Raw genomic sequence first — 144,179 nt, 5'->3', positions numbered from 1 at the left:
GTGACTGTGTATGACTGTCTGCGTGTGTGTGTGTGACTGTGTGTATGACTGTCTGCCTGTGTGTGTGTGTGTGTGTGTGACTGTGTGTATGGCTGTCTGCCTGTGTGTGTCTGTGTGTGTCTGTGTGTATGACTGTCTGCCTGTGTGTGTGTGTGACTGTGTGTATGACTGTCTGCCTGTGTGTGTGACTGTGTGTATGACTGTCTGCCTGTGTGTGTGTGTGTGTGTGACTGTGTGTATGACTGTCTGCCTGTGTGTGTGTGTGTGTGTGTTTCTGTGTGTGTGTCTGTGTGTATGACTGTCTGCTTGTGTGTGTTTGTGTGGCTGCCTGCCTGTGTGTGGATGTCTTCCTGTGTGTGCATGGCCCTCTGCCTCTGTGTGTGACTGTCTGCCTGTGTGTGTGTGTCTGTGTGTATGACTGTCTGCCTGTGTTTGTGTGTGTGTTACTGTCTGTCTGTGTGTATGACTGTCTGCCTGTGTTTGCGTGTGCTTTACTGTCTGCCTGTGTGTGTGCATGTCTTCCTGTGTGTGGCTATCTGCGTGCGTGTGTGTGGCTGTCTGCCTGTGTGTGTGTGGCTGTCTGCATGTAAGTATGTGTGTGTGTAAAACTGTATGTGTGGCTGTGTGTGTGTGTGTGTGTGTGTGTGTGTGTGTGTGTGTGTGTGTGGCTGTCTGCCTGTAATTGTGTATGAGTGTTACTGCCTGTACCTGTGTGTTTCTGCCTGGTCCTGTGTATGTGACTATCTGCATGCGACTATGTGCATGTGGTGGATTTGACAGTGTATATGTATAACTGTGTGCATCTGACTGTGGGACTGTGTGCTCATAACTCTGCAAAAATATTCACCTGATTCACACACAGGCCTAATTGCATGCATGATTATCTGACACACACAGCCAATAAAACCAGCACAAATATCACATACAACCAATACACGCATATCACACACTGTTAATACACCCATTACAAATATCACACAGCCAACACATAGCATACATATCACACACAGTCATCACACCTATCACATACACAGACAACACAAGCATTACATCATACATGGATGACGGGGGGGGCGCTGTGAAGATTTTTCGCACAGGGCGCCTAAAGGCCTAAGGCCCTGTCTACACACATTAAGAAAACCAGAAACCCCAGAAACCTCATCACAATACCCTGCCCTTTACCCTCACTTGCCATCATTCAATGTGCACTCTGGAACGCCCGCTCCATCTGCAGTAATTTAAAATCAACAGCCATACACGACTTTTTCATCTCAAACTCACTCAGACTACTTGCACTTACAGAGACCTTGCTGTCCCCCTCTGATAGTGCTACTCCTGCCTCTTTATGTCTTGGTGGGCTACAATTCTCTCACATTCCCAGACTCAACTGTAAAGGAGGTGGTGTAGGTATCCTTCTCTCCCCTCAATGTACCTTTCAACCAATCATAACTCCCCCTGCCCTATCCTTTTCTTCTTTTGAAGTTCACACTGTCTACCTATTTAAACCCACTCCTTTTTGCTATCATCTACACCCCCACACCCCGGTCATCCTAGACTATTCATTGAGCACTTTTCTTCCTGGCTTCCCCACTTACTCTCATCTAGCACTCCTTCCCTTATACTTGAGGATTTCAATATTCCAATGAACAACCCCAATTCCACTGATGATTCTCGTCTGCTCTCTGTAACCTCCTCCTTTGGCCTTACGCAATGGTCTAATGTAGCAACCCATACAGCAGGAAACACTCTTGATCTCGCCTTCACCAGTACTGCCTCTAATCTCTCCAATATTCCTTTTCCTCTTTTTGACCACCATCTGCTGACTTTTGACATCTGCATACCTAACACCCAATTGACACCACCGTCTGAACATCAATCTCACAGAAACCTCCAATGTCTTGACCTAGAGCATTTCTCCACTAATCTCCAAACTCTTCTTTTACCTATCTCAAACCTCACCTGTCCTAGTTCTGCAACCTCCTTCTACAATTCCACCCTCTCCTCTCAACTAGACATCATGGCACCTCCTACATTTAAATGCAGCAAGCGCCCCCAACAACAACCTTGGCACACCAAGATGACTCGATACTTCCAAAGATGCTCCAGAACTGCTGAACGCTGTTGTAGAAAGTCTCACTGTGTGCCTGACTTTCTCCACTATAAATTCTTTCTCTGTCTCTGCTTCTTCTCCCCAACTCCTCTGGGTTGGTGTCCCTCAAGGTTCAGTCCTTGGTCCCCTACTGTTCTCCATCTATACTGCTTCCCTTGATAAACTCATTAGCTCCTTTGGCTTACAATATAATTTCAACGTGGATGACACGCAAATCTATCTGTCCTCTCCTGATCTCTCCCCGTCCTTCTTGACTAGTGTCTCTGACTGCCTCTCTGCTATTTATAACTGGATGGCTGCCCACTTCCTTAAACTCAACTTGACCAAAACTGAAATTCTGGTCTATCCTCCCTCAAGTGTTGCTACTCCTGTGTCTGTCTCTCTCCAAGTCAACGGTGCTACCATCAGCTCCACCATGCAGGCTTGCTGCCTGTGTGTTCTCTTTGACTCTGACCTCTCCTTCATTCCTCATGTTCAGTCTATCGCCAAATCCTACTGCTTCCATCTCAAAAACATTGCACGCATCCGACCCTACTAAACGCCAGATGCGACTAAGGTGCTGGTCCATTCCACTGCCCTTTCTCGCCTTGCTGTAATCTGCTTCTCAGTGGTCTTACATGCTCCAAACTTGCGCCGTTACAGTCCATAAGGAATGCGGCGGCGAGGCTCATCTTCCTGTCTGCCCGCACCTCCCACACCTGACCCTTCTGTCAGTCCCTACATTGGCTTTCTGTAAGATATAGGGCTCAATTTAAAATTCTGGTTCTTGCTTTCAAATCTCTACATAATGCTGCTCCCACCTATCTATCCTCCCTAATACACAAGTATGTCCCATCTAGGCCCTTACGCTCTGCTGAAGACTTACGTCTATATTCTGTCCGCACTCCCACCTCTGATGCTCGCCTTCAAAACTTCTCGAGGGCTGCACCGTTCCTGTGGAACTCACTTCCATCCTCCATTGGATGCTCACCCAGTGTCCACTACTTCAAAAAAATTATTAAAAACCCACTTCTTCATAAAAGCGTATCAATTAAACTGTTAATAGCTCCTGACTGATTCCTCTCTTGCAACTGTCATCAGTCTAATACTATCCTTACCTTTTGTGTCACGTTACCCCACTCACTTTAGCATGTAAGCTCATTGAGCAGGGCCCTCAACCCCTCTGTTCCTGTGTGTCCAACTTGTCTGATTACAACTACATGTTTGTTTGTCCACCCATTGTAAAGCGCTGCAGAATTTGTTGGCGCTTTATAAATAATAACAATAATAATTGTAAATCAGAGGTTTAGTATACACCAAACGTGGGAGTTCTTGATGTTTGAATTGTTGTTTAAGTGGGGAAACATTACCTCTAAGTTAATGGTTTAGAAAGCAGCCAACATGGGGGGTTCATCAATACTTCTACACCTATGGGTTAGAGGAAACCATACTTGGTTTAAATGCTTCAAGGTTGGTGGTAAATGAAGCACTTGAACCAGGTTTTCCATATTTCGATGTGTGTTATCACCTAATTTATTTCCCTGGATAGACATGGTTGATGTATGGAATGCCACTGGGAAGATGCCTTTTTTTTGGCTTATGCTCACCAAACACAGTGTTGGTTGGATTCATGGCCACTTGGTTCTTTGCCGCATCTCCAATGAGTCTCTCTGTGTCTGTGAAGGCCACATAACTGGGAGTGGTGCGATTTCCTTGGTCATTAGCAATAATCTCCACCTTGCCATGTTGGAAGACACCCACACATGAGTATGTGGTGCCCAGGTCAATGCCAACTGCTGGACCCTTAGACATTATGCCTGTAATCAAAAATTAAAGAAAACATATGGAATTCTGTTTACTATTATCTTGTGTGTTTAGTAGGTCATATTTGGCAACTCTTTGATGAATCTCTCTCACTGTTTTATTTCTCATTTTCTGCAATGTGTGCCTTGGCTATGCCATGACCGAATTGCATTCTGATATCATTTGCTAAATCTTTAATATACATTTGAAATAAAAATGTGCTATCTAATGGTAGATTTTCCATAAAAGTGAAATAGGTTTACAAGATGGAAATTCAGAACGCTAACGGTCAATAGATTAAACAAAAAAAGGCAAAATAGCATTGAAAACAATAATTTCCTTCACTTACATACCCAATTTAAAGCCCTCTGTCTTTGTGTTCTAAATCCCCATTGAATCAGCATTGCCTGGAACTGTCTAGATCAAGCATGTCAAACTCAAAGGAAAGGTTTAAGTTTATGTGGGCCGCAAAAAGATAAAAACCTTAATTTTTTATAGAAACGTAGGTTTTGAAAAGTACAATATAAAAAAAAAAATCATCCCCCTGTACTAAACCTGTACTAAACAATATTAGGGATGGGGAGGTTCTGTGGTCTCCTATATTAGGGAAGGAGAGGCTCCGTGCTCTCCAATATTGGAGAAGGAGAGGTTCTGTGGTCTCCTATATTGGGGAAGGAGAGGCTCTGTGTTCTCCAATATTGGGGATGTAAGGTTCTGTGCTTATTTTGGAGAAGGAGAGGTTCTGTGCTCTCTTATTTTGGAGAAGGAGAGGTTCTGTGCTCTCCGATATTGGGGATGGGGAGGTTCTGTGCTCTCTTATTTTGGAGAAGGAGAGGTTCTGTGGTCTCCAATATTGAAGACGTAGAGGTTCTGTGCTCTCCGATATTGGGGATGGGGAGGTTCTGTGCTCTCTTATTTTGGAGAAGGAGAGGTTCTGTCGTCTCCTATATTGGGGAAGGAGAGGTTCTGTGCTCTCCAATATTGGGGATGTTGAGGTTCTGTGCTCTCTTATTTTGGAGAAGGAGAGGTTCTGTGCTCTCTTATTTTGGAGAAGGAGAGGTTCTGTGCTCTCCGATATTGGGGATGGGGAGGTTCTGTGCTCTCTTATTTTGGAGAAGGAGAGGTTCTGTGGTCTCCAATATTGAAGAAGTAGAGGTTCTGTGCTCTCCAATATTGGGGCTGGTGAGGTTCTGTGCTCTCTTATTTTGGAGAAGGAGAGGTTCTGTGCTCTCCGATATTGGGGATGGAGAGGTTCTGCGCTCTCCAATATTGGGGATGGGGAGGTTCTGCGCTCTCCAATATTGGAGAAGGAGAGGTTCTGTGGTCTCCTATATTGGGGAAGGAGAGGCTCCGTGCTCTCCAATATTGGAGAAGGAGAGGTTCTGTGCTCTCCTATATTGGGGAAGGAGAGGCTCTGTGTTCTCCAATATTGGGGATGTAAGGTTCTGTGCTCTCTTATATTGCAGATGGGGATTTTCTGTTCTCCTCTATTGGGGATGGGAGGTTCTGTGCTCTCCTATATTGCAGGCGGGGAGGTTTAATGCTCTCTTATTATAGTACTCTCCTCTGTTTCAGTGAGAAAGGTTCTATACTCCATTATATGAAGTGAGTTTCTGATAGTGTCATGTATTGTGGAAAGGGAGGTTGTGCTGCTCTTGGGGGGGATAAAGGTTCTATTACAGTCTTATACTGAGAAAAGAAGTTCTGGTTACAATCTACTCTCCAACACCTTAGTATGCATACCACACCTTACTGCACGTTTTATTGATGCAGAACTCTGCAATACACTGGTACATACTGTACATTACTCTTAGATATATCGCTGTGGAGCTCAGTGATTCTTCCAGATACAGCACATTACCAATGGCAGAACTACTGCCACTGCAGGCAGTGCAGCAGCATAGGGGCCCGCACACTATGGTCCATGTACTATCAAGTGGTCCATGCACTTAGGGCCACCCGATGGGTATTTCTGAACAGGGATGCCAAAGCCTTTTAACAGCACATCAGGACCCCTGTAACATCAGTCACCAGTGCTGGGAGGAAGCGACTGCAAGTCACTTCCTCCCAGATTCATATAGAGAGGCTGCGCATAGTGGATAAGAGGGGAGGAGGCAGGGACCCAGTTCTAGCCAGCCCCGGACGCCAGCAGCAGGACGACAGGGAAGCCACATCCCTGCACATAAAAAACAGCAGGGTAGCTAAAAGTATAAAAAATATGACAATTATTTATTTATAAAACATTTTACCAGGAAGGATACATTGAGATTTTTCTCATTTCTATGTATGTCCTGGGTCCCCAAAACATTGCATTGTTACAATAGGATACTGTGTGTTTATATGTGTGTCAGTGAGTGCATGTATCTGTGGTTCAGTGTGTGTATCTGTTTGTCAATGTGTATGTGTAAGTCTGTGTATATGTGTGTGTGGGGGGGCAGTGTGTCTATAAATATGTGTGTCAGTGTGTGTGTGTGTGTGTGTGTGTGTGTGTGTCAGTGTGTATCTGAATGTGAATGTATGTATGTATCAATGTTTTTATATGTGTGTATCAGTGTGTGCTTTAATGTGTGCGAATATCTGCATGTATGTATGTGGCAGTGTAAATGCAAACACACCCATGCATTCAAAGTCCAACATTATAAACAAGCACCCCATCGTTCTAACACTACACACAAAAAATACACCTGAATTTAAAATCTAGCACTACACACAAACACACCCTTACATTCAAATGCAAAAACTTCATAGAATACCAGTGAAATTAAATTTAAAAAAATAAAATAAAAAAGAGAGACTATAATAAATCCCTGTGAGGGTTTCCTAAGAGAAGCTGCTGGAATATTTGGCCTGAGGACTGGTTCATGTTCGACTGGTTTTTATCATGACACACAGTACAGAGTGAACCGGGACGTTCTAGAAAAAACGATTGTTTGGCTGCCATTCAAAAGTCAGGGCTGGGAGGAAGGCTGGCCTGATCAGTGAGAAGTCACTAGAACAGTCTCTCATTTCATAACTCCAGCTGCTCCCGGGAACGTGGAAAGTTTAACAAACTGTCCAAAATGTCCAAGCAGAGCGTCAGAGACACCAACAGCTAGAGGCAGTTAACAAACTCTTACACATATTGCATAATAGAACAATGAGTACTCTCAGCCTCAAACTAATTGTCTACAGACACTTTAACATCCGCAATCGCATTCAGGGTTCACAAAAATGCTCACAGGGGGTATATGGTAGTTTTGGTCATTATTGTGCTGCACTGATTTCGGTCCGAAAACGCAGGAAGTACCAAATAATATTCCAAAAACAATCTACATTGCACCTTCACTGCAATCAGAGTTTGTACAGTATAGAATAAACTGGTTATTGGGGAGGAACTAAAACTAATTGCAAATATAAGATTAAAATGGCCAATGTTTTAATACAGCTGAGTTGGAGCTATTTGGGGAAAAAAAAGAAAAATATTAAATTAATAATAAATTGCAATTCCATAGTGAATAAACACTTACACACTGAGCTGTTTACAAGTTTCCTCCAGGCTGACTAACTATGATACGAGTTGCTGCCATATATACATAAAATATGCCCCATAAAAGCAAAGGGGGACTATGGGGCTTATTCTCTAAACACAGAATTGTAGAGAACCGAAAACCGAATTTAAAAGTTCATAATAAAGTGGCTGTGACCAAAGAGGAGTTAGAAATCCCTTTCCAAATCAGTGATTAGTGCATACATTTTGCGTTTTATTTTACAATTATTTACAGTTTGATGTTTAGTTAATAAGCCCCTTTAATTTAAACTTTTATGGGAAAACAACCTGAAAAATGCATATATAGGTCAAAGAGACCCATGGGAGGGAGGGGAACAGAACTGAGAGATATTTGAAGGCGCTTTCATTCATACCCGTATTGCTATATAGAGTTTAGTTTCATGTTTTGCCATATAATGACTTTGCTTTTATTGGTTTTGTTGAAAGGTTGAATACATTTTTACAAACAGCTTTTAAAATGAATGACAGACACACCAATCGTCCCATTCAAAGCACTAAATCAGAGTAGGGACATCTAACAAAGGATGCAAAAAAACATGTATATGAGCTCAGACTGTGCTCTGCAACATGTGAGTGCAATATCATTATCCAGATGGTGCTTTATCTTATTTAAATACATTATGTCCCTTTTGTGTTTTATATTATCCTATGTCTAAACAGACAATAAGAGTTACACAGATAACAGATAACTTATAATGTATGTTGTTTTTTTAACAAAAAATAATGTGATATTTTATCCATATTTTACCTAAATATTACCAGTCCTTGGAGGTGAAAGTTCTTCTGTAGACTAAAAAAGTTATGGGAATAGCAGGTGACTATTGTCAACAGCCTACTAAGTACTACGTTTTAGCAACTATCATACAGCGCTACAAAATATGTTGGTGCTAAATATTACTAAAATAGGTTCCCAAGCTCAGCACACCCCATTATAGGAAAGATGAACAAGCACTGGATGCATTTGTAGTTTCACAGTCATTTACTGGTCATTCAATCTGGTCTCTAATCAAAAGTCAGGGAGTAGAGCCCCCCCATCATCAAAGCATCATGGGAGTTGTAGTTCTAGCACAGATGGAAAGTTATCTTTTCATCACCCTTGGCACCTGTTGATAACAAACTAGCATTTAAAATGGTTACACTATTTATAATTAAAGACATGTTTAATCATTGCTGTCTTATGCTTATGTTTGGTGTGAAATTATATGTGATACATTCATTGGGACTGATATTTTCTTAAAAGACTTTAATAAATATAATTTTTCATTTCTTAGATTTTTTTTTTTAAATCCCCTGTTTCTAAAGTCACATGCTTCATTCATACAAGGGGCGGTTCTTCTCTTAGGGATTAATTCACTAAACATCAAATTGTAGTGCATTTAAAACCGAATTAACACCAAATTACAACATTTCAGCTAAAATCACAACGTTATGACTACAGCAGAGTTGAACAATTTTGCAAACCAGCTACTTTTGTCTGCATTTTAGAATTTATTTTATAATTCGATGCAATTCGGTGTAATAAGCCCTTTGAGGCTTATTCACTAAACAGCAAGTTACGTTGTCTTTAGAAATCGTTTGTGGAAATGTAAATATCCTCTTCTGCTGATATTGAGCATTTTCTTTCTGGCCGGATTATTTCAGAATACAGTTAAGACCAAGTTACCAAGTTATCAGGTCCTTATAACACACAGCTTAGTTAATAACTCCCTATTTCCATTTGTTGTATATTTCATTTAATAAATAAATGTACACTTAAAATAAGTGCTGTTAAAAAAAAAAGTAAAATAAACAATTTACTGTGAAATTCTAAACCCCTCATTCATTACTAATACAAAATGTTTTGATTTGCCATTATATATATCTCCTGCTTGTGATCCCTTAATTGACACATCCTCTGCGTCTTTCACTAACTTGCAGATTTTAACCAAGTGCTTCAAAAGTCACGGTGCTTATTATTACTAATATTTTATTATATATAAAATGCAAATAGCTAATATATTGTATTACAAGGTGGAGTGATTGTGCCAAAGAAAACTCTGCCATTGTATTTGTTAGGGCACACACCTGAAAGAGAAAATGCCATTTATGGAAATGTATTTTTTTGGGGACACATCTGACCCAAGGCATTGCTGTTTGGTATTAAGAAAGGCAGTGGTATAGTGGGTGGGTCAGTGGGTGGAAATAGGATTATATGCTAGTCAAATACTAATCTCCGAGAGACTATATTCTAGAAGTATTGCATATGCCACATTATTAATTAGCTTTATTTTTTTTTCTATAGTGTATAGTATTAACATATTGCACAGTGTCATACTGGCTGCATTGTGTTCCTGGATAATATTGTAATAGATATGGTTAGTTCATGGTTCTCAATGCCAGCTGGTAAACTTAATTTCCAGTAAACTAGACAAATCATGAGAACTTTTACCGAGTAAATTCTTACCCCCAGGGTTCTAAAGAGTGGCACACATTAACCCCTTGTCTGTCAGCAATCTATAGTGGGTTTAAAATACCCTAAACCCTGCTCTCTGTCCTATTTCACAGCAGGATATTGCTGAAGCAATGATTTGCAATAAAATGAGGGAACGTCTCTGTCATCAGAGAAGTGTACACATCATTTTTATAACTATTCTACATCATTAAACACAAGGAGTAAAAAAAAAAAAAAAAAAACCAATAAACATAGCTCCAGCACCCAATCAAAAAAAAAAAAATTGCATCTTTTTTTTTTTTTTATTATTTTTAAGTCTGAAAATATCTCAGACCGGAAATAAAAAATATATTACTCTTCGGTGCAGCTGTCAAAGAGGGTTAGCCATGCAGCTTACTACAATGTGTCAATACTGGCAAACGTCTGTCAGGAATTTTAGACAGATGTAATTGCGTTGCTCGTCCGTCTGGCACTGAAAGCGTTAAATGAGAAGCAGTTATTGTCAGTGTTCCTGTCCCGTTTTGCCCTGCTATCATCCCGTGTGCTACATATTGAACCCCCTCTGCCTGTCTGTCCAAGCGGTTCTGTGCCCTCCTCACCTGTGTGAGCTCCCTCAGAGTGCGTCCCTTTTCTGTGTTTCTGTGTGTTCTATGTCTATCACTGGTTCTCCCTCTCTAAATACACTCTCCCTCCTAGCCCTGCAAAGCTGTGACGATTTCAGAAGGTTCTGGACTTCCCTGCGTTCTCCCAGCCCTCCCCAGCCTCCCCCCTAACAGCCTGGCAGTCACACAGGCACAGAGACAGAGAGAGTATAAGGGAGGGAAGGAAAGGCAGGGTGAGAATAGGAAACAGGCACACAGGCCTTGCTTCACAGGAAAATTTTATATTTTAACACGCCTGATGTTGGAGAGCACAGAAAAACACATTCTGCAGAAAATCGGACAAATATTCAACATATCTGGGCCATGGGGTGGGAGAGCAAAGTGAAAGTAATGTAGGGAATAACTACATCAATCTTCAAAACTTAATATATTCGCTTGCAACAGATGTTCGAAGATAAGACCTGAACACTCTGACCCAAAAATATTATAGAAAGCCAGTACTATAACTTCTCTGAGGCTCTGTTTATTGCGGCTACATTAAAAAAAAATGAAAGGAAGTGCAGTGTTGTATTTTAATAGGCGCCTGATTATCTTATTTACAGGGTAGTGAGACAGGGCAAAGTTTTCCATAAAAAAAAAAGCTTTTAGCTCAGAAAGAATTGGCATCAATGCCTACGTGAGCTTTGGCACACAAGCCCCTGCTGGTTACAGAGAAGCTTCAGCGGTAAACCTGTGGAACTACAAATTGTGCTGTGTGGGGCCACTGCTAGTAACCAGATATTTCTGAGCTTTTGGCTTTAAATAGAAACGCTATGTGTTTGAAAATGATCTACTGTCGTAATTCCACATCGCCAATTTTTCCTTAATTGCTAAAAAAAAAAAGACGTTTCGACATGCCTCCTTCACCTACGGAGCTTGATATATTAAAGAAAATCCTAACTAATAAGGAGAGAATATCTCATCAATACTTCTGCAGTTTATCAAATTTACTCACAGCCCACAATTTATTGGTTCTGATACATTCTGTCTTTTTTGTAAATAGTGAGTGCAAGCTTTTCGGCCAGATACTGTATTCAAGGTAGTAATCTGTATCTCTACACAACCAGACGTGAACGGTAAACTATGTCTATTCATCATCTTATCCCGGATGTCCCATTTATAATTTTTCTCCCTCTCTCCCTCTCTCTCAATGGATGCTAATTGTAGTCATGCACATGATTTGTCCACTCTTGAAACCCTACTTTGAATATGTAACCCAGCACTTTGTCCACAGAACTCTCTCAGATGATTGGTCGGTTTAAATGGTTACCTCCATGTTGATTTGTCCTTTCATAATTAGCCATTTTTTTCACTATATCACGAACAAGTCAAAATGTTCATACAATCTTTGTAGGTGAAGTTCCTGGAGTCATCCGTAAAGTACTCAACCTGAACCTCCAGCCTCATTATGTATAAATAATGCTCTCTTCAGTGTTATGTATCCTCTAAAGCAGTGGTTCCCAACCCAGTCCTCAAGTACCCCCTAACAGTCCAGGATTTATGAATTACCCAGCTGTGTCTAAGATGCTTTTAGAAAAATAAACAAAAAAACACTTTAGACACAAGGGTAGTCCATAAATCTTGGACTGGTAAGGGGCACTTGAGGACTGCGTTAGCATATATCTTCTTTTAACAAGAAGCATAGACATTTTTTAAACACACAAAAAAAGAATTTACACACCTGTGTTATATGTGGAAATTTTAGATAATTTTATATTCTCTCAATATGCATTGTATCGTGAGAACAAGATATGTGAGGCTTTATCACGTGCTTCACGTCCAAACTTGTCCGTTTTGGCCAACTCCATTATATCACATCACATTCTTAACAATTGTATCAACACTTTTATATAAAGTTTGCAAGCAGGATCCTGGTGTTTTATTGGCTGTGTACTCCAAGAATAGATAACAGCTTACAATAAATAGCAGAGAAAAATATTTGCCCTGTTTATAGCTGAGGGATGCTCTAAACACCAAACATACCGGCTCTGGATTATTTGAAAAACAACCCTATTAAAACTATTAGAAGTTCGGATAAGGGTTGGACAGTAGGTGAACATATAATTATAAGAAAAGCTCAACTGAAAGTGGGTGAGAAGTAATGTGGTATAAAAAGTACTGGGTGCTCTTTAAGGAAGAAATCCGTTCCCACACCGGGTGTATATACACAATAGATATAGTAATGATCCCAGGGCACACCAAGGTTTGCACATAAAAAAATGTTTATTCATGCATTGAAGAAATACATCAAGTAATTTTGACAGTAAACATGTGCATAAAATAGTGCATACCCAATCTATAATACCAATACCACAATAGTAATAAAGTACTAATTACATACACCCATAAAATAGGTATACTCCCTGGCTGAGCTTACCACACAAGCAGTTGTTCGTGGACAGGCAAGGGTTTCTGGGAGTTGCAGTTCAATTGCTAGCTTGCAATCACAGTCATTCACGATATCATGCACAGAAAAAAGGGAAATAATGCAGGTTATAAGTGAGGGGCCGAAAGGGTGGTCTTATAGAATAAAACTATTCACTGGGGGAACTACCACGGTCGCAGGGGTCGCAGCTGCAACTGGGCCCATCACACCAGGGGGCCCGGCTGCCCTCTGGACCCCTGCGACCGGGTGCTCGCCGTTCCATTTGTTGAGGCGCGGTGCCGCGCGGTGTAACCATGCTGTTAGGGCCACCCAATGGCAATGAATATCCAGGGGGTCCCCGGTCACTCATCCCAGAAAAGGTAATAAACAGGAGGGTGACTTAAACATTTCGCATGTGTGTGTGTTAGTGTATGTGTGTCTGTATGTGTGTGTCTCTATATATGTGTGTGTGTGTGTGTGTGTATGTGCACATGTGTCTGTATGTATGTGTGTGTATGTCTGTGTGTATGTGTGTCTGTGTGTATGTGTGTCTGTGTGTATGTATGTGTGTGTGTGTGTGTGTGTGTGTGTGTGTGTGTGTGTGTGCCTCTATGTATGTGTGTCTGTATGTATGTGTGTGTATGTATGTGTGTGTGTCTGCCTGTATGTGTGTGTGTCTCTGTATATGTGTGTGTCTGCATGTGTATCTGTTTGTCTGCATTTGTGTGTGGGGAGGGGGTGGACGTATGGGGGAGGGGAGAAGTAGACATATTGGGGGGGAGTAGATGTATGGGGGGGTAGTCCTATGGGGGGCCCTGGGGCAATTTTCGAACCGGGGTCCATTGGTTTGTAGTTACGCCTCTGAAACTATTGATTTTAATTTCAAATGTTTAGAAAATGTTTAGAAAACAACAAGAAAAATCACAGGTTGGTGTACTGATACCATTGTTTAAAAACTTTTGTATAAAAATGACTTTAATGTATAAACATACTACCTGCATATCAAATGTGGACAATTTTATTAGAGGATTCGTGAAAGTGATTTGACCTACCTACTTATAATTATTTATCATGTTAGCTTATGGTATGAAATGGGGACAGGAATAAGGAAACATAGAGAGTGTAACCGAGCAGCAGGTTTTGGGGATGACCTTGGGGAATTCTAAGGTCTCTTTCCTAAATGTTTAGAGCCGGTTCCAAGTCTGGTATGATGTGAGGGCTTAATTTGGGATGGTGACAGTGTAACAGAGCAGTCTTTCTTTAGATATGACTAAATGTCAGAGTTCAGAAGCACATAGCATTCAAGAACTAGGGTGGAGTGAGTCAAGGCTTGCTCAATGCTCAGTGTGCTGATCTCAGATATCCTGTATCTCTCTGCTAACGTGCTGTGCATCTTCCTGTGTCTCTGTGTCTTTCAAATAAAAAAACCTTGTGTTCATTAATGTGGCTGCAAATAATTGAAAGCAAAGTAATTTCCTCTATTATTCTGAACAAGCAGGAAATATTACCAGTGATCTTAACAACACCGGACTATTCAAGTTACATTTGAAGGAAAGTCCGTTGAAAACGTCCTTTTAGTTTGACAGACAGGTTTATTAACTAAAGTGAGAATTCAAAGTGAATTATACCCTCAGACACACCAATAATAATAATAATAATAAAACAGGTTCATTAGGATATAAAGGGATAGAGGATTCGTGCATTAATAGGGGCTATTGGGAGGGATGTTAATATACTAAGATGGCTTTTAGGCTTTGAAAATCCCCAGCAAATCGGTAGACAGCCAGGTACCTGTCTCAGATCCTTCATACCATTAGTAACGAGCAGCCCAGAAATTCTGCAATTTTAGGAGAAAGTAAATATGTGTGGCAGAGAGGATGGGCACTCCCTGGTTCTGCTTATTAGTAGGGGTGGGGCACTTTATTCCAGAGATAGGGAGTTACAGTGTCGTATGGGCAGGAGTGTGAGAAATTTGTTAAAAGTCTCCAGCTCTCTCACAGTTACAGCTCGGCTATTTTAGCCTACCGTTTGCAATTCCAAAGTTTCCAATAAACTATAGTTCAGTGCTTAGTGTACAACCCCCTTTGAATATGCCGTCAAAAAGTTTCTTAATAAAACATTAACTTTACGTAACCTACATTCCTTTAGTTACCACAGAAATCAGAGTGCTTGCAACACAAAACCCAAGCAGTAATTTACATGATCTATGTACTATTTCAATCTACTAGACAATACATTGTATGCCTCCAAAAGGTCCCGATTTCGAGAAGACAGTCCTGATTTTTGTGTTGTCTCCCGATGTCCCAATGTTGTTCCCTGTTGTCCCGCTTTTGGGGATGCCAGGGAACTACCCCAAAAAGCAAAGCGCAAGCGCTATGCTCAGGGCACTAGGACCCTGCAGAAAGCAATGGAATAGTGTCTGACCTCAGTTGGCTGATCTGGATATTGGACAGGCTGCCTGGCATGCATTCAAGGCAAGCTGAACTGCAAATCCTTTGGGTGGACCTGCTCCGTTTCTGGGCAGGTCTGCCCCCTTTGGGCGTCAATGACGAGCCCCCCTAGCCCCCTTTCCACCATCATCGTGCTTCACAGGATGCCAGAGTTGGGAGGTGTGCATTGACCTGGAAAAATCAGAACAAGATTGAAAACTTTTACCAGTTTAGCAAATAGATCTCTTCAAAGACAGAAATTTTACAATTGAAGCAAACATTACCATTTTTCTTGTACTTTTTATTTTTATAGACATATTTAAACATTAAGGCACAAAAGTCAATATGCATTATTAGCAAATTGTATCTGCTTGGTTCTCTATTTCTTTAGCCCTGCCAAAAAATCTTTCAGCCTTTATAAACATAGCAATTATGAATAGAATGAATGAGTCTTAAGTGGTAGGGTCAGCTCACAATCTGTCCTATCAAGTGGGATCATAACTGCTGTGCATTCCCGTAGGATTGGCTATAAGGGCCGCTAGTTATTTTATTATTATTTATTATTTATAAAATATTTTACCAGGAAAGATACATTGAGATTTCTCTCGTTTTCAAGTATGTCCTGGGTAATTTGTTTAGGTATGTTGGCGGTTCTATAAAACAGAGGTTCTCTGGATGAGGAATCACCAGTTGTCAGGACGAAGGTTGGCTTAGGCAGACCTGCTTCTCCCTCCCCATAATATGTGTTTTCTCTATGTATGGCTTTATATATTCACTTTTTATTCGTGTATTTATTTCGTCCCAGCTAGCAGTGTTCTTTGCCTGCTCAGCATAGAATGGAAGATGACGTTTTTCACAACATCATAACCCCCAACATCCTTTGAATCAGGACTCTGGTGGGCAGCGTAAAAGGGGGCAAACAAGTGATGCAAACAAGAGATTATATGGATTGTCATATTAGATAGCCTACATCCTAAGGGATTAAATATAGCATTTTAAATAATAATAATGAATAATTTTTGTAAGAATCTCTTTTTGTTCATTATGTTTTTAACGTCTCTTTTACACTTTTTAAATTGTGGGGTATTTATTAGGATTCCAAGATTTGGTTTAGTAATTATTCCCTTTTTGCATTTGTACTATTCTTATTGCATTTTTTTTTTCTCATTGTGGATTATTTTTTAGTTTTGGTTTAGTGAATAACCTCATTTGTCGGCATTTGCATTACTATAACTGCTGTGTACCCACTCTGCGTACACTATGGACTATTTTATTTTTTGGCAACATTTTTATGAGTTATTCTTTGTGGGAATCTCTCCTCGTGTAGGATGCTCCCCCTTTTCTTTTATACATTTTATTTTTTTTATATTCTTTGGTACATTTTAGGATTTTAGCTTTAGTCGAGTTAATAATCCCCTTCCCGTATTTTTACCTTTTCTGTTGTTGTATATTTCTCATTGTTGATTACTTTATTATTCTGCATTCGCCGTAGATCATCGGACTCCACTTTTTCATCTTTCCATATTTCTGGTTTAGTAAATAATACCCTTTATCACTATTTTAACTATATTCTTATTGTTGTATTACTTCTCATTGTTGTATTTATTTATTATCCTAGGTACTCTACGGATCATTTGATTTAATGTTTTCACTAATCCCGAATTTTGGTTTAGGGATGAATCCCCTTGGTTGACATTTTCTTAAATATATCTATTTTTTATGCATGTTTTATGTATTATTCACATTGCTTTTACTACACTGATAGCTTGACATATTTTTTAACTAGTAAGTTTTCAATTTGCCTTTTCTTTTGCAACATTGTATATTGTTTAATTACAAATTGACTAAAACATGTCCAACTCTTTAGAATGTGAATTACACTGAATCATTTTGACTCGTGTTTTAGTGCCTGCTGTTATAAATTAGATGATTTGCTTTCATTAAATGTTCGATCAGCGATTGAACATGTGGATATTTAACCCCTTAAGGACACATGACATGTGTGACATGTCATGATTCCCTTTTATTCCAGAAGTTTGGTCCAGTTTGGAGTACTAACCAGGCATTGAGAAAGTCTTGTTAGAGAGGAAATCGACATGAGGTTTGAATGTTGCAATCGAAGTGAAACATAAATAAATAAACACAAGCAAATTTTCAATCAAAAATGTTTATTTAACAACTTTAGTAATACACCTTGGAGAATGGCCGTGAACCTTTATTACGGATTTCATAATTCCAATTAAACCATAACCATATGAATAATAATAATAAACCATAACTTTTAAAACCAACATATTAAATAACCACTTTCCAAGGCTCCGCCCCCTTCCAAAGCCAGGAGCCATAAATATCTCTTCAACCAAATCCACCAAACCCACCCGCCTGTGATGACCAGGAGGGCGACTTACATCCCAACGCCACCGAGGTTCTGGGCTACCAAACTCGGTGGCCCCCCAACGCCCACGGCCATCTCTAACATGGATTGAATCTCCAATAAATTAAATATATCCAAACCAATATCCGACAAATGAACTTCGTCACTCCTATAAAAGCCAGCGCAATTTCCCTCAATATCCATATGCCTATATGAGGTCATTCCCAGGGTTGGTAAAAAAATTTCCAACGCTCTATTTACTTTCCTACATACCCTTTCCAATGGTTTCAAAATCTTACTTTTAACCAGCAATGCCTTGAGATAATCTCCGACCAGATGAACCGAACATCTGGAAATATTTGCGTTATACATACCAAATCATTTTTGATCTCTTTTATCAAGTTGACCGTTTTTGTTAAGCCAATATCATTCCCTCCCAAATGAACTATAAGCACCTCTGGATAGGGAAAACTTAACATACATTGTTGTATAATTTCAAATAATTGAGACCACTTAGCCCCACGAATTCCTTTCCAAAAGACTTTAACATCATTGCTTTTTAATCCGAGATTTTCACCATATGACCGTTCTTTTGCCCTCTTCTGGGCCCAAAATATAAATGAATGACCAATTACCCAGGCAATCGCCGGCTTCTTATTACCTATCAAAAGAAGATTATTAACATATATGCCAATGTTCATATACATCCATAAACTTTAATAACATGGAGTCGATACAATTTTTTTTTTTTTATATCAGATGAGGCCTAACATATAATTGAAATCTATTAGACTCCCATCTACCCAACCTTTGAATCGTTCTGTCACTTACACCACACCTTGCTGCTTCTGTTGCCGCTCCAATTCTAAAAGAATGAGATGAATAACGCTCCTTACCTAAATTTAACTTGTCTATGCATAACTTAAAAACCTTTGTAAATTGGAACTTAGTCAAAGGAATGGTGTCCCTATGCATGAAAAATGGGCCTTCAACCCTTGGTCTAATTGACAAGTCATTTTCGGTCACCTTAACCGGACACAAAAGTGAACCTTGGAATTCCAGCAATGTTAACCAACTTCCTTTGCCTTCCTGATCTGTTTTAGATTTGCTAATGAATACCATCATTTTCCTATCACTAACTATAATATCTTCCCATTGTAAACCTGACAAACAAAACTTACTCTTAGCCACTAACTCGCTAATTCTTAACGCTGCGAAAAAAGCTATTATAAATGAACATCTAATTAAAACTAACTCATACTCAGAATAACATACTTCCTCCAAAACTACAAATAACTGTGATAACACTGTGAACGATATTGGTTTTCTGTTATCCTTAACTCTACTGGCTCTTCTGTAACCTCGAACTAACTGATTAACTATGAAATATTGCTTGATTGGTTTACACTCACACAGCTTCCTAAAGAAATCCACCCCGGATAAACTAGACGCTAACTTGGACTTAGAGAAACCCTTCTGCATTGAAACCAATGTAAATTGTATTGCACTCTCCTTATCCTCTCCAAACGGATCTTTATTGTTTAACTGATTACATTTGAACCACTCATTCCATGCCCTGACATATGTACTCCACGTAGAAGCAGCTACCGAATTCATCAGCATAACACTTAACTGTCCCCAATCAAATCCCAGAGGTCTGACGGGAATTGGGTTCCTTCCACAGCTGCTCTTGGTGCCAATTTTCGAAATTCCTGCAATTGCAATCGTGAAAGAGCATCAGCCAGCCTATTGATTTTGCCTGGGATATGTCTAGCTTTTATCCATATGTTCAGCTGAAAACACCTTAACACTAAGTGTCCAAGTAAATTGATAACTCTATTACACCTGGACTGTAAGGAATTAATTACCATTACTACACTTAGATTGTCGCAGGTAACGATCAGCCGCCTATTTCTCCATGCTCCTCCCCATAGATATATTGCGGCTACAATTGGAAACAATTCCAACAATGTCAAGTTTTTAGTTAAACCTTCCCGTGCCCAAAGAACCGGCCATTCTTGTGCACACCACTTTCCATTCCAATATATGCCAAAACCGATAGCACCAGATGCATCTGTAAACAGTTCAAGACTATCCGAATCTATAAACTCTTGTTGCCACATTGATCTTCCATTAAAATCTGTTAGAAAATTATTCCATACTTTTAGGTCTTGCTTCAATTCTTTTGTTACCCTAATGTGTGCAAATGGGGACTTAACCTTAGACATTGCTATCCCCAACTTCCTGGAGAAAGCTCTCCCCATTGGAATAACCCGTGAAGCAAATGTTAATAGACCTAACATAGATTGTAAAACTTTCAATGTCACCTTCTCACAGCCCATTACCTGCTGGATCAGCGTCTTCATTTTCATTATCTTATCCTCTGGCAACCTAAATTCCATTTTTGTTGAATCAATCATTATTCCCAGAAATTGTAAGCAAAACGTGGGTAAAACCGTTTTATCCTCTGCTAATGGAATTCCCAAACGACCAGCCACCCTTCTGAATGTGTCTAGTAAGTTCTTACAGTTGTCACTATCCTTAGTGCCCACAAATAAAAAGTAATCCAGGTAATGCATTACTTGCTCCTGACCTGATTCATACCGAATAATGCATTCCATGAAAGTCGCAAAGGTCTCAAAATAAGAACATGACAGCGCACAACCCATAGGCAGGCACTTATCGAAAAAATACTGGCCTTTGAACTGAAAACCAGCGAATTGAAGGATTCGGGATGAATCGGCAGGAGTCGAAAGGCAGATTCTATATCCCCTTTTGCCATCAATGCACCCCTTCCACATTTTCTTACCAACTTTAAAGCCTTATCAAAAGTTGAGTAAGACACTGAACTTTCTTCTCTGGAAATCATGTCGTTTAAAGATCCTCCCTTGGGGTATGATAGGTGATGTATTAGTCTATATGATCCGGGTTCTTTCTTTGGTACCAAAACCAGAGGAGATAACCGAAAATATTTGAATGGAGGAACATTAAAAGGGCCTTCAACTCTCCCTAACTCCAACTCTCTGCAAATCTTTTCCCAGGCTAAACTTGGTAACTCTAAAACTGATTTTAAACTTTCAAGCCAACAAAATTCAACAGAACTATATACAGGTAACCTGAAACCATTTTCAAAACCTTCCTTAATTAATTTGGCTTTCCCCCGGTTTGGATAGACTGCGAGATAAGGCACCTTACCACTTTCACTGGGGTCTCTGCTTTTTGGAAATGTACTATTTTGCTGATTTCTTTCATAGCAGCGAAAATTAGGATGCGCACCTGAACAGGTAGCGCATTCATGCCGAAATCTACAATTATTTAACCACTTACACTGGGATTCGTTATAAGCCCAGCAAAAACCTTTTCTCTGTGCAGCATTTGTAACCTGCTTATTAACAAAATTAGGCTGTCTCTGAGGTAACATCATGCTTACCCACAGTCCGACATCCTTCATACCCCATTTAATGTTGCTATGCACTGCTAGTTTCTGTCGGAATTGTTCGTCATAATAAAACCATGACAAACCCCCAAAGTTTTTATATGCTTCCAAAATAGATTCTGTATGATGAAATAGCCCACAGCACAATTCTGGATATTTTTCACCTAACACACTAGCATAAATACAAAAAGCTTGCAGCCAATTATTTAAAGACCTCGGAATAAACTTTTTCCTCTCCTCATCCCCTTTTTCCCTGTCGGGTTTAGTAAATTCTCTGGCTGTGGGCAATAATGATAGAATATCAATATACTCCCCTTTCCTTATCCTATCTTTTATTGACTTACTTAAATGAAAACCCAAAGGGGAGCTTTCACAACCTAACGCTTCTTTCATACGTCTCTTTTACTCTACCTTCTTCCCTCACAGAATGTGTCACTTTTGGATTAACCGTGACCACTTCTGTATCGGGCTCCCATACTCTCGCTAATTTAGGTGTCTGCAATAATTTTGTAAGTTTTTCAAGTGAAGACACCACTTCCCCTAAAACAGCATTATTCACATTTGTTTGTAACTCACCCAGCTCATGACTGCAACCCGCGATATCTTGAGCCGCTTCACTTTATTCAAATAGCCTAGGTCTGTCCTCAGCCTCTTTATTCTTCTTCTTTTGTTCGTATTTTCTGCCCTGTTTCCACATCCTCTTCTTACTCTTTATTGGAGACGGTGAGAAGGTTTCCCTGGACCTCTTCGTTCTTGCCTCACGACTCCTGCAGGGGTCGCTATCACCAGATTTTCTTTCTTGCACTGGCCCTTTAATTTTTTGAGGAGAATATCCTGCTCCCTACTCCATTACTGACTCCTCCTGTAGCTCAGCCCCCTCTTCTTCCTCCACTTCAATTAGACCAGAGGTGCTGGGGGCGGACTCCAAGCAAGCCTGTAGCCATGCAGTATCACTGCAGCCTAAAGCCTTTTGTTTAAATTGTTCTAATAATGCCTCAATTGTGCCAGACATCTCCAAAGGTAAAAAAAACAGCAGCTTAAATATTTTAATATATAGCCAACCTTCGGATTTGTCTGGCACAAGCTGAGGCAATTAATTTTGGCGCCCTTTAATTTATACCCCTATTTTTCCCTCCACTATTGTCCTCGCGCTGCTATCTACCAATCAGGGCTCATGCCCTGGTTCCGAGCTTGCCGCCCTTACTGCCAGCGCGAGCGGTCCTGCAATTAACCCTAACCTGCATTTAACCCCTAGCGCGAGCGCTATACTTACCACCCACTTCGCTCCATCAAACCTCATGGGGGCTTCTCCTTATCCAGTCCGCGTGCCCGACATAGACGGGCTATCCGTTTCACACCAAGGACGCCAGGGGGAACTTCTTGTGTACGCCAACCCCAAAGCCTGAATGTAACAGACTGCGGCAGCTGTACTGAACTCTGAACTTTCCTTTTCATATTATAATAATATTTATTTTTGTAAAATAATAGTTGCAACTGTTTTTCACACGCACAAGTTTCTCCTGCTTCTATGCCCACTGCGGTTGTTAAACACAAGGCACATTTCAGAGACGTGTAGCTATTCCACGTTAGGATCTAATAGAGTTTGGCCAATTTTATTCATCTTAAGTGTAAGCAAAATGTATTTGTAATTATTGGGCTTATGTGTTAGGGTCCTTCACATTATATGTTTATTCTTTGATGCCTATTGCAAACTGGGTCTAATATTTGCAAGGAACATTTCAGATCAATGATTATATGGGCAGAACCAGTTATTTTACAGAATCCACTGATCTGATATGTGAACTGTCAGGGCTGTCTTAACGCATGGGCACACTGAGCAGTTGCCCGGGGGCCCCCATGACCAAAGGGACCCTTATAGGCTTGCCAACTTTTCAGTATATTATTCCAGGAGATTTATTTAGAACTTTCAAATCCACTTTATTAAAGGGATTCTATAGTTCCAGGAAAACAAAGTCCCCCTGCCTCGCACCCCCCCTCTCTCTCACCCCCCGCACAGCTGAATGAGTTAAAACCCCTTCAGTCACTTACCTGAATCCAGCTCCGATGTCCCTCTGTGCTGGGTCAGACTCCGCCCATGCTCCTCCCCCGCGATCAGCCTGCGTGGAGACCTAATGCACATCCGCGGCAATGGCCGCACTCACATTAGGGTTTCCTTAGAGGAAAGCATTATGCAATGCTTTCCTATGGGTACAAATCTGATGCTGGAGGTCCTCATATATAGCGTGAGGACGTCCAGCGTCAGATAACGGACCAAAGGTCCGTTTCAATTCCGGAAGTCCCTCTAGTGGCTGTCTGAAGTTAGAAACTTCACTAATTACCACTTGAAGGGACATGAGACTCTGCACTCAGACCACTTCAATGAGCTGAAGTGGTCTGGGTGCCTACAGTGTCCCTTTAAAACATTCAGGTGGTATAATTACCGCAGTATCTGCTGTTATATCTACATGTTGCTAATATATATCTTGACAAAAACAACGATAAGCAAGGCAAAATTAACAAACATTTGTGAAGCTTTAGAGCTGTAATAAAGTTCTTCTAATATTTGTAACAGTTTCGTTTCCAGCCCCTGCTACCCAATAAATGTTAGCGTGAATTAATTGCTGCTGTACAGCATGTTTTTTTTTAACATTTAAACACTGATTTTGTTGGAGGGACTAATAAATCTAAGCTTAATCTTATCGATCATTTACGTTTTCATTTGTGTTAGTGGTTGTGTAGGCAGAGCCCCAGTGCACAGCTTTCTCCAGAGCCTATAATGGTGTTAAGACAGCCCTGTGGACTATGTTTTATATATGTACAGATTGTGCCATATTTTACTTATTACATTTTCGACTTGTGTTTTGTTTTTACTGTTTTACCGCTGAAAATGTACTTATTTTCCTTGCTTATTTGTGTGTATTATATTTTAAGCGCAGCTTTTCTTATATATATTTATTCTATTTGAGTTAGGCTGACCTGCTTCTCCCCTCCCTCTCTCCCCATAATTTGTGTTTTTCTCTGTTTGTTTTTATATATTCGCTTTTTTCATGTACGTATACAGCTCTTTGCCTGCTTAGTATAGAATGGAAGATAACGTTTTTTTGCCCAACATCATAGCCCCCAACGTCACATGAATAGAGACTCTGGTGGGCTGGTTAAAAGGAGGCAGATAAGTTTTGCGAATGGCTTCACTGGTGTCCCTTAGTAGCGGCGCACCACCCGAAACAGGTGAGCCTTGCATGAATGCAATCAACCAGGCCAGCCTACGGATTGTTCCAGAGTCCGAGTGCCATTAGCTTAGCTCAATCACATCGAATGATGCTCCACTTTTGGGAACAGAACTCTAGTTTCCCTAAACAATGAAGTACAAAACTGGGATGGCAGGATATGACCCAAAAATCTGGTCTATCTCGCCAAAATCCAGAGGATTGTGAGGCCTTCAACATGGGCTACTGGAGTCACAGACAGACTACTGTCGGTTCTCAATCCGGCAGGTCATATTTGTTATTGCAAGCAAGTTATGCGCATCAGTAAAAGTTGTGGCTGATGCCTTATCCAAGTTGATATGTTGTCAGTCTCGTTCTTTGGGTGAGCCTGTGTGCATTATGGCCCTAATATAATATTCTTGGATAAATATTTCAAAATATTTTTTCAAAATAGTAAAACAAACAATATCACATAAAAAATGCAGATGTATCAAAATATTATAACATGTAAACATTGGTAATAATAGCAAATCAAAATATTATAAAATCAGAATATTTTTTAATAATAGTATATCATTTTAAACATTTATCCAAAAATGTGAAATATTTTAGACAGCATTCCGAACAATATTAAATCGACGCCTGTGTTGCTTCAATTTATTTATATTTTTATATGTATTTTTTATTTGTGGGTCAGCAGTAAAGACTTGTTTATTACAACAGTAAAACCGTTTTATAATTACTGGAAACTGGGCGAGATTTTCAGGTTATGATTTTTACGGTTACAAGTATATTAAACAGACTAATTTCGGCCTGAACTATTTCATCTCTTTCACAAGACAGGCACACTATAAAACAGATTGCATAAAATATACACAATCCAGCACAGTTGCTCATTCACTAAACAATGATTTCAAAATCTCGCAGATTGTAATAGTTTTACTTAAAAACACCTCACCTAGGCAAAACATAATGGGGGTTTAGTTACATTATATGATCATATATTGCATAAGCCTGGCACAACGTCAATGTATTATGCAATATATGATTATATAATGTAACTAAACCACAGGTGAGGTGTTTTTAAGTAAAACTATTACAATGTGTGAAATTTGAAATCTTTGTTTAGTGAATAAGCGAGTGCGCTGGATTGTGCATTTTGTATGTTGTATAGACTGGCCCCAGCAGCACCCTATAATGTATGCATGTTCAGGTGAGTGCAGCCCTCTTGACCCAGGAAGGTTCTCTAACAGCTACCTCAGGAGTGGCCAGTGAAGTTATCACTAGGCTGTAATGTAAACACTGCATTTTCTCTGAAAAGACACTGTTTACAGCAAAAAGCCAGAAAGTAATGTTCTGGTGACTATAGTCACGGTAGGCCAGATTCACACCACATTTGCAGTAGTGTGTACATGAGTGCATGTCTGTGTGTATGTTGTAAAGGAGCTCCTGTACTCTGATCGAGAACCTCCACCAGGTTAGCTTCCTGTACTCTGATCGAGAACCTCCACCAGGTTCGCTTCCTATCTGCCACAGGGGACTCTGGAGCGCTTCAAACCCAGTCGCCGAAGCTTGACTTGGGTCTCTCTGGAACACTTCCACACAACCAGGCTGCAATACCCTTTTTCCAAGCAGGTATCATCACCTCCACCTTTGCCTCGTTAGGTCCTTTTCCAGGCAAGTATCCACTTCTTTGCCTGTACTGTGATTAGCTCTTTTCTTTGCAAACTTGTGGCACTTAGGCTTATCTCTCTTTTGACTTGTCCCCAGGCTAAATGGATCATGCAGCCAGCAAACAGGTTCAAAGACTCTGTTACTGTGATCCCTAAAAATCCATGATAGATGAGGTGGATACAACACAAGTGAATATCTAGGTTGAAAGCTGCCACTCGATGGCCCACTCCCAGAAAGACCTTAATGCAAGTAGAGAGAAAGATTGTAAAAATTTGAGTAGATACTCAAAAATACACTAGAGGGCGCTAAATACCCAGTTAAAATTGCATAATTACCAATGAGGAAGCTGTGTATTTCAGCCAAACTCGAGACCAAAAACATAAAGAGAAAAGAAGGGGTTCTAACAAAATAATGTTTAGCATATATTTTGTGTTATGGCCAAACTGTATCTTGTCTCTAAGAGTTTAGAGACTCAGCAGGTAAATTAAAAAGTGTGGGGAGGATGAGATGGACCACATACAAGCAGCATTCCAATCTCAATTTTTGGTGTCCCGGCTTAGTATACAGTATCTTGGCAGCCTGAAAATAGTCATCTGTATAGTAGGTAGCCAGAATGTAGATACTGGCCAAGACCCTGTCTGTCAACCTGAATCTAGCAAAAAGGAGAAGGATGGAGTCTGTACACTGCAAAATGTGCACTCATTGCAAGAGAGGAGAGCAGCTGGAGGATAATATGAATTATTCATTTTAGGGTGTAAGCTAGCATGAGAAACTTGCTTGTGTGGGGATTGTATAACTTAACGTGAGAGAGCGAGACCGTGAGTGTAAATTACTGTTTTGTCAGTGTAGGTATCATGCTTGAGAAAATTACTAATTAGGGCTCATGGGAGTTGCTAATTAAATGTGTGTGAGAGTGTGGCTAGTACAATATGAGTATAAGGCTAATATGAATGTGGCTCGTTAGATATGAATATACAGCTAATGTGAGTGTGGCTAGTTAGATACGAGTACAGTTTTGGAAAAGCTATTGGATAGGTGAAACGCGTTAAGTGTATCTTACTATTTTATATTGTTTTTATTGTTTTATAAACTAGTAAATATGATAAAGTACTTAATATTTTAAACTTTATTGTCCTACACCCTGATTGTTTGCTGAGCCTGGGACCACATATTCCTTTTGGTGGAACGCTGTGTAGTGAGCAATACCCTCATTTGTTCCATAATTGAACGACAAGCCAGTGAACCCATACGGCAGGGCTGATATCATCCTGACCTTCTGTATCCATCTGAAGATGCCACATAACCTTAGGCAGGGATTATACCGCCCAGGTGCAACCTGATAGAGCTATGCTAGCTCTACAAACTGTGAGTGAAAATCATTTTTTCTTATTTTCTTAGTTGTCACATGATAAACTACACTATATCTTTCTATATTTTCTGTTTCCACATATTCTTCTACTTCTGGAAACACTTCTACCTCAAGTAATACATCAAAGCACTGCCCCCTCTTCTAACCGGTTTGTACATTTTATTGGACCTGAATGAGAGACTCTGGTTTGGGTGCTGTGACTGCCAACCTGTTTAAATAGATACGCGCTTGAGACCAAGCTCATATATATTCTGAGATATGAGTATAAGGCTAATGTGAGTGCGGCTAGCTAGATAGGATTATAAGGCTAATGTGAGTGTGGCCAGTTAGATAGGATTATAAGGCTAATGTGAGTGTGGCCAGTTAGATACGAGTATAAGGCTAATGTGAGTGCGGCTAGCTAGATAGGATTATAAGGCTAATGTGAGTGTGGCCAGTTAGATAGGATTATAAGGCTAATGTGAGTGTGGCCAGTTAGATACGAGTATAAGGCTAATGTGAGTGTGGCCAGTTAGATAGGATTATAAGGCTAATGTGAGTGTGGCCAGTTAGATACGAGTATAAGGCTAATGTGAGTGCGGCTAGCTAGATAGGATTATAAGGCTAATGTGAGTGTGGCCAGTTAGATAGGATTATAAGGCTAATGTGAGTGTGGCCAGTTAGATACGAGTATAAGGCTAATGTGAGTGCGGCTAGCTAGATAGGATTATAAGGCTAATGTGAGTGCGGCTAGCTAGATAGGATTATAAGGCTAATGTGAGTGTTGCTAGTCAGATCTGAGTATGAGGCTAATGTGTGTGAGGTTGAGGCTAGTCAGATACGAGTATGAGGCTAATGTGTGTGAGGTTGAGGCTAGTTAGATATGCACATTAGGCAAATTACAGGTGTATGAGATCACGGCTAGTTAAAGGGACACTTCCGACACTAAAACAACTTAAGCTAAATTAAGTTGTTATGGTACCAGGAGGACTCCGTAGGCCCTCTTACCTCAACAGGTTTAACCCCATAGTGCTGCCAATCTCAGCCAATCAGTGACTCCCCATTCACAGAACTGGTTTGGACAGAAACATACCTTTTCCAATCTGTGAATGGGGAATCATTGATATGCTGAGTTCATCAGCTGACCACTCTCATGTAATCAGCGCAGCCCCTGCCCTCAAGGAATATTTCAGAAGCCGGATGCCACCAGGGGAATGCTGAGTTTGCTGCAGGAGGAAACTTTGGGGTTAAGTCGTTCGAGAACGGTTAACCCATTGAGGTAAGAGTTCCTCCGGGAGCCTCCATTTAGATGAGGTTGTTTTGGCACCTGGAGTGTCCCTTTTAATATGCGTACGTGACTAATTAAAATAGTGTGCGAGAGTGCAACTAGTTAGTTATGTACATGTGGCTAACTACAGGTGCATGAGTGTGGGTAGTTAAATGCATAAGTGGATAATTCTAGGTGTGTAAGCGTGTGGCTAGTTAAACATACATATATGGCCAATTAAAGGTATGTGTAAGAGCGGGGCTAATGAGACATACATATGCTGTAAACCTAGTTAGATATGCATGTGTGGCTAATTAAAGGTATGAGAATGTAGCTAGATATATGTATGTGGCAAATTATAGGAACACTATAACGTTAGATATAAAAACCTGTATTGTAGTGTTCCTGTCCGTGTACTATTAGACCCCCATCCTTGGCATAGAAAGGGTTAAAAATCCTTTAGTATTATTATTATTTTATTATTTATATAGCGCCATCAGATTCCGTAGCGTAGTACTTACCTTGTTTCCAGCCCTGAGTCTCTCTCTGCGCTTCCTACCTCTCCACTCCAGGCGACGTAATGGAGGAGGCAGGGCCTCTACGTTGGGACAATAAAATGGTCCTCAAAGAGTCGCTAATGCCACGCATGCAAACTTTTTTATAGAAAACATTGACTAAATATTTTCGAAGGGGCATCTGGGTCACGTGACATAATTTTACCACAGATGCGCCTCTAGTGGCTGTTATACTAACAGCCACTAGAGGTGGACTTAACCTCCACATTAAAGCGAAAATTAAATAAAAATAAAAAGCCTTGGGAGTGCTATACGACTCCCATATTATTATGTGTTATAAACCTCACTCGTGTCACCACCTACCATGCTGTGACTGGGCGCATATCTAAGTAATAACAAAACTAGAGACTGGGCAGCCATTGTGGACACTAGCATCTTCACATTATTAAAGGGACACTATAGTCACCAGAACAACTACACCTTATTGTATTTGTTCTGGTGAGTATAAACATTCCATTCAGGCTTTTTGCTGTAAACACTGTTTTTCAGAGAAAATGCAGTGTTTAAATTACAGCCTAGGGATAATTCAACTGGCCACTCCTCAGATGGCTACTCGAGGTGCTTCCTGGGGCAGTGCTGCACAGTGTGACTGACATTCAGTGTCTCCACCCTCTGCTTAGAGAAACTAAACTTTCTTCATAAAGATGCATTAATTCAATGCAGCTCTATGTATCAGCACATACATCCTTGGGCATCCCTTCCAGATTGCTGTACACTTGCACTGCCCTAGTTACCCAATACACATGGAATCCCTGAGGTCATCATTTTCAGTACATGATCTAAACTGAAAAAAAATAAAAAATAGTTTTTATAAAAATGACACTTTCCCTATAAATTTTCCACCATTGCCTCCTTACATGGTGATTTTCACGAAAACATGTTCCTCCAGGTAGCTATATATAATTTTTATTCACTTCCAGTGAAATCACAGCAGCCGCTTGGGTTTCTGCCGGATCAACATAATTGATGATCTCTGTCCAATACAATTCTTATCCCACTGAAGCATTGGGGACATAAGGACCATGCTTGGAAATTGCTGCGATCCGCCAATCCACTATTTATTTAATTTATAAAATATTTTACCAGGAAGGATACAATATAATTTTCAAGTATGTCCTGGGTCCACAAATGTTGCATTGAATTGAATACAGCTTGATCATGAATATAAATGATTAATTTTTTTTTCAGATTTTTAATTTAAAAAAGTGGGGGGGCTGAATTTAAAGATGCATTTAATGTTAGGAGTGTTACTTAAAGTTGAAATATTTAAATGTGCTCCTATACTGCCATCTGGTGGCTGAAACATGGAAAACACCAGAACACAATGTAAGAGAACATGGGACTAGTCTCAACATCAACGGAAGAACTGAAAAGCTATACAGGTTTCCTATACGTAGTGCGACCAGTCTGGTAAGAAAGTGGTAAAGTTTCCCGCTGTAATGGCACCAGTGAGCTAAAACCTATTTGAAATCTAAGCGAGCACTTTGTTTAGGGTAAGTAATGAAGTTCTTGTCTGTTCTTCGGATTCGCTTAAAGGGAAACTATAGTGCCAGGAAAATGTTCCTGGCATTATAGCTTCCCCCTCTGTCAAGGCCCCCTGTGGTGCAGAAGGGGGAGACCTAACGCGCATGCACAGCAGAAAGGGGAGACCTAATACGCATGCGCATGCACGCTCACATTAGGATTTCCCCATAGGAAAGCATTATTCAATGCTTTCCTATGGGGATTCCGGTGACGCTGGAAGTCCTCATGCATAGCGTAAGGACGTCCAGTATTGTTGAGGCCACCAAAAGTCGCCTATCCACCTGGAAGTCCCTCTAGTAGCTGTCTGGTAGACAGCCACTAGAGGAGGAGTTAACCCTAGTAGGTAATTTTTTGTCATTTATAAAAACTGCAATAATTACATGCTCAAGGTTAAGAGTGATGGGAGTTTGCACCCAGACCACTTCAATGAGCTGAAATGGTCTGGGTGTCTACAGTGTCCCTTTAAATTCATATTCTGGCTTATTCACATATAAAAGGACTTCTATGTGGACAATCACCATAGAGTAAAATTTATTGGTGAACATAAATTCAATTTTTACTCTTTTTATCAGCACTTACACAAACAGTCCGCAAACAAAACAGTGGGGGATGAGACACTCCTTAATTAATTAATTGTGGCCGAAAATGTAAAAGGATTCCCCCAAATCTCATCCATTCACAAATATATAAATCACTATATTCCTTTCATATACTTTTTCATAATTAGCAGTCATCTCTTTATCGACATAATCAGTTGACATCAGACATAGGACTCAAACCTCTGACAGTGAATCATTAAAAGGGTAATTCATTTACTGGCTTGGAAACTTCGATTTCCTCTGTTTTCACCAGGGACAAAGAGTGTGGACCAGTTCAAGGTTCCTCATTGGTAGCCAATTACTTTACTGTCGCAAGCCTACTGAGCTTCTGACAGCTCTGCTTTACAGGATTCGTAGAGGGGGTTGTGACATAATTGTTACAGTTAGAGGTTTGCAGAGCCCCCAATATACTCAGTCACGGAAAAATCAAACTCATCCTCAGAGTTGAACACTGCGACCCAAAAATTATTTGTCTGGGATCTTGAGAGAAGAAGAATGTTTCAGTATCTGGATCCCTGGATCCTCTTGAATGTGACCTGTTTCCTTAAGTCTTCAAAGGGCCGGGATGTACCCATCAGCACTGGATGTTGGTAGGTGTCGTTGTCTGGCTGGCTTTAGCCCAATAATCTGCTGTATTCTGACAGTGCGGATGACTTTTTAACTCCATCCCAGATCCGAGCTGCATAGTGGAACCTGGAAAAGATCAGTATTGTGAGAAACAAATGCAACAGCCTGAGGCATAGACCTGACCATGAGGGACGGTGACAGTGAGGGACAGTGACAGTGAGGGACGGTGACAGTGAGGCAACAGTGACAGTGAGGGGCCGTGACAGTTAGGTGCCGTGACAGTGAGGGGCCGTGACAGTGAGGGGCAGTGACAGTGAGGGGCAGTGACAGTGAGAGGCCATGACAGTAAGTGACAGTGAGGGACAATGACACTGAGGGACAGTGACAGTGAGGGACGGTGACAGTAAGGCACGGTGACAGTAAGGCACGGTGACAATGAGGCAACAGTGACAGTGAGGGGCCATGACAGTGAGGGGCCATGACAGTGAGGGGCCATGACAGTGAGGGGCCATGACAGTGAGGGACAGTGACAGTGAGGGGCAGTGACAGTGAGGGGCAGTGACAATGAGGGACAGTGACAGTGAGGGACGGTGACAGTGAGGGACGGTGACAGTGAGGGACGGTGACAGTGAGGGACGGTGACAGTGAGGGACGGTGACAGTGAGGGACGGTGACAGTGAGGGACGGTGACAGTGAGGGACGGTGACAGTGAGGGACGGTGACAGTGAGGGACGGTGACAGTGAGGGACGGTGACAGTGAGGGACGGTGACAGTGAGGGACGGTGACAGTGAGGGACGGTGACAGTGAGGGACGGTGACAGTGAGGGACGGTGACAGTGAGGGACGGTGACAGTGAGGGACGGTGACAGTGAGGGACGGTGACAGTGAGGGACAGTGACAGTGAGGCAACAGTGACAGTGAGGCAACAGTGACAATGAGGGGCCGTGACAGTGAGGGGCCGTGACAGTGAGGCAACCGAAAAGGAAAAGCCAGAAGGAAAAAAATGCTTATTAAAGAATTCGTATTACTGTGCACTTATTTGGCCTAAGTAATTTATATTCCCACTATAAGCACAGGTACATCACTCCAATTAAAATTGAAAGTGGAGGGTTTATTTACTAAAGTGAGAATTCGATGTGAATTTCAAATTTACGGTCAAAATATCTGAAATGGAAAAAAAAAATCTCTAAGCCAGCTATGCATTTAGTTCAGATAGTGTCCTTAAATTTGGCCTTGGACCACTTTCCAATTCAGATTTATTTCTACCGGCCTGCTCCACTCATATGACTCATCACAGACTATATTTTAATGTGATAAGTCATATGAGTGGAGCAGGCTGGTAGCAATACCATATTTTAATGTCATCACACAACACCAGTTCTTTATTTTCTATCACATGTCACACAGAACAAGATGGATTCCCACCAGTTTTTTTCCGTCAGGATAGTATGAGAGAGCTGGGGTCGTGACATTGATGTGATTTGGCTCCGCAGTCGGCTGATCATGGCATGGAAGCTGGGATGTCCTTTGTAACCAGGAAGCAGGGAGAAGAGTGGAGTCCCTCCTGAGCCTGAAAATAATGAACACGGTTTGCATTTTAAAACCACAAACAGATTCTCTATATGTATTTTGACTCTATTAGAAAACAGAGCAGAAAAACCACGCTAAATCTAGCAAGCCATATGTTTGTGAAAGGCATTTCCCATATTGCTTACTTGGGCCTCGATTTAACATTTCTGGATCATCTTTTCAAATAATCCCAATTAGAAAAACGTTTACAATGTACTTATTTACAGACGTCACCATCAAAGTCTATGGGATTTTTTGTAGAAAAATCATTTGTAATGATTTTCTTATAGATTTTGATCCCAAAATATTACATTGAGGCCTTATTTATAAAAAAGTGTAGGATGTCAAGATGATAAGAGTTAATCAATAGATCCCTTGTTCTCAAAGTCAGCTGCACCTCACTCACTAGGACCAGGAGAAGAAGAAACGTGAATCTATGTTTAGTGATTAAATATATATCACAATTTATTTTTTGTAACATGTAACCATCTCAGACAGTATGCACCACCTGCCAATATGATACTGGACTGTTTGGCAGGAATTGCTCACCAGGAGGGAACCTGACCTCTTTGCACTGATTAACGCAGGCTCTATATTAGAGCTGTCCTGTTTCAGCCCTATATCTGCTGGGATTCATCAAATCTCATAATCCTCGGCCTTCAGAGTTCACCAAGGAAAAAGTGAATTGTAGTTGAACAGTTCCAGGGCCATCGCTGGATTTCCCTGGATTTCCATGCTCTATGCAGAATTTTTGCAGAGCAGAGGTATCAGATGGAAATCTATATTTCAAAGGCTCTGTGATCATAAATGCAGTACCTGCCCTGGACATGGTCTCATCAGTATCCGTGTCCATGGTTGGGATGAGGAATAAATTCACCTCCGATTCTAGGAAGTCATACGGCAGGCCAGGGAAGATGTTACAGTCAAGCATGGAGAGAGTACCTAGGAGTCAGATTGGAGCAGTATATCATTATGCAGCCATGTGTTTAAAAAAATCATTACAGGAAATATCAATAGCTACAATTAAACAATGTGTCTTTAAAAAGGGACACTAGGGATTTAAATCCTAAACTGCGAACCTACAGACAGATTTTCTTAGGACAAGGGATATAGCTAAAAAGCTCATAGTTTCATTACTGCATTTTTTATTATTTTTTTATTAAGACTCCATAGTTGAGAGATTAAAATAAACGTACCTTTATATCGAAGACGTGAATGCATCATAAGTTTGTCGATCACAGTGTGCATTTGCTTCAAGTTAAGGGGACAGAAATCTTCTCGCTTTGCTTTATTTTGCAGGAAAACTGAATACAGAAATGGAGAGATACATCATATTGACATCACAGTGACACAGAGCTGGAATGCAGATTGAAAAATTGCCGGCCAAAATGAACAATATATATTAACTATTGATTGATCCCCCAATATCCAAAGGAACTACAAGCTTCTTATCAATACTCTGCATTACAATAAAGTCACTAATTCATCTACATGACAATAGTATTGCACTTCTCCAAAAATAAAATGGATCTAGGTGTGAAAAGCGAAAAAAAATACTAATTCCTTAACCCGTTTGTAACAACTAAGTGATGGTAAGTCAGTGGACGCTATCAGCCTGTTAGCGGTACCCAGTCCAAGGGTTCCTGATTGAAGGAAAGGTGCTTCAGGCGCATTCTTCCAAAGTTTGGCATTATACAGTTTGTTAACAGTTTAGCTTTTTAAGGTAAGACCAGGATCTCCTTGCACCATAACAACATCATTGCAAGGAAGTTATTATGTTTCTCAGTGTGGTCCTTTAAATTAGCTTCATGTTAAAGGGGTTATATTTTTCTGCACTAAGGAAGCAATGCAGTGGGGCAGCCCATGAGGTCAGCGTATGACCCTGTCCCTCACAATCCCTGATAATGCAGAAAGAATGCCCTCTCTGTTCTTCTGCTACTGAGTGAATAAACACACAAAAAGAAAGTAATATCTGGGACCTGTATTCCATAGAACTGTACTGTAAGACAGGGAGAAGGGGGTTTCCTTGTGGTTTTATTAGAATACTTTGGAAACTAGTCGAGGGATACAGTGTTTCCAAGTCTCTTATGTCTCCATGGTAGTGGCTTCTGATTTTCTGCCCAATTTTTGGAACTGGGAGGCATATCCTATATCTTGCTTTATTGACTGAATTCTACCCCTTTAGGAGACACTTTAAAATGTTTGTATCCACTCAATATCCATGGCATCTGCAAACGAACCAAGCAGAACTCCGATACGTAAACAGCCAAGTCCACTTAGATAAGTTTTCATGTTGGTATAACACTTGGAGCTCAGACCACTTTGTGTATGGAAGTTTTCATACATGAATGAGGGTATTTAGAATTCACTGGTTTTCTTTTTCATTATGTATCACATAAAAAGCATTACACAATGACAGTATTATGTCTTTTATATTTACATCCAAAACTGAGCAACACACCCATCAAACATTAAATATTTTATTTTATTTTTTACCAATAATTTGCATAATATTTTCATGTATTTAAAAAACAGAAAACTAAAAAATGATTTCATAATAGTTTCCCTTTAAGGTTTGCTTAATCCTGTGTTCAGTAAGCTTGGCAGACTCCCACAGGGAACCATGTTTGTCCGATAACGAATCTTATCACATGGGTGGGGCAGCATACAGTAATCTAGCTTTTGGTGGAAAACAAACACTATCAGTCACAGCCAGCCAGAGAAGTGGGTTTGTACTGCATTAATAGTCGTAAATTTCTAGGTCATCCAAAAAAAAAAATCTCCTGGAATATCAAGGCACGTGGGAAATATGTTTTTTTTTTTCTCTCCCTTACCCATATGAGGATAGTACTCCATGGCTTCATCAGACCCAGAAGAGCTGCTGGATTCATGGCTGGGAGATGGAGTAGATGGTTTAAGCATTTCAGCTGTCTGGAGAAAACTGGAGATAAAGATTGGTGTCAGTAAACTGCAGAACACACAGTCTGTAAAGCATAAACCCACTTAATACAGATTGTATCAGCCTTAAAATACTCCATACAATACAGACAGCACCAGCATTAGAGTACCCCATACAATACAGACAGCACCAGCATTAGAGTACCCCATACAATATAGACAGCATCAGCATTAGAGTACCCCATACAATACAGACAGCACCAGCATTAGAGTACCCCATACAATATAGACAGCATCAGCATTAGAGTACCCCATACAATACAGACAGCATCAGCATTAGAGTACCCCATACAATACAGACAGCATCAGCATTAGAGTACCCCATACAATATAGACAGCATCAGAGTACCCCATACAATACAGGCAGCACAAGAATTAGAATACCCCATAAAGTACAGACAGTACCATCGTTAGAATACCCCATACAATACAGACAGCATCAGCATTAGAGTACCCCATACAATACAGACAGCACCAGAATTAGAATACCCCATACAATACAGACAATACCATCGTTAGAATACCCCATACAATACAGACAGCACCAGAATTAGAATACCCCATAAAGTACAGACGGCACCAGCATTAGAGTACCCCATACAATACAGACAGCACCAGAATTAGAATACCCCATACAATACAGACAGTACCATCGTTAGAATACCCCATACAATACAGACAGCACCAGAATTAGAATACCCCATACAATACAGACAGCACCAGAATTAGAGTACCCCATATAATACAGACAGCACCAGAATTAGAATACCCCATAAAGTACAGACGGCACCAGCATTAGAGTACCCCATACAATACAGACAGCACCAGAATTAGACTACCCCATACAATACAGACAGTACCATCGTTAGAATACCCCATACAATACAGACAGCACCAGAATTAGAATACCCCATACAATACAGACAGCACCAGAATTAGAATACCCCTTACAATACAAAAGGCGCAGGCCTTACAGTAATTCACACAAACACACTGTTCAAACCTTGCCATACCGTATGCAATACCCCAATACCCATATAATAGAGATTGTGCCATTTTGCAGCACCTATACAATGGACTGTGTCTTTCAGTATCATAAAGATCGTGATAGTCAAGTAGTATCCCATACAATATGGATTGTAATAGCCTTGTGGTGCCCTATATAACAGAGTCTGTGCCAGCATTGCAGTACCCTATATAAAACAGAATGTGTCAGCATTGCAGTGCCCTATATAACACAGTCTGTGCCAGCATTGCAGTGCCCTATATAACAGACTGTGCCAGCCTTGCAGTGCCTTATAGAACACAGTCTGTGCCAGCATTGCAGTGCCCTATATAACAGACTGTGCCAGCCTTGCAGTGCCCTATATAACAGATTGTGCCAGCCTTGCAGTGCCCTATATAATACAGACTGCGCCAGCATTGCAGTGCCCTATATAACACAGTCTGTGCCAGCATTGCAGTGCCCTATATAACAGACTGTGCCAGCCTTGCAGTGCCCTATATAACAGACTGTGCCAGCCTTGCAGTGCCCTATATAACAGACTGTGCCAGCCTTGCAGTGCCCTATATAATACAGACTGTGCCAGCATTGCAGTGCCCTATATAACAGACTGTGCCAGCCTTGCAGTGCCTTATAGAACAGTCTGTGCCAGCATTGCAGTGCCCTATATAACAGACTGTGCCAGCCTTGCAGTGCCCTATATAATACAGACTGTGCCAGCATTGCAGTGCCCTATATAACACAGAATGTGCCAGCATTGCAGTGCCCTATATAACACAGTCTGTGCCAGCATTGCAGTGCCCTATATAACAGACTGTGCCAGCCTTGCAGTGCCCTATATAACAGACTGTGCCAGCCTTGCAGTGCACTATATAACACAGACTGTGCCAGCATTGCAGTGCCCTATATAACATAGACTGTGCCAGCATTGCAGTGCCCTATATAACAGACTGCGCCAGCCTTGTAGTGCACTATATAACACAGACTGTGCCAGCATTGCAGTGCCCTATATAACACAGAATGTGCCAGCATTGCAGTGCCCTATATAACACAGACTGTGCCAGCATTGCAGTGCCCTATATAACACAGACTGTGCCAGCATTGCAGTGCCCTATATAACAGACTGCGCCAGCCTTGTAGTGCACTATATAACACAGAATGTGCCAGCATTGCAGTGCCCTATATAACACAGACTGTGCCAGCATTGCAATGTCCTATATAACAGACTGTGCCAGCATTGCAGTGCCCTATATAACACAGACTCTGCCAGCATTGCAGTGCCCTATATAACACAGACTGTGCCAACATTGCAGTGCCCTATATAACACAGACTGTGCCAGCATTGCAATGTCCTATATAACAGACTGTGCCAGCATTGCAGTGCCCTATATAACACAGACTGTGCCAGCATTGCAATGTCCTATATAACCGACTGTGCCAGCATTGCAGTGCCCTATATAACACAGACTGTGCCAGCATTGCAGTGCCCTATATAACACAGACTGTGCCAACATTGCAGTGTCCTATATAACAGACTGTGCCAGCATTGCAGTGCCCTATATAACACAGACTGTGCCAACATTGCAGTGCCCTATATAACAGACTGTGCCAGCATTGCAGTGCCCTATATATCACAGACTGTGCCAGCATTGCAGTGCCCTATATAACACAGACTGTGCCAGCATTGTGATGTTGCCAGACTGTGCAAGACTTTAAACACATTGATAGCATTGAATAAATATATTCTGGAATGCAGAGAAATTCACACCACCCTGTGTGTCATGTGGAAGATTAAGCTGACTCTATCACAAACTATTTTCATTAGAGCCATTTTCAGATATAATGCTTAAATTCTTCACAAAGAGCTCATCCTCACCGGTATAAGTTGAAGTCGGTAAACCAGTCCTGGACAAAGATGACAACATGGCAAACCGTAAATAGGAACGCAGCAATCTGCAGCGACTGAATGCAAACAAGAGGATTAATATAGATCAAATTTTAACAAATGATATACATACATACACGCACACCATGCCACATGTTAAAAGCTTCCCTGACTGAAAACCTATAACGTGATCAACCAATTGAACATGAACGTCTGATGCATGCTAGGAAATATATTTTCAGCCCAAGAGAAAGGTCATACGTGTGCAAATGTGTTCAAAAGAACTTAATGCAAAGAAAAGTCATGTCAATTATTACATCCATGCAAGTCTGCGGGAAAAAACGCACCAAGAAATGTGTGTAGATTTCCAGTATATGTGATATTTATGATGTGTGCACCATGGGGGATATCTGCAGCTTCATAATCACTTGTATGCGATCACTAGTCATAAATGTGTCTGTTCTCTTGTTGAGTTCTTACCTGCATCTCCACGTATGTATGAGGTAGGTTGTACTCTGGAGGGAGCTTCCGGTCATTATTTATCAAATGATCCAATATTGCAGGACTGAGAATAGGCTGGAAAAGAGAAGTACATAATAGGATATGACAAATCAGCCCCATTGGAAAAATAAAGCACACCGTTATTGAATTGTATGGCTTTACATATCAGGAAATAATAACAATCATCTGTTCCTTAGAAAGCCTTAACCCCTTAAGGACCAAACTTCTGGAATAAAAGTCATGTGTCCTTAAGGGGTTAAAATTAGGTACAACCTCAGATGATCAACAACACAAAGTCCAGACCTGAGTGAAATGCTGTGATGGGACTTTAAGAGAGCTGTACATAAACAAATGCCAGCGAACCTCAATGAACTAAAGCAACGTTGTAAAGAAGAGTGGGCCAACATTCCTCCACAGCAACGCGAGAGACTGATAAAGTCATACAGAAATCGATTACGTCAAGTGATTGCTGCTACAGGCTATTGAATCATACGGTGTACTTAGTTTTTCACACAGGGCTTCTCCATTTTGGCTTTATTTTGTTAAATAAATCAGGACACAGTGTAATATGTCATGTGTTGTTGTTCAACCGAGGTTGTATTTACCTGATTTTAAGACCTGCTCAGAAACAGATGATTGTTATTTTGTTCTGATATGTAAAACCATAGAATTCAGAGAGGGTGTACTTTCTTTTCCCGTAGCTGTATATTCTGCTTTATGATTCAAAGAAAGTCACATCCACAGACTGACCTCTAGTAGCCAGGTTATGGACTATGTTTCCCATGATGCTCTGTCTATTATGCAATTTTAATTAAGACTTTTACACAGCAATCTTCCTTCGCTACCTGTGTGTCCAGAAATATAATTCGCTCCTGGCTGATGAAAAAGTCGATGCCACTAGTCTGGTTTCCAGCTCTCTCTCGCACTTCCTGGCTCTGCATCCGAAAAACAAATGACCTAAAACACAAACGTATTGAAATAGATTGTTGAAGTGCACTCCACGAAATTAGATATTTAATATTTGCAAAGAATTATACAAGTCTATTCTTACAGCAACAAAAGAGCACACTCTAAACACCATGGAACACAATAAAATAGTACATTTTCTAAAATGTTTATGTGACAAACTCCCCTTTCCTCCTGGAGGAGCCTGCTTGCCAGTATCCTGCCCACAGACTATGGGCCCTGTAAAATACACTGAAAAGTCGCCATTCGTGTATTTGGACTAAATGGTTCGCGAACTGAACAGCCGCACGAACCGAAGACCACCCTTGAGCTTGTTAAGCCTAATTGCTACTTTGTAGAAATTTACCCCGCAATGTTCTAAGTGTTTCTCTAAGTGGACACATTTCCTAAGGGCGACCAGGAGGGGGCAGCCATCTTGTTCACATGAAAACAGGCAGCTGTGTTTGGTAGTTGAGTTCATGGAACTATTTTCAGACACTGAAATTTCCGAAAACTGCTGGACTTCCATGATCGCCTGTGTTTGGTTTTATAACACTTAGGAAGACACTGAAAATATACAGGGAAAGTGCTGTGGAACAAGGGACCTCACAATAAGGCTGACCAATTTAATAAGCCACTCAACAAACAATCACCATCACACACACAACTCACTCGACCAGTCAGCTGTGCGGCTCACCTACTTGTTTAGTCTGCCTCTCATGCACCATCTTTACCCAGTTAAAAAGCACATATAGTCAGCCAGTACAGCTTGCTCTCGCATCACATGTTACTCCACTGACTATTGTTCGTTTATTTTTTCTTGACTAGCTTAAAAAAAAAAAATGTGCAACTATATCTTATGCCACAATTGTTTACCGTGTTTTAGCTCGATACATGCTACTGCTGCTGTGGCAAAGCATGAAAGCTTGTAATAATAACTCTTGCACGAAAAAATAAAGAATTTAATAAAGGTATTGTGGGGGTTTTGTAAAAATGCATGTTTTCTATGCCTGGAGATAATTAAGTTTAACACACTGCTGACTCCCAGGCACAGGGGAGGGATTTACCTGTTTTGTATGGGAGTGTCCTGGACCTGAGAGCCAATGTAATCATGTGTATGTTTTACTGTAGCCTACTCTCACGTCCAGTGGGGAGTGACCCTTGCATGGGAACCTGCATATAAGGCCAGTTGTGGCTGCCATTAAACAGATTTGATTTACCCTTCATAAAGTCAAGGTTCATGTTTGGGGGATTGGAGAACTATATTCACTCTGGGGATTGTTATAATCACTATACTCCCTTGGCTTACAATTGCTCTTGTAAGAGCAGCCTGCTTTGCTCTCTGGACTAGGAGAGGTCTACCCACTGGAAGCTGGATCCTGATGTTGGAGGACAGCGAGCTCCCAGCCAAGCTGCGGCGGTTTGTGGGGTTTACGGGTGCTTATGGTACTCTGCTTATGGTACTCAAGGATTACTAGGTAGCAGCGATTGACGGAGGTACCCAGTCAGGGTGCCAGGCGGTTCATCACAGTTAACTCAAAATAGAAAAAAGAAAATGGGTGACATTTGGTCATAACAGAAGTGATCCTGCCATCTCCCATACCTCTGGTCATCTTCTGGAGAGTTGGCAGATAGCAAAGACATGATGGTAGATTTCCCTGTGCCTTGTAATCCAAGGACACCAACCACAAGAACATCCGTCTGATCCAACAGATACTGAAACACCAGCAGAACAACACATCAGTTCACAGTGGGAAGAACGCTGATAAAGGCCATTAATACGCAGTTACATCATGAGTTGTGTTAATAGGAGATCATTACACTCAAGGCAGTTTGAGAAACATACAGAAAGGGGGCAGCTAAAACTATGTTTCGGATGGAAGAGAACAAATATAAAAATAAGCTGTTGGAATTAAACATTTCAATAAAAAAATAATAATAATAATTCTAAATGCCCAGCATTATGACCAATGGAAGGGATCATCATCAAAAATGAACACGGTTCAATGGTCCCTTTTCTCACATTGACAATCCCTCTTTCCCTCACCCAAATAAATGCTATTGGGGCATTTACCAGGTTGAGGACAGGAGCGTGGGCAAGAATAAAATGCACTTACATCTGCATGTGCCACCCACATCTTCTTCAATGGTGCTGTACAGATGCATGGATGCTACAGCATTCATCCCGCAGTACCAAACATGCATGAACATACAAGGCATCACAAGGTGACAGTAATTTGTATCGTAAACAAGGCTGCGTCTGGATAGCCTTGTGTATAATGTAATTTGAAGAAAAGAAATAGAACAACCCATGGCTGAGATGTACTTAGCAAATGGGTTATACAAAATCCTATATGTGACAGTTTCCCCTCAACGACTTATAGGAATTGATTCTGTAACAATGTGATATTAATAAGCATTTGTTTCCAAATACTGAGAAACAGTAGATAACTGCATAACATCAGATGTCACCAAAGCTATGGAGATGTGATGAATAAAGTTCCACCGTGACTTATGGATTTTGATCAACATAGCAAAGCAGATGACATTACCTCAATGGCACTGTCACACCAATTCATGTATTCATCTACCAGTTTGATGCAGTGCTTCATCTTCTGGGGTGGCATCAACTTTGCCTGGCCCACCACAGCTGTAAAACAAGAAGAAAGGACAGGATGAAACCTATGGCTGGGCAGCTTTCTCACTGATATGAATTTACTAAATGATTTACTGAGATGCAAACGGCTACAATATTACTTTGTGCTGCAGAGCTTGGCAATGGTCCTGGCCCACATACTCTAATAGGAATTGCATGATTGATGAACAGTAGGTTTAAATGGGTCTTTATTTTACCAAATGTACAATACAGACAATTTATGAACCCTATTGGGTTTTTAATCAGGGCATATGGCTAAATAATCAGCTCCTCTGAAAACAGAGCTGCAATTAGCAAGGTGATCAGGGTGATAGTGTATTTTATATGCAGGCTGCAGCAATACTTCAGAGACATTACAAACTGTTGTATATACTTTAAGCTGGAGAAAGAAATGTGATTGATTTGAAAGTGTGGGCAATAAATAGGGTGAGTTTTACAATAAATGTATCACCATTCTTCTACTTACAAAAGCCTATTATAAATTCTACAATAAACTAGCAAGCACATTCTCTACATCTTGGATACATCTATACAGCATCTTCTGATTCAATCATAAGGCTCCCAATGACGCCTCTCCTATCCCCGCACCTTGGAGAGTATGTAACTCCTGGACCAGTTTTCCCTCTGAACCAGGCCTCACTCCTCGCCCATATATTGTCTTTTTTCTTTCTATTTCTTTTTCCTATTTGCACTACGTATAGATATAATTCTGATTAAACATTTATGGCATACCTGTATGCTGCACCAAATAAACCATTATTAAGATATTACTAATATTTTACAGTGTTTACAGTGTGCCTCGGTCACTATCTGCATTGGTATAAATAGAGATAAAAGAAATACAAATTATACGTTCATCACTCTGGGACAAAGAAATAAGACAAAGTTTATCAAGGCAAAGCAAGTGAAACTTAAAGGCAAACAGTGAGAGAGATGCTATAGTTTCCATGGTGACAATTCTTTATATAGCACTTCAACCCAAAAGAGCCCTGTATTTAGAAGTCTAAACTGAGAAGTCAGATTTGTTGATCACTACCCTCAGTGGTTGTGCATTTTAAGCGATGCATGAGTACCTAAGAAAATACATAATAAAATCAAATACGCAAATTATTAAGTTACACAATGAACCAACAAAGGAATCTCACATGATCCTTTACAAAATGGTTTCTCAATACGTACGGTCCACGTTGCCAGCACTACTTGCTGCAGAGCCCATGCCTCTATTTTGGATTTGATAAACTGGCTGGGTTGGGCGCTGCCCTTCTTTTTCCACCTTTGCCATGGCAGCAGTGGGTGGCAGGGCTGTGCCCTCTGCAGTGGAGGCCGGTTTAGAATCCTCCCGAGCCTTCATTAGGACAATAGGCTTTTCTATAGTGGCAGGAGCTGGAGCAGGAGCAGACTTTGCCTAAATGGGAAACATTGATACAGTTAGGATATACTGACATGATATGGCACTTGTCAGCAATAAATTCCATGAGTGGTTTCATTATCCAAGTAGAAAAAATATCTGCAATCTCACATATACTGTTGAAATCAAAAGTATTCAACTCCCCATTGAAAATCAGCTTTATTGTCAAAATGTACAGACTTTCAGCTGTTTGCAATGAACAAATCAAACAAAACAAAAAAAATTAAGTAGCTATACACAACGAATGCTTCAAGTTGTTACACCAAATTCAGCTGAAAATGCAACTTATAATGATTTCTCCAGTCTCAAAATTATTCAACCCCCTTAAAAGAATCCTCCTTGATAGCACAAATATGCAAAACAGGTGTTATCACAAGCCCACCTGATTCAACTAATCAAGGGACCACTTGAAATACCTGAACCTGCTAGGGATTTGTTGAATGTCATGTTTGACTGCATGCTAGAAATATGGCTAAGTCAAAAGAATGGTCCACAAAGTTAAGAGAAGAGATCATTACCCTTCACAAACAAGGAAAAAGATACAAAAAGATCTCAAAAGGCACTGAATGTTCCTAGAGAGATCGTTGGAAGCATAGTTTGCAAGTTCAAAGTTGAAGGAACAGTGGTTACACTAGCTGGACGGAGCAGAAAAAGGAAGCTATCAATGGCTGCAACCAAATTTCTGAAAAGGTAGGTTGTGAAAAACCCTTCAGTGACAGCAAAAGACCTGCAGGAAGACTTAATGGCAACAGGCACTGAAGTTTCATTGAGCACAACAAGGTTTCCATGCCAGTACTTCAAGATGTACACCACTACAGACCCAAAAGCACAAGAAAAGTTGTCTCCAATATGCTTAAAATCATAAAAATAAGCCACAGAAGTTTTGGGATTCTGTTCTGTGGAGCCATGACACAAAATTGGAACTTTCTGGCCCAATGGATCAGCGGTATGTCTGGCAGAAGAAGAATGAAGCATACGCAGAAAAATACACTGCCTACAGTTAGGCATCCTGGGGGCTCGTTGATACTCTGGTGCTGCTTAGTATCCTCTGGCACTGGAAACCTGCAGCATGTGGAAGGATGGATTCATTGAAGTACCAGGAAATCCAAGGAGAAAATGTCATGCTGTGTTGAGCTACTTGAAATGCTTTTGTTTGATTTGTTCATTGCAAACAGCTGAAAGTCTAACATAAAAACACATTTTCAATGGGGGTTGAATAATTTTGATTACAACTGTATAGTGATCTACAAAAATTAAAGCCGCACGCGCATTCAGTCAGTCCATAGGAAAGCATTCTCTATACTTTCCTATGGACACTGGCGTCTTCTCACTGTGAAAATCAAAGTGAGAAGTGCGGAAGCGCTTCTAGCGGCTGTCAATGAGACAGCCACTAGAGGCTGGATTAACCCATAAGTTAACATAGCAGTTTCTCTGAAACTGCTATGTTTACAGCAGGCAGGGTTAACCCTAGAGGGACCTGGCACCCAGACCACTTCATTGAGCTGAAGTGGTCTGGGTGCCTATAGTGGTACTTTAAGTTTAGGATAGCCTTATGCCTATTCCACGCATGTTTAAACTCCTTTACTGTGTTAACCTCTACCACTTCAGCTGGAAGGTTATTCCATGTGTCCACTACCCTCTCTGTCAAATAATATTTCCTGATATTAATTTTAAACCTTTGTCCCTTTAATTTAAGACTCTGTCCTCTTGTTGTGGTAGTTTTTCTTCTTTTAAATATGGTCTCCTCCTTCCCTTTATGTATTTAAATGTTTCTATCATATCCCCCCTGTCTCGTCTTTCCTCCAAGCTATACATGTTAAGATCCTTTAACCTTTCCTGGTTTTATCCTGCAATCCATGAACCAGTTTAGTAGCCCTTCTCTGAACTCTCTCTAAAGTATCAATATCCACTCTAAACACTGCATCTTAAGGACACTTGGAATGAAAGTATCTTTCATCTGTATGTATTTTAATGCATTAACTATACAATGCATTAAAATATGTATTTTTTTATTTCATAGTTTCACTTAATATCTAACACACTTACACGCTCATTTGCTGGCTTAGACAGGATGATGGGAGTTTTCTGTATTGTGTACCCACAGCCATCTTCATTTCCATCCTGATTGAGTAGAGACATATTAAAAAAAGATTTCAGAATAACATAGGGTTGCAACACAGACCTCTTGCTTTACATGCTTTAACAAAGAACGTCATTTGGTGTTTATGTTGGTCAATATTCATCAAAGTGAACACTATCAGGGTAATTCGCTAATGTGAGAATTGCCAGCAATTAGAAATTAATTTAAATGTAAGACCAGAATAAAAGCAGAACTGACTGAGATTTTTTTCTAATTTTATCATTCCAAAATTTGAAATTCACTTTGAATTCCTGGCAATAATCACGGTGAATACTGCTAAAAGAGATTATGTTTATGAGATTATGAGATTATGTCCCAACTAGTAATTCCACTTTCAGAATGTTGCTGCTGTTTTTTATACATACATTGATTTATGGGGACACTATAGTCACCTGAACAACTTTAGCTTAATGAAGCAGTTTTGGTGTATAGAACATGCCCCTGCAGCCTCACTGCTCAATCCTCTGCCATTTAGGAGTTAAATCCCTTTAACTCCTAAATGACAGTGAATTGAGCAGTGAAATTGCAGGGGAATGACCTATACACTAAAACGGCTTTATTTAGCAAAAGTAATTTAGGTGACTATAGTGTTCCTTTAATAACAAAAACAGAAGGGTATATGAAAATCAACCTATTGTGACAGTCTAGTAATGTGGACTGGCATTCTAAATCATCAACATTAAATCGAATTATTTCAGAGGATTCCTCATGTCCATTAAAGGGAATCTGATAATCTGCGGAGTAAGAAAAGCAAGCCAAATATCCAACATCTGAGTTAACATCTCCCTACAATTCAACTTCTTCATTATGGCCAGTGACATTAAAAGGAAACTATAATTTACTGTTTTTTGGTTTTTTTTTACTGTTTTTCTTAAAGGAACACATCACCCCCTAAAACAACTTCTTAATGAAGCTGTTTTGTTGGCTGGAGTCTCAGTCTGCCATCTTACCTTAGTAGAGTAAATACTATGAGTGCCTGGGAAGCAACTTCAAGGGACACTGTAGGCACTGTAAATGCTTCATATCATTGAAGTGGTTATAGAGTCTGAAGCCCCTGGCATTGTCCTTCTGTTCAATGTTACACCAACTTTAATGGTCTAATGCTAAATAGGGGTCCCCAGCAGCCCATTCACTGTGTGCTCCTGAGGCTAATGAGGAAGCAATAATCTGAATGGAAATTGGCATGATTGCCTTAGAGTGACACCCACAGCCTCCCATTGCTGGTATTAATTGGTATGGCTAGGGAAGTGTGCAATCTCCAGTGGGGACTGGATTTTGGGCGGCCATTGAATGTTAAACTGCTCCAAAATGGCTTAAAATTGAATGGAAGGCCAGTACCAGGAGACTCCAGGTGCTTTAAACAATTCAATGAGCTAAAATTGCTATAGTGCCTATAGCAGGAGTAGGCATTCAGCAATCCAGTTGTTAAGGACTACATCTTCCCTCATGCTTTGCCAGCATTACGGCTGTAGGAGAATTATGTGACATGTAGTCCACACCATCTGGAGTGCCAACAATTGTCTACCCCTAACCTATGGTGTTCCTTTAACCCCTTAAGGACACATGACATGTCTGACACGTCATAATTCCATTTTATTCCAGAAGTTTGGTCCTTAAGGGGTTAATGTAAGATGGTGGCCAGTGACTCCAAAACCACTGAATAAAAAACTAATTGTTATGGGGTGTTCTTTTTACTTTATGTTTACTTGTCTCTATATTTTACAAATATATATTCGAATTCCACACTACTGGGTACTAGAAATAGTAATTAATCAAACGGGAAACGGGAAAGGTTTTCCTGCCATAGGCATTTTCCCCATTTTCACTGCATATATTTAAGACAAGCTACTTCAAATCATTATTTGAGATAATGTTCTACTAAAGTGACTTCTGGCAAAAAATAAATAAAAAAAATTGGTTGTTGGGGGGGGGGGGTGAAAATGCCACTATTTTACAGAACAGATCAAATATTTCTGGGGGGGGGGGGGGGGAGTAAAATGAAAAATGTAAACTTTTACCTGTTTTTAATTTAAGGGGAAATTTGACAGTTTGACTGTTTTAGCTATTTGGCAAGTGCCCATTACCTAGTGCAAATAAGATTTTCTTATAATACAATACGAAACCTTCTTTTTGCAATACAATATAGATGAATAGATTTAACTTGGATGAACATATTTATGAAACTGCAAAAACAGACATCTGACAAAAAGACACATTGATTTATGGAAACAAAGTTTAAAATGTAAGAAAATAGATACAAATAGGGGCCACGAAGTGAAGGCATGCATTGGGACTCACCCATCGGTCCTGATCACGGTCCCGTAGTATGGGTTCTCTCTCACGTCCAGGCTCAGAGAGATTGAGGTTACCTGGGGGTCCCTGATCCATCCAGCGTCGTCTCCTGTTGCGTCCAGGGACATACATATTGGGCTGGCTGTGACCGGAGTCAGACATGATTCTATGTAAAGAAATTAATTTTAAGAAAAATACATGACTACTTTGACCATAACACACTCATCATGGGCAAAAAAACTGTAGAGCAGGGGAGGGCAGGCACCCCCTTCCCAGCACAGTGCTGATATGCACCCAATATTTGGCATCCCTGCCTGGCACAGAACTGACATGCTCCCAATATCTGTCATACCCGCCTGGCCCAGTGTGTATGGCACAGTACTCGAAGGCATCCCTGTCTTCCACACTGCTAATATGTTTTCCTTTTTTTGACACTATGTTAAAATGTACCCCATTCCTGGCACAGCTGTGACACATATCCCTGCTTGGCAAGGTGTCGATATGAAAACCCTGCCTTGCACATTGCTAGCATGTATCAAATGCCTGGCACTGAACTGACATTTACACCATGAATTGCACATTTACAATTGACATGCCTGGCACAGTATTCACATTTAACCCATGCCAGGAACACTGTTATTGAACCCATGCCTGGCACAGTGTTGAAATACACAATACCTGGCACAGTATTGACATTTACCCCATGTGTGGCAAACTATTATTTACCCCATGCCTGACATTTTCCCCATGCCTGGCACAGTATTTAAATTTCCCCCATGCCTGGCACACTTATTTACCCCTTGCCTGGCACAGTATTGACATTTAGCCCATGCCTGGCACACTGTTATTTACTCCATGCCTGGCACACTGTTATTTACCCCATGCCTGGCACACTGTTATTTACCCCATGCCTGCCACACTGTTATTCACCCCATGCCTGGCACACTGTTATTTACCCCATGCCTGGCACACTGTTATTCACCCCATGCCTGGCACACTGTTATTCACCCCATGCCTGGCACACTGTTATTTACCCCATGCCTGGCACTCTGTTAGTTACCCCATGCCTGGCACTCTGTTAGTTACCCCATGCCTGGCACTCTGTTAGTTACCCCATGCCTGGCACACTGTTATTCGCCCCATGCCTGGCACACTGTTATTTACCCCATGCCTGGCACCCTGTTATTTACCCCATGCCTGGCACACTGTTATTCACCCCATGCCTGGCACACTGTTATTCACCCCATGCCTGGCACTCTGTTATTTACCCCATGTCTGGCACTCTGTTATTTACCCCATGCCTGGCACCCTGTTATTTACCCCATGCCTGGCACCCTGTTATTTACCCCATGCCTGGAACTCTGTTATTTACCCCATGCCTGGCACTCTGTTATTTACCCCATGCCTGGCACACTGTTATTCGCCCCATGCCTGGCACACTGTTATTCGCCCCATGCCTGGCACTCTGTTATTTACCCCATGCCTGGCACACTTATTTACCCCATGCCTGGCACTCTGTTATTCACCCCATGCCTGGCACACTGTTATTTACCCCATGCCTGGCACTCTGTTATTTACCCCATGCCTGGCACACTGTTATTTACCCCATGCCTGGCACTCTGTTATTCACCCCATGCCTGGCACACTGTTATTTACCCCATGCCTGGCACTCTGTTATTTACCCCATGCCTGGCACACTGTTATTTACCCCATGCCTGGCACTCTGTTATTTACCCCATGCCTGGCACTCTGTTATTTACCCCATGCCTGGCACACTGTTATTTACCCCCATTATTCCAATCCTATCAGCTATGGCTTTAAGCTGGTATTGAGCCCATGCCTGTCACACTGGGGTCCAGATCTAGCTTTAGGCTGATAAAGGGACACGGTGTGCCCCACCTGCATATCACCAGAGCCCGGCACCAACTTACCAATCTGATCTATAGAGTTCCTATTCTCTGTATCCACAGATTGGGTCCGTCAGTAAAACACGTCTACCAGGAAACAAACAGATGAAGAAAGGTTCCGAGGAGCCAATAGTTCCTGCTCATGGCAGATACCATGGCAACATAAGATAACTGGGTAATAGGACAGGCAATAGGTAGTAGCAGGGGCAGCATGGCAAGATATATGTATAGTATAATACAGGGTTACCTGTCAGTGTGTATCTGTCCTGACCTGGGCATTATATGTAAAGTCTTATTGAAAATATAGACTAGTACTACAATAAATGTGTTTACAAACAGTAACTAGTCTGTGTGACTGAGATCCATTATGTTCTCCTGGACAAATATCTCGGAACAACATTTTGACATATATGTATAAATTCATACTTCCCAAGTGTCCCTATTTAGGAGGGACAGTCCCTTTTTTTCTAGGAGCTCCATATTGTTGGTGTATCACAGCGATAATACGCTCAGTAATGCGTCTTCTTTAAACTACAATAAATGTGTTTAGAAATCAATAAGATACATTATTCTTCATCTAAATTACATTGTATATGCAAAAATTGTTACTAGTAAGTCACCTAAAAATTCTCAAAGCAGACAAACCCCCAATCACACTTCTAAAATTAAGGGGTCCCTCTTTGTCGATATGAAATGTTGGGAGTTATATAGATGATATGTGTCCAATGAAACATGGTGGATCTGGCAAACCTTTGTCTAGCGCGTGTCCTGAGGGAGATGGCTACTAGTAACTAATGTATATACAGTAACTAGGGAATGAGTAAATACAATATTTACCTTTTATTAAAAAAGAAAATGGGGTGCAGACACTACTGTGTGCTAAGCTTGCGTATGTATGTATACCATGTTAAAAGGGCTGCTCATCACACGATCAGATTGGCACTGTGCATGCACAGTTTAAATTATTGGTATATGCATACCTCCCAAATGACCCTGCTTAGGAAGGACAGTCCTTTTTTTCTATTATTATTATGTTATTATTTATATAGCGATAACAAATTCCGCAGCGCTTTACAGTGGGTGTTCAAACAAATATGTAGTTGTAACCAGACAAGTTGGACACACAGAAACATTATCTCTGCTCTTGGTTCTAATTTATTTTTCCAAAAGTTTGGGAAGTCAATTTAAAGCTGTAGTCGCTACTAAACTCTGAACTTTAATGAGTTGAAAACCAAATAGCCAAATATGGTGCGCAAAAATAGATGAGCTGCAGCAGCGCTCCTGTCCATGACTTTCTGATTCAAGCCTCGGACAGAAGCGGAAGGAGAAGGGCAGAGCTATACGGAGCTGTATTCAACACTATGCGCTTAAACCATTAACAGATTAACCCCTGAATGGTAAATTGGTGCCAGGCACCTTCATTCTGTTGAAGTTGTTTTGGTTCCCGGAGTGTTTCTTCAAAAGAACATTCCAAGCATCATAACCCCTACAACCTGCTGTAGTAGATATGGTCCATGGTAACTGACTGTAAGCTCATTTGAGCAGGGTCCTCTTCAACCTATTATTCCTGTAAGTTTTCTTGTAATTGTCTTATTTATTGTTACATCCCCCCCTCTCAAAATATTGTAAAGCGCTACGGAATCTGTTGGCGCTATATAAATGGTAATAATAATAATAATAATAATAATAATAATAACTAGGGAAACCACCAGGCGGCCTGCAGCTGAAGTCCCAGCTTTCGGTCCTCTACTGCAGGAGAACATGGCGCTCTCCTGAAACGGTGCTCACCGGCTGAGCATCAGCGCGGTGCTCTCGGCCAATGATCTAAAACGGTATGATTACTACATCAGCCTGTAGTGGTTATGGTGCTTGGAATATTCCTTTAGAATTCTGAATAGCAAATTTAGGTTAAAATAGGCAAGTCGTAACTATAACTAGTTGGATTTTTCTTAAATAGCTATTCTTCCTAAATTTATTAATTTGGGTTTTAATTTGCAACATTTCAGAGTTTACAGAAGAAAGTTGTCAAACTTTGAAATTCACAACAATCCATATTTTAGGGACTTCGTCACTAAACCCCGTATTGCAGCAAATTGAACAAATATATACAGTATAATGATGTATGTTTGCGGGTGGGTGTACCTGTGTCTGATAGTTTGTCTCTGGTCTGGCATATAGCAGCCCTGTGGGTTAATAAACCTGCATGTGTTGGCATTTCCTTGTAAATAATGTATCAATACACCCCAGGCAGTGATACACTGCTCACTGCTGATAATAGCAGCAGACCCAACAGGTTTTACTGTGAGTTTCCCTCTGCATCAGGCTGATGGGCAGTGCATGAAGGGTGCTGCCCTGCAGAGGCAGTATGTAGCATTCACAAGCTGCAGTATGTAGCATTCACAAGCTGCAGTAAGGGGTAACGAATTATGGCAGTTCCTTTAGGACTGACCCCCTTCTAGCTGTCTATGAATTCTGTACCCTGCAGGGCAGTCCCTTTCATGCCCAGCCCACCAGCAGGGAGCACAGATACCCATGCAGAATCACAGGCTGGCTCAGTGTGCAGCTCCCTATTCAATGAAAGCTCATTGGCACGCTGGAGTATAGTCTACTCTAGTCCTTTTAAATGCTCTCTGCCGCCTGTTCCTCTCCCAGCCCCAGGTGCATGCTGGGTAACGTAGTTCCCCAGGCAGTGATCTGACTACAACCCCCATCATGCTGTGCTTCCTCTTTGATTGCTTCCTGGTTCCTGCTGCTGTTTGTTCCTGTCCGAGAAGAGCTTGACACATGTAACAGATCGCCAGTGGCTGGCTTGGGGAGGTAAGTACCCTGGAGGGTGGGCACAATTTGGGTGTCTTTACTTTGAGGGGGTACTGGGGTGCTGCTGGGGTCCCCTGAACCTGACTAGGAGTTTATCAGGAGACCTTTAATAACCCAGCTCAGCAGGGCAACCTCAAGCCGTGTATTAATGGAGGGTGAGAGTTACAAAGTGTTACACCCTGTAAATGTATCTTGTTTTATTTAATTAGGAATCATCCCTCATTCTATCTATCCTACTTCATTACACAGTCCAGTGGGGTCAGGAAGGCTGACAGCTAACATCCATTCTTATATCATTTAACCATTAGGAACCCATGTTTGCACTCTTTCTGTTTGTCAGTACTTACCTTCAGTGTGTGTGTGTGAGTGTGTCCCTTTGGTACAGTTACCCCATCTGTTACTGGGCATGTATCACTCTAAAATTCTGCTGTCTGAGCATGAAAAGAGTAGAGACAGACACACACCCTCTCTCTCCTCTTTGTTGGATGGCTCCCCTTGATGTTAATATACACATATATTATATTTATCTATATATATATATATATATATATATAATTAGCTCTGTAGCATTGAGATACTGCAGGAAAGAATACAACTAATCAGGGTAAGTCCCTTTAGAATTCCTTCTTGATTAATGAATTGATCACTTTGGACAGCATTTGATTTTTACACATTGCAGGGCAGCACTTTTCATGCACAGTCCATCATGTAAAAGTGACAAGCATGAAGAGTGTGACAACTGTGATTGAGGCTGACCCTTTCCAAGCCATCCTTTTGGCTATTATTTGGAGTGACATTTAGACATTTTGCTTCTATTGTTTACATCTCCTCCATTTACCTCTTCTCTATTCGCTTTTTCAGTTTATATGAATATATTATTGTGAGGGTATTGGTCTCGATCAACTCTCTGAAAAGTGTTTGTTTACAAAAAAAAGGATAATTTCTGCCTAGTGGTATCTGCAACGTACTTGGAACAAGTCTTCTTTATGATTTTTGGAATGTGATTTCTGTAATAGATCTGTGTATGGAGATTAAAAAACTGTAAAAAATAATATTCTTACGTTAGGAATGTAATATTTTAATGATCGTTTAGTTAAAATATCACATTTTATCTTTAGGTTGTATTTTTTTTTCCTTTTTGTTTAAAGATTTACATTTTTATTTTTTAATTTATGTAATATGCCTACTTGTCTTGGCAAAGTCATGGCTGACAGGTAATTTAAAGGGTTACTCCAACTCTTTTTTTTAAATAACTTTTATTTTAATTTAGACTTAAGAAAAGGCCAGGGACTAATTAAAAGTATTTTGAAAAATTGGGCAGACTAGATGTGCTGAATGGTTCTTATCTGCCGTCACATTCTATGTTTCTAATGCACTATCGGGCCTTGATATTTAGTCGTGTGTCCCTTCCCCTTTTATAAACCTAAAAAATTAGCATTAGCTTACATGGAATCCAGCACCAGGCGAAGCTCTACGCCCCGTGTAAAGTCGCTGCTTACCTCTCCGTGGGCCATACAAATGCTTCTTATAGAGAAGCATTTGATTGGACTGTTCTCACCAGCGCAGAGTGCATACACCAAGGGTGGACAAGGGAGGAAATTATTAAAATAAAATAACTGTCAAGGGAGGCAGCTCACCGAGGAATGGAGAGAGGGGAGTTTTAGGCTCTTTCTTAAAGGTACGCTCCCAGCAGATGGTGTGAGCTTGGCGCTATGAAAGAAATTCTGCATGACTTTTCTGTGCAGGTGCCTGTAGGAGGGGGAGGAGGGGGTTCTGTTGAAATTGAGAGCTTTTACTTCCAGCGAAGTGAACCTGTCATCAACACAATGTGAATTAACGTTTTACTTTATGTAAATTGTTTATGGCCTGACAGTCTGGGCAAGTTATCTGTTAGAAAGAGGTTAAACAGTGACCCATAGAAATACACGTTGAAGTGGTCAGTGTGTATGTGTACCATTTCTGGGTTTTATATATACATAACTTGGCAATATAGAATTCTGTATAGATGGATCTCAGTTGAGGAGTAAATGGAATAAAGAAACTGAAATAAAAACCAACAAAAATCTAAGGTTTGTTTGTAATACAAGTTTATAAATGTCTGTTTTTTTGGTTTTTTCTCATTTAGTTTCTTGATCATCATCATCCGATTGCTTTACTGCTACGCTGACAACGCAAAACCTAAGGTAATTGTGCAATAATGACAGTATTATCTATAGTAACCTCAACCTTTGCATTGACACTAGGCACCACAATCACTTCCTTTTATTAAAGTGTTTTTTTGTGCCTGGACTCAGTGGCACAGTCCCACTGTTTCTCCCCACAGCAAGTACGTTAATAGCATTTACTGCTATGAGGGTGTGAGAATGAGGAATTGCAACTATTGTGGAAGTGACATTTACTTTGTAGCAAGATACTTTGAGAAGGTGCTACTTGTTGCCATCATTCTTTTTCTTTAACCCCTTCAGGACGGAGTCAATTGTACACGTTCTGATCAAAACAAAATGTAAACAAAACCTGGAATTTGCGCTATATGTCTGTTCAACCGTAATTCACCTCTTTCATATGTAGTGCACCCACACTTATTGTATATCATTTTATTCAGGGGAAACAGGGCTTTAATGTCTCATGAACTATTCTTATATGAAACATAATTTATTATGAATAAAATTAAAAAAAACTGTGAGAAATTTATATTTTTAAAAACAATTTGTAGTTCCGCCTGACATTTTACCTGTAAATGTCATAATACTGTTAGCTTTTATGACAGTAAAATGCACATATTTGTATTCTGCAACATCTCACGAGTACAACAGTACCCCCCTTTAACAGGTTTTAGGGTGTTTTGGAAAGTTACAGGGTCAAATATAGCACATTCCATTTTTTTCACATTGAAATTTGCCAGATTAGTAATGTTACCTTTTGAGACCGTGTGGTAGCCCAGGAATGAGAATTACCCCCATAATGGCACACCATTTGAAAAAGTAGACAACCCAAGGTATTGCAAGTGGGGTATGTCCAGTCGTTTTTAGTAGCCACTTAGTCACAAACATTGGCCACATTTAGCGTTCATATTTGTTTTTGTGTGAAAAAAGAAAAAACAAATATTTGGCCAGTGTTTGTGACTAGGTGGCTACTAAAAAAGACTTGCAGTACCTTAGGTTCCCTACTTTTGCAAATGGTATGCCGTCATGGGGATAACTCTCATTCCTGGGCTACCATACGGTCTCAAAGGCAACATTACCAAACCGGCAAATTTAAACGTGAAAAAAATGAAATGCAAGCCTTATATTTGAATCTCTAACTTTCCAAAACACCATAAAACCTGTACACGGGGGGTACTGTTATACTTGGGAGACTTCACTGAACACAAACATTAGTGTTTCAAAACAGTAAAATGTATTACAACAATAGTATTGTCAGTAAAAGTGCCGTTCGTGTGTGAAAAATGCAAAAAACTTAACTTTACTAAAAAAAATCGTTGTAATACAATTTACCATTTTGAAACTTTAATTTTTGTGTTCAGTAAAGTCTCCCGAGTAAAACAGTACCCCCCCATGTACAGGTTTTATGGTGTCTTGGAAAGTTACAGGGTTAAATATAGTGCTTGCGAATTACATTCTCTGTACTTTCTGCCTTGGTTGTCAGGCATGTCAGTCAAATTTTAATTAATAAAATCACATAGTTATGCTAAAAGATTACTTAAATATACACGTAGAATTTTAACCCCTTAAGGACACAACTTCTGGAATAAAAGGGAATCATGACGGAATATTTCTGTCATGTGTCCTTAATATATATGTATGTATGTATGTATGTATTTAACCCCTTAAGGACCAAACTTCTGGAATAAAAGGGAATCATGACATGTCACACATGTCATGTGTCCTTAAGGGGTTAAAGGACCACTATAGGCACCCAGACCACTTCAGCTTAATGAGGTGGTCTGGGTGCCTGGTCCAGCTAGGATTAACACTTTTTTCTATAAACATAGCAGTTTCAGAGAAACTGCTATGTTTATAAATGGGTTAATCCAGCCTCTAGTGGCTGTCTCATTGACAGCCGCTAGAGGGCTTCCGCGCTTCTCACTGTAATTTTCACAGTGAGAAGACGCTAGCGTCCATAGGATAGCATTGTGAATGCTTTCCTATGGATTGGCTGCGCGCGCGGCTCCTGCCGTGCATGCGCATTCAGCCGAGGAGGAGGAGACCTTCCCGCCCGGCGCTGGAAAAAGGGGTACGTTTAACCCCTTCCTCTCCATCCAGCCCAGCTAGAGGGGGACCCTGAGGGAGTATGTTTTCCTGCCACTATAGTGGTCTTTAAATTCTACATGTATACTTATGTATGTGTGTATATATATATATATATATGTAATTCTGAGTGTATTTTGTTACAAAATACAGTTAGGATGAAATTACATATGTATACATAACTTTTGTTAATTTTTAAAAAAAAATATTTTATTTATTATTGTAATTATACGTGTGTGTGTGTGTACATATATAAAAAACAGAGACAATAAGACAAAGGGTACACTCCCATGCACTAAACCCAAAGGGTAGTAGTGCCGGGTGCAACCTAAAGTCTTAGGTACCGCAAAGAGACTCCAGGGGTCTCAAGGGGCTTAACCCCAATTACTAGAGTATACAGAAGACGAAGAGAGCCGATGCTGCTGTACTCAGAGCGAACAGGGATTTTACTTTACTTTTGTTTATTAGCCAGCACATCATTATTATTTTTTATTTTTATTTCTACATTACTATGTCTATATCCAGGAGATGCTTCTGATCTCAGAGCCCTGTTTGCTCTGAGTGTGTGTATGTATGTATGTATGTATATATATAATACACACACACACACACACACCCCTCAAAAAAATAAATGGAACACAAAAATAACACATCCTAGATCTGAATGGATTAAATATTCTTCTGAAATACTTTGTTCTTTACATTGTTGAATGTGCTGACCACAAAATCACACAAAAATAAAAAAAATGGAAATCAAAATTTTCAACCCATGGAGGTCTGGATTTGGAGTGTGGGTTGTAGACTCTGTCTCATGCTACCACTAGAGTGAAAGCACCGCCATCATTCAAAAGTGACCAAAACATCAGCCAGGAAGCTAGGGAACTGAGAAGTGGTCTGTGGTCACCACCTGCATAACCACTCCTTTATTGGTGGTGTCTTGCTAATTTCCTATAATTTCCACCTGTTGTCTATCCCATTTGCACAACAGTCACACTCACTCACACAGACAATCACACAGTTACCTGGGGAGTTCATTGTGGAGGCAGTGCAGCTCCTGGAGACTCCTTCCTGCTTCCCCTGCAGCAGTTATCCGGCGCAGCAATTTTTTATTTTTTTTGTAATTTCCGGCCGGCCATGTGTGAGCTGTGTTGGCCGCAGGGCACCCCCTGCTTCATGGCACCCTGTGCGGCCGCACAGCTCGCACACCCCTAAAGCCGGCCCTGACGAGAGGGGAAAAAAGGAGGAGCAGTAAACGAAAAACATTTATTTATATATAAAATATAGATTTTTTTATTTTTATTTTTTTGCCTGTTTTTTTCCCTCTATTGGCTACTTTTTCTCACTTGATTTGAACAAAATGGCAGGAAAATGTGCCTTTCAGTGTACTGCAAAAATGTATACGTAATATCCATTTTCTCACCCTTTTTGTTTATCAGATTTGTTTCCTGAATCAGTTTTTCCTTTCAGATTAGAGGCAGTGCTTACACCATAGGGATATCCAATCTGGAGGGAAAAAACAGGCAGGCAAATCTCCAAACATTTTAACCCCTCCCCTAATTACCTCCTTTCCAATAAGTAGCAGCTCCTCCTGATCATCCCCAGTTCTTTGCCTGCCTTTGGCAGGGGAGGTTATGCAGGAAGGTTCTCCAGGAAGCAGGTGAGAAGGGCTGAGGCTCGGGAGGCTCTGCTTCCTTGATGTTCGGGTAAGTAGCGTTTAACACGCCGGACGGCGTGGTCCCTCAGAATTTATTCCGTCTCTTGCCGTGCCAGGTGCCGGTCTGACGAAGGACGCAGGCGTGCGTCGGCTGGGAGGTCCTGTCGGTGGAACGCACACACAGGTTGCGTTGCGTTCCACCAGGGAGTCGCAGAGCGCTATGCACATGCGCAATGCGAACCTGGATTCAGGCGCCAAATTTGAACTGGGCGTTTTTGTTTGGTTACAGGACTTAAAAGGAGCATTACCAGCAGCAACCTCTGTTTGCCAGGAGCTCTCAGAACGGTTTGCAATGTGTGTTTCTCACCTGCCCTCCAACACACTCTCGGGCCATTTAAGGTAAGACTGATTAAGTTTTTATTTAAATGGTTCTAGCCTGAATCTTTAGGGAAAAATTTTGTTTATTTTCCCTTGTTTGTTTTCTGTTCCCAGTATATAATCCTGAAAATTTGGATAAAGTTGCTGAGAAGGGGAAATGTACATCTAGCCAAGCATTTAATTTGCTCTGTGTGTGGCCATCTTATGCCAGATGGTTGTAAAAAGAAAACTTTGCTCTGTGTGTTCAAAGAAGCTTCAGAGGAAGCACAAAGAACAGTAATGTCCACTTTATCAGCTGGTTGCAACAAAGTATGCAGCAAACAGTTGTGGATATGTGGTCAGCAGCATTACAGACAATCCAGGCTTCGGTTGCCCAGGATTCTCAGCTTGTAATACATGCTAACAAAAAGTAAGATCTTGGGAAGTTCCGATTCTAGTTTGGAACTAGTGGTTCTGAGTATGGCGATAATTCAGCAGTGTCTCATCAAATGAGGAATCTGCATTTCCCAGTAGAATCCATTTGGGGAATTGATTAAAGAAGTGCAGTTGCATTTGAACTTGAAGAAACAGGGTAAAAGTCCTATAGGTTTCTTTTTCACCCACAGATTGGGGTATTGATTTAAAAGAATGGAAAATTCCCAGGTCACATGCTGTTTATTGGCTAGACAGTTTTTAATTCTCTCTTTCCATAGAAGCGGTACAAGACTGTATGCTGGATACTGTCCCTGTAGTGGGCGTTCCTATTGCTCAAATAGGTAAGAAGACTACATTACCAATTGGAGTTTCAAGCGGCCTCAAGGATGTCATGGTTAAACGCATGGACTCCTCCTTAAAGATGTTGTTCATCTCTTCGGCAGCTCAAGCTAAAGCTTTGATTACGGGGTCATCCGTTGCCAAGGCCCATATTTCTTTGGTTGAAAGAACTAGAAAAGGTATATACGGGAGAAGCTAAGGAAGACCCGTTAAAGCTATTATAAAATATCAGTATGGCATCTGATTTTTAGTGGATGCCTCTGCAGAAAGCCTGAAATTATCGGCCAAGAATATAGGTATTTCAACAGTCGCCAGAAGAGCACTTTGGCTTAGAAATTGGTCAGCAGATGCGGCATCTGATAATTCACTGTGTGAACTTTCTTTTGAACCTGGAAGACTTTTCGGTTCAAAGCTGGATGAGTTGTTGAAACAGGTAAAGGAAGGAAGGAATGCTTTACCAGTATCGTATGGGAAGCAGTTAGAAGCCGTATCGCAGAGACACTTCCCTCATTTAGAAGTTCCTTTCTTAGAAACTATTTCAAGGGTCAACAGAAAGAGCCTTTGTTTATAGGAAGAAGTATCGACTCTGTTACTAAAAAGAGTGGTGGAAGAAGTTCCTCTAAAGGAAAGACATCAAGGCACCTATTCAAGACTTTCTTGGTGCCAAAAACCAGATGGTTCGTTCGGACCTATCCTAGACCTAAAGGCCGTAAACAAGCGGATTCTCATAAAGAAATTCCTCATGGAAACAGTAAAGTCGGCTGCTCTGCTTATGCACCCATAAAATTGGTTTGCTTCCCTGGATTTGAAAGATGCCTATCTTCATGTACCCATAGCAGAATCCAGCAAAAGTTTTCTACGGATGCGGTGTGCTGCCAATTGGTAACCATACATTACCAATTCAGAGCACTACCTTTCGGCCTGGCATCAGCGCCCAGAGTATGCACATAGCTTCGAGTAGTAGTTCAAGCTTTCTAAGAAGTATGGGCATCGCTGTCATTCCATATTTGGACGACTGGCTGTTGTTTGCAGAGTCCCAAGTTCAACTACAGTTAGACCTGGGGACAGCCATCAAATCGCTGGAAAAGCATGGCTGGCTAATAAATTTCAACATATCGGAACTAGTGCCAGTTCAAAGGATCCAGTTCTTGGGTCTAATTTTGGATTCTATCGCGATGAAGTTATTCCTGCCAGAAGGGAAGATACTAAAAGATCAAGCGGTTAATCCGGAATCTCTGAGAAAAAAGTGTGTTTTCAATCAGAGATGCCAGGTGCTTGCTGGGTCTGTTTACAGCCTCAATCCCGGCAGTCGCTTGGGCAATAGCCAGAATGAGACCTCTACAAAGTTACACTCTGCAGGTCTGGTATCGACAGGAACTCGGCCTAGATAGGCTGATGAGGTTTAACGATCTAACTTTGAAAAGTCTGCAGTGGTGGACATTTTCTCGATTCCTCCACGAGGGTCTGTCATTCCGGATGAAGTCCTTTACTATCATATCAACAGACGCCTCTGCGCTGGGCTGGGGGGCCCATCTGGAAGACATAAAGAAGCAGGGGTCCTGGCAAGAGAAGGATATGAGAAGTTCCTCGAACTTCAGGGAATTAAAGGCCGTATGGATGGCACTCTTGGCGTTTCAGTTTCTCATCAAAGTTCAACATATTCAAATTCGTTCAGACATTCGAACGACAGTGGCATATTTGAACATACAGGGAGGTACGAGATCAACAAGATTAGAAAGCCTTTGTTCAATAATCATGCTGTGGGCAGAAGTGCACCTTATGTCAATCTCTGCAGTTCACATTTTAGGAAAGTTCAATGTGGTGGCAGATGCCCTGAGCAGGCATCATTTGAAACAAGCAGTTTGGTCCCTGTCATGCAGAATTTTCAAGTTCAGCACAGTCCGCTTCGGTGTTCCAGAGATAGACCTGATGCCACCCAGAGTGAACAGGAAGACAAGACGTTTTGCATCCCTAACTCCAGCAGACAGGCCGGATTTCATAGATGCCCTGTCATTACCATGGAAGTTCAACCTGGCATATATCTTCCCGCCAGTAGTGCTTATTCCCAGAATACTTCAAAAAAGTAAGGCTGGGAAATGTAAGTATTATCCTAATCCGTCCAGGGTGGCCAAGAAGTAGTTGGTTCTCGGTTCTCCTGAACTTTCCGAGGGCCACCTTTTGGAAGCTTCCTCTTTCAGGAGTAATTCTAGAGGACGCCATGGTGCCTCTTCCGGCCCTTCGGAGATTCCGATTGACGGCCTGGTTTCTGGACTCCAGATTTAGAGTGTAAAGGTCTGGATCCTGAAGTTATAAAAAATTTTGTTGGCATCTACTTCAAGGTTCTACGTTAGGAATTGGAAGTTTCAGCGATGTTGTAGGTTTGAAGTCAACCCTGTTTCCGCGTCCATCCAGAAGATTCTAAGCTTCCTTCGGATGAGATTTGCAAAGGTCTTAAACCTGCTTCATTTAGTTTACATGTTTCTGCTATCGGTTTCTTCTCCCTCAGATGTTTCACCTCGAATTTTCTGATTTCAAGGTTCTTCAGAGCTCTGACACGTTTGGTGCCCTTTGTTAGGGAAACCTGTCCTCCCTGGGATCTGAATTTGGTCCTTTCCGCGCTTTGAGTACCGCCTGTTGAACCATTGGAAGAAGTTCCCTGAAGATGTTTTCTTTGGATACCGGTTTCCTTTGATGGCTATTCGTCAGCTAAAAGAGTATGTGAGCTCCGAGCGCTTCGGGAGTATTTTCCCTTTTTGGTTTTCATCAGGACAAGGAGGTTCTGAAGCTCGATCCTTCAGGTATCACTAAAGTTTTTTCTGTTGCCAATGTCAACCGAGAAGTGGTTTTGCCGACCTTGTGTCGGAATCCGTCTAATGCCTTGATAAGTAACTTTCTCTGCTTAGACGTAACGATAGGTCTTTGGCAATATCTAAAGCTACGTAATCCTTCCGTTAGGATATCGGTATGTTTGTCTTGTTCATAGGCACAAAGAAAGGTATGTTGGTTTCGCAGAGTTTCTCTGGCTAGATGACTGAAGGATTGTATTCTGTTATCTTATTCTAAGAGTGGCACGGAATTTGCAGGCCCTATAAAGGAACATTCTACTAGAGCTGTTTTCGCCGTCAGGGGCTCTGCGTGCAGCTACTTCTCCGTCTCGAATTTGTTCAGCTGCTAATCGGTCCTCTCTCCATACGTTCTCAGGACACTACAAGTGGGACATACTGGCCTCGGAGTATGCAGCTTTTGGGCGCAGGGTGCTTCAAGCAGTAGTGAACTGAAACCCGCCCTCAGGATCTGCTTTATTATATCCCTATGGTGTAAGCACTGCCTCTAATCTGAAAGGAAAAACATAAATTTTACTTTTTCCTGAAGATTAGAGGCAGTGCTACAATTCCCGCCCCTTTTTCTAATAAACTAAGTAATTTTGCAGCTATTTGGCTTATGTATTGTCTGGGGATGATCAGGAGGAGCTGCTACTTATTGGAAAGGAGGTAATTAGGGGAGGGGTTAAAATGTTTGGAGATTTGCCTGCCTGTTTTTTCCCTCCAGATTGGATATCCCTATGGTGTAAGCACTGCCTCTAATCTTCAGGAAAAAGAAATTTTCGGTAAGTAAAATTTATGTTTTTCGGTACCAAAATTCTGCCAAGCCAAATTGACCTATCGCAAAATTTAGACATTCCACTCCCCCAAAAAATGGTTCTGCCTAACTGAATTTTCTCGATAAGCACAAATCTAGTTGCTAAAGGGTCACTCCATGCCCCCAGAACCTCAGCAGTGATGATGGAAAGACCCTAGACGGCGACACAGCTAGTTTAATGTATTGGGAAAAGCTATTTTATTATTAATTAATGTGACACCCATGTCACCCATTGCGCACTTCTGTGAAAGGATAGAATTGTCCAATGGGCATGCCTCATGCCATAGCTTGTATCCCACTTTATATACCAGACCCAGACGGCTGATCATCTTCTTTTCTTCTTGTTTAGGTTTCCTGAAGACCTCTTTTTTCTCCTTGACCATGGAAACCTGCCATGGCTTTGAGGTTGGTGCTGAAGTTGAACTGCAGGAGGTGGTAGAACTGGTGGAGGAATGTCCGTCAATAACAGTGGTAAGTACTGCGTGCCTTACAGATTGCTTTATGTTAAATGTGGATACATCTACTGGTGAATGATTCCCTTTCTTTTCAAAGCCTTTCATCAGTGCTCATTATTATCTCTAATTGTTTGAGATACTGTGCAGAACATCACTTTCTAAGACAGTAGTTTTTTTTTTTTTTTTTTATTTCATACTTTATTAAGACACTTGTGTTTTCTGTTTGTTTTGCTAATCTTCTCTTTATCCAAAGTGTATATAGAATTTAAATAATATAGAATTCAAATGCTCGTGGTTACTGTGGTATAATTGAATTTTAAGGTGACTTCTGCTATTCTCTTATACAATGCAACTATTTGGCAGCTGTAAAATGATATAAAGCCAAAACTGACAAACAAAAAGGGACAAAATGTCTGATAGACCCTTTTGTTTTTGTTTACTTTTCAGTTTACATCAGTTTGTTTAAATATTGCAACTGTGTTTGTTTTTTTGTTTAACTCATCTGACTGTACTAACTTTAGCAGTGAGTTGCAAATAACTGCTATTCGACATTACCGGAGCTGTTCACCAAAGTGAGAATACAAAGTGAATTTCAAATTTAAGGCCAGAGTAGCCAAACTGCAAGCCTAGCTGACTGAGAACTTTTCCAGTTCAGCTATTTTGTCCTTAAATTTGAATTCTCACTTAAGCAAATAACCCTGATATAGTTTGGTCAAGTTCACAACATTATGTCCATTGCGGTGGACATTAAATACTCTTTATTATTAAGTTATCATTTGGCTTATTGTTTCTCCGTTCATAAAACAAGCTTTTGAGATTATATGTAATTTGTTTTTCATTCTGAATATCATGATTATGGTTCAAGGGCTCACTCATTTCTTTATTCCTTAATTTGTTCCCTCTAGGAGAATAAGCATGACTTGCCAGTCTGGCAAACCTCGCATTGCATCGATGATCTGATTAGTGATGAGGAGCTAGATTCACAGCCGGTCCTTTCCCCATCTCCTGAGATTGAAAACCTGAAAGTATTTGATTCTTCTTTCATTGAAACAAAAATACGTTATGAGGAGAGAGGACCCGTAAGTGAGAAGACTGCCCCGCTTTCTGTCTCTGATGGTTCAGTTACAGGATTCCAGAGCCATGGATTTACGACAGATACGGAGTCAATGCTTTGGAATAACTACTTTCTTCAAGACCCAGATAACCCACTAGAAGTGATATCAGGTACTGGGGAAACCGAACCTATGAGGAATTCTGATACCAGCCAGAACCAAGCATTGTACCGGCTACCTTCTAACTTCAACCACCACGTGTCTTCAGAATCAGCCTGGTCTGAACAAGAGAAAAATGAGGACTCCGAACACTTTAGTTACTACAATGCCAATACAAATTTTAGGGGTTCTGTAAAACCTTCAGTTCGTCGCCATAAATGTCCAAGGTGTGGACGTAGCTTCAGACGTTTGTGCAACCTAGAGAAGCACCTGTGTCTGAAAATGGCAATGGGATTCTCTGTAGCAAATGGCAGTAATCCTGGTCAAGTTGTTTCCAGTGCCAAAGCCACAATGAAAGTCAACGGGCATGAAAATAATTATCAATCCAATAATGGCTCGGATGAGATGCTGGAGCAGATGTGTGCCAAAGCTCAACAGGAGCTTCAACTTATACAACAGCAACATGGCAAGAGTGGACCTTCTGACGAAAAAAGTGTCAGGCAGGAGTATGAGACTATAGAGAAGGCACACCTGCCAGTCACGTCCTCCTTAAGTGAGAACCTTTACGCACCAACTTTCCCTCTGTTCTACCCTTGTAAGGAATGTGGACGTTATATACACAAGAACTCCGTAGACAGCCACAGTTGCTGGAATAAAGACTCCAGTTTATCATTTCTAGAAGGTGTAGCCACTGCTCATAAATCCCAAATGCCAGCTCTGGGAAGATCTCAACGTGAGAAGAGCAACAATCTAGATTATACTGATATAATTCAAGTAATAACACCAGGAACTCCAGCAAGGAGACCGAAAATCCATTCTGTTGCTGAAGAATCCATCACAACTAAAGGCAAACTTTCCAAACCCTCATTTTTTTGTGATCGATGTGGCCGTATCTTTAGGCACAAGCACACCTTAGAAAAGCATAAATGCATTAAGAAAGACATCAGCACATCCCCAATACAAAATAGTCTAGAGGAGTCACAAAAGCCCACGGCCAGATATCCGTATTCACTCCAAAGAAGCAAATCCTATATTAATGCGGAAAAGGGAACGCTTGTTCAAACACACAAGGATGATGCTATGTATAAAAAGATAGACTTTTTCCCCGATCCGGGCTCTTTAGATTTTTCAGAAACGAACATGGATTACGTCATTGGAACTGCAGAGGATGGCACATTATACGATGGGGAGGACATTCCCATAGACTTCATTGATTCAGAGGGGATGAGGAATACTGGTGAAACTGAGGGACAGTTAGAGCACAGTTTGCCATTTGAAAAAGATTGGGTTGGTCAGTCACCAGATATAATTAAGCATCTGATACCTCGTCCAGTGATCTTGCCATTAAAAACGTTGGCACGAATTGGCAAGAGGCTGAAGCATTCATATAAGTGTCAGGATTGCGGTGCACAATTTCTTCAGTACTCCCAGTGGAAGCGGCACCAACAGAAGGGAAAAGTGCACAAAGGTGGCTTAAAGGAAAATCACAAATGTGACTGTGGCCGAAACATTTTTGGGCCTTTACACTTGCTTCGACATCAGTTGCAACACATAAGTGGCACCCCATTTGTTTGTTCTGTGTGTGGACAGTGTCTTCGTGGTTATCGTCGCCTCCAGGCACACAGCTGGGTTCACCCACTGGCGTCCCGATTTCAGTGTGATTGTGGCGAAATGTTTACCCATCTTTCAAGGTATCTCTGGCATTCGTTGCTGAACAGCAAATCTCCCAAAGGAAAACATACAAAAGCGGTACGATCGTAGTATCACTTTAGCTGTTTTACGGACTAATCTGGACGCGATGCTACTGGAACGTCTCACGGATAGTCTCATAGACTAAAGCAGAGTATTTAAGGGTCATTTTGTGTGACAATGTATCTGCTTGATTGCCACGTGTTTTTGTAAAATGGATAATTTCCAGGACACTATACTTGTTCCTGATCTAGCTTTGCTAAGCTACAGAGCATACACTCTATGAGTAGGTGGTGCATAAGCTGTGGAAGAACTAATTTAATCTAAATATTGATTATTATTTTTTTCGGAAGAAGTAAATGTTATTTATAGCTGTTCTTCTAGAGTACAACTTTTCTTTTCTCAAAATAAAACTTGAAAGGTATATAATTATCACAAACTTGTGCTGTTTCTGTAAAATAAATAGGGTGTACAGATATTTTAGATCTTTCTAGAAAGCATTCTGAAGTATGTATTACATACATACACACACACACACACATATAATTTTATTCCCTTAGAACATATAGCACACATATTACCTTAAAGACGTTTAACTATATTTTAACTTCAATTCGTTAAAATTAAATTGATACATCTAAGAAAGTGCCTTACGTACTTATAATATGCTGGGTTTTATATGGTCAAACCAAAAGATTTTGTGCTACGCACAGATATTGAGGGTATAATTGCAAGTCACTTTCTTCATGAAAAATAGAGCTCTAGCTGTATAATACTTTGTTAATGAAATGTAACTCGCTGCCACAAACGTGAGGAACCACTGGTATGTGGGACTGTGTCTAGCTGTTTAGAAATATATTGCTGAGCAAGTGTTAATGGTCTTGTCATTATACAACATATTGGTAGATGCTGGAATCTACAACAATATTATTGGTATAGAGAATTAACTCTACAACCAATACCTAAACACATGCACTGAATCTCGAAAGCTTTTATGAGTGGGATGGTCTTGTGGATCACTACGCAATGGAACTCATGGCTTGGGTTTGTATTTCTCTTTTAAAGTTTATATTACTCTTAAGTGGTTTTTGTTGCCTTATTATTATTGTATTGATATCTTTCAGATATGCCCTATAGATGCAGCTGTTTTGAGAGGTCTTTGGTCTCAATCCGTTTAATCCCAAGATCATTCTCCCTAGTCATGTTTGTGTGTGTGTTCATGTCACCCGTCGTTACCATTGCATTAAATATACAGCCAAGCATCTTTCTGTTACAAGGACCATCAAGTGATACATTTCTTACTTTCTTCTGTGGATTGCTCTATAAACCCACATGTTCTGCTTCTCTCCTCCTAACCCATAGTGTTAATAAATGTGGGCATCAATAATAAAGCTGTATCTAATGTAATGATTTAGGTTTTAGGAGTTGTAGTTTAGCCTTTAGTTTCTACAGTAAAAAACTGGCCACCGAATAATCCTTTGCTATGCACATAAAGCATAAATGTGGAATAGCTTTTAGTACTGCTATACATGGATAATGGGTCACAGTGAGTTACTTACTTTGGGGCTGCCTAGGCTTAGGATTTCTATAATTGCAGGAACTTTCATATTATAGTTTTGTTTTTCTGGTATTGCAATGTATTTTCTGTGGAATGTGAGTCATCCAGCATTTAATGTCCCTTTAACACAGGAGAGGATTAAGTGGTATATGTCTCACTTGGGTGTTCTCCCTAAACATCAAATAGTGAGCTGAGAACCAAACTGCAAATTTAGAGAACAAAAATGCTGGTTTTGAAAATGTCTCCAGTTTTGATATACCGTGGTTATGTAGTTCCTTTTTGCTTAATCTTGCAATTCATTTATCTAGCAAACATTCTGCTTATTCATTTTTATTCAGAGCGTTTCAAAAGAATTGAAAACCAAAAACATCAATAACATATTCTTTAATTTTGCAAATATACAAATTTATTTTTCTCAACAAAATATTGCTACAGATTCTGCAGAGCCTCTTTGTAGTGGTGATAAGGCACATGTATATTGATTACTATCATGTAAACTATATTTGGAGTATGCCCAACACACACAATGTAATTACTTAAACAGAAACGGAATGCTACGGTAATAGCAGTTACTACAACAAACTCTCCTGCCTGGTCCCTCTACAAGGACATCTTAAAGGAAAACTATACCTAAAAATAAATTGTTTAAACGAGTATCACTTTATTGGGGTAGCCCTCACCGTTCAAAAAAATAAAATACACCTTAATAACTAAAGCTTACTGTATGGTTATGGTTTTGAAAACGCTTGCTTTCCAATACTATTATCGTGATGTGATTCTGCTATTTGGTTTCAGCTGATAAATATTGAAAGCTTTGGAAAGAGGATTGAAGATTGGAAGTAGTATACATGACTAGCTGCTGGGGCACAAAACGGATCTCTTCAGAGATAAAACAGTTACAATGTAATAACCTGGAAATCTTAAGTAGAAGTAAATCCAATTTTTGGTAACTCGTAATAGGCAGAAATCTCAAATGAAATAAACCCACTTTAACTGAATTAAAAAAATGCTCTGTCTCTTGGTCCAACCTGTTTTATATTCATAATATTTAAAGGGACACTGTAGGCACCCAGACAACTTCAGCTCAGTGAAGTGGTCTGGGTGCAATGTCCCAGGTCCTTTAACCCTGCAGTGGTAATTATTGCAGTTTTTGAGAAACTGCAATAATTGCCTCTGAGGGTTAAATCCTCCTCTAGTGGTTGTCTACCAGACAGCCACAAGAGGGGCTTCTGGAATTGAAACGGACCTTTGGTCCGTTATCTGACCTCCAGCATCAGATTTGTTCCCCATAGGAAAACATTGAATAATGCTTTCCTATGGGGAAATCCTAAGGCAAGTGCGGACAAAGCCACGCATGCCCATTAGGGCTCACCCACCGGCTGACATTAACAGGGGAGGAGCGTGGGCGGGGCCTGACTCAGCGCTGGATTCAGGTAAATAAGTGGCAGGGTTTTAACCCCTTGAGCCGCGAGGGAGGGGGGGGGGGGGGCACGGCAGGATTCTACAGTGCCAAGCAAACAAGTTTGTTTTCCTTGCTCTATAGAATCCCTTTAACTATTGTTTCAGACCTGAGGAAGAGAGGAAAACACTTGAAAGCTTGTCTTTTAAGTATTATGTTAGTCCAATGAGGTATTGTTATAAAGGTATAATTGCATACTGCAATACTCTGGTATTTTGGCATCTTGTCTACTGGACTAAAACGACTTCCAATCTACACTAAAATTTTATGTGAATAAGGTCACTTCCAACCGGTGTCCTGCTTTTAAAGCAATTATTACCATTTTTTATAACAATATTTACTTGTGGTGAGGCTGATTTGTTTAACCCCTTAAGGACCAAACTCCTGGAATAAAAGGGAATCATGACATGCCACACATGTCATGTGTCCTTAAGGGGTTAAAGAAAAGTTTGAGAGCTTTGGTGTAAAAATTACACTCTATGCACCATAATCACTACAGCCCATTGTAGTGGTTACAGTGCTAGCATAGCTGTGGTGCTGTCTCCCAAGTCCATGACAAATTATTTGAGCAATTTTAATTCAAACCACTATAGGGATAGACTCGCCCATCCTCTTCTGATTTCATAACTCCCAATACAAGGAAGAATGCTAGCTCCTATTCACATAATTCTGGTTTTGCTCCAATGTTTTCTTCTATTCAACCAGAGTTACACCTCCACTCCTGTGCAGCAATTACATTTATATAACCATAACAGCGTGGTTGTGGTACGTCGTAATCCATTTAAAAACGGCGAACAGAAATCAAAAGGGAAAAGGTTTTTCTTCTTTACATATAAAATTTCAATGAATTGGTACTATATCCTATTCTTGCAAATCCACATTGGTTGTGATATTTATGTGTTTATGAAAATATTGCAGGGGTAACATCGTTTCTTTCTGCATAACATGTATCTACTAAACAGTGAATTGAAATGGTAAAATGATTGATTAGCAGAGTGACGAACAAAATAGCTGAGTTGGAAAAACTTTTGGGGAGACTGGTAAGCTTGGCCGAACGTTTAAATGATTAGCAATAATGTGACCTCCAAATTTCTACTGACCTATCAGCTTCCTGGATTGGTCACATTGTATTACAAAAACATGAACAAGGTTAGTTAGTAAAATGATACCTCAAAGTGATTTTGAGGCTTATTCATTAAACAGACATTTGTGGCAAATCTGTAACTGACAACATTGGGTTGATAGAAGATGTAGACATTACGAACTGTGCGTATTTTTTTTACCTGTTATGGCTTACAGTTTTAAAGTCCATTTTCAAATTGCCACAGCTCACTTAAGTAAATGAACCCCATTGTCGTAGCTTTCACTTACAATCTTACCTGCCAAATACTGATATCAATATATAGCGAGAATGCATAGTTAAAGTATATTCTTTAAAGTTTGTTTGTTTGGTTTTTTTTCTTCCCAAGTTTATAAAAGAATTAATAAAAAAAAAATTATGGTATATAAATTAAGTGCAGTATGAAAAATATTGCACTACATTGTTTCTTATTTTGTCATTTAAAAGAAATAATTTATAATTTTGTATTTCTTATTTTACTCAACCAAAAAAAAGTTGCATAGGTTGACACTCGTATAAAAATACACCTCTATAAACCCTTTTATCATCCCACCTTGATTATTGTAACCTTTTGATTTTTCCTTATCTCAGTTCCTTATCAGCCTGTTTGTTTTCTGTATTTTGTATATGTGTAGGAGTTGCAGTTAGTGTCCATTTCTAACACTCCACTTAGTCATTTCTGAGTTCCCGGTGCCATAAAATGTCTCCTGAACCACAGTGTGTCTACTGTTATGGTACCTTATCCGCTTTGCCATCCCTTAAAGCGGTATCACATACAAATGTTTAAATTTAAAACATTTTTTAGCTTCTTTCTGCTATTTTTGTTATGTGGCTTTAAAAGTTACGATTCTTCTGTGAGAGATTATTTCTTGCCTTTTCAGTAAATTTTTGATTTGCAGATTATCCAAATGTGCTGTATGGTCTCATAATATGAAGCCAAGTTTAAACCCAAGTATTCCGAAAAAGAACATCAGTAGTTTGGTTTTTATAGTCTTGTCTGAAAACCGACACATCATCTCCACGGGATCTCTCTGATTCCATCCTAAATTGGAACTTTGTGGCACAAAACAACCTTCCAAGAATGAAGGGATGTTGAAATGTTGAAATTAAGGCTAAATCTCCAGTGGCAAAAAAATCCTGAGCTTTTTTTTTATCATAGTATTTAGGTCCACTTCAGTGTGATAGATGTGGAGAGTCTATGATCTTTGATATTAGCCCAGTGATCTCATCCAACTTTTTGTCCAATTGATTAATCCTCTTTTCCAAGTCTTGGTGAGAAGAATTCAGGTTTGAATCCAGGTCATACAGAATCATCTGCATCTAAAGAAGGAAATTTAATTAGAGAGAGTGGGAGAAATGTAATGTGTCTAAGCATACGTACTAATGTTTAAGATACTTAAGCTAGAGCCCTGCCCACCCAGGTGAGATCATCAATCCTGATGACCTCAACCAATCCAATGCTTTCCCATGTGCTGGACGTTGTTCTTGCTTACTTTGCAGGACCCAACCCAGGAAGTCCCTCTAGTGACTGGTGGTGTTTAGCAGCACTGTAAACTGTTTTTTTTCCCCCAAATAAAAGGAAGCATTTCCACTGCTCAGCCAACAGGGACATGCTCTTATCAACAGAACCACAACATTAAGTTGTAGTGATGCTTGTGTCTATAGCATCCCTTTAATGTGGCTTGGCTCATACAAATGCAGTGTCCCTAGAATACTTCCATATTTAAAAGGCTACTATAGACATCCAGACCACTTAGTCTCATTGAAGTTGTCTGGGTGAAGTGCCACTGCCCTAAGACAACTTAGTAGAGGCAATTCCTGGACTCTGTGAAACAACGTTGGACATCCTCACGCTTTGCATGAGAACATCTAAAATCTTTAAGTTCCACATGGGAAAGCATTGATTCATGTGCACTAGGTTACCACTTTGGAGTTATGTCATGGGAGGAGACCTACCCAGTGCCGAGGGATCTCATAGCTGGAAAGAGATAAGTGAAAAAAGAAGTTTTAACACTTTATTCACTAGGGGGCACCTAAAGTAATAGGGACAGGAACACTATAGCGCTGTCAATACAGTTTTATATTTCTAATGTTATAGGGTTCCTTTAACAGCAGCATTTTTAACTAGGGAGGCACTAAAATTCAGGCCAAAAATGGGCCTATCCCGTTTCGCTGGAAAACCCGCCAAATTTGCTGAAATTAAAAAAAATATATATATTTTTTTATTTTTGTAGCGCATAGTATAACAGACATGCTTGCATTAACAATTCAGATGATTATCTATCACAATGAAAGATAGTAATGATATGAAAAGTCAAGAATACTGCACCTGGGACAGGGGGGGAGAACACTATGGGACAGGGGAGGTGGGAAGAACTCTATGGGATGAGGAGGGGCGAAAAGAACACTATGGGACAGGGGATGGGGGAAGTACACTCTGGGACAGGGGAGGGGGAAGAACACTCTGGGACAGGGGAGGGGGGGAAGAACACTCTGGGACAGGGGAGGGGGAAGAACACTCTGGGACAGGGGAGGGGGGGAAGAACACTCTGGGACAGGGGAGGGGGGGAAGAACACTCTGGGACAGGGGAGGGGGGGGAGAACACTCTGGGACAGGGGAGGGGGGAGAACACTCTGGGACAGGGGAGGGGGGGAGAACACTCTGGGACAGGGGAGGGGGGAAGAACACTCTGGGACAGGAGAGGGGGGGAAGAACACTCTGGGACAGGAGAGGGGGGGAAGAACACTCTGGGACAGGAGAGGGGGGGAAGAACACTCTGGGACAGGAGAGGGGGGGAAGAACACTCTGGGACAGGGGAGGGGGGGAAGAACACTCTGGGACAGGGGAGGGGGGGAAGAACACTCTGGGACAGGGGAGGGGGGGAAGAACACTCTGGGACAGGGGAGGGGGGGAAGAACACTCTGGGACAGGGGAGGGGGGGGAAGAACACTCTGGGACAGGGGGGGGAAGAACACTCTGGGACAGGGGAGGGGGGGAAGAACACTCTGGGACAGGGGAGGGGGGGGAAGAACACTCTGGGACAGGAGAGGGGGGGAAGAACACTCTGGGACAGGGGAGTGGGGGGAAGAACACTCTGGGACAGGGGAGTGGGGGGAAGAACACTCTGGGACAGGGGAGGGGGGGAAGAACACTCTGGGACAGGGGAGGGGGGGAAGAACACTCTGGGACAGGGGAGGGGGGGAAGAACACTCTGGGACAGGGGAGGGTGGGGGGAGAAAAGAACACTATGGGATCGGGGAGGGGTGGGGAGAAAAGAACACTATGGGACAAGGGGGGGGGGAAGAACACTATGCACTATGGGACAAGGGGGGGGGAGAAAAGAACACTATGCACTATGGGACAAGGGGGGGAGAAAAGAACACTATGGGACAGGGCAGGGGGCAGAAAAGAACACTATGGGACAGGGGAGTGGGGGGAAGAACACTCTGGGACAGGGGAGTGGGGGGAAGAACACTCTGGGACAGGGGAGGGGGGAAGAACACTATGGGACCGGGGAGGGTGGTGGGAGAAAAGAACACTACGGGATCGGGGAGGGGTGGGGAGAAAAGAACACTATGGGACAAGGGGGGGGGGGAAAGAACACTATGCACTATGGGACAAGGGAGGGAGAAAAGAACACTATGCACTATGGGACAAGGGGGGGGGAGAAAAGAACACTATGGGACAGGGCAGGGGGGGAGAAAAGAACACTATGGGACAGGGCTGGGGGGAGAAAAGAACACTATGCACTATGGGACAAGGAAGGGGGAGAAAAGAACACTATGCACTATGGGACAAGGGGGGGAAAGAACACTATGCACTATGGGACAAGGGGGGGAGAAAAGAACACTATGGGACAGGGCAGGGGGAGAAAAGAACACTATGCACTATGGGACAAGGGAGGGGGAGAAAAGAACACTATGGGACAGGGCAGGGGGGAGAAAAGAACACTATGGGACAGGGCAGGGGGGAGAAAAGAACACTATGGGACAGGGTAGGGGGGAGAAAAGAACACTATGGGACAGGGTGGGGGGGAAGAAAAGAACACTATGGGACAGGGTGGGGGAGAAAAGAACACTATGGGACAGGGTGGGGGGAGAAAAGAACACTCTGGGGCAGGGCGGGGGGAGAAAAGAACACTATGGGACAGGGCGGGGGGAGAAAAGAACACTATGGGACAGGGGAGGTGGGATGAACTCTATGGGACAAGGGGGGAGAACACTATGGGACGAGGAGGGGGGAAAGAACACTATGGGACAGGGGAGGGGGGAGAAAAGAACACTATGGGACTAGGGGGGGGGGAGAAAAGAACACTATGGGACCGGGGAGGGGGGAGAAAAGAACGCTGTGGGACAAGGGAGGGGGGGGGAGGAAAGAACACTATGCACTATGGGACAAGGGAGGGGGGGAGAAAAGAACACTATGGGACAGGGCAGGGGGGAGAAAAGAACACTATGGGACAGGGGAGGTGGGATGAACTCTATGGGACAAGGGGGGGAGAACACTATGGGACGAGGAGGGGGGAAAGAACACTATGGGACAAGGGAGGGGGGAGAAAAGAACACTATGGGACTAGGGGGGGGGAGAAAAGAACACTATGGGACTAGGGGGGGGAGAAAAGAACACTATGGGACCGGGGAGGGGGGAGAAAAGAACACTATGGGACCAGGGAGGGGGGAGAAAAGAACGCTGTGGGACAAGGGAGGGGGGGAGGAAAGAACACTATGCACTATGGGACAAGGGAGGGGGGAGAAAAGAACACTATGGGACAGGGCAGGGGGGAGAAAAGAACACTATGGGACAGGGGAGGTGGGATGAACTCTATGAGACAAGGGGGGGGGAGAACACTGTGGGACGAGGAGGGGTGGAAAGAACACTATGGGACCGGGGAAGGGGGGGGGGAGAAATGAACACTATGGGACAAGGGAGGGGGGAAGAAAAGAACACTATGGGACTGGGGAGGGGGGGGGAGAAAAGAACACTATGGGACTGGGGGGGGGAGAAAAGAACACTATGGGACCGGGGAGGGGGGAGAAAAGAACACTATGGGACCGGGGAGGGGGGAAGAAAAGAACACTATGGGACAAGGGAGGGGGGGGGGAAACACTATGCACTATGGGACAAGGGAGGGGGGAGAAAAGAACACTATGGGACAGGGCAGGGGGGAGAAAAGAACACTATGGAGGAAGGGGGGAAAGAACACTATGGGAATGGGGAGGAGGATGGAACATTAATGGGGAGGGACCACTAAAAGAGAAGGGAAGTTTTTCATATTCGATTAATTAAATTCATTTACAAGTCTAATATTAATAAAATTTTAGAAAAAAAAAATTATTTGGGGAAAAAGGTGATTTTCGGCCAAGGACATCCTGAATTTTCGGTTTCGGCCCAGAATTTTTATTTCGGTGCATCCCTATTTTTAACTCAACTTTTTCAACTCGAAATTTTTAGTTCAGCTGCTAATTTTTGTCAGAACAAACTAGTGTAATTTTAAAAGGGCCCAGTAGGTGGCATACTGACTTACAATATGGCATTTTTAATCCAGCTGATCGCGTTATCTATATTTGACCAGGAAATAAACATATGCAGGGTACCATAGTAATAAAGGTAATAAAATAATACACCAAGTTCCACCTTTAATGTATATTTGTATGCTGTTGATCCAAAAGAAGGCAAAAAAATCCAAACAATGTAAAGCAATGGCCAATTATTTAATGAAATGTGGGGGAATTCGTAAGGAGTTAACTTTGAGGCTAAATAGCTGAATTAGCCGTCATCTCTGGTTCCAATTTGGCTTTTTGTTTTTTTGTTAATAAACATTAAAAATTCCCTTCGTATTCCCAGGTTTGCACTATTCGTGTCAGATTCACTCATTCTTCTATATGACACAGCCATATACAGTTCACTGTTTTATGTATTAGTCAAAATGAAACTAACATGCTTATTGGCTAAAGTGAGAATGTAAAATGTGTGGCCAGAGCATCTCGCGTGAAAGCATAGCTGACTTAGAGAATTTTTCACATTTGATCTTAGATTTGAAATTCACTAGGAGTTCACCTGGAATAGCCCTGTATATTTCTCTTACCCTGGATATGTCCACCATGGAGTTCACGTGGTCCTTGAGATTTTTATGTCGTATTCTTCTACGTCTGAATCTGTAGGTAAAACCCATACATCGGTGTTACAATTATTACATAAATTCTCAAATTTCACGTTGTTTGACAAAAAACAAGGATCTCCCGGGTGTTTCAGTTCTCAATTAAGCAACCTACTACTAAAATTTACTATTTTTGTCACCTCTCCGTTCAGCAAATATTTAGGAAAATGCAACTATCCCTTGTCTAACTTTACAGTTTGAGCTGCGGGGCACACTATCTCATATTTAAGGTGCCGGTTTTAAGTATTTTTGTAAATTAAATGTTTTACTTTTTTTCTCTTTCTTTTTTTCATCTTAAGGGGTCAATACAACAAAAAAAAACAGTGTTTTAAGAAAGATACTTTTTTTTGGTTAGAGTAAACCTTACTGTCATGGTCTCTGCCCAAAAAGATAAAATAACAAAGGTCGGAAAACCTACCTGTGATCCCACGCCAGCATCCTCTTCCAGGGATTCCACCCCACTTCAATCCAGGGGAGTAAAGTCCCGGAGGATGTCCTATGGGAGGGCCTCAGGGCAGCACGGTGGAAGAGTTTGATCTGTTATTGGTCATCTGTCAACAGCATGCTATACGTGCTGGCAACCAATGCTAAATATCATTAGCCAACCAATTAGCCAATTAGGACTCTCATTCCTGGTTGACTAGTGATGCTACAGGAGGTGGACTTACACCTCGGCTAGCACTGGACTCTTACTCTCTATGTTCAGCATTTCAAACTGAAACACTGCAAGCACAGGTTTCAAGCACCATAATCACTTCAAATCACTGAGGTAGTCACGGTGCTTGGAGTAACCCCTCAAAGGCACCAGTACAATTTCAGCCTAATGAAGCAGTTTTGGTGTATAGATCATGCCCCTGCAGTCTCACTGTTCAATTTCCTGCCATTTAATGGAGTGGTTTTCTTGTATAGATCATGCTGCAGCGGCATGATGTGTATGCCAAAACTGCTTCATTAAGCTAAAGTTGTATTATTCCACCCACTATAGACTGCAAGTTTCATCACAGTCAGCACTCTTTTGGCTGAGCTTGGGTGGGAGTTCCTATTTATGGCAGGTGGAACAGGAGAGGGATAACACGGCTCACTTGTGTAACTTTCTTTTAGTAATGTTATTGTGAAGGATTTACATTTAGTAGGGCAATACCTGCAGGGGGCAGTATGAACGAAGAAGCAGACGGGTTATAATAAAGACCCACTCACACATGAATGGCTGAGAACAGACGCCGTTGGTGGTGTCGCGTTTTGGTTCTGTCTCCTCTTTTAGTGTGTCTGTGCAGGAGCCAGGCCTCCCCCAGGACATTCGCTGCTGCATATTTGATCTGAAACAAGACATTTAGTTATTCTTCACACTGAATGTTAACATTTAAGCTAGTAGGTGCCTCACTCAAATAATAAAAGAAGCATTAACAAATTAGAATTGAGTGATAATCCTAATATGGTCCCAAATTCAGCCCCATTCATACTAGCTCAGCAATTAGTCCCTAATAATTACTGAATTAGTCCCACATTATACAAAGAAATCTGAATACTGGTTGCAAAGCGTTTTCATTTATTTTCTGGGCGCACCAGCAATCAATCAGTGAATTGAGGAATTTTATCTAATATTTCCCAGTATAAAGCAGACAAGCTAATTAGGTGTACTGATGTAGTATGGAACTGGGACAATGTTCTCTCCAAATGTACAATCTCAAATATCAAATTAAAATGTCACCTTTACGTCCACGGAAGCTAAACTGGACGCATAGCAGACATGGAGAGTTTTTCCAATTCGGCCGTTTTGGACTTAAATTTAAAATTTACTTTGCGTTCCCAGCAAATCTCACTTTAGTAAATAATTCTATGTTTTATATTTTTTCCCTTCATGGTAGCAGAGAATGGAAAAACTTTCTTATTCTGTATTAGTAATATTTACCCTACAAATGAACTCTTGCCTGCTTCTTTTTTTTTTTTCTTGTGAGCCAATTAAAGGGACATGATAGACACTATAGCAATTTCATCTCATCCGTGTGACTTAGACAGAGTTTAGACCTTTCTTAGTCATATCAATTCATACCAGCAGTAGGTGCTCTAACAATCACAGCCACCCATTGCAGCTTATGCTAATAAAGGTTCCTCATTAGTCCAAGCAGAACAGGGAGTATGAGGAGCTTGAGACTCTCATTTGGCATTAAAACATTAAAAAATAGTTTAACACCAAATGGTAGACAGCGCCGAGGGACCCTAGACACTATTACCACTTTAACCCCTTAAGGACCAAACTTCTGGAATAAAAGGGAATCATGACATGTCACACATGTCACGTGTCCTTAAGGGGTTAAAGGAACACTATAGTCACCTAAATTACTTTAGCTAAATAAAGCAGTTTTAGTGTATAGATCATTCCCCTGCAATTTCACTGCTCAATTCACTGTAATTTAGGAGTTAAATCACTTTGTTTCTGTTTATGCAGCCCTAGCCACACCTCCCCTGGCTATGATTAACATAGCCAGCATGAAAAAAACTGGTTTCACTTTCAAACAGATGTAATTTACCTTAAATAACTGTATCTCAATCTCTAAATTGAACTTTAATCACATACAGGAGGCTCTTGCAGGGTCTAGCAAGCTATTAACATAGCAGGGGGTAAGAAAATCTTAATTAAACAGAACTTGCAATAAAGAAAGCCTAAATAGGGCTCTCTTTACAGGAAGTGTTTATGGAAGGCTGTGCAAGTCACATGCAGGGAGGTGTGACTAGGGTTCATAAACAAAGGGATTTAACTCCTAAATGGCAGAGGATTGAGCAGTGAGGCTGCAGGGGCATGTTCTATACACCAAAACTGCTTCATTAAGCTAAAGTTGTTGACTATAGTGTCCCTTTAATGATATGAGTCAGTTCCAGAACCTACAGTGTCCCTTTAATAGATTGTAAAGCAGAGATCAGCACATTGTATTATTCCACCCACTATAGACTGCAAGTCTCATCACAGTCAGCACTCATTTGGCTGAGCTTGGTGGGAGTTCCTATTCATGGCAGGTGGAACAGGAGAGGGATAACCCGGCTCACTTGTGTAACTTTCTTTTGTGAGTTAGCCATTACAGGATACATACACTTTGCTTTTCTGTATGGAAATCTTAATTACTTCCTGTAAGGAAGCTCATACCTTGTGATCCACCTATAAAAAGATATGTGACCTCACACATCCCTCCCTCCCTCCCACCGCGCCATTGTGTGAATGTAAAATAAACTCTGCCAGTCACACAGATCTGCGTCTGGATAAGAACTATTCTGACAAAGCTCCGTCTCCAGGACTCGGCCTGTATTTATAGCCCAGCTTCATGGCTAGTTCCGCCTTCCAAATAATACAATCCCACAGGAGATCTCCCTTTAAGAAATGTGTTCAGAACATTCTGAAATGTCTTAATACAATAAATGGGCGTTCCTACAACCAGGCAGTGTAGGTTTTGGCCTTCACAAAGTTAAAGAACCAGTGAGTACATGGGCGTCCGCAGAAAATTTAACGGGGGGTGGGAGGGGGGGAGGTGGGCATAATTGTAATGACATCCATGCTCTGCCTCTTTTTGACACTATCATGAAGGGAAGGGGCATAGTCATTATCACATAAAGCGCAGGCTTGGAAAAGATTCAAGAAACCTGATGCAAAAGATTAATAAAAGAAGTTGCTATTGTCTGATTTGAGTGTTGTAATTTCTAATCTGTTTTAATGTTAACACTATTCAATGCACCACATTATTCATACACACATGATCAAGGCACTATAGCTGAATTATAAAAATAAAAATGACTGCACACAAAGCTACCGCCACAGCACTAGATAGCATGCACATCAGCTACTACAGTACTAGGACACACTCACAGCACTAGGGAGCGTGCACATCAGCTACTACAGTACTAGGACACACTCACAGCACTAGGGAGCGTGCACATCAGTTACTACAGTACTAGGACACACACACAGCACTAGGGAGCGTGCACATCAGTTACTACAGTACTAGGACACACTCACAACACTAGGTGGCATGCACATCAGTTACTACAGTACTAGGACACACTCACAGCACTAGATAGCATGCACATCAGTTACTACAGTACTAGGACACACTCACAACACTAGGTGGCATGCACATCAGTTACTACAGTACTAGGACACACTCACAGCACTAGGTAGCATGCACATCAGTTACTACAATACTAGGACACACTCACAGCACTAGGTAGCATGCACATCAGTTACTACAGTACTAGGACACACTCACAGCACTAGGTAGCTTGCACATCAGTTACTACAGTACTAGGACACACTCACAGCACTAGATAGGATGCACATCAGTTACTACAGTACTAGGACACACACACAGCACTAGGGAGCATGCACATCAGTTAATACAATACTAGGACACACTCACAGCACTAGGGAGCATGCACATCAGTTACTACAGTACTAGGACACACTCACAGCACTAGGGAGCATGCACATCAGTTACTACAGTACTAGGACACACTCACAGCACTAGGGAGCATGCACATCAGTTACTACAGTACTAGGACACACTCACAGCACTAGGTGGCATGCACATCAGTTACTACAATACTAGGACACACTCACAGCACTAGGTAGCTTGCACATCAGTTACTACAATACTAGGACACACTCACAGCACTAGGTAGCATGCACATCAGTTACTACAGTACTAGGACACACTCACAGCACTAGGGAGCATGCACATCAGTTACTACAGTACTAGGACACACTCACAGCACTAGGTGGCATGCACATCAGTTACTACAGTACTAGGACACACTCACAGCACTAGGGAGCATGCACATCAGTTACTACAATACTAGGACACACACACAGCACTAGGTAGCTTGCACATCAATTACTACAGTACTAGGACACACTCACAGCACTAGATAGGATGCACATCAGTTACTACAGTACTAGGACACACTCACAGCACTAGATAGGATGCACATCAGTTACTACAGTACTAGGACACACTCACAGCACTAGGTGGCATGCACATCAGTTACTACAATACTAGGACACACTCACAGCACTAGGGAGCATGCACATCAGTTATTACAATACTAGGACACACTCACAGCACTAGGGAGCATGCACATCAGTTACTACAATACTAGGACACACTCACAGCACTAGGGAGCATGCACATCAGTTACTACAGTACTAGGACACACTCACAGCACTAGGTAGCATGCACATCAGTTACTACAATAGTAGGACACACTCACAGCACTAGGGAGCATGCACATCAGTTACTACAGTACTAGGACACACTCACAGCACTAGGTAGCATGCACATCAGTTACTACAATACTAGGACACACTCACAGCACTAGGTAGTTTGCACATCAGTTACTACAATACTAGGACACACTCGCAGCACTAGGTGGCATGCACATCAGTTACTACAGTACTAGGACACACTCACAGCACTAGGTAGGATGCACATCAGTTACTACAATACTAGGGCACACTCACAGCACTAGATAGGATGCACATCAGTTACTACAATACTAGGACACACTCACAGCACTAGATAGGATGCACATCAGTTACTACAATACTAGGACACACTCACAGCACTAGGGAGCATGCACATCAGTTATTACAATACTAGGACACACTCACAGCACTAGGGAGCATGCACATCAGTTACTCCAATACTAGGACACACTCACAGCACTAGGGAGCATGCACATCAGTTACTACAATACTAGGACACACTCACAGCACTAGGTAGCATGCACATCAGTTACTACAGTACTAGGACACACTCACAGCACTAGGTGGCATGCACATCAGTTACTACAGTACTAGGACACACTCCCAGCACTAGGTGGCATGCACATCAGTTACTACAGTACTAGGACACACTCACAGCACTAGGGAGCATGCACATCAGTTATTACAATACTAGGACACACTCACAGCACTAGGTAGCTTGCACATCAGTTACTACAATACTAGGACACACTCACAGCACTAGGTGGCATGCACATCAGTTACTACAGTACTAGGACACACACACATCACTAGGGAGCATGCACATCAGTTACTACAGTACTAGGACACACTCACAGCACTAGGTGGCATGCACATCAGTTACTACAATACTAGGACACACTCACAGCACTAGGGAGCATGCACATCAGTTACTACAGTACTAGGACACACTCACAGCACTAGGTGGCATGTACATCAGTTACTACAATACTAGGACACACTCACAGCACTAGGGAGCATGCACATCAGTTACTACAATACTAGGACACACTCACAGCACTAGGGAGCATGCACATCAGTTACTACAATACTAGGACACACTCACAGCACTAGGGACATGCACATCAGTTACTACAATACTAGGACACACTCACAGCACTAGGGAGCATGCACATCAGTTACTACAATACTAGGACACACTCACAGCACTAGGGAGCATGCACATCAGTTATTACAATACTAGGACACACTCACAGCACTAGGTAGCTTGCACATCAGTTACTACAATACTAGGACACACTCACAGCACTAGGTGGCATGCACATCAGTTACTACAGTACTAGGACACACTCACAGCACTAGGTGGCATGCACATCAGTTACTACAATACTAGGACACACTCACAGCACTAGGGAGCATGCACATCAGTTACTACAATACTAGGACACACACACAGCACTAGGTAGCTTGCACATCAGTTACTACAGTACTAGGACACACTCACAGCACTAGGGAGCATGCACATCAGTTACTACAATACTAGGACACACACACAGCACTAGGTAGCTTGCACATCAGTTATTACAGTACTAGGACACACTCACAGCACTAGATAGGATGCACTAGGTGGCATGCACATCAGTTATGCAGCACTAGGGAGCATGCATATCAGTTACTACAGTACTAGGACACCCACAGCACTAGGGAGCTTGCACATCAGTTACTACAGTACTAGGACACACTCACAGCACTAGGGAGCATGCACATCAGTTACTACAATACTAGGACACACTCACAGCACTAGGGGGCATGCACATCAGTTACTACAATACTAGGACACGCTCACAGCACTAGGGAGCATGCACATCAGTTACTACAATACTAGGACACACTCACAGCACTAGGGAGCATGCACATCAGTTACTACAATACTAGGACACACTCACAGCACTAGGGAGCATGCACATCAGTTACTACAATACTAGGACACACTCACAGCACTAGGGATCATGCACATCAGTTACTACAATACTAGGACACACTCACAGCACTAGGTAGCATGCACATCAGTTACTACAATACTAGGACACACTCACAGCACTAGGGAGCATGCACATCAGTTACTACAATACTAGGACACACTCACAGCACTAGCTGCGGCACCAGAATGTGCCCACAACACTTCCCGCACCTTATAAATTCCAGTATTAATAATAATAAAGGGCACTCTCTAACAGAGGCTGTCTCTGCATCCATTAGAGTCTGTTAGAAATATAATTAATTTTTTACCTGTGTGTCTCTTAACCCCCCTTTTGTGTTTCTTGTGAAATTTTGAATGTCTTATCTCTCTTAGTGTATATACCCCCTTAGTTTACTTTATCCTCCATTTTCCCCCTTTGTGTCTTACACCCCACTTGTGTCTCTCTAGCCGTCCCCTTTGTGTGTTTTACTTCCCCCCAGCCCCTTTGTGTGTCATTGTCCCCTTCCCCAGTTCCTCTGTGTCTCTCTTGGTCTTCTTCCCAATATCTCCGTGTCATTGTCCCCTTCTCCAGCTCCTCTGTATGTGTCGTTGTCCCCTTCCTCAGCTCCTGTGTCCCTATCCCCATCACATAGAAACATAGAATGTGACGGCAGATAAGAACCATTCGGCTGTTCAGTGGAGGGGGCTGGCAGAGAGCGTTTACTTACCTTTCCTGCAGCTCCTGTCAGCTCCCTCCTCTCTCCTGCGTTCCGGTCAGCTCCCTCTGCAAGTCTCGCGGTGAGTGCCGCGCGGAGCTGACCGGAACACAGGAGAGAGAAGGGAGCTGACAGGAGCTGCAGGAAAGGTAAGTAAACACTCTCTGCCAGCCCCTTGTCTGTATTATGGCAATGTAAATACAGACACTTACTCGAGTATAAGACGAGTGGGGGTTTTTCAGCACAAAAAATGTGCTGAAAAACTCGTCTTATACTCGAGTATATACGGTAGTTAGGTGTTTGTTATTGTTTAGAAATAAGCACAGGCTACATTCTTAGGGGGTGGTGCCTTTAGGAGTGTATATAAGGGTTGTAGATATTAGCCTGGCTAATATAGCTTGGCAGCTGCTTCTAAGTGCTGCTACAAAGTGTATTTGGAGATATTCTGGAGAGTTTTATTGATTCTTTAAGTCTAATGAATTTTTCTTTTTACTTTTACAGGTAAGAGTCATCTAGGAAAAGGTTTTAGATTTAACAAGGTTATATTTCCTGTTAAAATTGGTAAGGAACTTGAATTAATTAGTTAGGTGTTTGCTATTGTTTGCAAATAAGCACAAGCCCACTCAGATGTTACATTCTTAGGGGTTGTAAAAGTGTATATAATGGTTGTAGATATTAGCTTAGCTAATATTGCTTGGCAGCTGCTTCTAAGTGCTGCTAGAAACATTCTATGATAATATACTGGATAACACACAACACAGAGGTCTAAAAATCCAACTCACATCTGGTGGAGCTATGGCCAGCTCTGGATAAAACGGCATTCAGTGATAATATATCCACACTTGCAGGATATTCTTCAGGCAATATTTCACAGTAAAATGATGAAGTGGGACATATGAAATGAAAAAAAGGACTATATTGCACTATTGGCCTCCTTTTGTCATTTCATATGTTCCTCGTTGTCATCTTACTGTGAACTGTTTCCTGAAGAATATCCTGCAAGTGGGGATATATTACCACTGCATGCTGTTTTATCCAGAGCTGGTCATAGCTCCACCAGATGTGAGTTGGCATTTTAGTGTTGTGTGTTATCCAGTGTATTATCATATTGCACTATTGGTCTCCCCCTGTTTGTGTTCTTTTTCGTATGCTGCTATTGACCAAAGTTGTCCTACAAGCACTTTTATGAATATTGGAAGATGGAATTTTACTACTCTTAGACTGTGTCTTGCTACCTGGTATTTTTTATTTATTTATTTATTTTTGGACTTTTGTATGTATTTTTAGAGATCTTTTTACAATTCCCATTTAACCTATTTTCTCAAACCTTGCAAAGTTCGTATCAGTGGTAGGTGGTGGTCAAATATGGCAGTAGATATTTAGCAACATCTGATCCTTCTAAAACAGCCTAATAGCTCAAACAGTTGGGTAAGCCTCCTCTGGTCAGTAAAGACAGTGAATCCCTTGGCCTTTACTCTCCTTGGTCAATATCTACATTTTTTCTCCATAGTCCAAGATGTATGTCCTGTTATGGTTCCTGATGACCAGGCAGCTCCCCAAAACACGAAATCATCCATAGGCGTATGTATACCTTAAAGGTATTAACTGGCAGTATGTAAGAGTCAGAATTAGCACAGTGTTACCCTCTGCCGTAGTGACTGCAGGAGAAAATTCTGTCAATTTCTAGAACATTTTATGGAGCTGGATGAATGCTACTGCTGCTGCACCAAAGCTAGCCCAACCTACCACCCTCTGTGCCATCCCTTATTCCAAACTTGGCAGCCCATTTATACAGACTGGAGTTTGGAATTCAGGTAGTTCTAGTGATTGATTGAAAAATTACCTTTTTCATATAGTGTATATCCAACATGAAATTATGGACGTGTTTCTCCGCTTTGGTAAATTCCAGCTTCTGTGCAGCGACAGCAACTATGAGAGCCGTACAGCCAACACCCTAAAATACAAGGGAGGGTGAGCCACATAGTTATATTGAGGGTTTCATGGCATTAATATACTGTAAAAGAAAATTAGGATTGTGAAAAGAATGTAACCCCCACCCCAACCAAACAGTAAATTTTTTGTCCAGATTCTCTCTCATCATATGTACATCACCCGATTCACAGGTATAAAGGCAGAGTTGCTGTGATGCACAGTGGTGTCACAGCACAAGGTAAGAAATATTAACAGGGTTCATCAATAAAGGATCATTTAAAGTAAATGTAAAGTTTCAGGCCAGAGTAGCCAAACTGAAATCAAAGTTGACTTAGAGAATGTTTCCGATTTGGCTATTTTTACCTTAAATTTGAAATTCCCTTTAAATTTTCACTTTAGTAAATAGCCCTGTCAGTGGATTGGATCGGATCGCTCTAGCTATTCTGGACTAGACCATTCAGCTGTCTTACTGTAACCCTTTCAAAGCCAGAGAACAAAATTACAAGAACGCAAAACACGAAGCAGCATTTCTACTTAATACTGAAAATAGGGGAATGGCAAAGTTATAACACAAGGTAATGTGTGTTGGGTTCTATATTCCGGGACCGCTGGACTCAGTTGTAAGCTTCTGGTGAATTGAGATCCAGATTGAAAAATCAAAGCAAAAAAAAAGTCAATGTGTAGCTGAGGTTTTTCAGTTCTGTGTTGGTAAAGTCAGCCCTGAGGTTTTATTCTCTAAACCAGGGATAGGCAACCTTCGGCTCTCCAGATGTTGTGGACTACATCCCCCATAATGCTCTTACACACATAATGCTGGCAAAGCATCATGGGAGGTATAGTCCAAAACATCTGCAGAGCCGAAGGTTGCTTATCCCTGCTCTAAACCAACAATCGGCGTGAATTTTAAACACATTTTAGGCAGAAAATTCCCTGCCTCCTTTATAATCACAGCTTAGCTGTTTCAGACAAAGATTTTGCATTTCATTTTTGCTTTAGGTGTTAAGAGAATGCCCCCTTTGTACTATTTCATGAAACTGCGGATTTAAAGAGAAATTTGCCGTTTTAAAGCGGCACTTTTTCTTTTATCATTCAGACAGCTGGGAGAGTGATCCTCCTTACTCGCTTTGAGCACTCACTCACAGCACAATGCAATGATTTCCATAGAGAAGAACTGCTTTCAGTGCATTGCCATGAGAAGTATTTTATTGGGTATAAACCCAATGCTTCTCAACGGAAACCTTTAAATGTGCCCAGGAGTTTTCCAACTGCTGGGATCTTCTTGGCCAGGGTGGAGCAGCAGCAAGAAGACTATCTTGCCGCTCGATCAGGGTTAGTAAGGGCGGCTTCCGAAATCTAACTAAACAGCATAATATTCCAGAATTTGGAGTCAATGTTTATTTTTAATGCCATAGTGCCATAGTGTTAATTTCAAAAGATATAAGCTGCACTTTATGCATCTACCACTAGAGGGAGCTAGCTTCTCAATACACAGCCACTAGTGGACAATCTCAACATACCCCCTCCTTTTGTAATTAAGGGACATTTATGAACTACTTGGATTAGGTCATTCTAACAGGCCAGAGCATAACAATATGTTTAACTTCATTAAAGTATCCCTACATTGATTTTTTTTGTCTTCACTATTAGACATACCCCCAAAAATATATATTATATATATATATATATATATATATATATTATATTTCTTCTGCGTGTTTTTCTTTTTTTTTTTTTTGGGGGGGGGGGGAGTAAATAAAAAAACACGCGTTCAATTGCAGCTTTTCCATGCTTTTCTAAGAGCATGTCTGCCACTTCCATTAGCTCCGTGGAGCTATTGGACGTGTGAAAAACTCACCTGGCATTTCGGCAGCCTGTTATAAAAGTTAAAATGTTTCTATTGTAATCGATACTTTTATAAACTGTTGAAAAAAATGAATGGCTGTAATACTTTGTGTGTCTGGAGTGTTCTTTTAATGGCTTGTTCTGTGTTTTGCAGTAAGCTTAGAAACAATTTGCTCTTAGGGTTAGTCACTGAAGTGTGGGTTGTCAAAAAATCGAAGTGAATTTCACATTTTAGGGTAAAAAAGTTGAACTTTCATAGCTGACGAAGAATTTATCCAATTAAAGTTTGTGGGTTTACGATTAGATTTGTCGACATTCTAAGTAAATTTAAATCCAGATTTTACATTTAAAAAAAAAAAATCGAAAACCATAGCTGACTTCACTTTGAATCCACAGCAATTCACAGTAACGTAAATAACCCTGTTAGTTTAGTACTTAAACGTCCACGTTTTTAGAAAATTTGACTCATGACGGCAAGCTTGCTCTTAATTAAGAGTGTATCAGCAGTAATTTAAATAACTTGGTCACTTGTTGGAAACTGGGTCATTAATATAAGGCCATTTTTCATGAGACTAGGGTTAGGCAACCTTTGACACTCCAGTTGTAGTGGGCTATATCCCCCATAATGCTCTTACACCCATAATGCTGTCAAAGCATCATGGAAGGTGTAGTCCAAAACATCAGGAGTGACAAAGGTTGCCTATGCCTGGACTAGACAGTCCTAACCCTAATTTCTTCAAAATATCTCAAAACTTGACATATGCAAATTAAGTCTGTCTTTGCATATTTTGACCAATTTATCTATTTTCATTGGATATTTTTTTCTAGTGATTATAACACTCCCTTCTTATTACCCCAAGAACCGGATTAACCATAATGCGACCCAGGGCCCAAACCAGAACCATGAATTTGCTTGACCCCATTAACCATTCCTATATGAAAACTGATGGGAGGAGGGGGACTCTTAACTTCTGCCCATTACACATAACTTCTTTGCCCCTTCTCAAAAACTTATCAAAATCATGTTCTTTGATCTTACCATAATTCCAATCCATAGACACACCATCTTGCCGCACACAGTGTATGGTACAATATCTCCATAGCCAATCGTTAGAAAGGTGATAGGGATCAGCCACATAGCGTTGGTTAGTTTACCAGTCCCATTAATGTTCTCCCTATAGAGCAAATGGTCAGTGGTTAGCATACACTGCTTAGTTGTCTGTATAACAAAACTATATCGTCCATTGGATTAAAAATACATTTAAGTGGAATCGATGTTCTAAGGTCCTTGGCAGATAATTGTCAGGAAATTGGGTTCTTTGCTGTGATTCCCCACTTGAATGTTTAATAAGGGCAACTCAATGGCTACATTGTATTTAAATGTGCAGGTACAAGCTGGGTACAGCAATGGGTTCCACATTCTCCGGTCTAAGACAGTGCGGCATTAAAGTGGTAGACCATCAACCTTCATGGACAATGGAGGTGCTGTTTGAAGATTGTAACTCATATGATGGGAGTTATGGTCCACAACATGTAGAATACAGGTCCAACCTGTAATCCTAGATGCCCACATATGTAAGAAGATTACAAACAGCACTTTAATGACACTGTGTTCTGGTTTAATGAAATACTATTACAGTGTTACTCAAATGATGCTCCAACTTTTAACTTGTTTATCAGTTTTTGCAGTGATATTTTTAATTTACACTGTAAACCAACAAATAAATGCTGATTTGGAAATCAACCCTAAAGAGAACTGTCACTTCTAAAATTTTAGCACAACCAAATAGCAAACTAAATATTAGCTATTTAGTTTATTTTTTTTAAATTAATTATTTGTAGATTTATTGATATTTTAATTTATATGCAGGTTATTTAGTCTTTGCGGTGCTGTGCAAATTACATGTGCAGGCGTACAGCACAGCGTGATTCAACACCAAGTGCACAAGTACTTGTATGGAATTTCTCTGTCAACAACCAAACACAAATTATTGCCTGAGGAACCTTCGGAGAATGTCCAGTGTAGTTACATTTCTGAAATAGCCTCTATTGAGCTGAAAAAAACAAATAAATCTCACTTCTCGAGGAGTGACATTTTTTCTGTAAATAGGTTAATCATGTTAAACCTTCAACATATGCACATTTTTGTTCAAAAACTGTAGATATATCATCTGTGATAAATGGCCGATCTTTGACCAAAGACGCAACACACTACACATATACACATAAGTCAAATCTTATATTTCTGACCTCTCACACACAGACAGAACCCAGGAAGAGATGATCCATAGGCTTCCAGTGAGTATCAGTAGGACACGACCTGGGCAAGTGTTCATCAGAATCTTCATCACAAATTGATACTGGAATTTTATCTTGTTGAGAGAGCCAATGCTTCTGTAAGATGCATCCACCAGGACCCGGCTATGGAGGAGCATAGTCCTGGGCAACAAATAAACTCGCAGAAACATGAAGATAGACAGCAAAAAGTCCAGATTTGAGAGGAAGGGCGGTGTCTGATATTCAGAAGACTCGTGCAGTTCCTCTGTGTCATCACACTGCCGCTCAGATGGAAAGGGGTGAACAGCACATATAGCAATCTCCAGGAGAATCCAGGCTAATGTTTTGGCATTCACAGCAATGCGCCAGTCCGCTAATGAATTATCCCACATAAACAGCTGTATTGGAATAAAAGAAAACAGAATGATCATTCATTAGTCATTGAAGAATTTCTACCTGGACCAGGATCTAACTGTGAGAATATCTAAAATATGTTAATCATGTTGGTTCCTGGCAAAGAATTGGTCTTCCAAAAGACTTTAGCGATGGGTCAGTTTAAGTAGGAGTCATTCTCTGTTCACCATTGTTTACAATATCTACAAGTACATGGAGGTACTTTGGAAACAAAACCAATTGTGATGGGTTCTCTTGAAATCTGTCCAACTAACAAATAAATGGCATCTTTATTGTGCTCTCTCAAGCTACTAATATGGTTCTTTGGGTAGAATATTCTCATAATTCATTAAAAAAATATTCTACCCCCCAAAAAACATATTATTACCAAAAAATGGTGAAAGACTAAACTCAACTCTCCCCACGTCAATGCAAATTCTATTGTTCCCCACAGTAGCTAGACCAACCATGAGATGAGATCCTGATTTCAGTACTCTCTTGAAGTTACACAATTGAGGGAAATGTAAAGCTTGTGAGTGAATAAAGAATGGCATCCACCAACACACATTTTTCAACCTGGAAGCGGAATAATGTTTTGCTGGCGAATTTATTAATAAAAGAAGATACTACTATACAGCATTGTGCAACAATGAAAATGTTTATTGCCATATACCACAGTATCATTGATGGTATTTTAATTTTAGTGTTACATGTTAAGTCTTTTCTTTCTTAAGCCCTCTTTCAGAAACAAAATTTGCCTGTGTGAATTTGCCGGAATAAAATTTGCCTGTGTGAATATGCCTGAATGAAGTTCGGTGGATTGCAATTCACCAAAATTTTTCGCATTTTGCCCCGAATGTAATGCGCATTCAAATTTTGGAGACTTTATTTTCCAAAAAAGGTGCACATTAGATTTAAGTAAATACAATAATTAGTTGTTTTTTGGCACACCTGTTACATTATCTGGTGGCAAATAATTTAATGCTCATGTGCAGATAGTAAAGGGTTTGTTCAGTTAGTGACAATAGTTTTGACTTTGGAACGCAATTTGATGAGTACCAAACTTTGTAATATTGATGAAAGTTTAGCAAATTTGTGGCTGAATTCTGTTACAATTTGTAAACAGACATCCTGAATAGCAATTCTCCAATTGACATATATGAGAACATTGCTTACCAGTTATGAGAGATAGATTCAGCTCTTATAAAATACTATAGCCATTGGTTGCAAAAAGGGTCAGAGTTTGCTGTTTATTAAATATCAGCTACTATTGCAGTAGCCTACATAGGTTCATACATCTTCCTTGTAAGTGTCTTTAAATTTCTCCCACTGTACAGGCACAGGGTGTGCCTCAACATTGTAGCAATGCTACATATAATTTCCTAACAGTATTTTATGTCCTCCTTCCCTAGACATAATTTGGCAGGATAGAAGGAGCTGTCACTGCCCCACCTGTTAAACATACAGTATGCTACGTTAATGGCTCACTCATATATCCGGCTCAGTGCTGGAACAGTTTGAAATTGGATGGATTAGTCACAAGTCTGCGTTACACAGGTGCTTTGAAGATAAGACGCCTGACTTCACTCCCATTAATATCTGTTAAGGTATGGAAGGTTGCCATAGTGCCTCTAGATGGCAGTAATGGGAGTTGTAGTGGAATAACAGCTGAAGGTTCACAGGTCACACGACCAGACGTTTAATAGCATTATAATTACATCCTGGAAACACATTTGTCCAAAAGCTTTGTTTTGAATGTGAATTAAGCAAAAATAGTCCCGGCCGCCCTCTCTCTCTGACTTGTCGGCCACGCAGAGCTCAACCATGACACTGTAAACACATATCTATACAAAGTTTTGTTTTGGAGGCGGCTGAGGAATGGGGACACCACTGTTGCGGGAAGTTAATTTAGGACTGGCTGCCATTGCTCACTGCAGACAATTTTGGGCCCTGTCACACTGTCTCGCCTTTGTTGTCTCGTGTTCTGGATCTGGAACACCAGAGAAAAATCTCCATATGCCCATCACAATGGCATCGTTAGACACACGTGAATCCACATTTTTCTGTTAAATCAAACCACCCTCTGCACAGGCAACCCTTCGTACATGACAGGATGACGTACATCCATTTTGGCACGGGCCACCTCTCTATCACATCAACTAGTGGTCAGTGTGTCACATACATGCCACGCCCAGCCCTGTCCCCCCGTTTACCATGTTTAGAACCACCTCAATGTGTGGACAGTATGAAATTTCCAGAATAAGTGATTAACCACACATTTTACTAAATGGGATGGTAAATACAATCTTGAATTGACATTTAAATCTGTCCCTTGTCTCTTAAAAAAAAACCAAAGCACAAACTACATGTTATAAAACACTCAAGCACATTTCCACGCCTCAAGCCCTTTAATGAAGGAATGTTTTGCAAGTTTAGCAGAGGTAGAACTGATTGATGGTGCTCTCCAAAGGAAGTCTATGGGAAAATAATATCATAAAGTCAACAGATTAATGATCTACAGCCAGTTCAGTAAGTGCCTGTATAATTATATCCAAATACATTTAGTGAAAGACTGGCTCAGTGACAGATTCTTTCCCCATCGTATTATAGAACCTGCCAGGACTGGAGTATCAAAACAACCGCGTGCGGCTCGGAGGAGCTCCACCACAAAGGACAGTCACCCTAATGAAATGAAAATTCTGCATCACTGGACAAATACAATGTTTAACCCCTTAAGGACACATGACATGTATGACATGTCATGATTCCCTTTTATTACAGAAGTTGGGTCCTTAAGGGGTTAAAGAACTTAATGATATTCTTAAAGAAAATGGATTGAAGCAGCATGTAGAAACTAACTGGTCCACCGTAATTGTGCATTGGCATTTAAAAAGCACAAACCTAATCAGCGAGGAGCGAGGTGGAGGCAGTCGGGTCCATGGAGTGGAGGCAGTTAAAATCAGGAAAGCCAGAATGGGATGCAGTCAAAAACTGTACCTGTGTTATGTATAGTTCAGGAGAGGCATCCCACATAGCAAACCCAGTTCCTTAATTTAGAACAGTCACACTGTAAAATATCTCCATCTTATCTGTATCCGACTCCTGGGCATTGTGCTTGTTTGATATCAACTCTCTACAACTGTTCATTAAATAAACCATCTTTAGTCCTAATCACCTCTGGTGAAGCTAATGTACGTTCTCTGTGTCGCTATATATTCCTATTTAATTTCTACTTTCAGACTTGTGTATACAAATAGCACTTCAATTCTAAAAGCCATTTCCAAACAATTAACCTATATTTAGGCATCCGAATGGGAATTGTAAAAGCATCCACTGAGGTCACGTTGTGGGGATGGGCCCGGTGCTGCGGTTCTGCATAAACTGCTTGGAATTCACAAAAAACAGCGTGGTTTAGTCATAGCACGTGGGTTGAATCACTGAACCAGGGAGCATGGGGACCCAGCAGGGGAATAATATGATTTAGGTCAAAGTAACCAAATTGGGAAAATTCTTCTACTCTGCTTTATGGTCAAAATGTATAATCCCCGAAATTTGCCTGGTTGGCCAGGTGTCATGTCTCTACAGTAAACAGAACCAGCAATATTATAGAGCCAAAATCCCACAGTGATGCCATCGGGGCTAAACACTAATGTCAGATATATTAAACCAGGTCTTGATACCAAAAATAAAAATTTGTAATGAAAAGCTTGTCATGAGACATTTTCTTTGCGTCTTTTTACACAAAGAAAAAAAAAATCAATTAGATTAACTATCCTGGTACTATAACAACTTTATTGAATATAGGTATTTCTATAATAAGTATAAAAATGTTCCAAAAGATTTATCTACAAAAACACTAACGTGAGTTTCACATAAATTCAAGGCTTCTATGTCTGAACTGGAAAACTGGCCTGAAATTTGACATTCAATTTGCAATCTAACTTTAGTGAATAACCCTGTATTTTTCTGGTTTTCCTCCTCATTTGCATTGGGTGCCCTGGCTGTGCCTTAACTTGTGATATCATTTGCTAACTCTTTAATATACATTCAAAAGTAAATGAAGTGTCAATACCAATGTTCTTCAATGTTACTATTGCTGCTCCTTAAGGAGATATACTAAATGTGTACGTCAGCTTGTCAGCCAAATGATGTCACTGCTACAATAACTTTAAAGAGTTACTACAATCACCATGATGACTTCAGTGACTTGATCCTCCAGCTCACCCAGACACAAAGACAATAATACATTCAGCACTGTCGGAGCCCTATAATGTCCTGTCCTAGAGGTTTAAGCTGTGTGAACTACATACCGGATATTCTCTATCCTATTAGTCGAGAAGGTAGAGTGGGTGGACATACCTGCGTCTCCTTGATGTGAAAGGCAAAAATGAGAATGAGAAGCACTGCTGTGGAGAGGCTTATACTGCATTTCACCAGGAACAAATAGTTGAACCACTAAAAGAGAGGAATACAACAAAAACTGTATTAGAGAAGGGAGTAAGTCCAGAACACATAAAGCACACAGTATGGAGAACTGATAACCCCCCACCACCACCACTACCACCAACACACAAAAATAACTCTACTGAAAACTCGTAAAACAATAGAGTACCCATTAGATGAACACCTGTAGCCACTGGGGATTTGAGATGTTACGATAAAGTGATTTTGGTGCTTAGACTGTCCCTTAAAGGACCAGCGATTCAAGTGGGTCTGTCAGAAGACACCTGAGGATGACATCTACAGTTAGGATCTGGTGGCCATGGGGTGCTGTGGAAGGTAGATTTACTTACCTGAACCTGTCCTCCGCCATTTTCTTCCTGCAGACCTTCTTCAGCTCCTGACACTTCATCTGCCAAGAACCACGTCAGTGCTGTAGTCTTGCGCATGTGAAAGAGCTTTACACTGAGGTCTATGGTCCCGCGAGATTGCTGGAGCCTCCATGTATCATGTCCTATGATGAGCGAGATGACGTCAGAATTCCCACAGCCATCAAATGTGACAGCTACTGAGGATGGACAAATGTTGACGTCTTAGCTCAGCCTTTTGTCAAATTTTGTCAAACTCAAGCTTGCCCAAAAGACAAAATAGTCCATACATTATCTTGTGGTATCTTTGGATTCACTGAAATTCTAACGCAGTCAGCATGAGCATTTCATAAAGATTATATCAGAGCCGCTTGAATGCTATTCTAATAGTGATGTCCCGAACGGTTCGCTGGCGAATAGTTCCTGGTGAACATAGCGTGTTCGCGTTCGCCACGGACGGCGAACATATGCGATGTTCGGTCCTCCCCCTATTTTTTTTTTGTGTGGTCTTTCAGACAAATTTACTAATACTAAGTAAAAATTACTTAGTATTAGTAAATTGTGCCCCTACTCGCAATACCGCAGTACCGCAGCCTGTGGCTGCTCACTGTTAAAAAAATAAATGTAAAAAGGGTCCCCCCTCCCTCAGCGGGTGGGGGCCCTAAAGTAAAAAAAGGGGGGAGGACCTATTGTCCTCCCCCCTGGCCCCCACCCCTGAGCGGTGGGTGGGGGCCCTAAATACCAATAGGGGGGGACCTATTGTCCTCCCCCCCGGCCCCCACCCCTGAGCGGCGGGTGGGGGCCCTAAATACCAATAGGAGGGGACCTATTGTCCTCCCCCCCGGCCCCCACCCCTGAGCGGCGGGTGGGGGCCCTAAATACCAATGGGGGGACCTATTGTCCTCCCCCCCGGCCCCTACCCCTGAGCGGCGGGTGAGGGCCCTAAATAACAATGGGGGGGACCTATTGTCCTCCCCCGCGGCCCCCACCCCTGAGCGGCGGGTGAGGGCCCTAAATAACAATGGGGGGGACCTATTGTCCTCCCCCCGGGATCAGATTTTAATGACTCCATGGAATATTGGTGGAAGTTAGGGGACAAAGGGTTTTCATAACAAGGAGTTGTGCAGCTAAAATCATATAAATTTGGGAACCGATACAGTTTGGCAGTCCATAAAAAGACCTTTCCCATAAAATACCAGATTATAACCTCAAGAAAGCCATAGCCAACTATCAACCATCTGGTTTAAAATAAATTAACACACATTGACTTAGCAGAGATTGTAATAACTAGACATGTTAGAGAAAGCTACACGTTTGACATTCATCATGATGGGCAGCACAGAATTCAAAGGCTGCAGACACAACATAAAGGCATTTATCGATAAGGAATCCTACAGCATATACATGCTACATACTGCAGGGCAGCACTATTCATTAACATGTAATGGGTGTCCTGGAAAACAAGGCAGATATGGCAACCTTTGGTCCAGATTATATGGACTATTAGTGCCATCAGGCTCATCTACAGACTGCTTTCCCTCAGACCAGGGAAACAGTGGGTCAGCAATGACTAGGATCCTCTAGTGGAGACCTTTGAACAGCTTCAGTTTTAATAAAATGATAAATTAAACATTACTGCTTCTCAAAGTTTGGGAGACTAATGCTCATTCACAGCATTCTTTTAGTATTTTAAATTATTTAATTGCGTGAACTGCAGACACATTTTTTAATCCGCTAATGTAAGGTTTTATCCAATTAGCAGATAGTACAATCTACTGCCAAACGAGGGAGATCCAAAAATTGATTACACCCGAGGGAAGGGGATTTTACAGGAGGATAGGGTACAGCATGCATTTCTAAAAATGTAGAAGAAAATCAAACCATGTCACTCTTCAAAAGACAATATTAAATATATTATTGAAGTGGAATGGTGAGTCAGAAGGGGAGTACTTAAATAAATCCTCCAACCAACACCAGCCCTGCTGTTCAAATAAAGCCTTCTAGTCAAGTTACACACTGTAAATTAAATCTTATATTCATATAGTACATACTTAGACAAAAACATCTTAATTAAGTCAACATTACACGAGCAGAGGCAATTTGGTGTGCTAAAACAAAGGCCAAGTACATTTAAAGCGATAGTAACAACAAAATATATATATATATTGTATTTATTTTGAAATGGCTCTGTCAAGCCCACCTCCTAAATGGCTCTATCGCACCCCTCTCCTAAAAATGAGTTTTGGAATCTTAGACAAAAGATAGCATAAGACAAAGAAGGCACTGGTTTGTCTTATGTATTTGTTTCCTACGCTTGACAAAGATTGAAAAAAAGCACAGCTCCCTATTGTCAAGTTTGTCAAGTCCTCAGCTGTCAAACCCTAGGCCTTGTGGAATCCTGTATAGGCATCCGTCTTGTACTGATGGGCACGGGCAAGAATACAGCACTCAAGTTGGCTCCTGAAAGATGAAACACCAGGAACTAAAGTAGACTTCAAGGAAGATGATGGTGGCCCCCGCGATGAGCAGGTTCTGGCAAATAAAAACTACCCTCCCAGAATACAAAACATGCAGAAGGTGATAGAGATGCTTTAATTAATATAAAATACCCATTTTTTTATGCATTTTTCTTCGGTTGGAAAACTTTGGGGAGGGAATGATACCTAATCAACAGATTTGGATGGTTCAACTCTGTCTCAAAGGAGGAAATAAAGGTGAGAGCTCTCTGCCCAATTGATGTGTCAGGTATGTGCACACTGCCTGGATAACTTAGAAAACTTTGAGCATTGAGTCTGCCTGGTTAAATGATTAATGATAACCATGTGAATTTTACAAATCCCTCTGGGATGGTACTCAGAGTGGCCCTTTATCTAAACAGTGAGTTGGGAATTACGTTAAAAAAGTCGAACGTTGCCACTGCAGACCAGAATACATGAATTTACAATACAATGAAAAAATAAATCTGGTTTGGAGTAAATTTTGAATGTCTGTGCCAGCAAACTTGTTAGTGACTAACATCCTGATGTGTCACTAAGCCTGGTGCTAAATAAATATCATCCTAACATTTTTGTGCAACTGTGTCATCACTCCTGGGCTACAGAGTAAGGACACCTTCGAAGAGGCTTCTGAGGGAAGCCTTGGATTAGTTTCAATGTATTTGTTTGGAATATATATTGATTTTGAGATGCGTACAATAGATTTGAGCCACATTTTGAGATAAGGGAGAGATATCCCTGGTTGACATTTTCAGAACTCGATTTTCTGTCCTTCAACCACAGTGATGGGTCAGAGTCCTAAAGAATGTACCTCCTGATGAATCATTCTATGTCTGCACCATCCTCCTCAGAATGAATCACACAATCTTACTGGTGTTAAAAAAAATGAAAGTTCTTTCTATGTAGATGAATTCCGTGTGTTTGTCTACAAGTGTTAAGTATGGGAAATGTGTTTAAATTCATACCCAAGATCATTATTCTAAAGTGAATTGAAAATTTAGACTAATGGGTGTATTAACTAAACTTGAAATTGCAGTAACATTTAGGCTAAAAAAAATGTGTCAGTTATAGCCACAATTTGGCCATTTCAGTCTAAATATTGTAATTTAAATGTTAATTCAGTACAATTCTGAGCTTAGTGAATAACTTTGTCTGTCACTTTAGTGTTGTTTAATCGTCGCCTTTTATATTGGTTGGCCTGTCCAGAATCAGAGGCTAAAGGGTTGGAAGTAAAAGGAGTGAAGTTAATTACTCCAAAAAAACTGAAATGATGTAATTATGCCTTGATAGTGGAATAAATAAGGAACACTAAAAAAACGTAAACATTCTTTGCAGCTTGAAATATATTTCATCCAATGAGTAATTGCCTTGGGGCACAATACACATATGGTATTTGTTAATTCCCTTCCCATGGCCGCAAGATACCTCTTGCATTTAATGTTTCCACAAACTATTTTTTCCTAAATCATATGAGACTAATTCTATTTCAGTATTTTTTTTAAGAGTAGTTATGGTAATCTCCAAATTTTGCATACAGTCATCACGTGACATTTAGAGTCTTGTGAGAAAGATTCTTTAAACAGGAGGCCTCAGACAAGGGCGCTGCTGATTGGCTGAGAACGTCAGCTAACACTGTAAGCCAATCAGTAGCTCCACATTCACAAAATGACTTGAGAAACATACGTATATTTTTGTCAAGCCATTATTATAAGTGGAGAGCTACTAACTGGCTTAGAGCCTCAATAGATGCTCTCAGCCAATCAGCAGCACCCCGTCCAAGGCCATATGACACTTACTGTTTGGAATATCTGAGAGCAGCACAAGAATAGTGGCAAAGCCAAACGGCGTTGGAGAGAAGGCTCCGTGATTAAACTGTTAGTAAGCTGGCACTAGGGACCTACAAATTTCAATTAAGTTGTTATGGTCCTCGCAGTGTTCTTTTAAGTTTCCGCATCATTGGAACATTCACTTTAGGACATCTGGGTTTGTACATCCTTCCGATCTCTATGCTAAGATTTAAAAAGCAGCCTCCTGTGTGAGATATATATCTCATCATGAAGACCGAAAGCTACAAATATGTTCCATAAACAGAGAACCTTTACATCACAAAGTTATGGTACGGTATTTTACTTTTTCTTTTTATCGTTTGTAAAATATCCAGTATTTCTTTATTTAATAATGTTACATATTTTTACTGATATTTTTTTTTATTTTTTTTTTTACTGATATTTGTGTCCATGTATGTTTTAATAGCTTCTAAAAGAGTTTGGAGAATATTCACTAAACTATGAGTAGAGTAAGTCATCATAATATATTATGATTTGTGTCTTTATTGCTTCTCTATGAATAATTCTCTAATAAAAGCCCTACACTGGGGGTCACACGACCATTTCACAACAGGCATATCAGGAAAGCCTGGACTCTTGGGGGCTTCCATATTTGATTCAGATGATCTACACGGTACTGTGAGGAGTATTGTAAAGAAAACTCATGAATGGTTAGGTGCTAGTCCACCATGCCTCCCAACATTCCTAATTTTGGCGGGAAATTTCCAATTTCAGTGTCCTTTCCCGCTGTCCCAACTTTGGGACATCAGTGAACAATCCCAAAAAGTTCAGAAGCACTTGTGCTATGCTCAGGGCACCAGGACCCAGTAGTTAGCAGCAATTTATGCATGGTCCACCCTTGGTGGGTCGGCCCACTTGATTGGTAGGTTGAGCTGCAGAGTCTCTGGGCAGACCCTTTTCTGGCAAGGTCTGCCACGCTTGGTGGTGGGGTGGTGTTGCTGACGCATTTTGCATCACTGGCCTTCCCCCTTTTACCCAGCCCACCAGCATGCTACTTCTATGGACACTGATGTTGGAAAGGTATGCATATCCAAGATTGTAAAAACATCAGAAACAAATTATTAACAGAAATATTGCAACATGAGTGTCAAATACAGACACAGACAATGATCAGATGAACTAGGACATGGTATACTGGAGAATAGAGAGATATCTCCAGTTCCCCTTAATTCTATGTAATGAAGGCAAAATAATGGGAAATTAATTTTGTAAAATGGGGAGCAGAGAAAGGTTATTTCAAAAACGGATTACATTAGTGGAAGTAGATTAATTTATGAATAAACACATCTTTAATTGCTAATGGAACTAATTACCAAAGTGCTGTAATCTACGTGAATATTGTCATTTGGAGAATCCCAACCATACACCCCTGCACCAGCCGAAAAATTAATAACTAATTTATGTTAAAGAGAAATATCACTTTTCAAGATTTCGGAAAAAACATACATTTTCTTACTTCCTATGTTTAACAGATATCTGGTTGTGATGTCATTAAAACAAAATTAAAGGGACAGCTCATTGAAGTGGTCTGGGTGCAGTGTCCCATGCCCCTTAACCCTGCAATTGTAATGATTGCAGTTTTTGATGCAGCTGCAATAATAACCTTGCAGGGTTAACTCCACCTCTAGTGGCTGTGTACCAGGTGGCCGCAAGGGAGGGGGACACTGTAGGGAGATATAGTGCTAGGAAGACAACTTTGTTTCCCTAGCTCTATAGTTCCCCTTTAAATATAGACATTCACACTGATGTATGTAACTCTACCTTGGAACTCAGAACTGCCATGTCAGTCATTGTTTTGTCTTATTCACCTGTCAGTTAGCAAAGAGAATTACCTGTAACTTCCAGCCAATATTTCCTTGAGGCAGAGATAATCAATAGCCAGGACCAAACATACAAATCGGTGGAGAAACAGAAAAAAATCAGGGATGTTTATCAAAGTGTTCTGTTTTAAAGAGTGGTCTAAAAGTGTTAAAAGTGGAGCAATCGCTATGGAAACCAGCATAACTAGTAACCAGATTCCATTGGTGACTCACCACCTTTTTAATTTTTGCACCATGTGTTAGAACGGAACACTTTAATACTCAGTCTCTTCTAACGTTTCTGTTTCTCCTACTCCAATGTATTGTGGGCCGTGGCTATGCTAGGGCAGAACTGGATTCTGGCGTCAGTCGCTAAATATGAAATGTGTATAGAAAAGACAACAGAGACCACGCGGAGGAGAAAAATAATACTTGTAAAGACATGCTGTAGATGAAGGTGTGTGAGACAAACAACATATTTAAAGCTGTTTTAAAAGGTTGTAAAGACGCTACACCAAGGTTACCCACATTTGGTCCTCTGGCTATTTGACTATGATTTCCATAAAGTTCTGTCAGTTTTTGAGTTATAAACAATACAGGTCAATATATTCGTTGGCGTAAAAACAGCTATAAAAGAGTTACACTCTGAAGTCAGGAAAAAGATGTGTGGTAGTTACTGTCACGGTTTGCAAGATGAGTGTAACACAAGTTATTGGTAAACAACGGGTGAAAAATATCCAAATACAAAATGCCAAACAAGTGCTCACCAAGAGAAAATAGGAAAGGCTTTTTGGAAACACCGTGCAAGGGGGAAACCAAATACCAAAAATCTAAATTCCCAACGCGTTTTAGGCTTGTTGGTTCTTACTCATATAATGTTTGTATTTCTGGTTCCAATTTCTAATTTTTTTAACACAAGTTAGTCAACATAAATATTTATTTATATTATAATTAAATATTATTAAGGTTTGCAAGACCTCAGCATTTAATAACACACATGCCACAACAATTACTTTTTTATTTACTAAGCCAGAAATTGTGTAGAGAATTAGGAATTGATAAATACAGAGATTTTTACAGATGACTAGTTTTAATTTGCAATTTGTTTGCCACTTGTCCAGAAATCTCAGTTCAGTGGATAACTTAGAGGAACACTATATGGTCAGGAACACAAACATGTATTCCTGACCCTATAATGTTAAAATCACTATCTTGCCCCACCCCCTGCTCCCTCATGCTCACCCCCTAAATATAGTAACATCTTACCTTTATTCCAGTCCACTGCTGCTGGTTCTGCCCCTGATATGCCTGCTTGGCTGACATCATCAGAAGTTGTGATCTCAGTCAATCACAATACTTTCCCATAAGAAAGCATTGAATTGGCTTAGATTGTCAATGAGGCAGATCAGGGGCAGAGCATGCACAAGCCAAACACAGCCCTGGCCAACGAACATCTCCTCATAGAGATGTTCCTCAGAGATTCTCTGAAAACACAGTATTGACAGTAAAAAGCCTGAAGGGAATGATTATACATACCAGAACAAATTCAATAAGCTGTACTTGTTCTGCTAACTATAGTGTCACTTTAAAGGAGCCAGATAAATATTTTGACATTTCTTTTTAAAGTTATTGTTAAAAAAAAAAGGAACTGTCCCTTCTTAAAAGTGACATTTCTTCGTTTCCAAGAAAAAAAAAACTACCCCTGCAGCATTTTAGTGTGAGAGCAATGTCATTATTCCATGATACTCTATGTGCGTTCATCAGTACATTCCTTCCAAAGCACCATAAATAAATCAAGAACTCTTATGTCACGCATGTTCACAGCACCACGGGGGTTAAATTAATTTGTATGCTTTGCTCTGACTGTGCCAAGACAGCCTGGCTTATGATGTAAATCATATATATATATACATATATATATATATATATATATATTCTATTTTAAAAAACTACAAAAAATAGCACAACCCATAGATAACTTTCAGTTACCAATCAAGTTGCGCTTAAATCCCACATGTGTCAGCGCCGCTTTAACTTTATCCTCTAAGACACCAGACACGGCAGTCGCGATGGCTCTTTATGTAAGGCGTTCTGGAAAGCACCCAACTTCAAAATTAAATTGTGGTTTGTCTTTTGCTACAACTGAATATCAGAAGAGAATTGTAGTCGAATGGTTTGAAAACCTATTGCAATAAAAGTAAATGTGAGATGTTACTTCACTAACAAGAATCAGATTGTATTGTGCTAAAGAAACCATCATTAAGCACTGGAAGCTGTCAAATAATATTAAGATGTAAAGTAAAAACGTCACATTAATCATAGTGACAGTGCTTCTTTCACTGGTCCCAATAAAAGGTAATGGAACATTTTCGGGGCTCAGCAGTGTATATGAGACAAACATTAAACACACCTATCCCACCTATCCGGCACCAGCACAGCATTCCTGACTGTTATTGAATAGATATCAAAAGGAAAAAATTCTCAGGCACTCACTGTGATAACTTTAAGCAGATTTAATGGACACAGCAATGTTTCGACCTGTTCCCAGGTATTTATCAAGATTTTCTTCTGTTATTGAATATATGCCCAAATATCACACCTCGAAGGGCACAGTACTAATTATTTATTATATTATATTGAATAGATGCCCAAATATCACACCTCGAAGGGCACAGTACTAATTATTTATTATATTATATTAAATAGATGCCCAAATATCACACCTCGAAGGGCACAGTACTAATTATTTATTATATTATATTAAATAGATGCCCAAATATCACACGTCGAAGGGCACAGTACTAATTATTTATTATATTATATTACATTGAATATATTTCCCAAATATGACACCTCGAAGGGCACAGTACTAATTATGTATTATATTATATTAAACAGATGCCCAAATATCACACCTCGAAGGGCACAGTTCTAATTATTTATTATATTATATTAAACAGATGCCCAAATATCACACGTCGAAGGGCACAGTTCTAATTATTTATTATATTATATTACATTGAATACATGCCCAAATATCACATCTCGAAGGGCACAGTACTAATTATTTGTTATATTATATTACATTGAATACATGCCCAAATATCACACCTCGAAGGGCACAGTACTAATTATTTATTATATTATATTACATTGAATATATTTCCCAAATATGAAACCTCGAAGGGCACAGTACTGATTATTTATTATATTATATTATATAATTGTTTTTAAGAATGGCAGGTGGAGGCCGAATTCTAACATTTGTCATTTTTAGACGGGCAGCTTCTCAGCTCTATGCTGTCCCTTGTAGAAAACAATTGTGCCGTTACAGAACATATTAGGAGCACCCATATAATAATCTGCAACAGATAATCTCTAATAAACAGGGTAGTGTGCAGTATATAGATAAGAGGGGAGTGGATTCACACAATGAACTCAGTAATTTGCCGTATGGAAATTAGGTTTTTACAGAGTCAGTTTGTAAATTAGCCTGATCAAATCAATAAATTCCTTTCATCTGACAGTATTATACAGCATTAAGTCCAATGGTTTAGAAACACAGAGATCCTTCAGAATATAATACACTCGATATCACTAAATATTGCTCATAGTGATTTCTCATCAGGCCTGCAGTGATCTATTAGTAAATAAGTAAACATAGATAGATAATTAAACGTCCTTACCCTACTACAGTGTTTGTCAGACCTGTCTTCGGGATCCACCAATACACCAGAATTTCATGATATCCGTGTTTTAGCATGGGTGAGTTTTGGACGTACCTGTGCGCTAATAGAGATATGGCTCAAATAATTAGAAGATGGGCCCTGAAGATAAGTGTGAAACCCACTGGAGTTTGTTGGTGGGTCATAAAGATGGGTCTGCAGAGCACTGACACTTGTTGGTGGTTCCCCAGGTTTTAGTATTAATGAAGCTTGCTGGTGGGGCCCGGAGATGAGTATATCTACTAGACCAAGAGTAGGTAGCTTCCGCACTCCAGATGCTGTGGACTACATCTCCAATAATGCTCTTACAGGCGTAATTATGGCAAAGTATCAGGGTTGAAGATTGCCTACGCCTATGCTAGACCTCCAAACCTTTCCTTTAGTAAATACACAGAGGGACCCCAATCTCTTTTGTTAATATGCTGCTATAGTTTTGCATAGGTGCTAAATATATGCCTCTTTTGTAACCGTGAGCCTTAGTTACCTAAACAAACTTTTTAACTTTCACTAGAAGAAATTTCTTGACAAACTGAAACAACACATTCAACCAGGAAGACATACAAGTACTTCTTTGGTATGGATCCTAAAGTGAAGGTCCTGGGCAAGCCAGTTCTTTGGTATAATACTTGATATAGCACTGACACTAGATACTTGATAGTCTACTGTTTCACAATGATACAGGTTGGAACAAAAACTAGAAGAACCAGATTGTAATGATTTCAATGAGTTCTAATGGATGTTATAGCATGTGTTGATGCTTAGAAGCTATGGGCATATCTGTACTTGCTAATTATTGTCCTACCACTAGAACCGATCAATCAGCATACATATAAATGCATTCTGTATAGTTAGCGTTAGTTTTGGAATGTAATGATTATTTTTAGAGGTTCAGGTAAGATGGGTTATAGGCATGTGGTGATGGTCAGGACTCCTCAAACTTTACAATTAGTGGCTAATTCAACATCAGCGCACAGAGAGTAAAGAGCATGGTGGGTGGATAACTGGATGGCTGTCTCAATGTCTGTCCTGGAGGGTGTCTCATGCACAGTTACAGCTCACTGTGGAAGGTTATTTTAATTGTGAGCAGTGACTTTGCGAGATTCAGCTCCTGGACAGACGGTTAGACAGTTAGTTGTTTCCCTAGCTATATAGTTACTGTATCGCTGTTTTCTGCGTAGTAAAGCCAGACGAGGTTGGCAAAACACGGTCACTGCAAAGTAAATTTCACATTTTCAGCAACTTCTCAACATGTCTTTAGAGCACACGGCTATATGCTTTTTTTTTTTTTAAACAGATACTTAATGAAGACAAAATATGAATTGCATAGTTTCTAACCTTACATGTGCACAAAAATACATTTTAAGATCCCTTAAAAGTTAGCAGTGACTGTGGAAGATCCAACCTCCAGTTAGCCAACAAACCAACACACTGCTCAACGCAAACTATGCAGTCAATATAGAAGGCAATAACATGGGCTGCTAATTGAGAAGTACCTCCCCCAGATTTTCTTCTGTCGGTACATGGATGCATGTTGGTAATAGAACTGTTTTTAGGGTAGTATCAATATATTAGACTAAAAGGTCCAATTGGGCTATGATTTCACTGGCCCTTTAATGTGATACAAGGTGATTTACTGCCAGGCTCCGTAGCAGTTAAGCGGTTATCGGTGGGACAACAACACCCTCTATTTTAACAATACAGTCTGCGACTTTGTAGTCGTCACTAACGACCACGTTTGCTTAGTCAACAGATAACTAGAAAGTGCGTTTACCTGATAAGACAAACAAACAGTAAAACAGTCCATACTGTATTCTGAGATAATACAGTATGTCAGCATGTTATGGAGCTTCCCTTATTTCATGTCGACGGCTCATGCCTTGTGGTCTCCTTAGTCTTCCACTTTGTTTCCTAGACATTTATTTGTTAATTGTGTGTTGGCATGTTTGCCAAGAATACATTAGCTCTTAAAGGGACTCTTTAAGCATTAACACTCAGTTTAGTCAAATAGCTCAAACATTTTCTGACACAAATCAGGGGATGGCACCTATAGTATTATACTACCATAACCACTACAAAAGAGTGCCCCTTTAAATCCTGCAGAATAATACTGACTCATTACCAGACTGCAGTTTGCACAGCTACACAACCCGAAATCCAAAAAATATAAAGGATAGAGCAAAGGGATACAAGTATTACACACCCTATACAATTACATTTTTCAAGATTTTCAACCTTGGAATCAAATAGCCGAGATAATCTCATGTTCTAGCAGAGCCCATAAAATAACTCAGAGAAAAGATTGGCACTGTCTGGTCATAGCTCTTTTTATTCCACAGTAGGTCATCAGTAACTGTAGACAATTTCATACTTCCACCAACAAGGATAAGCAATAAGAGGGAGGTTGATCAACTTGTTGACAGAAGGTTTGGGAAGAAAAATTATGGGGTCTTTGTATATTTTTCAACGAGCCCAGACAGTGACTGCTCCACTTGTAGTGTAGTGGTCCGGGGGCAGAGGGGAAAGTAGTTTTTACATATCCGAACCTGTCCCTTTTGAGCTCTGCTATATCTTTCATGAGGTTCTCGTCGGTTCCTGGCACTTCACTTGCCAGGAGCCAATCTACTTTTCAAGGTTATTCATGAAACTTAATTGTTTGAAATTTAAAGTAAATGTAAAATTTTGGGTCAAAATAGCCAAACTATTTCAGTCTACTAGTCAGCTATGTTTTCAGACATCTATTTGAACCAAAAATTCTAAATTCACTTAGAATTTCCAGTGATTCATACATAAAGGGTTGCTAAACCCTGAGGACCCATTTCTTCAAGCCTTTGACTGGCTATGTGCCCAATTGTGGGTGTAGCTGGGTACTTGGACACAAACCTTTCCTCCTGTAAACCTGGTCCCAGTAAGCGAGCAGAAACCGTGAGTCGGAGTCTTACCAAGTAGGCTACCCATGTTGTCATGGAGGCGGAGGATCAGGCGACCGCTGCTGCTAGCTCAGTTCCGCCAAAGTCAAGTGGTGAAAAGTGGAGAGCGAGGACCGCTGCTGACACAACCACACACACCGATTGCTATACCCTGCCGACGTATTCTTGCAAGGCACTCCAGAAGGGGCCACGAGTACAACCTAAACTGGCAGAGAGTCTACGTTCAGCGCGACCGAGCATGTGCATCGAGGTAGAGGTCTTTATCCGGTGGTGGACTCTTACAGGCCCCATGTTACTGACCTTTCATCCTGGGTTTTGGCTGAGTTATCCCACAAAGGGGCCGCAGGTCCCACTAGTTTTGTATGCCTGAAGCTTGTCACTATCACTACTTAACGCCCAATGACAGAGTATATAATTTGTTTAGGTTTTTGTTTATGTTAATTCTCTGTTTATACTGATAGGCTGACAGCAGGTTCCCAGAGAGATCACGAGCTAGCGTTATATATGTTGTTGAGCCCTACTTGCTCTCCTATACTGAATCAATCTACTCAACCAGTGGTTCTACCAATTGTAATTAAGCACAGTTTTCTGCTACAGCATTACTTCTATATCATTTTCCTTTCTTACACAGTGCTCTTGATGTTTTTGATTTTTCCCTTTAATATAAAAAGTGCATCAATCAGGACATATCATCCTGCAACTACAATCTTTCATTGTTATGTCTATGTAAGCTCATATGTCACTATATGCACTACAAATATAAAGAATTTAAAAAACATTCTTTGATGGTTTTCTTCACTTCTGTCATTGATTCTAAATAATTTTGTAACATCACAACATACATACTAATTTTGAAATTATTATGAGGATGGATAAACTCTTTAATACGTCCATTTTGCCTTACAGCCAAAGCAAGGGCCTCATTTAAAATGTCATACAGTAAAGGGGAGAAGGGGCAACCTTGCCGCGTCCTGTATCACAGCAAACCAGTTAGAACAAAATCTGATTCCAATTATTCTGGCAAATGGTTTGGAATAAAGGATTACAATTACACCTTATATTTTGCCTGAAAATAAATCTCCCTTAAGGAACTCCCACCAGACCGTGTCAAATGCTTTTTTGGCTTCTAATGACAGGTTCAGGAGGGGGGGTTCCACTCTGTTCTACAGCATCAGGTATATCACTCAATCTGCATATGTTATTTTGTTTTTATTATTACTTATTTTTAAAGGTGTTTTGAAAAATACACCTACATAAAACTTCCCATTGTTTCATTAATCACTTAAAATAGAATAAAAAAATAAAAATATGAAAAAAATATGTAAATTAAATACAATTGAAATATCTTCTAAAAAAGTCCCAAACCTAGTGGAGTCAGAATATGCTGACCTATCTGTACAATAATAGTTTACATTTGCCGACCTCTTATCTATATATATCCTTAATACCATTATCACATATTACTGAAAAATTAGGCTCGACCCTATTCCAATAGAGGAGGGAATCCAAAACCAGACAATTAACCAGAAAAAAAAATTTGAAAGAGAAAAGAAAGGAAAAGGAACGGGTGCAATCAAATAAAAGAAAATACATTCACCATTCAAATAGCACAATTCTTCCCAATGAAACCAACATTTTCAAAATATAATTTCTGCCCATCAGTTTATTATTTTCTATCATGGGTCTCACCTCACTAAGTAATTGGACTTCTTATTTAATCCAATTGTTCACCCACAAAAATTAATCTTATCTAATTGCCCCCTAAAGTAAACTTATAATAAAGTTTCTGCTCCTATCTGGTCAGACCCTCTACCAGTTTAAAAAGAAGGAAGGACCATGGATCCATCTTGATGGTTCTCTGGAATATCTCATTCATCATCCCCTTAACCTGTCGCCAAGACATGCGAACTTTAGGGCAATCCCACCACATATGGATATATGAACCTTTAAATCCACAACCCCTCCAACACTATCCACTATGGGTTTTACCCATAATTTAACCATGGTAGTATACCATCTATGTAAGATTTTCTGCAAAGGTTCCTTTAACCCCTTAAGGAAATATGACATGTGTGACATGTCATGATTCCCTTTTATTTCAGAAGTTTGGTCCTTAAGGGATTAAAGACACAGAGATTGAAATAGAAACTGCTGTCTCCCAGATGGTCTCCCAATCCGACCCTTCCAGTGTACCACCAGATCTTCTTCCCACTGTTTCGTATAGGTCAATTCACCCCATAATCTAGAATTAGAACATATATGGTTATATACGAGTTAAATCATTCCTTTTTGGTTGGTTTCTTTATTGCATAATTTCTCAAATATAGATCTCTTTTAACAGCATTTTTAACCTCCTTTGAAGCAGCAACATTTTGAAGCTGAAGGAACCTAATGTAGTCCCTTGGAGACAAATGCACCTATTGGATAACCCTAATAAAATCTAGAGACTCCTCACCTCGGCAAAGGTGACCATATCACTGAATCTTAGCTTCTTAGTCCCTCGCACGCAACCCTGGGGGAAATCCCTATTATGAAGGTATGGGGCCATCGGGAATGCTATGGGAGACAGGCTAAATTTGGCACGGAGTCTACCTGGAGTCTATCCTATAGGGAAATCGAATTCGGAATAGCAGATCTAGCAAACCAGATAAAAAACTGTGGTAAATCTTGTTCCATCAACACGAATTCCAAATTCACCCATCTACCCAGAAGGTGAATGTCACAATGCTATCTGGACCTCTTGACCATGTAGTAATACATGATGAGACTTAGAAGCTCCAAACTTTTGGAACCTTTGAAACAAAGAGGAATTTGTGTATATTATTATTGGATATTCGACCTGGATAAATCCAACCTGGTCGGAATGAATTATACTAGTAGTAACTTTTTTAATTCTCTCTGCCAGAACTGCTGAGTATATTTTCATATCTACATTTAATAAAGCAATTGGACAGTAATTTGTAACCTTCGTGGGGACATTTCCATGTTTAAGAAATGGCAATATGTTGGTTTGAATTAGTTTCTGTGGAATTTCTCTACCTGCCATAACTGAATTAAAGGGTTTAACAGCTTGAAAACTAGTTGCTGAACCAATCTGGACCTGTAGCTTTTTTTTGTTTAAAGTTATCCATTATTGCTTTAACTTCCTTTTCCATGTTAATTTCATTTTGGCCTACTAATTGTTTCGTATTCATCTTCAGCAACTGCCGCAGTTTACTGAAATATTCTTTTATTCTGTTCGATGCTACTTTGCCTGGGCGATTATATAAGACGTGCTAGATGCCTGCAAAACTAGTTGAAAAAATATCTTCTAGAGTGAAAGCTATTTTATCCACTATTTTAGATATAATGCTTTTTGTCTTTTTTTTTTTTTTCATAATATTGGATAATAACCTATCCACTCTATTACCCATATGATACCAGTTCATATACAGTCTTTCTAAATCTTTTTTTTTTCTTTTAATTCACAAATCATTAAGAGTGTCTTGAACCTTGTCTATCCTGGTCTCCTGGTCTGTTCCCCAACTGGGGTTAGCTTTGTTTTGAACAGACGGAACATCCAGCGTGATGTAAAATTCTGACAAATTCTGACAGTTTTTAATCTATTGTTTCATTTTTTTTTTCAAATGATCCAATTTTAATTATGCTGCCTCGTATGATGCTTTGATATACGCACCAAATCACTGATTGTAAAATTTCCTCATTTCTATTTTTAAGAAAAAATAGCTCAGTAATTTATTTTATCTGGGACAGATTTTGTTCTTTTTTAACAGATTGTCATTTAATCGCCAATTTGCTCTTGGCCTTTTTATGTTATCATCATCATCATGGTGCTTTATCGATAAATTATGGATACGACCATGTGATTTCATTAAAAAAAAAATATATATTTTTTTTAATCTTCTGGCAGTGCCTTTTCCTCCAAAAATAAAGTTTATACAGGAGTTAGTACAATATGTCTTGGAAAAAGAAGTATAATCTAAATCTGTGGGATAAAATACTCTCCACAAATGTAATAGTAAAAAGCTCTTCTTCAGGTCCCTAAATGTGTAAATTACTACAGATTGAACCTGTCTAATTCTCTAGATTCTTTAAAGAGCTTTCTTTATAAATTTTATTAGTGCAAATTGGGGGCATCAATATTAGCAATAGTATAGACTTTATTTTCAATCTCGCCTATCAGATTCAAGTATTGTCCTTCACCAATTTCTTTATGAATTAACTTGAAAGCTAGTTTATTGGAGATCAAAATGGCCACGATTAATTTTCTTTTTTTACTCAATGATGCGTTAAAAGACGAATGGGTTATATTTTCATGCTATTCTTATTTTATCTTCTAACCTGTACTGTACTGAACAGATATTTATATTTCCTCTGCTCAACTGGTCCAAGAAAATCATTCTATAATGCAGAGAGTTTAATCCTCGAGCATTTATTAAAGCAACCATTATGCTCTATGGTCAAATTCACAAAAACAGCTGGCTTTTCCCCACTGCAACCTCTCCTAAAACAAAATCCTATCTCCAACACAACTCTTGGTGAAAACATACAGACTCATACAAACATTTAGAAAATAAACCCTTCTCTGATTCTGTATCGGAGAATATTCTCCATCTAGAAGGTCAGATAAATAGCTGTATTGAGAAATCCAACCTTCTCATTGAAGGAGAGAGAGAAAAGAGAAAAAAAAAATATCCCCGGTACAAAGGTGCGAATTACTCTGTATGTGCAGAATTTCAAGCAGAATGCTGTACACATAGATTCCTACCAACATGACCACTTCTAAAAGCAGAAGTGGTCTTGGAGTTTGGAGTAACTCTTTAACCCTGGAAGTTCTTGCAGACTCACAATAAAAAAAAAGCAGAAGTGGTCTTGGAGTTTGGAGTAACTCTTTAACCCTGGAAGTTCTTGCAGACTCACAATAAAAAAAAAGCAGAAGTGGTCTTGGAGTTTGGAGTAACTCTTTAACCCTGGAAGTTCTTGCAGACTCACAATAAAAAAAAAAAAAAAAAACACTCTATACTTCTAAGAAACTTGGTAAAATAAGACCAACAGCCCATATTGGCCTAACATAAAGTATATATTATGTATGCAATATATATTTCATACATGTTTTAGCGTACACAAACTACTGTGAAAGAGCCCTCCATTCTTTGTAAATATTCCATTCCTTAGAACTTGTAAGCATTCCTCCTCTTGTGTATTTAAATAAACTGCACGGGTCGAGTAAAAAAAACATTATCTCATCCGAGCGATCTAACAATGGGGAGTTCCTGCTTCTGAGGAGGGATAAAAACAGAAACCATCTAAAACGAGCGAGTGACGTCACGTTGACAATGCTGCCCAACACGCACAGCTGAGAGGAACCAGGGAATGTAAACAGCAACATGGTAGGAAGGATCCAAGAGGAACTGAGATCCGGAAAACATGGGTTAGACAGTTTCTCTTAAAATGTTGCACATGAGGATCTCCACAAAAGAGTTTCAGAAGACGGACCTCGTACATTGGCTCCATGGACTGTCTCTGCAGATGTTTAATAACAGGTATCTCCTTTAAGGAAGGGTAGGGGTGAAGGGGACAAGGCAGGAAATACGAAACAGATGGTGAAAGGACAATCAAGCCAATGTTTCTCCTAAATAGAGTCAGAACCTAATAACAACTTAAAAGAGAAAAGCATAAACAAAACCATTGCCATCCTCACCTGGAGTTTAATGAGACAAATTAAAAAACGAAAGCCACATGTGAGCCAAAAGACATCATTTGAATTATGAGATTGATAAACTGGAGACCTTTGCATCTAATAACAAAAAAGTACTGGGGAAAAAAACCTGTATGTAAAAATATTGCAGGTTTGATATTCAAATAAAACAGCTTCAAATCCTCATCAAAAATGATGCAGAGAAAGGTACACTTTTTAATAATAAAAACTAAGGACTGCTGGTCCCCAAATCACAAATAAATATAGTAACCATTCATTTGAAATTGGACCAGATTTACAATTTACAATGGAAATGTCAAAGGAAGAAAAAAATAGTGAAAATTTTCACTTTTACAAATAAATTGTTATTAGAGCACCCAGGCAAACAGCATCGATATATAACTCGCAAACCAATCCCCAACGCCCACATCGGCCACATAGAATACGCGAACGACACAACAACTAAACGGCAGCCCCAATCTCAAAACACCCTTCAGTTACCTTTTATGGGCAATGATTTAACATGCTATATTCACAATATATTATATAACACTATGCCCCCTGTTATTCTGCCGTCAATATCTCTACAGCGTCACGCTTATGATAAATAAGGAAAGCCCCTATATGATGAGTTTATTTTTAACCCCTTAAGGACCAAACTTCTGGAATAAAAGGGAATCATGACATGTCACACATGTTATGTGTCCTTAAGGGGTTACATTGCTCAAATTGTTTCTCAATAGTTTTAAGGTAAGCCACCTTCCCTTTGATGCTTGGCACATGCATAACGTCCTTGTTTCCACTGAGCCATGCGCTAGTTAGAATATTAGTTGCAACAGTTTTAAAAAAATAAAACACAATCAAGTGAGATGGGATGAAGTAAATGCCAAAATTTCGTTTTTTGTTTGTTTTTTTGTTTTTTTAATAAACGGTATAAAACTCACCACCATCCTTTTTTATTAAAATCTCCACTATTTAAAGTAAGAGCATTATACCTAGGGTGTCCATGCTGCTGTTCCGAGTATTGCTGGACTACATATCCCAGAATTCCATGCTAGTGACAGACTATCAAAGAGTTCAAGGAGTTGTATTGTGAACATCAGACAAAGGACATGGACACCCCACACGTTTATTTGACATGTGAAGGAGTTGTAGAGTCTTCTGTCACCAGAATTTTATAAATTCACAATTGTAATCTTTTATCAGAAAAGAGTCGTTTTATTAGGGGACACACCCAGGGCACATTATTATTTATAAAGGGGAAATTCGCAGTCATGAAGGTCATTTATTTCAATTGATCAAAAGAAATTAAACAATTAAATAAACAGATTTGTAAAAGAAACGCCAAACCTTTACTTTAATAATCCTAACTTAATATTAAGTTAAAAAGAGTTATGCCATGCACCATGCCCACTACATCGTTTTGAAGGGGTCATGGTGCAAGGTACCTGTGTGCAGTATGGAACGCTGCAGATATTAAGATATTTAGGCTAGGTGTCACTCCACCTCTGGAAACACCACTATCTTGTGGCTTGTGAATTATGTGCGTATTTACTGCACGGAGTTTCATTGGCTGACTGAGAGCGCTCAGCTGGTGAATAAATGGCTGGATCGGCATTTGGCTCCTGCAGCTGGGCGCAAGCCATATGTTGTTCAGCCAGCATTAGAGCAGACTTGATACCAAGCCAAAAACTGTAAACTGGCTTGCCCCCTTAACTCACCATGGTACGTCTGGAATTATGTCTACTACAGCGGGCTGCGGTGGTAAGGATGCTTGGACTGACCATTTAAGGTGAGGGCAGTGGGAGGGCATTCTCATGTCCGATGTGAGAACACTGAGTGGTGGCATCAGAGGAGAGGCAAAAATGGAAGGTTCAAAGTTACACATTACTAATCTCTATTATCCGGCTTATTCAATAGAGCATAATGTGTTAGATTTAATGTCAAAATAGCTGATTTAGAAAAATTCTCCAAGTTAACTAGATTTCTTTACCGCTCGGCTATATTGGTCTAAAATTTGAAATTCACCTTGAATTCCTGACACATTCAAACTTTTGTGAACATCTTTGTAATCCTGTGTGTGTGGCACTACCATATCAAACAACTATTATAGGTCCGCAATCTGAGGGTATTTTATAAATGCACACGATTAGCACACAGCTGCCGTACTTAAGAGCTACAGTATTTTACAGTGTTTCTTTAAACATTAAGTTGATATGGGAAAAGCTTTGTGTTCATAACGCTTGAGTTTTTTCTGTAGAATAGATTGTTCATTCTCTCCCTGCAGCAACTTGTGGCAGATGAAAGGACTCGATAAAAGAACTCCTTGCCGCCTTTCACAATGAGGTCTTGTGTCAGCCAAAAAAAAGCCACCAGCACAAACACAATGTGAATACCCAAAGCCATTTTGGAATAGTTTTTAAGCTACATTTAGCTTTTGAATAAATTAATATAATTTAACCCTTTCTTTATATTCCCCTGATGCTGAATTTGTCAAACGTGTGTGGCGGCAACCAGGTGACCACCGTCACCAGAAGCACTGGAACTTGAAACATTGTCAAACACGGCTATTGTTTCAGTTCGTTTTATTTAGTGGTGAGGCAAGCTGAAAATCTTGCAAACTTGCAAAATTTAGGCTAAAATACAAAAGTTTAAAACTAAAAATTCTAGGGAGTTGTAAATTTACCTCCAAACGAAGTTTGCTAAAAGCCTGTTGACTATCGTGATCACAATTCATTATTAGTGAATAAACCTTCTGGAGAGCGTTGAAGGACAAGAGGGGTTACCAACCCCAGTACTGGTCCCACAAAGTGCAGAACATTGGACTTTTCACTTCACACACCCTTCGCATTGTCTTGTTGGATGGGGAGGAGGAGAATGCGTAACACCCAGCAACTGCCACTATTTATTTATATTATTTAATCTATGAAGCATGTGGATGCATGGACTGTTTATATACATGGATAACAAATTCTGTTTAATTAACAAATAGGTTATTGCAAAATCAAACCTATAAACAGATTTGTCGCAGCCTATATTAATACTGTGAGTTTTACTGCTACGGAGCTCTGTGATACACTCATACACACCGCACATTAATGTGGGCTTTATTGCTGTGGAGCTCTGTGATACACTCATATACACTGCACATTACTGTAAGTTTTACTGCTACGGAGCTTTGTGATACACTCATATACACTGCACATTACTGTGAGTATTATTGCTGTGGATCTTAACGGTACACACATATACAGCTGCGGAACTACCACTTGTGCAGTGGCACTGGGGCCCGCATGCTGAGGGGGCCTTTCCGGTGGCCCTTACACATAAGGCCACCTGATGGGCATTGTTAAAAAGGTGCACAGTCACCATGTGAAAGGGCCACAGGTTGGACCCGGTGCCTGTAATGTTGTCAGCACAGAGAGTAAGGGAAAACCAGTCACTTTATGCAATACCAAAGGCCGCGTGGGAGGGAGGAAGCAGCTCCAAAGAGAAGGAGAGGGTCAGCTCCAATCCCCACTCCCATCAGTCTAAGACATCAGGCAGGTCGCCATCCAGCACACAAAAGGCATGTTAACAGGAGGATGGCTAAAAATAAAAATATGACTTATGAGTGTATGTATGTGTCAGTATGTGTATCTATATGTATCTGTGTGTGTATGTATCTGTGGGATAGTGCATGTTTCTGTTTGTCAGGGTGTGTGTACCTGTGTGTGTATGGGCAAGTGTATGTATCTGAATGTGAGTGTATGGGTCCTAATGTGTATGTATATATGTGTGAGCAGTGGCGAACTAATGGGGGGAGGCTGAGAGGGCGGTCCAACCCATGTGCCACCGATTAGGGTGGTGCCCGGGGCAGCATGTTGATTCCTGCTGCCCTTGTGTCTTCTTGCATGGTGAAGAGGGAACCAGGAGTCATCTTGCACCCTCCAGCAGCAGCATGTCTTTTCCTGTCAAAAACCACGGGAGCGTTGCCACGGGTTGCTATGGCAACACTCCGCACGGCACGCAATGCATGCCGGAGCGTTGCCATGGCAACCCGCGGGGCAATGCTATCCCGGCTCGCGAGAGGAAAGAGCATGCTGCTTCTGGAGGGTGCAAGATAACTCCTGGGTCCCTGCTATAGCCACCAGACATATTGCAGTGAGGTTTAGTGCTGGAGCTCTGTGATATATACTACATATTGCAGTGAGGTTTAGTGCTGGAGCTCTGTGATACATACTACATATTGCAGTGAGGTTTAGATCTGGAGCTCTGTGATACATACTACATATTGCAGTGAGGATTAGTGCTGGAGCTCTGTGATATATACTACATATTGCAGTGAGGTTTAGTGCTGGAGCTCTGTGATACATACTACATATTGCAGTGAGGTTTAGATCTGGAGCTCTGTGATACATACTACATATTGCAGTGAGGATTAGTGCTGGAGCTCTGTGATACATACTACATTTTGCAGTGAGGTATAGTGCTGGAGCTCTGTGATACATACTACATATTGCAGTGAGGTTTAGATCTGGAGCTCTGTGATACATACTACATTTTGCAGTGAGGTTTAGTGCTGGAGCTCTGTGATACATACTACGTATTGCAGTGAGTTTAGATCTGGAGCTCTGTGATACATACTACATATTGCAGTGAGGTTTAGATCTGGAGCTCTGTGATACATACTACATATTGCAGTGAGGATTAGTGCTGGAGCTCTGTGATACATACTAAATTTTGCAGTGAGGTTTAGTGCTGGAGCTCTGTGATACATACTACATATTGCAGTGAGGTTTAGTGCTGGAGCTCTGTGATACACCCATACATACTATAATAATAATAACTAGTATTTCTATAGCACCTTTCTCCTAGTGGGACAATCTCGGAATGAACCAAATCGGCAGCTGAATAGTAATAGATGTTACTGCCAAGGTTATTCACCAATGTGAGAATTTTCTGAAATTCATATGTAACTGAAAATAACCCAAACTGGGAGAATAGCCAGCCAATAGACTTGAAAGGTTTTTCCAATTTGACAACTTTGACCTTAAAATTGTAATTCACCCTGAATTCCAGGCAATTCTCACTTTAGTAAATAGCGCTCTGTGAGATGTATTTGTTATCGGAAGGATATTTGGAATGTGAGCCTATATGGAACTAAAACTAAAGTCTCACACAGTGCTGACTGTGCTCTCTGGGTGTTACTGTGAAGCAGTGAGAAAGTCATAGTTTCCCTTCCTGATATTTTCTTATAAATGGAAATAGTGCGAACACTATCACATGTTCAATCAGCGACTTTCTTAGAAGAATTATAAATAAAAGTAACTTTACAAGGATGGGCCTTTTCTACAACTCTGACTGTGCATCTAGCGTGGTGTATGTGTGGTACTGTGTGTATAGCAGTGTGTCATTATCTAAGTTTGTGTATAGCAGTGTGTGCATACTGTTGTCTGTGTGTGTATACTTTAGCTAAGTCTGTATACATCAGTGTGTTCATAATGTTGTCTGTGCCTGCGTGTGTGCGTGCGTGTGTGTGTAATTGTTTGTATACTTTGTCTAAGTGTGTGTATAATAGTGTGTGCATATTGTGTCCGAGTGTGTGTGTCAGCATGTGTATACCATGAGTGTGTGTTGCAGTGTGTGTCAGTGTATGTCTACAGTTATTTAAGGTAAATTACATCTGTTTGAAAGTTTTTTCATGCAGGCTCTGTCAATCATAGCCAGGGGAGGTGTGGCTAGGGCTGCATAAACAGAAACAAAGTGATTTAACTCCTAAATGACAGTGAATTGAGCAGTGAAATTGCAGGGGAATGATCTATACACTAAAACTGCTTTATTTAGCTAAAGTAATTTAGGTGACTATAGTGTTCCTTTAAGTATAATTGATGTGGATCTGTCCCAGGTCTTGAGGTTTATTTATTTCAAAATGAGATGAGACAAAGTGCAATCCAGTAAAATTCCAACCAAGTAAAGTGCACAATGCAAATGTATTAAAGGACCACTATAGGCACCCAGATTACTTCAGATTAATGAAGTGGTCTGGGTGCCAGGTCCATCCAGGTTTAACCCTTTTTGCAGTAAACATAGCAGTTTCAGAGAAACTGCTATTTTTACCTATGGGTTAATCCAGCCTCTAGTGGCTATCTCATTGACTATCTCAAACTATCTCAATCTCTAAATCGAACTTTAATCACATACAGGGGGCTCTTGCAGGGTCTAGCAAGCTATTAACATAGCAGGGGATAAGAAAATCTTAATTAAACAGAACTTGCAATAAAGAAAGCCTAAATAGGGCTCTCTTTACAGGAAGTGTTTATGGAAGGCTGTGCAAGTCACATGCAGGGAGGTGTGACTAGGGTTCATAAACAAAGGGATTTAACTTCTAAATGGCAGAGGATTGATCAGTGAGGCTGCGGGGGCATGTTCTATACACCAAAACTGCTTCATTAAGCTAAAGTTGTTCAGGTGACTATAGTGTCCCTTTAAGGCTCTTTTTCTTTTTCAAAATTCTGAGTGACCGTTTGGCGTATATAATGAATTTCTGCTGTTGTGCCATTTCTTGCCTGGCAGGATAATATATTTTTACATTTTAATATTTGTTGAAGATTTTTGAGGAGATCTTTTGGGTTTCTACACCTAAAGGAAAGTCATGTTAAATAAACCAGAGTACTTTAAAATATTGAAAGTCACACTATATATATATTTACTTTTATAAATTAATCTTGTAACATCCACCTGGCTGTCAATCAGACACTTCCTGGATTTTTAACTCAGTGGAACAAAACTCAGAGCACCTGCTTGCAAAGACCTCTTATTGAGCTGCAGTGTAAAGTCTGTGATTGGACAGCCACAGAAAGTCTAGGCTGGGAAGAACTGTTGTACAGTATAGAGAAACATTTGGGTTAATAGTTTCAAGGTTACTGGTGTCTGCTTATTCTAAAACGCTGGTGAATCATTTATATTTATATTGTGAAATATATACCTTGACTTTTAGAGTACAAAAAGTCAACAAGATACACATCTATAGAGAAAATTGTATGTGTGCATGTGTGCGTTATTTTACAAAAAAATGCAGTAAACAGTTCTAAAACATCTGGAAAGGACAGAGACAATCAGTTAACGTGCACTCCAGCTGCTGTGGAATGCAGCTCTCATCACACTCAGTCAAACATTTACAGTCACTTGCATATACACATTCTCTCACTCATACAAATAGCTGGTTGCTGACTCTGATTATGTGTGTATAGAGGAGTGAGAATGAAATAGGATGTATTAGATATACATACTACCCAACTGTCCCAGTTTTGGAGGTACATTCCCTATTTTGGAGGGACATTCCATATTTTGTGCCCAGATCCCTCTCTCCCTCTTTTCTATTCTAATGTTCTTTTTTTTCTAGGAGCTCCATATTGTTGGTGTGTCTGAATGCATAACAGAGCTCCGCAGTAATAATACTCCCAGTAATGTGTCTGAGTGTATAACAGAGCTCCACAGCAATAATACTCCCAGTAATGTGTCTGAGTGTATAACAGAGCCCCACAGCAATAATACTCCCAGTAATGTGTCAGTGTATAACAGAGCTCCGCAGCAATAATACTCCCAGTAATGTGTCCGAGTGTATAACAGAGCTCCACAGCAATAATACTCCCAGTAATGTGTCTGAGTGTAAAACAGAGCTCCGCAGTTATAATACTCCCAGTAATGTGTTCGAGTGTATAACAGAGCTCCACAGCAATAATACTCCCAGTAATGTGTCTGAGTGTATAACAGAGCTCCACAGCAATAATACTCCCAGTAATGTGTCCGAGTGTATAACAGAGCTCCACAGCAATAATACTCCCAGTAATGTGTCTGAGTGTAAAACAGAGCTCCGCCCAGTAATGTGTTCGAGTGTATAACAGAGCTCCACAGCAATAATACTCCCAGTAATGTGTCTGAGTGTATAACAGAGCTCCACCACAATAATACTCCCAGTAATGTGTCTGAGTGTATTATAGAGCTCCACAGCAATAATACTCTCAGTATTGTGTCTGAGTGTATAACCGAGCTTCACGGCAATAATACTCCCAGTAATGTGTCTGAGTGTATAACGGAGCTCCACAGCAATAATACTCCCAGTAATGTGTCTGAGTGTATAACGGAGCTCCACAGCAATAATACTCCCAGTAATGTGTCTGAGTGTATAACAGAGCTCCGCAGCAATAATACTCCCAGTAATGTGACTGAGTGTATAACAGAGCTCCACAGCAATAACACTCCCAGTAATGTGTCTGAGTGTATAACAGAGCTCCGCAGCAATAATACTCCCAGTAATGTGACTGAGTGTATAACAGAGCTCCACAGCAATAATACTCCCAGTAATGTGTCTGAGTGTATAACAGAGCCCCACAGCAATAACACTCCCAGTAATGTGTCTTTAAACTACAATAAATTTGTTTAGAAATCAGTCTGTGTAAATAAGATACATTGTTCTTGTTTTTTAAATTACATAATTACATTTTAGTTGTATGAATTATTATTAGTAAATCATCTAAAGTGTATCATAACAGCGCCACCGCTGGCCGCAGACCCACTCCTCCAACCCCCCCCCCCCCAAAAAAAAAAATAATAATTAAGGAGTCCTTTATTGCTGGTTTTTAATTGCTGCATTATATGTGTCACTGCAGCTATTTACTCCTGCAGAGTTCAGTGTCAATTATCATGTCGTGTGCACAAAGTTAAGGTGATTTACAAGTGTGCCAATTCTGAGGATTTCAAAGTGGTTTTACAACTTTTTGCCCCTCTAGCCGAACTAAAAAAAATTCAGAAATGACAATGAGAAACGATTTTACAAATAACTAACCCCCTGCCCCCTTGGGTAAATGCTTTACAAACACAAATCTATTTGAAACGATATTTAAGATTATGATTAAATGTAAATATGAGTGTTCAGCTTGCTGGTAGACTGAACACACTGAGTCTAACCTACTGACAATGCAGATTTATTTATATAAAAATGAATGAATAACAGGACTTGTTCTTTATAACGATATCAGATGCCAAACGAACACACTCTCTTAGGAGAGAATGTGCAGTGTTTCAACTAGAATCGCTGCCAACACACAGTAATCTGCAATAATTGTTGCCTTGGTCTAGATGCACCTCTGGCACATGTGACTTCTGTTCCAGGCTGCCTAATGTTAATTCCGTGCAAAACTGACATAATTCAATTGTGACAGATGTAGTCAGCTTCTCCCCTTGTAGGTAGAGCCGGCCAAAAGTCCAGTAGCATTCCGGAAGCGCCGCTAGAGGCCGTCTTAATACTGCAATGTAAACAATGCAGTTTCTCTAAAAACGCAATGTTTTACATTGCACCACTAAGAGCAATAGGGACACTTTACCCAGATCACTTTAATGGGCTGAACTGGTCTGGGTACCTATAGTGTTCCTTTAATAAATGTAATGTATTATACAAGAAAATAAGACAAAAGACAAAAAAAAAAAATGCTAGAAAATTCACAAAAGTAATATATAGTAGAAAAGACCAACATAAATTATAAATACTGCCAGAACAAAAATCAAAGAAAAAATATTATTAATTTACATTTTTGACAAATTACTTAAAAAAATATAATGTGCTACAAGGACATGTTAATTACAATTAAACCCGAGATATTGGCTCTCTAATTGCTACACAGAAGGGCTTGCAAGGGGGACATGGGTACAAGTAACTGCAGGAGGAGATGAGACATGGGTGGTATGGAGTCAGGACGGGTGGGGGCAGAACTTCAACCTGCCGGTTACGCAACTTGCCTCACTATTAAAGGATCACTATAGTATCAGGAAAACATAGCGGTCACTGGCTTTCCTATGGACGCTCGGCGCGATGGAGGCGAAATGTGCCTCCAGCGTCGCAGATGCGCCTCTAGTGGCTGTCCAGAAGACAGCCACTAGAGGCTGGATTAACCCCAAATGTAAACATAGCAGTTTCTCTGAAACTGCTATGGTTGCATCTGAAGGGTTAAAACCTGAGGGACCTGGCACCCAGACCACTTCATTGAGCTGAAGTGGTCTGCGTGACTATAGTATCCCTTTAACACTCATAAGAGGGCAGGAAGTGCCTGCCCATGAAGTGTGTGTGCCCAATCAATGAAGGGGTTCATCAGCTTGGCACCACAGACAGCCACCTGACCTTCCCCCAACATATAGAACCATGTTACTAAAGTGATCTCTGCCTGGGCCAGTACCCACAGCACAGTATGAGTGCGTGCAATGATGTTCCTACGCTATGCTGCCAAAGACCTTCGCTGTGCTACCCCAGGACACCGGGGAACTAAATCAGGACTTTGAAACAAGACTCTGAAACAGGACTCTCCCACTGGAAGCATGCTTATGAAATACATAATACACACTGGATTAGTGGAAACAGAACCGCAGGAAGAAAAGTCTGCATCTATTTTCCAAACCCATATAATACAGGCTCCATGACCTAGGGCCATCCACAGTGATCTGTGAGTTTTGTGCCATTTCTTTGTGCTAGCCCCCCTACAGCCCTCCCCTAATTTTCTATTTAATGTAAACTGTTAGACAAGAGCCTTCAGCGTTCAGTATGTTTTGGTTTTTTTTTTTTTTTTCATATCCTCTTCATTAACTGCCACTCAAGTAAATGGTTTTTGCAACAGCTGAAATGATTATGGCACTATTGTTTTCTGGAGCATGTGATGTCTAATAAAATGTGCCAGCGTGGAAGTTGGCACTGCTGTCTGTGAAAAGAGCGGACCAGGTAAATGAGAGGAGGTAGGATGCAGAGGAGAGATATAAGCATGTCTAATTATGGAATTATGCTGCTAACTCCGAGACCAAGAATTTCAACATACTCCTAAATTAAATGTTAAATGTCTGCGCCTAATAAACGATGGAATTAAAGGAACACTTCAGGGACTATAACCACTTCAGGTCAATGAAGTAGATATGGTGCCTAGAGTCCCCTAGCAATGTTTTAGCTTCAAGCAGTAAACTGTTTTGGCCGGTTTAACACAGAAGATATGTTTCCAGGTGCCAGGGTGCTGCATCTCTCTGTGCTCTTGCTGTGCATATTAAAGTGTTTTTGCCACCCTATACTTACATTACTTCAGTCTGTTCCTCTTCTCTTCCTCACTCCTAAGTTGTTCTAATTTTTCAATATATTTTCTGTGCATGGGTACTATCCCCAAAGCACATTCATGCTCTTCTCTTGGGCTTCACTAAGCTCCAGATTAGAATCAATTGCAAACTTTCAGCTAAAATAATGTCAGTAACGATTTGGAGAAATTCTACAGCTCAGCTATAGTCACAGCATGGCTATTTTTGCCTTACTTGTGAGATTTGGATTTCAGTTCACTGCATTTCGGGGATAGTGCGCATGCGCAGCAAGCAACACACTGTGCCAATCCCCATCTCCACGTTGAGAAGCATTGAGTCAATGAGTCTGTGAAGTGAGTGGAGATGTACTGTTTGCACTACTGAGTCTGCAGGGAAAGTATCAGGGCCCAAGAACCACTGCATAAAGCTGTAGTGGTGCTGGTGCCTAGAGTGTCCTTTTAATCCCTCAGCCTTTCCAAAGGAATTTATCAATATGTGACTGTAAAGACAGCCTGAATTATAAACTAAACTAGGAATTGTAGATAACGAGGAAATAGCAAGCTTTGGGCTAATATAGCTAGGAATAGCTGGACACATAACAATTTGGGCAATTTATTATTTCCTATTGGACTACTTTGGCCTACAATGTGCAATTCCTGGGTCAATAGCCAATGGGTTTTTGTTTAATGAATAGTTCATATCTGCTCTAAGCTGACTGCGAAACGCGTCTGCACAAACAACAATAAATACAATGAATAGATTGTAATTTTCTTATTTTCCATCTATATTTACATATTTTAAACGTATACTCCAGCCTGAAAGTTCCACCATTTTTAATTCATTCTTAGTCCAGGAACCAGCACTGTCTCACTATTTAGAAAGGACATTCCCTATTTCAGTCCCTCTGTCCCTCTTTTCTGTCTTAGTGTCCATCTTTTCGGAGCTCAATATTATTGGTGCTCCACAGCAATAACACGCACGGTAATGTGTCTAGAAGTGTTTAGAAATCAGTCTGTGGAAATAAGTGACATTTTTGTTACATTGTAGTTATTGGTAAATTTCCCCCAGTCTTACCCCTAACGTTAAAGTGTATCACTGTCCATTTAAAATGTGTGGATGCATGAATACAATGTTTACTGTAACAAAACTGCCTTTTCAGGCATAGTTGGACCCAGTGGCATACTAAGGGGGGGAGGGGGCAATACAGCTTGCTTTGGGGAGGAGTGAGCTGTGTGGCTGCACAGAGCGCCATGGCAGTAGGGGCGCTGAGAAGCCAACACAGCTCACACGTGCAGGTGACAGGAGCAGGAGCAGGAGCAGGAGAACTTCTCGGAGAGAGCTGTAGGCGGAGCCAAATCGGCAGCAGGGGCGGAGCTAAAAGTGGCCTCCATCCATTATTGCTGCACACAGAGGGGAAGCAGGAAGGAGTCCCTGCTTCCCCAACAACTACACACCAGGGACTTCAGTGACTTCACTCCTCCAGTAACTGAGAGAGAGTGTGCACTGTGTGTGTGTGTGTGTGTGTGTGTGTGTGTGTGTGTGTGTGTGTAACTGTGATTGTGTCTGACTGCCTGTGACATTAGTAGATAATTCCCTAAATTGGTGCCCTTATGTGAGATCTACATATTTAACCCTTAAGGACCAAACTTCTGGAATAAAAGGGAATCATGACATGTCACACATGTCATGTGTCCTTAAGGGGTTAAAGATACCAAATTAGGGTGCTGTTTAGCAGATAGTTCCCTTATTTGGTGTCCTTAAATAAAGCAATCCCACATAAGGATAACAAATAGGGGAGTTATCTGATAAACAAAGATCAAAGTTAAGAGGTGTCAGCCAGCCCATAACAATAAATCTGGGTGGTTAATGTGAATTCTATGCAAATTTGTTGCCGGGTGGCAGCATGCAGAACACAGCATGCTGGCATCAGACAGTAAATGGCAGCATATTACCCCATCTCCAAGTGAAAAGTTTTAGTGCCCCCCAGTTTTGACTGTGGTATCTTATGTGCCCCCCCTCATATATTGTTCCTAGAGTCCAATGTGTCTGCATGTGTGTCAGTGTATCTGTGTGTCTATGTATCTGCATGAGTATATATGTATCTGCATGTGTGTCATTGTGTTTATGTGCAGACATCTGAGAATCTCGCCAACACTACACACAAATACACCCCTGCATTTCAACGTCAACACTACATACAAACCACACTATTATATATAACCACACCACTGCATTCGAAAACCACACTACACACAAATGGTTGCTTGCATTCAAACGCCAACACTACATACAAACACACCCCTACATTCACTCAAACATACTCCATACAAAAACATGCTAACATCCAAACACACAAACACTGCTCAGTGCTAAATACATTTTAAAAATGATGATTGTTTTTTACATTTTAAAGTGGGAGGTGGGATGCCAAAAATAGTACCCGACGCAGGTGCCAAATGCTCTAGGTACGCCCCTGGTTGGACCCACTTCCACACAGGGAGAATCTATTTATTTCATAAAAATATATAAAAAGTATAGTTGAAGAATGCATCGCTAATGCTATGTATATAATTTGGGTAAAAAAAAAAAAACATTAAGAAGCATTGCATTATATAGATAATAGAAAAAAAGATATACATGCACAAAAAAAAAAAAAAACCAACTTTTAAAACACGTTACTGCACTTTCATTCACAAACAATCAACAGTAACCTCTGCTTAGACCAGGAAAGGGCTCCACCAATCATAAGCCTTAATCTCTATTTTGTGAGGTCCGATCTTGTCCTTCATACTTCTGCTCAACATAAGTTTAGGGAAATGTAATCGTGGCACCGGTTTAATTTATCGTACAATGATTGTGTGGACGATCTGGGATATAATCTAGCGCTGCACATTTTGCTATATGTAAGATATGTGAGTTATTCCCTAAACAGAAACAGGGTTAATCACTGAACTTTCATTGGTTGAAATCTGACCAGGAACCTAAAGTTTGAGGCCATATTAACCAAGCTGGGAAAATAGCAGAATTTAAGAATTTTTCTACGTAACTATTTCAGGCTAAAACTCGATTTCCCCCTGGCTAAAGCAGACAATTTACAGTATGTGAATAGACCCGTCATGTGAGACGAATCCACAAACTATTTGCAACATGTAAGGCAAGTGAAAAAAAAATGATATGTTGGAGAAGATTTAGCAACTCAATTGGCAACGTGCCACAATTCCCAGCTTAGTGATTTACCTCTTTAGGAAATTTGATGCCACTGCCTGCAAATATTTGACCGAGACGTTTTGATATTCTGGTTTCAATAGTTGAACGTCTTTTTCTATTAAATAAAATATCGGAATACATTATGTCCATAGAATGACTAAGACACCATCGTGACTAATCGGAATGTGTTAGAGTCAGACTAGTAAAAATATTACAAAATAAATCATTCAACAGCTGGAATGAATGGGCCAAGACTCTCGGAACACAGCTGGACTGTTCGGATAAGAACAGCAGAACAACTGCAGTTGGCTGAAAATGTTATAATGCAAATGTAAGCACGCACTCTAACAAAGCACATTTCATCAGTCGATGGAATCAAAATACAAAAATTAACAGGGCTATTCACTTGAGTGTGAATTCGTAACGAGTTTAAGGAGTCGTCACATTTCTAAATTGGAAAATCACTCTAAGTCAGCTTTGCTTTCAATTCGGCTACCTTGGACTTAAAGGGAAACTCCAGTGCCAGAAAAACGATCCGTTTTTCTGGCACTGGAGGGTCCCTCTCCCTCCCACCCCCCAATCCCCGGTTACTGAAGGGGTGAAAAACCCTTCAGTGACTTACCTGGGACAGCGGCGATGTCCCTCGCCGCTGTCTCCGCCTCCGCGACGCTCCTCCCAGTGATTGCGTCGGCCGGTGGGCGAGACTGATCTCGCCCACCGGCCGAGGAGACGTAATGCGCATGCGCGGAAATGCCGCGCATGCGCATTACGTCTCCCCATAGGAAAGCATTGAAAAATCATTTCAATGCTTTCCTATGGGGTTTTGAGCGACGCTGGAGGTCCTCACACAGCGTGAGGACGTCCAGCGATGCTCTAGCACAGGTTTCCTGTGCTAGAACCCTGGAAGTGACCTCTAGTGGCTGTCTAGTAGACAGCCACTAGAGGTGGAGTTAACCCTGCAATGTAATTATTGCAGTTTATGAAAAACTGCAATAATTACAGTTGCAGGGTTAAGGGTAGTGGGAGTTGGCACCCAGACCACTCCAATGAGCAGAAGTGGTCTGGGTGCCTGGAGTGTCCCTTTAAATGTAAAATTTACTTTGAATTCTCACGTTAGTAAATAACCCTGTAGGAGTGAAGAGTGAGGTCATGCTTTGCAGAGAATTCAACGTATCCATTATCCTGGATGTTACATCATCCAAATATGTTGCTATTTAAAGCGGCCCTGTCACTGTCTCGGGATTTTACAGAATTCGTAAAGACCCCCAGTGGTGACATCGCCGCTGGATGGCCCAGCGGCCGAGGGGGGGGGGGAGGAGAAAAGGTGAGTTCTACTTACCTGAACCTGTCCCTCGTGGATGCCGCCATCTTCTTCAAGAGGGAGAAAGCTCCCTTGATAAAGGCAATACTGCCGAAACGTTGGGGGCTATTTTGACTTTCTCCATCTTCTCACTACGTCTGATCATTTTTTTTTTCATTCTTTTTTTGTCTTGCATTTTTATATTGAGCAGCTTCTTTAAGGTATCATTGTGATTCCATATGGCTAATAGCATTATTGTACTTTTTTGGTTGTTTTCCATGAATACATGTGAATATTGTATACCTTGTATGCTTTTTTGTATTGAGCATTGTTTGACATTATTGCTAATGTTGTTTGGTACAAACTTGGGATAACTATTGTACTGTACTAATAAAGTATTTTTTTTTTTCTTTATGGTTGTGTTCCTCATTTAGTATTATTCAAAGGAATTATACAGAGACTGTCAAAGTAGTCCCTACTCCATACTAATTCTTCTTGACCGCTCTGCTGCTTTTGACACTGTTGATCATGCTCTCCTTCTTCAAACTCTTCAATCGCTCGGTCTCTGTGACTCTGTCCTCTTACATCTCCCAACGCTTATTCAGTGTCTCCTTTTCCAAGGATACCTCCTCCCCCTCGTCCTGTCTCGGTTGGAGTTCCCCAAGGCTCTGTCCTTGGTCTCCTTCTATTTTATCTTTATACTGCCTCTCTTGGCAAACTTATTACCTCATTTGGATTCCACGACCACCTGTACGCTGATGACACCCAGATATATCTCTCCTCCCCGGACCCCTCCTCTGCCATCCTGCAACGTCACTGCTTGCCTTTCTTCCATCTCTGACTGGATGTCCTCCCGCTTTCTGAAACTCAATCTCTCTAAAACTGAGCTCCTTGTCTTTTCTCCTCTCTAAATCTGATCCTCCTCTTTCGCTCTCCCTTCAAGTTAGTGGTATCCACATCAGTCCATCCTTGCAAGTGCGCTGTCTTGGCATCATACTGGACTCACCTTTGAGCCTCACATCCAGCATGTTGTCAAATTCTGCAGATGCCATCTTAAAAACATAGCCTGCATCCGCCCCTTTCTGACGCAAGATGCTACCCGCATGGATTATTGTAACCCTCTCCTAATTGGTCTTCCCAAAAGCCGTATTGCCCTGCTACAGTCTGTAATGAATGCTGCCGCCAGACTGATTTTCCTCTGTAGTCGGTCCCCTCACACCTCACCACTCTGTCAGTCCTTACATTGGCTTCCTGTATCCTATAGGAGTCAATACAAAGTGCTAACCCATACCTATAAAGTATTGAACAATTCTAGCCCCTCTTATATCTCTTCACAGATCCATAGGCATGCCCCTTCTCAGTCTCTCTGCTCTGCCCGTGACCTTCTCCTGTCCGCTGCTCGCACCCGTACGGCCAACTCACGCTTGCAGAACTTCTAGCGGGTGGCTCCCTTCTATTGAATAGCTTGTCTACCGGCATTAGACTCTCCCCTAGTCTTCAATCATTTAAGAAGTGCCTTAAAACCCATCTCTTTCGGAAAGCTTATGGCCTCCCAGAGTAACCTCTACTTTACATACCTGTCTCTTGCTCTCTCCTAAAGGGCAGAACTCTACTGTCTCCTCCAGCTCTGCGTCACTCCAACCTTATTTGATTGCTATTTCCAGTCCTAATGTGTTTTATACCCCACCTCCTATAGACTGTAAGCTCGTTTGAGCAGGGTCCTCTTCAACCTATCGTTCCTGTAAGTATTCTTGTAATTGTCCTATTTATAGTTAAACATCTCCCTCTTATAATATTGTAAAGCGCTACGGAATCTGTTGGCGCTATATAAATGGCAATAATAATAATAATAAAAATAATACTTTTTCTCAGTACATCTCTTAACTAAGTTGAAATTTCAGTGAATTCCAACACAGTCAAAACCAGTATTTAAAAAATATCTTTATTAAATACTCATTTTTGAGTGGGGCAGGGGGGGTAGGGGGAGGATGTAAGAAGGACTGTGGCAAATGAATAACCAGACAACTCACACAATTCACTGTTTTGTAAATACACTGACTTTCAGTGCCAGAAATTGAGAAATTCAAATATTTCCATTTATAACACACACTGCCAATCAAGTTAACCTATTGAGTGCCAAAGATGTAAATTCCATTCATATTATGTTGAACTCTTAGCTGGTAGGGTGTCCAATGCAACCTTTCTCCTGACAGATGGGTGAGGAACAAGTTGCCTATTTAAACTTTACAAACAAATGTGATGGCAAGGTATAATATGCATTTAATGTTTACTGAGGGAGTATAGGAAATCTATAGAATTCTCAAAAGTTTCCAAAATTCAGCAAAAACCTCTATCACACAGGTTGTTTAAAAGGGATATGCACTCTATTTGTGTCACATAAAACAAGCAAAGAAAAGCAAAGAAAAGGTTTCAGCAGAGTCATTGGAGGGTATGTTGACCAAAACTCTGCAGATTTGGGCAGGGGGCTCCCTGTAACACAAAGTACTCACACCTTGTTAACAGCCCGTGTGCTGGAGCTGTTTGATAAAACATATTTAACCCTTAACATCACCAGTTTCTAGTTAACCATTTTGATACCAGATGAGAGAAGAAGTTTATTTTTTTTACTTTTTTTTTTTTTTTTTTTTAATCTTTCACTTTGCAGTTGATTTAACCCCCTGAGCTTGCTGGTGAAAGTTATAAACTCCCTGCCCACCATCGTGGCTTAGAATAAATGACATTTACAGAGGCACAGATTTGTTAGAGAATGTTGGTGACTGATGACGCCACGATCAGAGTATAACGTCATCATGGTACCATTGTTGTGCTTTCTCAACACTAGTGGGGATGCAGACAGTAAGTGAAATGGAACGTTATGTCAGAGAAGAGCGAATAGAACGGTGTATGATTCTAGTTATCATCTGCAGATACATTGTTTACAGAGCTCTCTCTAGAAAGTAAAAATGACAATTTGATATAAATGTACACTGTACATATCTAACAGTATATTATATCTCCCTGTATATTATATCTAACTGTTTATTATTTCACCCTGTATGTTATATCTCCCTGTATATTATATTATATCTCCCTGTATGTTATATTATATCTCCCTGTATATTATATTATATCTCCCTGTATGTTATTATCTAGCGGTTTATTATATCTCCCTGTATGTTATATTATATCTCCCTGTATATTATATCTCCCTGTATATTATATTATATCTCCCTGTATATTATATTATATCTCCCTGTATATTATATCTAACTGTTTATTATTTCACCCTGTATGTTATATCTCCCTGTATATTATATTATATCACCCTGTATGTTATATTATATCTCCCTGTATATTATATCTCCCTGTATATTATATTATACCTCTCTGTATGTTATTATCTAGCGGTTTATTATATCTCCCTGCATATTATATCTGGCTCTATATAATATATAATATAAATGTACAGATCTAGCTATTGTATATACTATTTCTTTATGACCTGGTGGTGTTTGCGGAGTCCTGTAAACTCTGTAAAATTCATCCTACATCCAGCAGCTGTCATTGCCCTCACCCTGGATATATTAGCCCTGGGCACTGCATTCCCCATGACTCTCAGCCAGCCTCAGTAAAGTGCTGAGCTCACACAGAGCCCGAAACGTGCTCCCTCACCTGGCAGCTGCCGAACCAGAGCAGCTCTGTGTGGAGGACCATGAGCAGGATTCCCAGCAGGGCGAAGAACAGGCTCCAGGCTGACAGCCGCTTCTTCTCCTCCAGGAGAGCCTTCCGCTTGTTGAGCCGGCGCAGGTTGTCGGAGGGGCTCTGCCGGGCATAGTGCGCCTTGTCCCCGGAGGTGAGGATGGAGATCTCGGTCAGCTCCCTGGGCTGCATGTCGCCGCGGGCTGCCTTCCCTCGGGATGCAGGAAGGCATGCTGTAAACACAGGCCAGCCGCCCCTTCCCATGGGCTCCTCTGGCAACGTCTCCAGGGCCCCGGCCCAGCCCGGCTGGGAGAGACAGCAGAGGAAACCGGGCTTCCTGTGCTCTGACAGCGGGGAGAGGGACTGAGCGCTCCTTCACTGCACTGCACTACTGCTGTCACTGCACTGCACTCCTGCTGTCACTGCACTCCACTGTCTGCACTGCACTCCTGCTGTCACTGCCTGCACTCCTGCTGTCACTGCACTCCACTGCCTGCACTGCACTCCTGCTGTCACTGCCTGCACTGCACTCCTGCTGTCACTGCCTGCACTGCACTCCTGCTGTCACTGCCTGCACTGCACTCCTGCTGTCACTGCCTGCACTGCACTCCTGCTGTCACTGCACTGCACTCCTGCTGCACTGCACTCCACTGTCTGCACTGCACTCCTGCTGTCACTGCCTGCACTGCACTCCTGTCACTGCACTGCACTCCTTCACTGCCTGCCCTGCACTCCTGCTTTCACTGCACTCCACTGCCTGCACTGCACTCCACTGTACTCCTGCTGTCACTGCACTTCACTCCTGCTGTCACTGCCTGCACTGCACTCCTGTCACTACACTGCACTCCTTTACTGCCTGCCCTCCTTCACTCCTTCACTGTCAGCCCTCCTTCACTCCTTCACTATCAGCACTCCTTCACTGTCAGCCCTCCTTCACTCCTTCACTCTTTCACTTTCAGCCCTCCTGCACTCCTTAAGTCCACCAGGGCTTCTCTCCTTCCATCTCTCAATCTTGCATTCCTTTACTATTTAATTCCTACACACAATGCTACAATCCTACACTTTTTCAGTTCTGCAATTCCTTTCTGCTCCAATCCTGCACTCTAACACACCTCCACCTTCAATCATGCATCGTACACTGTTTCAGTCCTTTACTCATTCCTTCACTGACTCACCTCACTTCCTCTCCATCAGATTTTCTATTTCACCCCTATCCTCCTTTCACCTATATTGTCCCAGAGCAGACTTTCTCTGTGTCCTATAATTACTTGTCTCCCAGCCTTCCTATCCAACACAGCCTCCTTATAGCCCAGACTGTCCTAATCCTCTGATTCTCCTACTCATCACAGTAAACCACCGTCAGCTTCACATCCCTACTATTTTCTGTTCTTCCCTATTTATACGTTCTGCTGTTAAGCAGTTTCTAATACTAGCATTCTTCTCAAAACTATTTTTGTTTTATTTATTTTTTGTTTTTTTTCTTAGGTAGTTTTCTTTGTCCCGCCCCTGGCTATAATTATGTAGTTTTACACACTGTTCTGTAATACCCCTCCTAGTGCTGAGCCATTTATCTCATCCCTGTATCTGTCAGTCTCCAGCAGCTCACCCTTACTTTGTGACAGCTTTGTATTTTATCTGTAAAGTAAACATCTGCAGGGGGTGGTAGGTGGAACAGGGCTGAAGGTGGGGCAGAGGGCGTCACTAAATAAAGCAAACACATATTTGGAACACCTCTAACAGGAGCCTTTTTATGTAGGCAGGTTGGCAAAAAATAATTTTTTTTAAAAGAGAAACAGACCATCACTTCTCTAGAAATTATACAATTTGTTAACCCACTGAAAATCTTGTATAACTTGTAAAAATAAAACCTATAAAAAAGCCTTAAAGGGACACTATAGGCCCCCAGACTACTTTATCTAATTGGAGCCTGTCCCCTTAACCCTGTGATGTAAAACATTGCAGTTTTAGACAAACTGTAATGTTTACATTGCATGGTTAAGACTGCCTCTAGTTGCTGGCTACCAGATAGCCACTATAGGCGATTCCTGTGGTATTCCATTAAACAACACTAAATGTCCTCATAAAAAGCATGATGACCCCATCATTGAGGGAATGCTTTCCTATAGGGAAGGCCAAGTGCGCGCATGGTGCTCTCTGCACATGTGCATTAGGTTTCCTCTCGCAATACTGTTGAAGAAGGCAGATACAAAGCCAGCTCAGAGGGATCTTGCCGCTGAAATCAGGGGAGCTTTGTATTACTAGCACTATAGTGTTTTGTTACTAACAATCACTAGCCAGGGTCAAGATTTTATAGGTACAAATAACAATATACGACCAGAGCATAGCATTTAAGATACCGTAATACCATAATGTTTTAAAAATAGCAATATATATCACTGTAAAGCAGGAGTGAGAATATACCAATTGTATATCATGTATTCCCATAAGTAATAAGCTATGTGCCCAATCTGCCCAAGTTACTATATTAAGTCAGATAAATGAATGTTACACAAAGCATTGGAATGATGTTACAAATACCCGTGCATTTAGGGGGCATCCTTGTCTTGTACTATTTGTAATAAAGAATGTGTCAGAGAGGGTCCCACTAATGCAGATATTGGGAGTACTGCAGTACACTTGACAAATTTACAATCAAATATTAAACTTAAATCTTAAGACGAGAGCAATTCAGGAGCACAACTTGTTATACTTGACTCGCAGAAGAAGCATGTAAGATATTTAAAATATATGTAGTGCTGCCCTTAAGTTCTAGGTCAAGAATGAAGAAGACATTTTTTACTAGTCTGATGGAGGGAGTAGCGCCTTAAAGAAAGCTCAGATGATGATAAATATGTAATAACAAAAGAGAGAGAAAAAAAGAGAGAAATTACAACAAAATATAGTGCAGTTTTTCTGGTGCATTTGAGTAGAAGAGAAAAGAAAGGGCACTTACAGTGTATAGAGCTAAAGTTAGGTCTACTTTAATGCGCCTTGGCGGTACAATCACTGCCTGGGGATATCTGATGTGTTCTTTACTCCAGTGGCAAGTGCTCCAGAGAGTATGCAAAAAAGCAGAAAACAAATCCAAATCTAGTGTGGTATATTTGGATATTGAGGAAGAATAGAAAAAATGTGGAAATACACTCACAGTGTGTAAAGCCTTCAACCAGCTCTCAGAAAGCAGCATAGAGGATCTTTAAGGATCTTATTAGCTGGTAAAAGATCTTGTGAAAACAGAAATAAAAAATATAGTGCTCACTATTATAAATAAACAGTAAAATCTTGTATAACTTGTAAAAATAAAACCTATAAAAAAGCCTTAAAGGGACACTATAGGCCCCCAGACTACTTTATCTAATTGGAGCCTGTCCCCTTAACCCTGCGATGTAAAACATTGCAGTTTTAGACAAACTGTAATGTTTACATTGCATGGTTAAGACTGCCTCTAGTGGCTGGCTACCAGATAGCCACTATAGGCGCTTCCTGTGGTCTTCCATTAAACAACACTAAATGTCCTCATAAAAAGCGTTATGACCCCATAGGAAATCATTGAGGGAATGCTTTCCTATCGGGAAGGCCAAGTGCGCGCATGGTGCTCTCTGCACATGCGCATTAGGTTTCCCCTCGCGATACTGTTGAAGAAGGCAGGTACAAAGCCAGCTCAGAGGGATCCTGCCGCTGAAATCAGGGAGCTTTGTATTACTAGCACTATAGTGCTTCGTTACTAACAATCACTAGCCAGGGTCAAGATTTTATAGGTACAAATAACAATTAACAACCAGAGCATAGCATTTAAGATACCGTAATACCATAATGTTTTAAAAATAGCAATATATATCACTGTAAAGCAGGAGTGAGAATATACCAATTTTATATCATGTATTCCCATAAGTAATAAGCTATGTGCCCAATCTGCCCAAGTTACTATATTAAGTCAGATAAATTAATGTTACACAAAGCATTGGAATGATGTTACAAATACCCGTGCATTTAGGGGGCATCCTTGTCTTGTACTATTTGTAATAAAGAATGTGTCAGAGAGGGTCCCATTAATACAGATATTGGGAGTAGTGCAGTACACTTGACAAGTTTACAATCAAATATTAAACTTAAATCTTAAGACGAGAGCAATTCAGGAGCACAACTTGTTATACTTGACTCGCAGAAGAAGCATGTAAGATATTTAAAATATATGTAGTGCTGCCCTTAAGTTCTAGGTCAAGAATGAAGAAGACATTTTTTACTAGTCTGATGGAGGGAGTAGCGCCTTAAAGAAAGCTCAGATGATGATAAATATGTAATAACAAAAAAGAGAGAAAAAAAGAGAGAAATTACAACAAAATATAGTGCAGTTTTTCTGGTGCATTTGAGTAGAAGAGAAAAGAAAGGGCACTTACAGTGTATAGAGCTAAAGTTAGGTCTACTTTAATGCGCCTTGGCGGTACAATCACTGCCTGGGGATATCTGATGTGTTCTTTACTCCAGTGGCAAGTGCTCCAGAGAGTATGCAAAAAAGCAGAAAACAAATCCAAATCTAGTGTGGTATATTTGGATATTGAGGAAGAATAGAAAAAATGTGGAAATACACTCACAGTGTGTAAAGCCTTCAACCAGCTCTCAGAAAGCAGCATAGAGGATCTTTAAGGATCTTATTAGCTGGTAAAAGATCTTGTGAAAACAGAAATAAAAAATATAGTGCTCACTATTATAAATAAACAGTAAAATCTTGTATAACTTGTAAAAAATAAAACCTATAAAAAAGCCTTAAAGGGACACTATAGGCCCCCAGACTACTTTATCTAATTGGAGCCTGTCCCCTTAACCCTGCGATGTAAAACATTGCAGTTTTAGACAAACTGTAATGTTTACATTGCATGGTTAAGACTGCCTCTAGTGGCTGGCTACCAGATAGCCACTATAGGCGCTTCCTGTGGTCTTCCATTAAACAACACTAAATTTCCTCATAAAAAGCGTTATGACCCCATAGGAAATCATTGAGGGAATGCTTTCCTATAGGGAAGGCCAAGTGCGCGCATGGTGCTCTCTGCACATGTGCATTAGGTTTCCCCTCGCAATACTGTTGAAGAAGGCAGGTACAAAGCCAGCTCAGAGGGATCTTGCCGCTGAAATCAGGGAGCTTTGTATTACTAGCACAATAGTGTTTCGTTACTAACAATCACTAGCCAGGGTCAAGATTTTATAGGTACAAATAACAATTAACAACCAGAGCATAGCATTTAAGATACCTTAATACCATAATGTTTTAAAAATAGCAAAATATATCTCTGTAAAGCAGGAGTGAGAATATACCAATTGTATATCATGTATTCCCATAAGTAATAAGCTATGTGCCCAATCTGCCCAAGTTACTATATTAAGTCAGATAAATGGATGTTACACAAAACAATGGAATGATGTTACAAATACCCGTGCATTTAGGGGGCATCCTTGTCTTGTACTATTTGTAATAAAGAATGTGTCAGAGAGGGTCCCATTAATACAGATATTGGGAGTAGTGCAGTACACTTGACAAGTTTACAATAAAATATTAAACTTAAATCTTAAGACGAGAGCAATTCAGGAGCACAACTTGTTATACTTGACTCGCAGAAGAAGCATGTAAGATATTTAAAATATATGTAGTGCTGCCCTTAAGTTCTAGGTCAAGAATGAAGAAGACATTTTTTACTAGTCTGATGGAGGGAGTAGCGCCTTAAAGAAAGCTCAGATGATGATAAATATGTAATAACAAAAAAGAGAGAAAAAAAAGAGAGAAATTACAACAAAATATAGTGCAGTGTTTCTGGTGCATGTGAGTAGAAGAGAAAAGAAAGGGCACTTACAGTGTATAGAGCTAAAGTTAGGTCTACTTTAATGCGCCTTGGCGGTACAATCACTGCCTGGGGATATCTGATGTGTTCTTTACTCCAATGGCAAGTGCTCCAGAGAGTATGCAAAAAAGCAGAAAACAAATCCAAATCTAGTGTGGTATATTTGGATATTGAGGAAGAATAGAAAAAATGTGGAAATATACTCACAGTGTGTAAAGCCTTCAACCAGCTCTCAGAAAGCAGCATAGAGGATCTTTAAGGATCTCATTAGCTGGTAAAAGATCTTGTGAAAACAGAAATAAAAAATATAGTGCTCACTATTATAAATAAACAGTAATAAAAGTATTGGAGAGTTACTTACTGCTGTGGATCAAAATAGAGGTTTTCTTTCAGTCCACATGGCTCAGCTGGTAGGTTTCAAAGTAATAGGCTTTCTGGCTCCCGAGAAAAGTCAGGGTAGATCCAGGGATATCATTAAAATAAACATATTTATTTGAAAATGTTTTTTTTTTTTTTAACAGTTGGTATCTTTTCAAAATGCCTACAATATGTGCATCATGAGTAGGTTCTTGCGAACATTTAGGTTAAAGATAGTACTGGGTAAATTGTGGCTCCAACAATTGTTGAGTTAAATGATTTGTCTTCCAATAATGTAATATTACATATACTATAGTCATAGATGACACCATAATATGGGAAGATTTGATAGCTGGATGACATCCTGTATAAATGACTTAATTATAAGGAATATGTTGCTTTACACAGTCAGTCTTAGCACTAAAACAACCTTAGCTTAAACCCTTCAGTACAGAGTCAATAGTACACGTTCTGATCAAAACAAAATGTAAACAAAACCTGGAATTTGCGCTATATGTCTGTTCACCCGTAGTTCAACTCTTTCATATTAAGTGCAACCGCACTTATTATTTATTATTTTGTTCAGGAAAAACAGGGCTTTAATGAACTATTCATATATGAAACATAACGTATTATGAATAAAATAAAAAAAACTGTGAGAAATTAAGATTTTAAAAACAAATTGTAGTTCCGCCTGACATTTTAGCGGTAAATGTCATGATACTGTTCGCTTTTACTGCAATAAAATGCACATATTTGTATTCAGCGATGTCTCACGAGTAAAAAAGTACCCCCCATTAACAGATATTACGGTGTTTTGGAAAGTTACAGGGTCAAATATAGCACATTCCATTTTTTTCCACATTAAAATTTGCCAGATCAGTACCTTTGAGACCGTGTGGTAGCCCTGGAATGAGAATTACCCCCATGATGGCATACCATTTGCAAAAGTTCACAACCCAAGGTATTGCAAGTGGGGTATGTCCAGTCTTTTTTAGTAGCCACTTAGTCACAAACACTGGCCAAAGTTATCATTCATATTTGTTTTTGTGTGAAAAAAAACAAAAAAACTAATATTTGGCCAGTATTTGTCACTAAGTGGCTACTAAAAATGACTGGACATACCTCATTTGCAATACCTTGGGTTGTCTTCTTTTGCAAATGGTATGCAATCATGGGGTTAATTCTCATTCCCAGGCTACCATACGTTCTGGTGACTATAGTGTCCTTTTATACGAAATGTAACACCATATTTGGATGGGAGTGATAGGCTAAGGACATCAGCTGATACACTTAACCTATAAATGGCATCAAAATAAAACTGAATTCAGAAATTGTACGAGTAATGGATGCCTCGGGAGCCCTTGGTTTTGGTGAAAACATTTGACCCAGAACTCGTGGGCAATGCCCGCAGCCGAGTAGCACTGTATCCATAAAACTTTAGATTATAAGCTCGTTTGGGCATTGCCCTCTTTACCTACTCTTCTTGTATGCTATCCAAGATTCTGTTAGAATTAAGAGTTTGTCTTGTTTCCTATTGTACAGCGCTGTGGAATATGTTATCGATATATAAATAATTGTAATTGCATGATGGCATTTTAATGGATTGAACTATTAATTCTGAAAAAAAAATACATAAAAATACTTTTTCCCCTGTATTTTTCCCCACTGTGGCACTTATAGGAGGAAAGTGTACGTTTCGTTTCCTTTTAATATATTACCACAGTAAATAAACACAATGGCACAGATTGCAATGGTCCATAGGAAATCATACCCTGGATAGGTTTCAGGTTTTGCACTGGAAAATATGAATATTGGCAACTATTTCAAGCACATTATCTGATTGTAACTGTGATTGGGCGTCCAGTGTGTGTATAGACACAATGTGCATTTATCCAGCATGTGAGCACAGAAACACAATACGACTCGCAGAACCTTAAGGAATACTGAAATCCTTCAAGGGTAATTTTCCAAGAGGAACTTGTGAGACAGGAAAGAGGTGTCAATAAAGAGAATGTCATGGGTTCCCTCAGGGCTAGATTGAGAACCGATTGTGTCAGATCTGTAATCCTTCCCGTATTGCTTGTTTTCCTTTAAAGGGATACTCCAGGCACCCAGACCACTTCTGCCCATTGGAGTGGTCTGGGTGCCAACTTCCACTACCCTTAACCCTGCAACTGTAATTATTGCTGTTTTTTATAAACTGCAATAATTACCTTAGAGGGTTAACTCCACCTCTATTGGCTGTCTACTAGACAGCCACTAGAAGGAACTTCCTGACTCATAGCACAGATTATCTGTGCTAGAGCGTCACTGGACTTCCTCATGCTGTTTGAGGACCTCCAGCGTCGCTCATTTCCCCATAGGAAAGCATTGAAAAGCATTTTCAATGCTTTCCTATGGAGAGGTCTAATGCACATGCACGGCATTGCCGCGCATGCGCATTAGGTCTCCCCGGCCGACGTAATCACTGGGAGGAGCGGCGGCAGAGGAAGAAGCAGCGACGTGGGACATGTCGCTGCCTCTGGTAAGTTACTGAAGGGGTTTTCACCCCTTCAGCAACCGGGGATTGGGGGGTGGGAGGGAGAGGAAACCTGCAGTGCAGATTGTTTTCCTGGCACTGGAGTTTCCCTTTAAATCCTTCTCGATTCAATATTTTCAAACTTTTCAATGTAACAATGTGTTCTCCAGTCTTCTTTCTCAGAAATCATCAAAAAGGCAGGATTTTAGGAAACTATTTCAGGAGTGCAGAATGA

The 144,179-nt window shown here is 40.6% G+C and overlaps 4 protein-coding genes across 8 annotated transcripts in view; 1 reads left to right on the top strand and 3 right to left on the bottom strand.

Moving 5' to 3' along the window:
* LOC134577637 (heat shock cognate 71 kDa protein-like) overlaps positions 1-10,571 on the bottom strand; it is a 19,765-nt gene extending 9,194 nt beyond the window's left edge. The window contains exons 1-2 of the mRNA XM_063436497.1: positions 10,470-10,571; positions 3,697-3,906 (exon numbers count right to left, since the gene is read on the bottom strand). Of these exons, the coding sequence (XP_063292567.1) occupies positions 3,697-3,901 (205 nt within the window). The 5' untranslated portion in view covers positions 3,902-3,906; positions 10,470-10,571. The remainder of the gene's footprint in view (positions 1-3,696; positions 3,907-10,469) is intronic.
* A 20,652-nt stretch (positions 10,572-31,223) lies between these two features.
* SMG9 (SMG9 nonsense mediated mRNA decay factor) lies at positions 31,224-51,242 on the bottom strand. Of its 2 annotated transcripts, none has more exons than XM_063436130.1 (14): positions 51,164-51,242; positions 49,239-49,398; positions 46,847-46,921; positions 44,572-44,797; positions 43,289-43,386; positions 42,340-42,452; positions 40,637-40,748; positions 39,771-39,866; positions 39,282-39,367; positions 36,279-36,385; positions 34,641-34,748; positions 34,261-34,386; positions 33,301-33,445; positions 31,224-32,001 (listed from the first exon to the last, which is right to left on the bottom strand). In XM_063436130.1, the coding sequence occupies exons 2-14, from the start codon at positions 49,392-49,394 to the stop codon at positions 31,923-31,925; spliced, it is 1,527 nt and encodes a 508-aa protein (XP_063292200.1). In that variant the 5' UTR covers positions 49,395-49,398; positions 51,164-51,242; the 3' UTR covers positions 31,224-31,922. The 2 variants fall into 2 exon arrangements, with proteins under 2 accessions (XP_063292200.1, XP_063292201.1); XM_063436131.1 differs by having other exon boundaries at positions 44,572-44,791.
* Positions 51,243-53,874: 2,632 nt separating this feature from the next.
* On the top strand, positions 53,875-68,362 carry LOC134577888 (zinc finger protein 724-like). Its single transcript, XM_063436803.1, has 4 exons — positions 53,875-53,956; positions 56,082-56,139; positions 64,977-65,098; positions 65,988-68,362. The coding sequence occupies exons 3-4, from the start codon at positions 65,009-65,011 to the stop codon at positions 68,052-68,054; spliced, it is 2,157 nt and encodes a 718-aa protein (XP_063292873.1). The 5' UTR covers positions 53,875-53,956; positions 56,082-56,139; positions 64,977-65,008; the 3' UTR covers positions 68,055-68,362.
* A 4,572-nt stretch (positions 68,363-72,934) lies between these two features.
* KCNN4 (potassium calcium-activated channel subfamily N member 4) lies at positions 72,935-136,058 on the bottom strand. 4 transcript variants are annotated; one of them, XM_063437186.1, is made up of 9 exons: positions 136,026-136,058; positions 135,209-135,623; positions 97,005-97,100; positions 92,226-92,650; positions 91,015-91,150; positions 88,045-88,155; positions 79,475-79,593; positions 78,206-78,275; positions 72,935-73,439 (listed from the first exon to the last, which is right to left on the bottom strand). In XM_063437186.1, exons 2-9 carry the CDS (start codon positions 135,497-135,499, stop codon positions 73,293-73,295), a joined length of 1,395 nt encoding a protein of 464 aa, XP_063293256.1. In that variant the 5' UTR covers positions 135,500-135,623; positions 136,026-136,058; the 3' UTR covers positions 72,935-73,292. The 4 variants fall into 4 exon arrangements, with proteins under 4 accessions (XP_063293256.1, XP_063293257.1, XP_063293255.1 ...); XM_063437187.1 differs by lacking the exon at positions 136,026-136,058 and adding an exon at positions 135,856-135,873; XM_063437185.1 differs by lacking the exon at positions 136,026-136,058 and having other exon boundaries at positions 135,209-135,671.
* Positions 136,059-144,179: the final 8,121 nt, after the last annotated feature.

This window comes from Pelobates fuscus, chromosome 11 (assembly GCF_036172605.1).
Source record: "Pelobates fuscus isolate aPelFus1 chromosome 11, aPelFus1.pri, whole genome shotgun sequence".
Lineage (NCBI taxonomy): Eukaryota > Metazoa > Chordata > Amphibia > Anura > Pelobatidae > Pelobates > Pelobates fuscus.
Note: the sequence above shows the minus strand (reverse complement) of the source record. Positions and strands in the feature narration are given on the sequence as shown.

Bases quoted from the DNA above. Each gene is read 5' to 3' on its own strand.
- SMG9 (XM_063436130.1), bottom strand. From the start codon at position 49,394: ATGTCTGACTCCGGTCACAGCCAGCCCAATATGTATGTCCCTGGACGC. The intron at 46,922-49,238 runs GTGAGTCCCAAT...CTACTCAATCAG, and splicing joins ACCGTGATCAGGACCGATGG to GATGGAAATGAAGATGGCTG. The intron at 32,002-33,300 runs GTGGGAATCCAT...GATCTTTTCCAG, and splicing joins ATCCTGACGGAAAAAAACTG to GTTCCACTATGCAGCTCGGA.
- LOC134577888 (XM_063436803.1), top strand. From the start codon at position 65,009: ATGGAAACCTGCCATGGCTTTGAGGTTGGTGCTGAAGTTGAACTGCAG. The intron at 65,099-65,987 runs GTAAGTACTGCG...TGTTCCCTCTAG, and splicing joins AATGTCCGTCAATAACAGTG to GAGAATAAGCATGACTTGCC.
- KCNN4 (XM_063437186.1), bottom strand. From the start codon at position 135,499: ATGGGAAGGGGCGGCTGGCCTGTGTTTACAGCATGCCTTCCTGCATCC. The intron at 79,594-88,044 runs GTAATTTTTCAA...GTCTTGTTTCAG, and splicing joins ATATACACTATATGAAAAAG to ATCAAATATGCAGCAGCGAA. The intron at 73,440-78,205 runs GTAAGAGAAATA...TTCCTTCTTTAG, and splicing joins CCATGGTGGACATATCCAGG to ATGCAGATGATTCTGTATGA.